At 48.3% G+C, this 144,179-nt stretch overlaps 1 protein-coding gene across 1 annotated transcript; it reads left to right on the forward strand.

Annotated features, from left to right (window-relative positions):
• The first annotated feature begins 125,645 nt into the window (after positions 1 to 125,645).
• On the forward strand, positions 125,646 to 126,215 carry LOC103646465 (lipid phosphate phosphatase delta). The gene is made up of 3 exons (XM_023301776.1): positions 125,646 to 125,832; positions 125,948 to 126,022; positions 126,102 to 126,215. The coding sequence occupies exons 1-3, from the start codon at positions 125,752 to 125,754 to the stop codon at positions 126,183 to 126,185; spliced, it is 240 nt and encodes a 79-aa protein (XP_023157544.1). The 5' UTR covers positions 125,646 to 125,751; the 3' UTR covers positions 126,186 to 126,215.
• Positions 126,216 to 144,179: the final 17,964 nt, after the last annotated feature.

Consider the following 144,179-nt stretch of genomic DNA (forward strand, 5'->3'; position numbering starts at 1 on the left):
CAGCTTGAACAACACCTTGTCCTTATACGCCTTCCTGCGTCATGTAACGAAGCTTGCTTTGTCGCACTTCCATTGATCTATGTTGAAGCTTTTCTGGTAACAAAGCTCTTCTAACACTTAGAAACATGCCGATAACAAGTTGGTTAGCCGTGTTTTTGAGGACCTTCGAAAGACGAAGGCCCCCAACAGTAGCCCCTCGCAGTATTAGTTTGTTTCTTTGTAACAAATTCAGAATGCGAAACGAACAAATGCCTTTAGCCGAAGGTCCAAAAAACACCTTCCCTTCGCTAGAATAGCAAAACTTTCTGTATCATGGGGCCCACCGTTTAGTGGTGGTTTGCATATATATATGAGGGTTGCGATGAAAATATTTTTCGTGCTATCAAGCTTGCGTTGGCTTTGTTGTTTAGCTTACTAACACTGTAGCCGCGACTGTGTTTGAGCTTCGTCTATTTGTTTCAACCAACGCTGAGATGGCCGAAGATAAGAGAAGTGAGGACCTTGCACTGGCTGGGTTTTATGAAGCTATGGAAATGACAAATGTTGAAAAAAAATACTGATGAGGTTTTAGCTGGGCTATCTGAAGATTCTAGTGGCAGTGGAGATTTTGATATTGAAAGTGACAACGATGATGCCGAAGATCGGCCGTGGAGGCCAAGTCATTTGGTATTTGGGAAATCAACCGTGAAGAAAGGTCATGTTGAGGCTATGAAAGGAAAATACTTTCATGATGTGTCTAGTGAGAATTGGCGGTGAAAATTCTGTTCCACTTCCTAAAAAAGATGAGGTCGTGGTTTTTCGAAGCTTCATGAAGGATGGGCTACGGTTCCCCTTACACAAGTTTCTAATCAAAGTTTTGAAGAAGTTTGAAGTTTTCCTTCATCAACTCACCCCTAACGCATTAATTAAGGTTGGTCATTTGTTTTTGATTGCTGTGAATCAAGAACAAGGCAACACATTTGTTAAACGTTAAAGACTTTCGTCCTTTGAAGCATTATTTCCCTTCGGGTATAATGAGTCTTGGACGAAGATCATGAAGAACAGGTCTTCAACATTCATAAATATGAAAACATAGTTACCAATGTAACATTATGTCCTTTATTCATTTCATATCGAATGTACAAGTAATATTAAGATACATTTTATATATTAACAAACTGATACACAATGTGCATTACATTGATACCTTCGGCTTGCTTTAAGCAAAGACGTGAATACAATTCCAATTCAGCATGAACAGTATGGGGGTACTGTTCATCTCTTTATAGGCAATCGTGCAGCTTCGTACGATGTTACATGCATGCCCTCAAAGATTACACATAAGGTTTACAATTATCCCAAGGGTAATATTGTCATTTGCACTTATCAGCTTGAACAACACCTTCTCCTTATACCGCCTTCCTGTGCCATGTAACGAATCTTGATTCCTCGCACTTCCATTGATATATGTCGAAGCTTTTCCGGTAACAAAGCTCCTGTAACACTTAGAAATATGCTGATAACAAGTTGGTTAGCCATGTTTTTGAGGACCTTCGGAAGACGAAGGCCCCCAATAGGCATGCCATGTTTGGGGGCCCAAGTGTCACAGCTTGCCAAGTTCAGGGAGTATATGACTCCAATGTGCCATGTTTGGGGAGCCAAGTGACTCCAATGTGACATGCCACATCGACATACGATTTAAGCAAATATGGTTTTAGACAGTTTTGTTTGGGCCGACTAAGTTAGACAACATGTTTTGCTGGGGTTTTTTGAATTCGGGGACCCAAGTGAAACAATGTGCCAAGTTTGAGGACCATTCATGCATTTTACTCTTTTCGGTGGAACCATTGTGACCTTAGTCGTGCCTAGGCCGCTGGCGCATGCCTGCTGCGCCACTACCACGTGCCACGCCACTGTGTCCCTGCTCGTTTGTTGCGCCTCTACATGCACTCAAAGTTTTCGCTGGTGTGGCACATGACGTGCCTGCTGACTCATAGGCCTTTGATGATGTTTTGTGGAGGATTTCAAACAACTTTTTGATTTTTAGGACTTTGCTAACGAATGTCGGTGATTTTGCAGCCTCTCTAGGGTGACTAACTTTTTAGCAATACTAGAAAAAAGATGGTGTGAGCACAGACGATTTTTGTAAGAAAATCTTTATATTTGAATGTCCTAAAAAGCTCTAAGAGCAAGTTCCTGAATGTAGTGAGCCCATGCTTCATAAGTGAAAGTTTCATAGAGGGGGTAAATAGGAAAAACCTACAATTTATCAATAAATACAAAGACTCAAACCCCAGCTAGGTGTTAGGACAAGAGGTAATTCAATCGGAGCGAGGGAGAAATATTGTTCTTGCAAGGGTTGCTCTTATGATTGTGGAATTTATTTGAGAGCAGCACAAGTGATTTAGAATCAAACACAAGCAATAGAACTAAGGAGAGGGAAGTGAGAAATAAATCGCAAACAAAACACAACACAAAAGACATGAGCGATTTATTTACCAGAGTTCGGTTCCCAAATAGAAACCTACGTCTCTGTTGAGGAGTTCACTTAGGACGGGTCTCTTTCAACCCTTTCTCTTTCTCAAGTGATCACCTAGATCGAGTTTGAGTATCCTTTATCAAATCAAGAGACGAAGTCTCCATGAGGATCTCCACACAATATGGAGTCTCTCTCTAGCTTTTACAAGAATGATTGTCAGAGAAAGAAGCTCAAGAACACAAGCACAAGAGCACCAAGATATAACAATCAACTCAACATGATCACACAAAAGGCACTATCTTTTTTAGCTCAATTCTCTTGAATCTGACAATTGTGTAGAATTTGATGTCTTGGAGTTGTTGCAATCAATGTATGAGGTCTGTCCTAGCCCTTGTATTGAATGGGAGTCAATGATTGCTTGGATGCCTTGAATGAGTTGTTTGGGGGGGTATTTATAGCCTTCAACCACCCATATAGTCGTTACCCCTTTTCTAGAACTTCTGTGCACTAGAGGACAATTCACGACCTAGACCTGGACAGTCTGGCTTCTCTCAACGGCTAGATCTGACATCTCAATGGATATAACTAACAATCTAGTGGCTAGAACTAGCAGATCAATGATTGTCTTGCCTTGGTGACATCAGACAAACGGTCCACCCTCTGGCCCCAAACGGTCCGTGACTTGCTCTAAAATTCATTTCTTCAACTTATCACCTTTGGGTTGCGCCAGAATTCAATAGGTGGACGGTCTGCGAATTATAACCAAATGGTTCGCACATGGGTTCGGATGGTACTCCACTTGGATCTAGTCAGTCCGTAGTACAAGAGCTTGGTATGCCACAGTTTCTATCCATTTTTTGATCTTGGTATTGCGAACAGTCCGCAGTTAGTGCTAGACGGTACACGACTTAGATATTTTTGGACTTTGCTTTTCTTTGACAATCTTTCATCCATTTTTTATCTTATAGACCTGTGAATATATACTTGGAAAGTAGTTAGCTCAATTGGTTGTGATTGTCATTAAGCACCAAAACAAGTATAGAAATGTATCAACACCCATTTCCCTTTGAATAAGGTATTTCTTGGTTTCGTTAGTGGTTACTATGACCATCAACTTGCACATGCTCATAGTGCCCAGGATTGCCTTTAGTCCTTCCAATTTATTTTTGTTTTGGTTCTGGTTTGGTATTAATATGGTTGTGTGATGTTGGGTAGGCCCCAAAACATCTGGAAACTGCTAAGGCTATAGAGGGAGTGATTGCTGGAGCTCAAGCAGGGATTGAAGCTACAAATGTTACAATGGTGAAGAGCTCAACCACATATATGAGTCATGAACCGAAGGGCCCTCCGAAGGCTCAACTGTGCAAATTCTAGCACAAAAATGTATATGGTTATGATCTCAATAGCAACTATTGAATGGAATGTGTTCGACGCACAATGTTTAAGTTGAGAGTTATTGAGGGATGTTGGTCCCTCTAGTCTCTGCTTCCAACTTTGGCATCACAAAATTTGTGATTAGTTTGCAATTTTGCTTGGCTTCATGTGGTAAACTCAGACCTTTAATAACGCAAGGGTCTTCGCCCCAAGGAAATTTCTTACTTTTGTGGCTTGCTTTGCTTTATTACTTGGGGTTTGAGTTAAGTTTCTAGTTCTCATTTGTCTTGACAGTATGCCATTTATGAAACTTTATTTGTATCCATGTTTGGTGCTGTTCGGGACATGGCTCCCTTGAGGTTTTTTTTGCTTATGTGGTTTGATATGAATTTTAGGCCATGGACAAAATTGAAAACATCATGTGTTATACATCAGTGAAAATTTGACTTTACATTCATTTTGGATAAATGTGAGATCATTATGTTTTGGCCTATGTGAAAGGGAATTAGGCTTACACCTTTTTCCTAATTGATTTTGGTGGTTGAATTGCCCAACACAAATAATTGGGCTAACTAGTTTGCTCTAGTCTATAAGCTCTACAGGTGCCAAAGGTTCACAATAAGCCAATAAAAAGACCAAGAAAGGGTTCAAACAAAGAGAGCAAAAGACAACCCAAAGGCACCCTGGTCTGGCGCACCGGACTGTCCGGTGCACCAGGGCACTCGAGGCTGAACTCTTCACCTTCGGGAAATTCAGAGGGCACTCCGCTATAATTCACCGAACTGTCCGGTGAGTCACCGGACAGTGTCTGGTGCACACCGGACTGTCCGGTGTGCCAGCAGAGGAACAGCTACTTCACGCGCAACGGTCGTCTGCAACCGCATTCAATGCGCTACAGTGCGCGCCAGAAGTCAGAGCACGCACAGTTGGCGCACCAGACAGTCTACAGGACCTGTCCTGTGCACCACCGGACAGCCTAGAGGCCCCACAAGTCAGAGCTCCAACAGTCGAACCCCAACGGTCTGTTGACGTGGCTGGCGCACCGGACAGTGTCCGGTGCGCCATGCGACAGCACACTTACAACGGCCATTTTTGGTGGTTGGGGCTATAAATACCCCAACCACCCCACATTCAATGGCATCCAAGTTTCTACACTTCTACACCTTACAAGAGCTATAGCATTCATTATAAGACACACCAAAGAGATCAAATCCTCTCCCAACTCCACATAAAGCTGTAGTGATTAGAGAGAGAGATTTGTTGTGTTCATTTGAGCTCTTGCGCTTGGATCGCTTCTTTTCTTTCTCATTCTTCTTGTGATCATCTCAATTGTAACCGAGGCAAGAGACACCAATTGTGTGGTGGTCCTTGCGGGGACTTGTTGTCCCGTTTGATTGACAAGAGAAGCTCACTCGGTCCGAGTGACCGTTTGAGAGAGGGAAAGGGTTGAAAGAGACCCGGTCTTTGTGACCACCTCAACGGGGAGTAGGTTTGCAAGGACCGAACCTCGGTAAAACAAATCATCGTGTCTCACTCTTTATTTGCTCACGATTTGTTTTCTGCCCTCTCTCTCAAACTTGTTTATATTTCTAACGCTAACCCGGCTTGTAGTTGTGCTTAAGTTTGTAAATTTCAGATTCGCCCTATTCACCCCCCCTCTAGGCAACTTTCATTTGGTATCGGAGCCTGGTGCTTCATTAGAGCCTAACCGCTCGAAGTGATGTCGGGAACATCCGCAAGAGGGATCTCGGGACCGGCGACAAGACCGCAAGCTCGGGAAAAACACACTCAAGGGAGTCTGCCCATAAGCACAAGGAGGAATCCTCTTCCTCCATCAAGTCCCATCGGATGGGTGACAAGAAGAAGATGAGGAAGGTGGTCTACTACGAGACCGACTCTTCGTCACCGTCCACCTCCGGCTCGGAATCGACCTCCACTACTTCAAAGCGCCATGAGCGCAAGAAGTATAGTAAGATGCCCCTTCGCTATCCTCGCATTTCTAGATGCACTCCATTACTTTCCGTTCCATTAGGCAAACCACCTATGTTTGAAGGTGAAGATTATTCTATGTGGAGTGATAAAATGAGGCATCACCTAACCTCACTCCACAAAAGCATATGGGATATTGTTGAGTATGGAGTGCAGGTACCAAAGAAGGGAGACAAGGATTACAACTCGGAGGAGGTCGAACAAATCCAACACTTCAACTCCCAAGCCACAACTATACTCCTCGCCTCTCTAAGTCGAGAGGAGTATAATAAGGTGCAAGGGTTGAAGAGCGCAAAGGAGATTTGGGACGTGCTAAAAACCGCGCACGAAGGAGACGAGGTGACCAAGATCACCAAGCGGGAGACGATCGAGGGGGAGCTCGGTCGCTTCCGGCTTCGCCAAGGGGAGGAGCCATAAGATATGTACAACCGGCTCAAGACCTTGGTGAACCAAGTGCGCAACCTCGGGAGCAAAAAATGGGATGACCATGAAATGATTAAGGTTATTCTTAGATCACTCGTTTTCCTTAACCCTACTCAAGTTCAATTAATTCGTGGTAATCCTAGATATACACTAATGACTCCCGAGGAAGTAATTGGGAATTTTGTGAGCTTTGAGTTGATGATCAAAGGCTCAAAGAAAATCATCGAGCTTGATGGCCCCTCCACGTCCGAAGCACAACCGGCCGCATTCAAGGCGACGGAGGAAAAGAAGGAGGAATCTACATCAAGTAGAACACCCATCGATGCCTCCAAGCTCGACAACGAGGAAATGGCGCTCATCATCAAGAGCTTCCGCCAAATCCTCAAACAAAGGAGGGGGAAGGATTACAAGCCCCGCTCCAAGAAAGTATGCTACTAGTGTGGTAAGCTCGGACATTTCATTGCTAAATGTTCATTATCTAGTGATAGTGATAGGGGCGACGACAAGAAGGGGAGAATAAAGGAGAAGAAGAGGTACTACAAGAAGAAGGACGGTGATGCCCATGTTTGCCGGGAATGGGACTCCGACGAGAGCTCCACTGACTCCTCCTCCGACGAGGATGCCGCAAACATTGCCGTCACCAAGGGTCTTCTCTTCCCCAACGTCGGCCACAAGTGCCTCATGGCAAAGGATGACAAAAGGAAGAAGGTAAAATCAAGATCCTCGACTAAATATGAAACCTCTAGTTATGAGGATAATTGTAGTGATGAGGAGGATAACTTGCGCACCCTTTTTGCCAACCTAAACATGCAACAAAAAGAAAAATTAAATGAATTAATTAGTGCTATTCATGAGAAGGATGATCTCTTGGACTCCCAAGAGGACTTCCTTATTAAAGAAAACAAGAAGCATGTTAAAGTTAAGAATGCTTATGCTCTAGAAGTAGAAAAATGTGAAAAATTATCTAGTGAGCTAAGCACGTGCCATGATACTATTGTCAACCTTAGAAATGAAAATGCTAAACTTATTGCTAAGGTTGATTCTAATGTTTGTGATGATTCGATTTCCAATCTTAGAAATGATAATGATAATTTGCTTGCTAAGATTGAAAAATTGAATGATTCTCTTGCTAGCCTTAGAAATGAAAATGAAAATTTGATTGCTAAGGCTCAAGACTTCGATGTTTGCAATGTTACTCTTTCTAACCTTAGAAATGAAAATGATATATTACATGCTAAGGTTGTTGAATTAAAATCTTGCAAACCCTCTACATCTACCGTTGAGCATACTTCCATTTGTACTAGATGTAGAGACATTAATGTTGATGCTATCCATGATCACCTAGCTTTAATTAAGAAACAAAATGATCACATAGCTCAACTTAATGCTAAGATTAGTGAGCATGACTTAGAAAATGAAAAATTTAAATTTGCTAGAAGCATGCTCTATAATGGGAGACGCCCAGGCATAAAGGATGGCATTGGCTTCCAAAAGGGAGACAATGTAAAACTTAATGCCCCTCCTAAAAGATTGGCTAACTTTGTTAAGGACAAGGCTCCCATGCCTCAAGATAACGAGGGTTACATTTTGTACCCTGCCGGTTATCCTGAGAGCAAAATTAGGAGAATTCATTCTAGGAAGTCTCACTCTGGCCCTAATCATGCTTTTATGTATAAGGGTGAGACATCTAGTTCTAGGCAATCAACCCGTGCTAAATTGCCTAAAAGGAAAACTCCTATTGCATCAAATGATTCTAACATTTCATTTAAAACTTTTGATGCATCATATGTTTTAACTAACAAATCCAACAAGGTAGTTGCCAAGTATGTTGGGGGCAAACACAAGGGATCCAAGACTTGTGTTTGGGTACCCAAAGTTCTTGTATCTAATGTCAAAGGACCCAAAACCATTTGGGTACCTAAAGTCAAGAACTAAATTTGTTTTGTAGGTTTATGCATTCGGGGGCTCAAGTTGGATCATCGATAGCGGATGCACAAACCACATGACAGGGGAGAAGAAAATGTTCTCCTCCTATGAGAAAAACCAAGATCCCCAAAGAGCGATCACATTCGGGGATGGAAACCAAGGTTTGGTCAAAGGATTGGGTAAAATTGCTATATCTCTTGACCATTCCATTTCAAATGTTTTTCTTGTAGACTCTTTAGATTACAATTTGCTTTCCGTTTCTCAATTATGCAAAATGGGCTACAACTGTCTTTTTACGGATATAGGTGTTACTGTCTTTAGAAGAAGTGATGATTCAGTAGCATTTAAGGGAGTGTTAGAGGGTCAGCTATACTTGGTAGATTTTGATAGAGCTGAACTCGACACTTGCTTAATTGCTAAGACTAACATGGGCTGGCTCTGGCATCGCCGACTAGCACATGTTGGAATGAAGAATCTTCACAAGCTTCTAAAGGGAGAACACATTTTGGGACTAACAAATGTTCATTTTGAGAAAGACAGGATTTGTAGCGCACGTCAGGCAGGGAAGCAAGTTGGTATTCATCATCCACACAAGAACATCATGACGACTGACAGGCCACTCGAGCTCCTACACATGGACCTATTCGGCCCGATTGCTTATATAAGCATCGGCGGGGGTAAGTACTGTCTAGTTATTGTGGATGATTATTCTCGCTTCACTTGGGTGTTCTTTTTGCAGGAAAAATCTCATACCCAAGAGACCTTAAAGGGATTCTTGAGACGGGCTCAAAACGAGTTCGGCTAAAGGATCAAGAAAATTAGAAGCGACAACGGGACGAAGTTCAAGAACTATCAAATTGAAGGCTTTCTTGAGGAGGAGGGCATCAAGCATGAGTTCTCTTCTCCCTACACCCCACAACAAAATGGTGTAGTGGAGAGGAAGAATAGAACTCTATTGGACATGGCAAGGACCATGCTTGATGAATACAAGACTTCGGATCGGTTTTGGGCCGAGGCGGTCAACACCGCCTGCTACGCCATCAACCGGTTGTATCTACACCGAATCCTCAAGAAGACATCATACGAACTCCTAACCGGTAAAAAGCCCAATATTTCATATTTTAGAGTCTTTGGTAGCAAATGCTTTATTCTTGTTAAAAGAGGTAGAAAATCTAAATTTGCTCCTAAGATTGTAGAAGGTTTTTTACTAGGTTATGATTCAAACACAAGGGCATATAGAGTCTTTAACAAGTCCTCCGGACTAGTTGAAGTTTCTTGTGACATTGTGTTTGATGAGACTAACGGCTCTCAAGGAGAGCAAGTTGATCTTGATGAGATAGGTGATGAAGAGGCTCCATGCGTCGCGCTAAGGAACATGTCCATTGGGGATGTGTGTCCTAAGGAATCCGAAGAGCCACCACATGCACAAGATCAACCATCTTCCTCAATGCAAGCATCTCCACCAACTCAAGATGAGGATGAGGCTCAAAATGATGAAGGAGAAGATCAAGGAGTTGAGCCACCTCAAGAGGAGAGCAATGATCAAGGGGGAGATGCCCATGATCAAGATGAGGAAGATGAACAAGTTCCAAAACCGCCACACCCAAGAGTCCACCAAGCAATTCAACGAGATCACCCCGTCGACACCATCCTCGGCGACATTCATAAGGGGGTAACCACTAGATCTCGTGTTGCACGTTTTTGTGAGCATTACTCTTTTGTTTCCTCTATTGAGCCACACAGGGTAGAGGAAGCACTACAAGATTCAGATTGGGTGGTGGCGATGCAAGAGGAGCCCAACAATTTCACAAGGAACGAGGTATGTCATTTAGTTCCACGTCCTAATCAAAATGTTGTAGGAACCAAGTGGGTCTTCCGCAACAAGCAAGATGAGCATGGTGTGGTGAAAAGGAACAAAGCCCGACTTGTGGCCAAGGGATATTCACAAGTCGAAGGTCTGGATTTCGGTGAAACCTATGCACCCGTAGCTAGGCTAGAATCAATTCGCATTTTACTTGCCTATGCTACTTACCATGGCTTTAAGCTTTACCAAATGGACGTGAAAAGTGCCTTCCTCAATGGACCAATCAAGGAAGAGGTCTATGTTGAGCAACCTCCAGGCTTTGAAGATAGTGAGTACCCTAACCATGTTTATAAACTCTCTAAGGCGCTTTATGGGCTCAAGCAAGCCCCAAGAGCATGGTATGAATGCCTTAGAGATTTTCTTATCACTAATGGCTTCAAAGTCGGAAAGGTCGAACCTACTTTATTCACCAAAACTCTTGACAATGATTTGTTTGTATGCCAAATTTATGTTGATGATATTATATTTGGGTCTACTAACGAATCTACATGTAAGGAATTTAGTAGGATCATGACACAGAAATTCGAGATGTCTATGATGGGGGAGTTGAAGTACTTCTTAGGATTTCAAGTGAAGCAACTTCAAGAGGGCACCTTCATTAGCCAAACGAAGTACATTGAAGACATTCTAAGCATGTTTGGGATGAAGGATGCCAAGCCCATCAAGACACCCATGGGAACCAATGGGCATCTCGACCTCGACACGAGAGGTAAATCCGTCGATCAAAAGGTATACCGGTCGATGATAGGCTCTTTACTCTATTTATGTGCATCTCGACTGGATATTATGCTTTCCGTATGCATGTGTGCAAGATTCCAAGCCGACCCTAAGGAAGCTCACCTTACGGCCGTAAAACGAATCTTGAGATATTTGGTTCATACTCCTAAGTTTGGGCTTTGGTATCCTAGGGGATCCATATTCGATTTAATTGGTTATTCGGATGCCGATTGGGCAGGGTGTAAGATTAATAGAAAGAGCACATCGGGGACTTGCCAGTTCTTGGGATGATCCTTGGTGTCTTGGGCTTCAAAGAAGCAAAATTCCGTCGCTCTTTCTACCGCCGAAGCCGAGTATATTGCTGCAGGTCATTGTTGCGCGCAACTACTTTGGATGAGGCAAACCCTTAGGGACTATGGTTACAAATTAACCAAAGTTCCTGTGACACCCCAGTGTCACCTAGGGTTCTTCCTTAAGTTAACCCCAACCCTTGATCACATGCAATCTCAATGAAAGGATAAACATTAAAAATGAGAACAAAGAATTATGTTGAAGTCTACTTAAACCCTCCTTAAAGTTTTCATGAATTCTAAGGAAGGAAAAACTCTTAAACCCTAGTTAATCCTAAGTGAACCATTTAAGCATAAAGGGTAAATGGGAGAAACCCTTGGGAGAAAAATACAAATTTTGGAGAAAACTAAATTACAAAGTTTTAGTTCACTGATTAACTAACAAAGCATAGTAAGGAAGTTTTGCCTTTTGAACTTTTTAAAATCCCCAAAACAGCCCCTAAACTAATGCACTTGGGGGAAATTCAGAAATTCAGAAATCTGAATTTCAGCCCCCTCCCAAAGATCAATCTTGTTCTCTATTTTTCAGAACTCAAATCAAACAAGTCCAAACATCAATGTTGTGCCAAATCCCCTTGAACACGCCCTGGAAAAGTTTGAACTCAAACCAATTGCATTTGACACGGTTTTGGCGCAGTTTTACCTCAGGACTCACCTTGTGACACTGCCACCTTTGTGACACGACAACTCTCTGTACACTGCCCCAAACCGCTCGACTTCCACACACAAATGACAAAGCTCTGTCGGGGGAGCAAATCTTCTGCAGCGATCATGCCCAAATTCACGAAGATCTTCAACCTATAGGCGCTTGAACTCGGGCAGAAGCAAAAAGCCACGTGTTCGATCGCTTGCCTGACCGGTCGAGCACGGACTGGTCGCGGCAGCGCGCGCCCCACGCGTGGTCGCCCCGCCCTGCGCACCTGTGCCGTGCCCTCGCCTATAAATGCGTCCAAGAGGCCTTAGTCGTTGGCACCGCACACCCCGAGCCTCGCCCGAGCCAGAGATCACCGGAGTTCGCCGTGAAAAGCGAGCACCGCCGCCCGCCATCCCTGCCCAGGCTCGGCCATCGTGGCCACCCCTTTCTGTTGAACTCCAGCCTCGCCCTAGCCCCTGGATCGCTTCCCAGTGAAGCCGTGAAGCTTCTCCAAGCTTGAGCCGAGGCATTGCCTCACCAGAGAAGCAGTTTCACCCTCGCCGGACTTTGGTCTTCCGCCGTCGCGCGTGGACCGAGCTAACCAGTGAGTCTTCGTCTAATTCCTTGCACCCACATCTTCCCTAGCATCCCGTGAAGCTCTCTGACCCGTTCAATCGAACTATCGCGCCGTGAGTAGGCCGGACTCCTCGCCGCCGACGAGCACCTCCGCCTGCGCACATGGACCGGCCGACTCCGACCATCCCTGACGGCAACCCGCACATCGCTGTGATCCCCAAGACCTCCCCTACGTCCTCGACCACCTCACCGGAGCAATCTCGCCGCCGGTAAGCCCCTCCGCCCTTTCTTCCGCCGCAGTTACTGTTTAAGTTGGGAGAAGGACCTCGGGTTAGGATTAGAAGAACCCGGGGGGTTTTCTGCAATGTCAGTGACTCATGTGAATAGTAGCCCAGGGACTGATCCGTGAGGAAAACTTAAAACACCCGCCAGGGACCCCAGTGCAAAGTAGTTTTCCATTTAAGCAATTCTGTTAATCTTTTTAAATAACCAGAGAACTTAGAAAATCCATAACTTGATAAATTCTTAATCAAAAGTTGTCAAACTAATTTTGCTAGATCCTAAATATTATGAACTATCATTTAAAAATAATAAACCCTATGCTTTCTGTTCTAATTTTTAGAGTTTAAAATTAAAAACAAAAACTGACCAAACCTTATTTAATTAAGGAAAATTAGTTTTGCTTCTGTGCTGAACCTAAGAAAATTTGTAGGTATTCAAACCTCATCTAGACACTGTTTTAAAAATAGTAGGAACCCGAGTATTGAAAAATATAGTGTAGATATCCATTTAAAGCTATTTTGCCCAAAACTTAGGAAAAATGAGAAAGGCATTAGAAATTAATGAACAGTGAGTGAAATTATTTTTCCTAGTTTGCTTAAGTAACAGAGAACCTAGGAAAAATAAAAGAACCTTTAGTCCAGATCAGTTTTAAAGTAAAATGTTTTATTTAGCATTATTCCAACTAGAAATCAATTACTAGAATTACAAAACCAGACCCAAGGTTGATAATAAAAATCCAGTGAACTTATAACCACCAGAACCCCACTGCAAAAATAATGAACACTTCAGCCATCATTTTAAGTAGGGTAAATAAATATAATATGATAATGAGGCATTTTCCAAATAAATCATGAATAACCCATAATAATGCAATAATGGGTAACCAAAATTTTGCTAAGTCAATGATGAGATAAGCCACCAGAGAAAAATGCAAACCCATTAAAAAGACGTAAAATAATACCTATTGCCCATAATTTATAAGAAAAGCCATTTAATCCAATTAATGCATACCACCTCTTCCCTTAAGCAAAAAGAAGCCAAACATCAGAATGATTGCTCTTGCGCAAAATAGAAGCTAAGAAAAATCAGAAATCTGTTGTTTGATATTTTTCAAATGTAGTGGTAAAAAGCACCCTTTGGCTAGAAACTTGAGAAAACCCTAGTAAAATAACTAATAGGTATTAATGTCTAGAAATTTGTGTCAAGTCATGTTATAGCACCTAAAAGTCAGCAAAATAAGTTTTAGAGAGTTACCTACTGTTAACTAATAGTTGTAGTTCAAAGCACCCCTTCTGCCCTAAAACTTGGTAATTTTGTCCAGAGAAAACTATTCACTTTCTGATCCCCAAATTTTGAGACAGAGAATTATACACTAGTAATAAGCCACTGTAATTTTTACAGGATTTTTGGAATTTTATTAAAGCAACTTGTAGTTCAAACCCACTCCAAAAACTTAAAGAGAATAAAGAAAAAGAAAGAAGAAATAAACCTCACTCCAATAAGTCCAACTTGAATTCTTGTCAGAACTCACTAAGGCTTAAAAAGAATTCAGTGGAACCCCAAAATAAAACCTACCACTTACCTTAGCTAAGTTTGACCCAATTTACCAAGTATACCACCCAAAAGTCTCACATAAGTAAGGTTTAACTCTATCTAACTCAAGTAGATCATGAAGTTGAGATTTCTAAAGCACATATCGTATCATGCATATATCTTACGCATTGCATTCATTAGATTGTAATCTCGCCGACGGAGAGTACGTGCTCATCCCCGAGCAAGGAACTGTCCAAGAGGAGGACCAGGAGCAAGCTTCCGAGGCTGCTATCGAGGATCTCCCCGCAGCCCCAGCAATTGAAGGCAAGCCCCGGTTTATATGCATAACCATATTATTATATGCTACTTTACTACACTTAATGCTTGTAGGATTGTAATGTGCACTTAAGTGTAGGAGTTGCTTGAAACCTCTAGTTGCATGAACTTAGGATTCCTTTTTGAGATGAATACTAGTATGCTAGGTCGAGTAGCTGCCTTGCTAATCAGGATCTCGGTAGAAGTCGAGTGATTTTTCTAGCACTCGCGCGAGGTCAGGAATTGATTGTATTCATCTTGATAATGGGATCTATGTTAGTCTATGGACTTGGATCCAGGGAGGATGCCTTGACCATGAGACGGGAAAAAGGAATTAAGGATTAATGTGTGGATACTTGAGTCAAGCTTTTGAACGTACTAAGCACATGCCGGGAAAAATGGTAACCGGTAAACCTAGTACCTGAGTGAAGCCGGGCGCGGACTTTATCCCTCATGCGACCTGAGACTGGGTCTCCCATGCTAGCTATGGTGGGTACAAGTGCGGTCACTGCACGGCGGCAGCCGGGGTTAGTGGAGCATTGTATGCCAAGACGGTGAGGCCTGGACGCGAACGGGGAATTGATGGGGACGGTTGTCATGTGTGGGGTCAGAGTACCCTGACATGCCGTGTGTTTAGGTTTACCTTGCAAGGTTAAAACTCGATTCGAATCGTCTGCTTCTCGCAGCTAATGAGACTGCTTGACCCCTTGTACTGCATCGAGTAAAAAGTGAAATGAGGTTACATGAGACAATTTGTTGATTGAACTAAAATGCTTGTCACCATGTATGCTTAGAAGGAGCAAACCTAGCTAAGTTAATGATGACAGAATTTGGAAAGCTAAAAATTGATTTTAGAAACAGCTAGTGTTTTTGGCAAACCAAACCCCTCAGCCAAACAGCTGCATAGTCTAGAGGTAGAGGAGTAGACTCCTCACACCGGTTAAGTCTAGCTGAGTATTAGTATACTCAGCCTTGCTTGTGGCATAATTTTTGCAGGTACCATTCAGGAAATGGTTGATGGTGTGACTTGGCCTACCACCCTACCACCGGGTTGGACGGTCGAGTGGGATGTTGCTCCGGCAGGAGAGGAGCACGAGGAGTAGTGGGCTAGGCCTTGCCCATTTCCTCGATACCGACGACATCGATTATCCGCTGCATTTTATTTTGTGAACTCTTATTTGCTACTCAAAAACTCTGATCTATGTAATAATTCAGCACTTAATTTGAGGTTTCCTGTTTTATTGTATTTCTTCTGTGACTCACCTTCGAGTGAGACTATGGAATTTGATCCTGGTTAAGTGGCTCTATCAGACTAGATCTGAGGGACTGACGGGTTATTCCGATTTAAGTGTGTTGCGACCCCTGAGGCGTGACTTAGGCACTTAAGCTGGAATAATTCGGGCGGTTCTGCCACAGCTGGTATCGGAGCAAATTCCACCACAGAGAAGGACAATAAACCATGAATACCAATTTTCAAATCTAAAACTTGCCTAGAAACTGCTACGGATCGTTAGGACTACACCGCTAGACCTAGGACGAAAGACCTTAGGCATAGAGGGAGAAATAGGTGGCTAATTAATTAGGCCCCGTGGGCCAGTACTTATGTTTTTAAGGATGCCCTAAGAGCACCCTATTGTTTGGAGAGGCAACGTTACTTCCATCATGCATGCATTATAAACACAAAGAGGAATTAAAAACTTGAGCTAACCCACTTTCTTTAAAACCATCCGGGCTCTCTTTTTCTTTTTCCTTCCACCATAATCTTTACCTTTGATTCCCTTCCGCAGATGAATTCACCCACCCCCACCAGTGGAGGAGACACTCATTTCAGTTCTGACTTCCTTTCTCGCGATGGCTTTCCTTCCATCTTGTGGGAAGTGCTTAACTCCGCCGGCTACCCTACGCCCCCTTTGTACACGGTGCAGTTGTATGAGGAGCATCGGGTACCTCGTTGTCCGGTCTGGCTGACTTTGGAGGCTCATCCCCTTCAGCCGGGTTGGTGTTCTCTTGATTCTGAGACAATTGGACTCAGGACGGACGACACCGTTGAAGCAGCAGCCATGAAGACTCTGACGACTTTCTGTGGCTACCATCCCCTGGAGATGGTGATGCACCCCTTGGGACTCTTCCCTGCTGAGAAGAAGGATGATCCCATGTGGTGTAACCGCGTGAGCCATGTGAAGGATGTGTGGGCAATGTATCCTGACTTGGTTGGGAGGGTCACCATTCAGTGCATGAGTGCGGTGTACCGCCTTTAGGCCCTTCAGAGCGACGCTATGACACATCTTGCTAACATCGCTCAAACCACCAAGCTCACTCTCGATAGTCGTGAAGATTTTGTGGTCGATTTATCCTCCGAGTTGGTAGAGAAGGATCTGCAGGTGGAAAGGCTGAGCCAGCGCATTGCCACCTTGGAGCAGCAGGTGGAGATCCGAGACAACACCATTGATGTCTTGGAGAACCAACTCCACGATGTGCAGAGGGAACTCGAAGAAGCAAATGACCACTTGGACATGCACCACCTGGAGATGGAGGCCAATGAAGCCGGAAGCGAGGGAGAAGAGGCTCTCGAGGAGCTAGGACCAGCCCCTGGTGCCCATGGGACTACCTCCGCGATGCCTCCTTCACCTGTATCCAGTGTCGCTTCCACCACTCAGGGTTGATCAGTCACTTTGACACTTTTAGGCGGATAGAAACCTATGCGAGCTTAGTTAATGTCAGATTTTGGACTAGGCTTACGGGTACTTTCCCCCGATTGATGTAACCCTGTGAACTTTTGAAATCTGTGGGATGTTTGTCACCATGTTATCTTCATTTCGAACCTAATATTATGATTATGGCATTTTTCTTCCATCTGAAATGATATCTTGTCATTCGAAACTGTGAGTTGGGATAACAATGGCGACAATCTCTGTTTTCAGATGGCAGCTAGGCAGCGTCGCGGGCATAACGAGCAGGTTCCCCCGCCACCTCCTCCAGCTCCCACAGTGCAGGAGCTGATGGCCCAGCAGAATGAGATTCTGCGACAGCTCTTGCAGCGCCAGCCCCACCCTCAGCAGCATGGTGGAGGCCAGCATCAGCGACCTCCGGCAATGGCAACCTACCAGGAGTTTCTGAGCACGCAGCCACCCTTGTTCACCAAGGCAGAGGATCCGTTGGACGCCGACGTGTGGCTTCGCGTCGTCGAGTCCAAGTTTCCCCTCCTCACGGGAGACTGCCCTGATGAAGCCAAGGCTCGCTTCGCCGCACAGCAGCTTCGCGGCCCTGCTCGGACTTGGTGGGACCACTTCCATGCCATGCTCCCCGCTGATCGTGAAGTATCTTGGGAGGAATTCAAGACTGCCTTCAGAGGACACCACATCCCAGCTGGCATTCTTGATCGCAAGCTGAATGAGATCCTGGCGCTCAATCAAGGAACTCGCACGGTACTGCAGTATGCGCAAGCCTTCAACGACCTGTGCCAGTATGCAGGGTACCATGCTGATTCTGATGAAAAGAAGAGAGACCGCTTCCGCAGGGGTCTTAATACCAAGCTGCGGGAACGACTCAACACTGTCCGGGCTGATAGCTTCAATGAGTTGGTCAACCTGGCCATCTCCCAGGAGGATTGCATTGTAGCTCACCAGGCAGAGAAGAAGAGAAAGGCACCAATGGCAGCACCATCCGCTCAGGCCCAGAGGTTCAGGATTGTTTCTCACAATCAGAGCAGGGGTTTCCAGCAGCAGGCAGGCAGATGGGTGATCAGGCCACCTCAGCAGAAGCAGCCGACACCCAACCGCTTTCCAGCTCCCGCTCCAAGGAACAATCAGCCTCCGCAGCAGCATCAGTTCCGCCAAGGCAATGGGAACAAGTGTTTCACTTTGTGGCAATGTGGGCCACTATGCCAAGAATTGTCCCAGGAACCAGCAGAAGCAGATGCCAGCACCAAATCAAGACAAGGGAAGAAAGCAGAAGGTACAAGTCAGGCAAGGGAAGCTCAACTTCACTACTCTGGAGGAAGTACCTGAGGGAGCTCCTATCATGACCGGTATCTTTTCAGTTTATAATCAACCTGCTTTAATTCTGTTTGATTCTGGTGCATCTCATAGTTTCATTAGCCAAAAGTTCAGTGCTAAATGTGAACAGCCATTCTCTCACTCAGAAGGGTCATTTATGATAGTCACACCTGGGGGTAAAATTTCAACTAATCAATTAAACCAAAGTGTGCCTATTCAACTGGGAAGCCACATTGTCAAAACCACTCTTCTTGTGTTGGGTTTGGAAAATGTGGACATTATTCTGGGAGCTAATTGGATGACCTTGCACCAAGTTGTGCTTGATGTAGCCAGCCGTACCGTGGAAATTAATTCTTCGTTCTGTGGGAACTTCGCCTTAATTCTGCCCAGTCAAGGTTCTACTCAGTCATGTGCTTTCTCTATGACGGAGTTACCTCTGAAGAAAATCCCAGTGGTCTGTGAGTATGCAGATGTCTTTCTTGATGAATTGCCAGGAATGCCACCAGACCGGGATATTGAATTTGCCATCGAGTTGCAACCAGAAACGACACCAATTTCCAAGAGGCCCTACCGAATGCCACCCGCTGAGTTGGCAGAATTGAAGAAGCAATTGCAGGAGTTGCTGGATAAGGGATTTATTCGCCCAAGTACTTCGCCTCGGGGATGTCTAGCACTGTTTGTGAAGAAGAAGGATGAAAGCTTGAGGCTGTGTATAGATTACCGCCCTCTTAACGCGGTAACTATCAAGAATAAGTATCCTTTGCCTCGTATTGATGTTCTTTTTGACCAGTTGGTCGGGGCCAAGGTGTTTTCCAAGATCGACCTTCGCTCTGGCTACCATCAGATCAAGATACGAGCAAGCGATATTTCGAAGACGACATTCTCAACCAGATATGGGCTATATGAATTTTTGGTGATGTCATTCGGGCAGACAAATGCACCAGCATATTTCATGTATCTGATGAATTCTGTTTTCATGCCTGAATTGGACAAATTCGTAGTGGTTTTCATCGATGATATTTTGGTGTACTCAAAGAACGAAGAAGAACATGCTAGGCATTTGCATGTAGTGCTTCAACGTCTGCGAGAGCACCACCTTTATGCCAAGTTATCCAAGTGTGATTTTTGGCTAAAGGAAATCAAATTCTTGGGTCACACTATCTCTCAGGCAGGAATAGCTGTTGATCCTGATAAAGTGCGAGAGGTGATGAACTGGAAGCCACCAACGACTGTCCGTCAGATTCGGAGTTTTCTGGGATTAGCTGGTTATTACCGAAGATTTATTCCGGATTTCTCTCGAATTGCGAAGCCTATAACTGAGTTGCTGAAGAAAGAAGCCAAGTTTGTTTGGAGTCAGAAGTGCGAAGATGCCTTCCATGCATTAAGGCAGCATCTGACCACAACACCAGTATTAGCGCAACTCGACAACAGCAAGCCTTTTGATGTGTATTGCGATGCCTCTGGCACTGGACTAGGTTGTGTCTTAATGCAAGACAACCGAGTGATCGCTTATGCCTCAAGAGCACTCAGGCCTCATGAGCAGAATTATCCCACTCATGACCTCGAGATGGCAGTAGTGGTTCATGCATTAAAAATGTGGAGGCACTATTTAATGGGAACCCACTGCAACATCTTCACTGATCATAAGAGCCTTAAGTACATCTTTACTCAGGCTGATCTCAACATGAGGCAGAGAAGATGGCTAGAGCTGATCAAGGATTATGACCTGGAGGTACATTATCACCCAGGAAAAGCCAATGTGGTAGCAGATGCCTTGAGTCGGAAGTTGCAATGCAATTGTATTCTGATGGATTCTCGCATTAACACCTTGTGTGATGAATTGAGCAAGATGCAAATTGAAGTGATTCCTTCTGGTTCTTTGTCTCACATTTCTGTCGAGCCAGCTTTGCAAGACCAGATCATCATGGCCCAGCTCAGTGACAAGGGAGTGCAGATTATCAAGAAGAATCTCCATCAGAAGGCAGATTAGTGATTCCTAAAAACGAGGACCTCAAGAGGAAAATCTTGGATGAGGCTCATCTCTCCAAATTCTCTATGCATCCGGGAAGCACCAAAATGTACCATGATCTGAAGCCTTTGTATTGGTGGACCAGAATGAAGAGGGAAATAACCCAGTATGTATCAGAATGTGACACCTGTCAGAGGATAAAGGCAAGCCACCTGAAATCAGCTGGAGCTTTGCAACCCCTATCTATACCTTCGTAGAAATGGGATGACATCAGCATGGATTTCATTGTGGGTCTGTCCAACACCTCTCGTCATCATGATTCGATTTGGGTTATTGTGGACCGACTGACGAAAGTGGCACATTTTCTTCCTGTGCACACCACTGACAAGGCTCAAAAGTATGCAGAATTGTATATTGACCGGATCGTGTGTTTGCACGGTTTACCTCGGACCATTGTTTCTGACCGAGGAGCCCAATTTGTTGCCAGATTTTGGGAACAACTGCAGAAGTCTTTGGGAACCAAGCTAATCAGAAGTTCAGCTTACCACCCACAGACTGATGGTCAGACGGAAAGGGTAAACCAAATCCTGGAGGATATGCTGAGAGCTTGTGCAATCGATTGTGGCAAGAACTGGGATAAGCACCTCTCCTTGGCAGAGTTTGCTTATAACAACAGTTATCAATGCAGCCTAAGGATGGCTCCTTTCGAAGCTCTCTATGGAAGAAGGTGCAGGACACCACTCAATTGGTCTCAACCTGGAGAAAGAGGAGTTTTTGGACCTGACTTAGTGACTGAAGCCGAAAGGAAGGTCAAACTAATTAGGAAGAATCTAGAAGCTGCTCAGGCCAGGCAGAAGAGTTACCATGATAGAAGAAGGAAACCTCTCTAGTTCGAGGTGGGAGATTTTGTATACCTCAAGGTATCACCCACCAAGGGAGTGCAGAGGTTTGGGATCAAAGGCAAGCTAGCCCCTCGTTACATTGGACCTTATGAGATCATAGAAGCATGTGGACCCGTGGCATATAAGCTGAAGCTACCTTCAAAAATGTCTGCCATTCACATTGTGTTCCATGTATCTCACTTGAAGAAGTGTGTTCGATTGCCGACCGAGATCATAGCAGAGACAGAATTGGAGATAGAGCCAAATCTATCGTACCAAGAGTACCCCTCCAAGATTCTGGATTGCAAAGAAAGATCAACTCGGGCTAAATCGATCAAGATGTACAAGGTCCAGTGGAGTAATCACTCAGAGGAAGAAGCTACTTGGGAAACCGAGGAATTATTGAGATCCAACTTCCCCGATTGCCTACCTAAGGAAGCTGGTACGTAATCACACCCCCAACCCCTCCTCCTACCCTTCGAATCTAATTTTCAAAAATATGATCTTAAATAAGAACGAAGTAATCATGAAACAAAACTTAAAAAGGGCTTCCTTCTGAAGTTGCAAAAAGAATGACATTCGAAGAGCAGTTTGCTCTAATAATAACAATAAGCACCCACTTCCTATAAGTCTCACCCTTCGCTTCACCCCGGGAGGACTCTAGCCCAAATCTCGGGACGAGATTCCTTTAAGGGGGGAAGGCTGTGACACCCCAGTGTCACCTAGGGTTCTTCCTTAAGCTAACCCCAACCCTTGATCACATGCAATCTCAATGAAAGGATAAACATTAAAAATGAGAACAAAGAATTATGTTGAAGTCTACTTAAACCCTCCTTAAAGTTTTCATGAATTCTAAGGAAGGAAAAACTCTTAAACCCTAGTTAATCCTAAGTGAACCATTTAAGCATAAAGGGTAAATGGGAGAAACCCTTGGGAGAAAAATACAAATTTTGGAGAAAACCAAATTACAAAGTTTTAGTTCACTGATTAACTAACAAAGCATAGTAAGGAAGTTTTGCCTTTTGAACTTTTTAAAATCCCCAAAACAGCCCCTAAACTAATGCACTTGGGGGAAATTCAGAAATTCAGAAATCTGAATTTCAGCCCCCTCCCAAAGATCAATCTTGTTCTCTATTTTTCAAAACTCAAATCAAACAAGTCCAAACATCAAAGTTGTGCCAAATTCCCTTGAACATGCCCTGGAAAAGTTTGAACTCAAACCAATTTCATTTGACACGGTTTTGGCGCAGTTTTACCTCGGGACTCACCTTGTGACACTGCCACCTTTGTGACATGACAACTCTCTGTACACTGCCCCAAACCGCTCGACTTCCACACACAAACGACAAAGCTCTGTTGGGGGAGCAAATCTTGTGCAGCGATCATGCCCAAATTCGTGAAGATCTTCAACCTATGGGCGCTTGAACTCGGGCAGAAGCAAAAAGCCACGTGTTCGATCGCTTGCCTGACCGGCCGAGCGCGGACTGGTCGCGGCAGCGCGCGCGCCGCGCGTGGTCGCCTCGCCCTGCGCGCCTGTGCCGTGCCCTCGCCTATAAATGCGTCCAAGAGGCCTTAGCCGTTGGCACCGCACACCCCGAGCCTCGCCCGAGCCAGAGATCACCGGAGTTCGCCGTGAAAAGCGAGCACCGCCGCCCGCCATCCCTGCCCAGGCTCGGCCATCGTGGCCACCCCTTTCTGTTGAACTCCAGCCTTGCCCTAGCCCCTGGATCGCTTCCCAGTGAAGCCGTGAAGCTTTTCCAAGCTTGAGCCGAGGCATTGCCTCACCGGAGAAGCAGTTTCACCCTCGCCGGACTTCGGTCTTCCGCCGCCGCGCGTGGACCGAGCTAACCAGTGAGTCTTCGTCTAATTCCTTGCACCCACATCTTCCCTAGCATCCCGTGAAGCTCTCTGACCCGTTCAATTGAACTATCGCGCCGTGAGTAGGCCGGACTCCTCGCCGCCGACGAGCACCAACACCTGCGCACGTGGACCGGCCGATTCCGACCATCCCCGACGGCAACCCGCACATCGCTGTGATCCCCGAGACCTCCCCTACGTCCTCGACCACCTCACCGGAGTAATCTCGCCGCCGGTAAGCCCCTCCGCCCTTTCTTCCGCCGCGGTTACTGTTTAAGTTGGGAGAAGGACCTCGGGTTAGGATTAGAAGAACCCGGAGGGTTTTCTGCAATGTCAGTGACTCATGTGAATAGTAGCCCAGGGACTGATCCGTGAGGAAAACTTAAAACACCCGCCAGGGACCCCAGTGCAAAGTAGTTTTCCATTTAAGCAATTCTGTTAATCTTTTTAAATAACCAGAGAACTTAGAAAATCCATAACTTGATGAATTCTTAATCAAAAGTTGTCAAACTAATTTTTCTAGAACCTAAATATTATGAACTATCATTTAAAAATAATAAACCCTATGCTTTCTGTTCTAACTTTTAGAGTTTAAAATTAAAAACAGAAACTGACCAAACCTTGTTTAATTAAGGAAAATTAGTTTTGCTTCTGTGCTGAACCTAAGAAAATTTGTAGGTATTCAAACCTCATCTAGACACTGTTTAAAAATAGTAGGAACCCCAGTATTGAAAAATATAGTGTAGATATCCATTTAAAGCTATTTTGCCCAAAACTTAGGAAAAATTAGAAAGGCATTAGAAATTAATGAACAGTGAGTGAAATTATTTTTCCTAGTTTGCTTAAGTAACAGAAAACCTAGGAAAAATAAAGGGACCTTTAGTCCAGATCAGTTTTAAAGTAAAATGTTTTATTTAGCATTATTCCAACTAGAAATCAATTATTAGAATTACAAAACCAGACCCAAGGTTGATAATAAAAATCCAGTGGACTTATAACCACCAGAACCCCACTGCAAAAATAATGAACACCTCAGCACATCATTTTAAGTAGGGTAAACAAATATAATATGATAATGAGGCATGTTCCAAATAAATCATGAATAACCCATAATGATGCAAAAAATGGGCAACCAAAATTTTGCTAAGTCAATGATGAGATAAGCCACCAGAGAAAAATGCAAACCCATTAAAAAGATGTAAAATAATACCTATTGCCCATAATTTATAAGAAAAGCCATTTAATCCAATTAATGCATACCACCCTTTCCCTTAAGCAAAAAGATGCCAAACTTCAGAATGATTGCTCTTGCGCAAAATAGAACCTAAGAAAAATCAGAAATCTGTTGTTTGATATTTTTCAAATATAGTGGTAGTAGAAAGCACCCCTTTGGCTAGAAACTTGAGAAAACCCTAGTAAAATAACTAATAGGTATTAATGACTAGAAATTTGTGTCAAGTCATGTTATAGCACCTAAAAGGCAGCAAAAATAAGTTTTAGAGAATTACCTACTGTTAACTAATAGTTGTAGTTCAAAGCACCCCTTCTGCCCTAAAACTTGGTAATTTTGTCCAGAGAAAACTATTCACTTTCTGATCCCTAAATTTTGAGACAGAGAATTATACACTAGTAATAAGCCACTGTAATTTTTACAGGATTTTTGGAATTTTATTAAAGCAACTTGTAGTTCAAACCCACTCCAAAAACTTAAAGAGAATAAAGAAAACGAAAGAAGAAATAAACCTCACTCCAATAAGTCCAACTTGAATTCTTGTCAGAACTCACTAAGGCTTAAAAAGAATTCAGTGGAACCCCAAAATAAAACCTACCACTTACCTTAGCTAAGTTTGACCCAATTTACCAAGTATACCACCCAAAAGTCTCACATAAGTAAGGTTTAACTCTATCTAACTCAAGTAGATCATGAAGTTGAGATTTCTAAAGCACATATCGTATCATGCATATATCTTACGCATTGCATTCATTAGATTGTAATCTCGCCGACGGAGAGTACGTGCTCATCCCCGAGCAAGGAACTGTCCAAGAGGAGGACCAGGAGCAAGCTTCCGAGGCTGCTATCGAGGATCTCCCCACAGCACAAGCAATTGAAGGCAAGCCCCGGTTTATATGCATAACCGTATTATTATATGCTACTTTACTACACTTAATGCTTGTAGGATTGTAATGTGCACTTAAGTGTAGGAGTTGCTTGAAACCTCTAGTTGCATGAACTTAGGATTCCTTTTTGAGATGAATACTAGTATGCTAGGTCGAGTAGCTGCCTTGCTAATCAGGATCTCGGTAGAAGTCGAGTGATTTTTCTAGCACTCGCGCAAGGTCAGGAATTGATTGTATTCATCTTGATAATGGGATCTATGTTAGTCTATGGACTTGGATCCAGGGAGGATGCCTTGACCATGAGACGGGAAAAAGGAATTAAGGATTAATGTGTGGATACCTGAGTCAAGCTTTTGAACGTACTAAGCACATGCCGGGAAAAATGGTAACTGGTAAACCTAGTACCTGAGTGAAGCCGGGCGCGGACTTTATCCCTCATGCGACCTGAGACTGGGTCTCCCATGCTAGCTATGGTGGGTACAAGTGCGGTCACTGCACGGCGGCAGCCGGGGTCAGTGGAGCATTGTATGCCAAGGCGGTGAGGCCTGGACTCGAACGGGGAATCGATGGGGACGGTTGTCATGTGTGGGGTCGGAGTACCCTGACATGTCGTGTGTTTAGGTTTATCTTGCAAGGTTAAAACTCGATTCGAATCATCTGCTTCTCGCAGCTAATGAGACTGCTTGACCCCTTGTACTGCATCGAGTAAAAAGTTAAATGAGGTTACATGAGACAATTTGTTGATTGAACTAAAATGCTTGTCACCATGTATGCTTAGAAGGAGCAAACCTAGCTAAGTTAATGATGACAGAATTTGGAAAGCTAAAAATTGATTTTAGAAACAGCTAGTGTTTTTGGCAAACCAAACCCCTCAGCCAAACAGCTGCATAGTCTAGAGGTAGAGGAATAGACTCCTCACACCGGTTAAGTCTAGCTGAGTATTAGTATACTCAACCTTGCTTGTGGCATAATTTTTGCAGGTACCATTCAGGAAATGGTGGATGGTGTGACTTGGCCTACCACCCTGCCACCGGGTTGGACGGTCGAGTGGGATGTTGCTCCGGCAGGAGAGGAGCACGAGGAGTAGTGGGCTAGGCCTTGCCCATTTCCTCGATACCGACGACATCGATTATCCGCTGCATTTTATTTTGTGAACTCTTATTTGCTACTCAAAAACTCCGATCTATGTAATAATTCAGCACTTAATTTGAGGTTTACTGTTTTATTGTATTTCTTCTGTGACTCACCTTCGAGTGAGACTGTGGAATTTGATCCTGGTTAAGTGGCTCTATCAGACTAGATCTGAGGGACTGACGGGTTATTCCGATTTAAGTGTGTTGCGACCCCTAAGGCGTGACTTAGGCACTTAAGCTGGAATAATTGGGGCAGTTCTGCCACAGTTCCTCTTCTATGTGATAATGAGAGTGCAATCCGCATGGTGGATAATCCCGTTGAGCATAGCCGCACTAAGCACATAGCCATTCGGTATCATTTGTTAAGGGATCACCAACAAAAGGGAGATATCGAGATTGCATACATTAACACTAAAGAACAATTAGCCGATATCTTTACCAAGCCACTAGATGAACAAACCTTTAACAAACTTAGGCATGAGCTAAATATTCTTGATTCTAGGAACTTCTTTTGATGTCTTGCATACATAGCTCATTAATATAACTTTGATCATATCTCTTTCATGTGCTATGACTAATGTGTTCTCAAGTATATTCCAAACCAAGTCATAAGGTATATTGAAAGGGAATTGGAGTCTTCGGCGGAGACAAAGGCTTCCACTCCACTCCATAACTCATCCTTCGCCGTCGCTCCGAGCAACTCTCCAACTTTGGTATAATCTTCACTCATATTTTGTTAACCAAAGGGGGAGAAAGTAGTAACAAGGGCTTATATTTCACTCAAGTATCCGTTTTTGGCGATTCATGCCAAAGGGGGAGAAAGTATTAGCCCAAAGCAAAAGGACCGCACCACCACCCATTTTCAAAAGTTTTTAAAATGATGAATTTTTCAATTGATTTCTTATTATATTCAAAAGAGGAAGAAAATAGCACCTTCAAAAATTGGTATCTTAAAACCCTCTTGAACACTAAGAGGAGGATTTTATTAAGGGGGAGTTTTGTTTAGTCAAAGGAAAAGTATTTGAAACAGGGGGAGAAAATTTCAAATCTTGAAAATGCTTCTCAAAATCTTATTCATTTACCTTTGACTATTTGCAAAAGGACTTTGAAAAGAATTTAACAAAAGAATTTGCAAAAACAAAACATGTGGTGCAAGCGTGGTCCAAAATGTTAAATATAAAGAAACAATCCATGCATATCTTATGAGAATTTATATTGGTTCCATTCTAAGTAACCTTTGCACTTACAATTATGCAAACTAGTTCAATTATGCACTTCTATACTTGCTTTGGTTTGTGTTGGCATCAATCACCAAAAAGGGGGAGATTGAAAGGGAATTAGGCTTACAACTTTTTCCTAATTGATTTTGGTGGTTGAATTGCCCAACACAAATAATTGGACTGACTAGTTTGCTCTAGTCTATAAGCTCTATAGGTGCCAAAGGTTCACAATAAGCCAATAAAAAGACCAAGCAAACAAAGAGAGCAAAAGACAACCCAAAGGCACCCTGGTCTGGCGCACCGGACAGTGTCCGATGCACCAGGGCACTCGAGGCTGAACTCTTCACCTTCGGGAAATTCAGAGGGCACTCCGCTATAATTCACCGGACTGTCCGATGTGCCAGCGGAGCAACGGCTACTTCGCGCGCAACGGTCGTCTGCAACCGCATTCAATGCGCTACAGTGCGCGCCAGAAGTCAGAGCACACGCAATTGGTGCACCGGACAGTCTACAGGACCTGTCCGGTGCACCACCGGACAGCCCATAGGCCCCACAAGTCAGAGCTCCAACGGTCGAACCCCAACGGTCTGCTGATGTGGCTGGCGCACCGGACAGTGTCCGGTGGCGCACCGGACTGTCCAGTGCGCCATACGACAGCACACTTCCAATGACCATTTTTGGTGGTTGAGGCTATAAATACCCCAACCACCCCACATTCAATGGCATCTAAGTTTCTACACTTCTACACCTTATAAGAGCTATAGCATTCTTTACAAGACACACCAAAGAGATCAAATCCTCTCCCAACTCCACATAAAGCTTTAGTGATTAGAGAGAGAGATTTGTTGTGTTCATTTGAGCTCTTGTGCTTGGATCGCTTCTTTTCTTTCTCATTCTTCTTGTGATCATCTCAATTGTAACCGAGGCAAGAGACACCAATTGTGTGGTGGTCCTTGCGGGGACTTGTTGTCCCGTTTGATTGAGAAGAGAAGCTCACTCGGTCCGAGTGATCGTTTGAGAGAGGGAAAGGGTTGAAAGAGACCCGGTCTTTGTGACCACCTCAACGGGGAGTAGGTTTGCAAGAACCGAACCTCGGTAAAACAAATCATTGTGTCTCACTCTTTATTTGCTCACGATTTGTTTTCCGCCCTCTCTCTTGGACTCGTTTATATTTCTAACGCTAACCCGGCTTGTAGTTGTGCTTAAGTTTGTAAATTTCAGATTCGCCCTATTCACCCCCCGTCTAGGCAACTTTCACTATGACTTTAGGTACACGTCCCTCAAAATAGAGAGCCTTTAGCCCTTCGGGATGGCAAAATATGTGCATTGTCTAACATCTTCATGTTCCTAGATGTTCGAAGGCATGTGCCAAAGGTAGTTGAACTCATTCTTGGGAGACATTTAATCTTTTGCCATTTTGCGAATGACATTAAATTACCAGTCACTCACATCTGAGTCACAAACATGGTTGGACCATCCTCCCTATAAAGATGGAAAAGGATTAGATTGCCCCATGCTTGGTGGGTGCATTGGCCTTTATCTCTTTTGAGAGCATGTTCACATAGAGCACATATGCAGATCAATGCTAGAAAGGTCGGTGCTCGAATGATCTCACTATTGGCTTTGGGTGTTTTGATAGGCCTTCTACTTTGCACCGAAGGATTCAATGGTAGCTATGAAATTTGCTTTTAGAAGAATTTTATGTGACTTCTCGTGGTACCAACAGGAGGTATTTGCCACTTGGTTCATGGTTGGTTGTTGTGCATCGTTGGATAGTGTAGATATCATGGCACTTTAGTGTTTTACCCATTTTCTTGAGCTTCTCACTTTACGAATCAACTCATGGTATCCCTGGTTTGTTGGAGTTCAAGATGCTTTGGTGTATATCAGACTCCATGTCTTAAAAATGAGACTAGTGAATTGAGGTTTGAGGGTATATGGCGTGGCACCTTTGCAATATTTGGGTACTTACATTTATATTGTAGAGGGGACCCTTGGTTCCTTTTATAGGTTTAAGGTGCATGTAGCTTTTATGACTTGGTGATAATTGGTAGTTGGTAGTTGGTTTTTGGCCGTATTAAATGCTAGACATGATGCAAATTTTGTACTTTATTAGGTAGATCTTTGTGGTTCTTGGTCCTATGACTACTTGTGAACATTTTTTTATTTGGTAGCGGGTGTCTTTGATTATTTCTTGGAGTGAGGACCTTGATGCCTAACTGTAGATATAGATTCATAGAGATTTATCAAATGTTTGTTTTTCGAAATAGCAAAGATACCAATGTATGATCTGGTCATGTCTTCATTGGGGGAGTTTTTTTGAACTTTCAAAGTTTTCGTTCCCATTGACCAATCACGTCATGTCTTGGTCAAGTGATTCTTTTGGACTTTTTTTAGCTAAAGGTCCTGATGCGTGATTGTAAGTCTTTGTTGGGTAAGTGCATGCTTGTTTCAGCTTATAATCTGTCTAGATTATTTAGTCTGTATTAAATTAATCTAAATGAGAAACAAACAGACAAATTATTTGGCTAGATTATATAACTTGAAGGTCAGGTTATCATAATGATATAAGCTGCTCAGCATATGCTTATTTCAGTTTATTTGGTAAAAACCCACTGTGCATGACAAGTTCAGGAGAAATAGCCCACTATTACCACTCCTTACATAGGATGTGTTTGACATGACTCCAGAGCAGAACTTTGAGGAGTAGCTGACAAAAGTATGCCAAACATCCTAACTCAATAGTTGCAAACTCAGGGGAGTTTTCAGAGCTGCATTACAATTTTTTGAAGTACCTCTTTTGCTGCTCCAACCTAGGCATAGAGTTTGGAGTTATTTACCCGCCAATGCCACAGATTTTGAAAAAAATTAAACTCTGGAGCAGAGATGCTCCACCTAGAGTTTTAGAGTGGAGCCGCTCTAGAATAGAGGAGAGCTATGTCAAACACGCCCTTAAAAATAGTGGTGTAGCTAGGATTTCAGTGAAGGATGGTGTCGGGGACCATAATTAGGGGTACCCTCAAGACGCCTAATTCTCAGCTGGTAACCCCCATCAACATAAAGCTGCAGAGGCCTGATGGGTGCGATTAAGTTAGGGATCAGTCCATATGAGCGACTCGATCACGCCTCACCCGAGCCTAGCCTCGGGCAAGGGCAGCCGACCCCGAGGGGTTTCCGTCTCGCCCGAGGCCCCCCTTTAACGGCGGACACATCTCCGGCTCGCCCGAGGCCTTGCCTTCGCTAAGAAGCAACCCTGACTAAATCGCCGCGCCGACCGACCGAGTCGCAGGAGCATTTAACGCAAAGGTAGCCTGACACCTTTATCCTGACGCGCGCCCCCCTGCAGAGCCGAAGTGACCGCCGTCACTTCGCCGCTCCACTGACCGGTCTGACAGAAGGACAGCGCCGCCTGCGCCACTCCGACTGCAGTGACACTTGACAGAGTGAGACTGACAGGCAGTCAGGCCTTGCCAAAGGCGCCATAGGGAACTCCGCTCCGCCCGACCCAGGGCTCGGACTCGGGCTAAGCCCCGGAAGACGGCGAACTCCGCTCCGCCCGACCCAGGGCTCGGACTCGGGCTAAGCCCCGGAAGACGGCGAACTCCGCTCCGCCCGACCCAGGGCTCGGACTCGGGCTAAGCCCCGGAAGACGGCGAACTCCGCTCCGCCCGACCCAGGGCTCGGACTCGGGCTAAGCCTCGGAAGACGGCGAACTCCGCTCCGCCCGACCCAGGGCTCGGACTCAGGCTAAGCCCCGGAAGACGGCGAACTCCGCTCCGCCCGACCCAGGGCTCGGACTCGGGCTAAGCCCCGGAAGACGGCAAACTCTGCTCCGCCCGACCCAGGGCTCGGACTCGGGCTAAGCCCCGGAAGACGGCGAACTCCGCTCCGCCCGACCCCAGGGCTCGGACTCCGCCCCGGCCTCTGCCGAACGACCTCCGCCTCGCCCGACCCAGGGGCTCGGGCTCAGCCTCGGCCACGGAAGACAGACTCAACCCCGGCTTCGGAGGAGCCCCCACGTCGCCCGACCTCGGGCGCGGGCCCACCACGTCAACAGGAAGCGCCATCATCACCCTACCCCGAGCCGACTCGGGCCGCAGAGAACAAGACCGGTGTCCCATCTGGCTAGCTCCGCCAGATAGGCAATGATGGCGCCCCACGTGCCCTGTGACGACGGCGGCTCTCAGCTCTCTTACGGAAGCAGGAGGACGTCAGCAAGGACTCGACCGCTCCGACAGCTGTCCCTCCGCCAGGCTCCGTTGCTCCTCCGACGGCCACGACATCACACCGACTGGGTGCCAAGATCTCTCCGGCTGCCACATCGGCATGTACTTAGGGCGCTAGCTCTCCCCCGCTAGACAAGTAGCACTCTGCTACACCCCCATTGTACACCTGGATCCTCTCCTTACGCCTATAAAAGGAAGGACCAGGGCCTTCTTAGAGAAGGTTGGCCGCGCGGGGACGAGGACAGGACAGGCGCTCTCTTGGGGCCGCTCGCTTCCCTCACCCGCGTGGACGCTTGTAACCCCCTACTGCAAGTGCACCCGACCTGGGCACGGGACGAACACAAAGGCCGCGGGATTTCCACCTCTCTCACGCCCGTCTCCAGCCACCTCGCTTCCCCCCTTCGCGCTCGCCCACACGCTCGACCCATCTGGGCTGGGGCACGCGGCACACTCACTCGTCGGCTTAGGGACCCCCCGGTCTCGAGACGCCGACAGTTGGCGCGCCAGGTAGGGGCCTGCTGCGTGCTGACGAACAGCTTCCCGTCAAGCTCCAGATGGGCAGTCTCCAGCAACCTCTCCGGCCCGAGACGGTGCTCCATTTCGGGAGTCTTGAGTTCATGTCCTTCGACGGCAGCTACGACATGATACTCCTTCCACCGCCGCGCGACAACGACAATGGCGACCGACAACCCGCCCGCCGACGGCGGAATCGACGACATCTTCCCCGCGTGGTGGAAGAACAACATTCGAGCTCGCCCCGTCCTCTCCCCCGCCAACGGGGGAGGAGGCGGGGCAACCAAGGCCAAGTGGGAGGCCGCGCTTCGTCGGCTGTCGAGCGAATCGACGTCCCCAGCGCCCCAACGGGGGGCGCGTCGGGCGTTGACCTCGCGTTTGAGACGAAGGCGAGCGCCGTCCCCCCGCGACACACCAATCCCGAGCAAGTGGACGACGCCAGCGCGCTCGCGGAGGGCTTGCAGGACGTCGCCCTCGTACCTAAGACGACGGTGCAATCAGTCCCCGACGTGACTATGTCGCTCCTCGTCGACCAAAAGGTACTGACTGATTCCCATCCTACGTCATTTCGACTCGGCCTCAACCCGCCTAGCGACCTCGCTTTGGCGGGCGCTCTCGTTGAGGCGAGTGCAACCCCTCTGGGGTTTCGTATGCGGTCGCCTTGGGACCGATTGACGGACGTCTCGACCTACGGGCCCTCTGGGTCTGAGGAAGATGACGATCCCAGCATCTGTTGGGATTTCTCTGGATTTGGCAACCCCAGTGCCATGCGGGACTTTATGACCGCATGTGACTACTGCCTCTCCGACTGTTCCGACGGTAGCCGCAGCCTTGACGACGAGGACTGCGGCCCAAGCCGCGAATGTTTCCACGTCGAGCTAGGGGATCCCTCCGAAGGCAACCATCTCGGCATGCCGGAGGATGGTGATCTCCCTAGGCCGGTGCCTCGCGCTGACATCCCGCGGGAGCTAGCTGTGGTCCCCGTTCCGGCGGGGGGTCACGACCCACAGCTCGAGCAAGTCCGCGGGGCGCAGGCCAGGCTCGACGAGGGAGCAGGAGCGCTTGAGTCGATCCGCCGGGACGTCGGGCAGGTATGGGCGGGCCAACCCCCGGCCGGAGAAATACGTCACCTGCCCCAGGGTTTCCAGCACCGCGTCGCCAACGACGTCAGGGTCAGGCTGCCACCCGCATCCAGCGGGGTCGGTCAGAACCTGGCAGCCGCAGCGATGCTCCTCCGCGCGATGCCGGAGCCATCAACCACCGAGGGTCGGCGAATCCAGGGAGAGCTCAAGAATCTCCTGGAAGGCGCTGCGGCCCGACGGGCCAAGAGCTCTGCCTCCCGAAGGCAGGGATACCCCTCGGAACCTCATGCCGCAACTTCCCGATTCATGCGGGAAGCCTCGGTCTACACCGGGCGCACGCGCAACACCGCGCCTGCGGCCCCGGGCCACCTCGGCAACGAGCACCATCGTCGCGACCGTCGGGCCCACCTCGACGAAAGGGTGCGCCGAGGCTACCACCCCAGGCGTGGGGGACGCTACGACAGCGGGGAGGATCGGAGTCCCTCGCCCGAACCACCTGGTCCGCAGGCCTTCAGTCGGGCCATCCGACGGGCGCCGTTCCCGGCCCGGTTCCGACCCCCGACTACTATCACAAAGTACTCGGGGGAAACGAGACCGGAACTGTGGCTCGCAGACTACCGCCTGGCCTGCCAACTGGGTGGAACGGACGACGACAACCTCATCATCCGCAACCTCCCCCTGTTCCTCTCCGACACTGCTCGCGCCTGGTTGGAGCACCTGCCTCCGGGGCAGATCTCCAACTGGGATGATTTGGTCCAAGCCTTCGCCGGCAATTTCCAGGGCACGTACGTGCGCCCCGGGAATTCCTGGGACCTCCGAAGCTGCCGGCAACAGCCGGGAGAGTCTCTTCGGGACTACATCCGGCGATTCTCGAAGCAGCGCACCGAGCTGCCCAACATCACCGACTCGGATGTCATCGGCGCGTTCCTTGCCGGCACCACCTGCCGCGACCTGGTGAGTAAGTTGGGTCGCAAGACCCCCACCAGAGCGAGCGAGCTGATGGACATCGCCACCAAGTTCGCCTCTGGCCAGGAGGCGGTCGAGGCTATCTTCTGAAAGGACAAGCAGCCCCAAGGCCGCCCATCGGAAGAGGCTCCCGAGGCGTCTACTCCGCACGGCGCCAAGAAGAAAGGCAAGAAGAAGTCGCAAGCGAAACGCGACGCTGCCGACGCGGACCTTGTCGCCACCGCCGAGTACAAGAACCCTCGGAAGCCCCCCGGAGGTGCTAACCTCTTCGACAAGATGCTCAAGGAGCCGTGCCCCTACCATCAGGGGCCCGTCAAGCACACCCTCGAGGAGTGCGTCATGCTTCGGCGCCACTTCCACAGGGCCGGGCCACCAGCAGAGGGTGGCAGGGCCCGCGACGACGACAAAAAGGAAGATCACCAAGCAGGAGAGTTCCCCGAGGTCCGCGACTGCTTCATGATCTACGGTGGGCATGCGGCGAATGCTTCGGCTCGGCATCGCAAGCAAGAGCGCCGGGAGGTCTGCTCGGTGAAGGTGGCGGCGCCAGTCTACCTAGACTGGTCCGACAAGCCCATCACCTTCGACCAAGCTGACCACCCCGACCACGTGCCGAGCCCGGGGAAATACCCGCTCGTCGTCGACCCCATCGTCGGCGACGTCAGGCTCACCAAGGTCCTGATGGACGGGGGCAGCTGCCTCAACATCATCTACGCTGAGACCCTTAGGCTCCTGCGCGTCGATCTGTCCTCCGTCCGAGCAGGCGCTGCGCCCTTCCACGGGATCATTCCTGGGAAGCGCGTCCAGCCCCTCGGACGACTCGACCTTCCCGTCTGCTTCGGAACGCCCTCCAACTTCCGAAGGGAGACTTTGACGTTCAAGGTGGTCGGGTTCCGAGGAACCTACCACGCGGTACTGGGGAGGCCATGCTACGCGAAGTTCATGGCCGTCCCCAACTACACCTACCTGAAGCTCAAGATGCCGGGCCCCAACGGGGTCATCACCGTTGGCCCCACGTACAAACACGCGTTCGAATGCGACGTGGAGTGCGTGGAGTACGCCGAGTCCGAGGCCCTCATCGCCAACCTGGAGAACCTCTCCAAAGAGGTGCCAGACGTGAAGCGTCATGCCGGCAACTTCGAGCCAGCGGAGACGGTTAAGGCCGTCCCTCTCGACCCCAGTGGCGACACCTCCAAGCAGATCCGGATCGGTTCCGGGCTCGACCCCAAATAGGAAGCAGTGCTCGTCGACTTTCTCCGCGCAAACGCCGACGTCTTTGCGTGGAGTCCCTCGGACATGCCCGGCATACCGAGGGATGTCGCCAAGCACTCGCTGGATATTCGGGCCGGAGCCCGACCCGTAAGGCAGCCTCTGCGCCGATTCGACGAGGAGAAGTGCAGAGTGATAGGCGAGGAGATCCACAAGCTAATGGCAGCGGGGTTCATCAAAGAGGTATTCCATCCCGAATGGCTTGCCAACCTTGTGCTTGTGAGAAAGAAAGGGGGGAAATGGCGGATGTGTGTAGACTACACTGGTCTCAACAAAGCATGTCCGAAGGTTCCCTACCCTCTACCTCGCATCGATCAAATCGTGGATTCCACTGCTGGGTGCGAAACCCTGTCCTTCCTCGATGCCTACTCAGGGTATCACCAAATCCGGATGAAAGAGTCCGACCAGCTCGTGACTTCTTTCATCACGCCCTTCGGCATGTACTGCTATGTCACCATGCCGTTTGGTTTGAGGAATGCGGGCGCGACGTACCAGCGGTGCATGAACCATGTGTTCGGCGAACACATCGGTCGCACAGTCGAGGCCTACGTCGATGACATCATAGTCAAGACAAGGAAGGCTTCCGACCTCCTCTCCGACCTTGAAGTGACATTCTGATGTCTCAAAGCAAAAGGCGTCAAGCTCAATCCCGAGAAGTGTGTCTTCGGGGTGCCCCGGGGCATGCTCTTGGGGTTCATCGTCTCCGAGCGAGGCATCGAAGCCAACCCGGAGAAGATCGCAGCTATCACCAGCATGGGGCCCATCAAGGACTTAAAAGGCGTACAGAGGGTCATGGGATGTCTCGCGGCCCTGAGCCGCTTCATCTCACGCCTCGGCGAAAGAGGTCTGCCTCTGTACCGCCTGTTAAGGAAGGCCGAGTGTTTCGCTTGGACCCCTGAGGCCGAGGAAGCTCTCGAGAACCTGAAGGCGCTCCTTACAAAGGCGCCTATCTTGGTACCCCCAGCTGATGGAGAAGCCCTCTTTGTCTACGTCGCTGCGACCACTCAGGTGGTTAGCGCCGCGATTGTGGTCGAGAGGCAAGAAGAGGGGCATGCATTGCCCGTTCAGAGGCCAGTTTACTTCGTCAGCGAGGTACTGTCCGAAACCAAGATCCGCTACCCACAAGTTCAGAAGCTGCTGTATGCAGTGATCCTGACGAGGCGAAAGTTGCGACATTACTTCGAGTCTCATCCGGTAACTGTGGTGTCATCCTTCCCCCTGGGGGAGATCATCCAGTGCCGAGAGGCCTCGAGCAGGATCGCAAAGTGGGCGGTGGAAATCATGGGCGAGACAATCTCGTTCGCCCCTCGGAAGGCCATCAAGTCCCAGGTATTGGCGGACTTCGTAGCCGAATGGGTCGACACCCAGCTACCGACGGCTCCGATCCAACCGGAGCTCTGGACCGTGTTTTTCGACGGGTCGCTGATGAAGACGGGAGCCGGCGCGGGCCTGCTCTTCATCTCGCCCCTCAGGAAACACCTACGCTACGTGCTACGCCTCCATTTCCCGGCGTCCAACAATGTGGCTGAGTACGAGGCTCTGGTCAACGGGTTGCGGATCGCCATCGAGCTAGGGGTCAGACGCCTCGACGCCCGCGGTGACTCGCAGCTCGTCATCGACCAAGTCATGAAGAACTCCCACTGCCGCGACCCGAAGATGGAGGCCTACTGCGATGAGGTTCGGCGCCTGGAAGACAAGTTCTACGGGCTCGAGCTTAACCACATCGCTCGGCGCTACAACGAGACTGCGGACGAGCTAGCAAAAATAGCCTCGGGGCGAACGACGGTTCCCCCGGACGTCTTCTCCCAGGATCTGCATCAACCCTCCATCAAGATCAACGACACGCCCGAAGCCCGAGGTACCCTCGGCCCAGCCTGAGGTACCCTCGGCCCAGCCCGAGGCGTCCTCGGTTCAGCCCGAGGTACCCTCGGCCCCCGAGGGCGAGGCACTGCACGTCGAGGAGGAGCGGAGCGGGGCCACGCCTGATCGAGATTGGCAGACCCCATACCTGCAATATCTCCGCCAAGGAGAGCTACCCCTCGACCAAGCCGAGGCTCGGCGGGTAGCGCGACGCGCCAAGTCGTTCGTCTTGCTGGGCGATGAGAAGGAGCTCTACCACCACAGCCCCTCGGGCATCCTCCAGCGATGCATCTCCATCGCTGAAGGTCAGGAACTCCTGCAAGAAATACACTCGGGGGCTTGCGGCCATCATGCAGCGCCTCGAGCCCTCGTCGGGAATGCTTTCCGGCAAGGCTTCTACTGGCCAACGGCGGTGGCTGACGCCACTAGAATTGTCCGCACCTGCGAAGGGTGCCAATTCTATGCGAAGCAGACCCACCTGCCCGCTCAGGCTCTGCAGACGATACCCATCACTTGGCCCTTTGCTGTGTGGGGTCTGGACCTCGTCGGTCCCTTGCAGAAGGCGCCCGGGGGCTACACGCACCTGCTGGTCGCCATCGACAAATTCTCCAAGTGGATCGAGGTCCGACCCCTGAACAACATCAGGTCCGAGCAGGCGGTGGCGTTCTTCACCAACATCATCCATCGCTTCAGGGTCCCGAACTCCATCATCACCGACAACAGCACCCAGTTCACCGGCAGAAAATTCTTGGATTTTTGCGAGGATCACCACATCCGGGTGGACTGGGCCGTCGTGGCTCATCCCATGTCGAATGGGCAAGTAGAGCGTGCCAACGGCATGATTCTACAAGGGCTCAAGCCTCGGATTTACAACGACCTCAACAAGTTCGGCAAGCGATGGATGAAGGAACTCCCCTCGGTGGTCTGGAGCCTGAGGACGACGCCAAGCCGGGCCACGGGTTTCACGCCGTTCTTCCTGGTCTACGGGGCCGAGGCCGTCTTGCCCACTGACCTGGAATACGGCTCCCCGAGGACGAGGGCCTACGACGATCAAAGCAACCAAGCTAGCCGAGAAGACTCGCTGGACCAGCTGGAGGAGGCTCGAGACAAGGCCTTACTACACTCGGCGCAGTATCAGCAGTCCCTGCGGCGCTACCACGCCCGAGGGGTCCGACCCCGAGACCTCCAGGTGGGCGACCTAGTGCTTCGGCTGCGGTGATAGTCGCCTAGAGGGGGGGTGAATAGGGCGAAACTGAAATTTACAAATATAAACACAACTACAAGCCGAGGTTAGCGTTAGTAATAATAAACGAGTCCAAGAGAGAGGGTGCAAAACAAATCCCAAGCGAATAAGCAAGTGAGACACGAAGATTTGTTTTACCGAGGTTCGGTTCTTGCAAACCTACTCCCCGTTGAGGAGGCCACAAAGGCCGGGTCTCTTTCAACCCTTCCCTCTCTCAAACGGTCCCTCAGACCGAGTGAGCTTCTCTTCTCTAATCAAAGCCGGGAACAAAACTTCCCCGCAAGGGCCACCACACAATTGGTGCCTCTTGCCTTGATTACAATGGAGTTGTGATCTCAAGAACAAGTGAGAAAGAAAAGAAGCAATCCAAGCGCAAGAGCTCAAATGAACACGACAAATCACTCTCACTAGTCACTAAGGCTTTGTGTGGAATTGGAGAGGATTTGATCTCTTTAGTGTGTCTAGAATTGAATGCTAGAGCTCTTGTAGTAGTTGAGAAGTGGAAAACTTGGATGCAATGAATGGTGGGGTGGTTGGGGTATTTATAGCCCCAACCACCAAACTTGACCGTTGGCTGGAGGCGTCTGCTCGATGGCGCACCGGACAGTCCGGTGCACACCGGACAGTCCGGTGCCCCTGCCACGTCATCACTGCCGTTGGATTCTGACCGTTGGAGCTTCTGACTTGTGGGCCCGCCTGGGTGTCCGGTGCACACCGGACATGTACTGTTTGATGTCCGGTGCACCGGTATGGGCATGTCTGACGTCTGCGCGCGCTGCGCGCGCATTAAATGCACCGCAGGGAGCCGTTGACGCCGCAGGGAGCCGTTGCTCCGCTGGCACACCGGACAGTCCGGTGCACACCGGACAGTCCGGTGAATTTTAGCGGAGCGGCTGCCATGCGAACCCGAGGCTGGCGAGTTCCGGAGACCGCGCTTCCTTGGAGCACCGGACATGTCCGGTGCACACCGGACAGTCCGGTGAATTATAGCGCGCCGGCTTCCGAGAAATCCCGAGAGTGAAGAGTTTGAGTCTGAGTCCCCTGGTGCACCGGACAGGTACTGTTTACTGTCCGGTGGCACACCGGACAGTCCGGTGCGCCAGACCAGGGGTGCCCTCGGTTGCCCCTTTGCTCCTTTATTGAATCCAAAACTTGGTCTTTTTATTGGCCGAGTGTGAACCTTTTACACCTGTATAATCTATACACTTGGGCAAACTAGTTAGTCCAAAGATTTGTGTTGGGCAATTCAACCACCAAAATTATTTAGGAACTAGGTGTAAGCCTAATTCCCTTTCAATCTCCCCCTTTTTGGTGATTGATGCCAACACAAACCAAAGCAAATAGAGAAGTGCATAATTGAACTAGTTTGCATAATGTAAGTGTAAAGGTTGCTTGGAATTAAGCCAATATAACTACTTACAAGATATGCAAGGAATGTTTCTTTCTTATATAACATTTTGGACCACGTTTGCACCACGAGTTTTGTTTTTGCAAATTCTTTTGTAAATCCTTTTCAAAGTTCTTTTGCAAATAGTCAAAGGTAAATGAATAAGAGTTTGTGGAGCATTTTCAAGATTTGAAATTTTCTCCCCCTGTTTCAAATGCTTTTCTTTTGACTTAACAAAACTCCCCCTAAAAGAGATCCACCTCTTAGTGTTCAAGAGGGTTTTGATATATCAATTTTTGAAATACTACTTTCTCCCCCTTTTGAACACAATAGGATACCAAATGATAAATACTTTTGGAAAGCACTAAGTTTTTGAATTTGGTGGTGGTGGTGCGGTCCTTTTGCTTTGGGCTCATTTCTCCCCCTTTTTGGCATGAATCGCCAAAAACGGAATCATTAGAGCCCTCGAAGTGCTATCTTCCTCTTTGGTCATAAATAAAAGGGTTAAGATTATACCAAAGATGAAGTCCGGTCCTTTTGCTTTTGAGCTTTTACTCTCTCCCCCAAGGATGAAGTCCTTTTCTTTGATGCTCATTTCTCCCCAAGGAATAGAGAGTTGCTCGGAGTGATGGCGAAGCATGAGTTACGGAGTGGAAGCCTTTGTCTTCGCCGAAGACTCCAATTCCCTTTCAATATACCTATGACTTGGTTTGAAATAGACTTGAAAACACATTAGTCATAGCATATAAAAGAGATATGATCAAAGGTATTCAAGTGAGCTATGTGTGCAAGCTAGCAAAAGAAGTTTCTAGAATCAAGAATATTGAGCTCATGCCTAAGTCTGGTAAAAGATTGTTCATCAAGTGGCTTGGTAAAGATATCGGCTAATTGGTCTTTAGTATTAATGTAAGAAATCTCGATATCCCCCTTTTGTTGGTGATCCCTAAGAAAATGATACCGAATGGCTATGTGCTTAGTGCGGCTATGCTCGACGGGATTGTCGGCCATTTTAATTGCACTCTCATTATCACATAGCAAAGGGACTTTGGTTAATTTGTAACCATAGTCCCGCAGGGTTTGCCTCATCCAAAGCAATTGCGCGCAACAATGACCTGCGGCAATGTACTCGGCTTCGGCGGTGGAAAGAGCGACCGAATTTTGCTTCTTTGAAGCCCAAGACACCAAGGATCTTCCCAAGAACTGGCAAGTCCCCGATGTGCTCTTCCTATAAATTTTGCACCCCGCCCAATCGGCATCCGAATAACCAATCAAATCAAATGTGGATCCCCGAGGGTACCAAAGCCCAAACTTAGGAGTATAAGCCAAATATCTCAAGATTCGTTTTACGGCCGTAAGGTGTGATTCCTTAGGGTCGGATTGGAATCTTGCACACATGCAAACGGAAAGCATAATGTCCGGTCGAGATGCACATAAATAAAGTAATGAACCAATCATCGACCGGTATACCTTTTGATCCACGGACTTACCTCCCGTGTCGAGGTCGAGATGCCCATTGGTTCCCATGGGTGTCTTGATGGGCTTGGCATCTTTCATTCCAAACTTGCTTAGAATATCTTGAGTATACTTTGTTTGGCTAATGAAGGTGCCCTCTTGGAGTTGCTTGACTTGGAAGCCTAGAAAATACTTCAACTCCCCCATCATCGACATCTCGAATTTCTGTGTCATGATCCTACTAAACTCCTCACATGTAGACTCGTTAGTAGACCCAAATATAATATCATCAACATAAATTTGGCATACAAACAAGTCATTTTCAAGAGTTTTAGTAAAGAGTGTAGGATCGGCCTTGCCGACTTTGAAGCCATTAGCAATAAGGAAATCTCTTAGGCATTCATACCATGCTCTTGGGGCTTGCTTGTGCCCATAAAGCGCCTTAGAGAGCCTATAAACATGGTGAGGATACTCACTGTCTTCAAAGCCGGGAGGTTGCTCAACATAGACCTCTTCCTTGATTGGTCCATTGAGGAAGGCACTTTTCACGTCCATTTGATAAAGCTTAAAGCCATGGTAAGTAGCATAGGCTAATAATATGCGAATTGACTCAAGCCTAGCTACGGGTGCATAGGTTTCACCGAAATCCAAACCTTCGACTTGTGAATACCCTTTGGCCACGAGTCGAGCTTTGTTCCTTGTCACCACACCATGCTCATCTTGCTTGTTGCGGAAGACCCATTTAGTTCCTACAACATTTTGGTTAGGACGTGGAACCAAGTGCCATACCTCGTTCCTTGTGAAATTGTTGAGCTCCTCTTGCATTGCCACCACCCAATCCGAATCTTGGAGAGCTTCCTCTACCCTGTGTGGCTCAATAGAGGAAACAAAAGAGTAATGTTCACAAAAATGAGCAACCCGAGATCGAGTAGTTACCCCCTTATGAATGTCGCCGAGGATGGTGTCGACGGGGTGATCTCGTTGGATTGCTTGGTGGACTCTTGGGTGTGGCGGTCTTGGTTCTTCCTCATCCTCCTTTTCTTGATCAATTGCATCTCCCCCTTGATCATTGCCATCATCTTGAGGTGGCTCATCTTCTTGATTTTGCCCTTCATCAACTTGAGCTTCATCCTCATTTGGAGTTGGTGGAGATGCTTGCATGGAGGAGGACGGTTGATCTTGTGCATTTGGAGGCTCTTCGGATTCCTTAGGACACACATCCCCAATGGACATGTTCCTTAGCGCGATGCATGGAGCCTCTTCATTACCTATCTCATCAAGATCAACTTGCTCTACTTGAGAGCCGTTAGTTTCATCAAACACAACGTCACATGAGACTTCAACTAGTCCAGTGGACTTGTTAAAGACCCTATATGCCCTTGTGTTTGAGTCATAACCAAGTAAAAAGCCTTCTACAGTTTTAGGAGCAAATTTAGATTTTCTACCTCTTTTAATAAGAATAAAGCATTTGCTACCAAAAACTCTAAAATATGAAATGTTGGGCTTTTTACCGGTTAGGAGTTCATATGATGTCTTCTTGAGGATTCGGTGAAGATATAACCGGTTGATGGCGTAGCAGGCGGTGTTGACCGCTTCGGCCCAAAACCGGTCCGGTGTCTTGTACTCATCAAGCATGGTTCTTGCCATGTCCAAAAGAGTTCGATTCTTCCTCTCCACTACACCATTTTGTTGAGGTGTGTAGGGAGAAGAGAACTCATGCTTGATGCCCTCCTCCTCAAGGAAGCCTTCAATTTGAGAGTTCTTGAACTCCGTCCCGTTGTCGCTTCTAATTTTCTTGATCCTCAAGCCGAACTCATTTTGAGCCCGTCTCAAGAATCCCTTTAAGGTCTCTTGGGTTTGAGATTTTTCCTGCAAAAAGAATACCCAAGTGAAGCGAGAATAATCATCCACTATTACAAGACAATACTTACTCCCGCCGATGCTTATGTAGGCAATCGGGCCGAATAGATCCATGTGGAGTAGCTCAAGCGGCCTGTCGGTCGTCATGATGTTCTTGTGTGGATGATGGATTCCAACTTGCTTCCCTGCCTGGCATGCGCTACAAATCCTGTCTTTCTCAAAATGAACATTTGTTAATCCTAAAATGTGTTCTCCCTTTAGAAGCTTGTGAAGATTCTTCATCCCAACATGGGCTAGTCGGCGGTGCCAGAGCCAACCCATGTTAGTCTTAGCAATTAAGCAAGTGTCGAGTTCAGCTCTATCAAAATCTACCAAGTATAGCTGACCCTCTAACACACCCTTAAATGCTATTGAATCATCACTTCTTCTAAAGACAGTGACACCTACATCAGTAAAAAGACAGTTGTAGCCCATTTGACATAATTGGGAAACAGAAAGCAAGTTGTAATCTAAGGAATCAACAAGAAAAACATTGGAAATAGAATGGTCAGGAGATATAGCAATTTTACCCAATCCTTTGACCAAACCTTGATTTCCATCCCCGAATGTGATAGCTCGTTGGGGATTTTGGTTTTTCTCATATGAGGAGAACATCCTTTTCTCCCCGGTCATGTGGTTTGTGCACCCGCTGTCGAGTATCCAACTTGAGCCCCCGGATGCATAAACCTACAAAACAATTTTAGTTCTTGACTTTAGGTACCCAAACGGTTTTGGGTCCTTTGGCATTAGACACAAGAACTTTGGGTACCCAAACACAAGTCTTGGAACCCTTGTGTTTGCCCCCAACAAATTTGGCAACTACCTTGCCGGATTTGTTAGTAAGCACATAAGAAGCATCAAAAGTTTTAAATGAAATGGCATGATTATTTGATGCATTAGGAGTTTTCTTTCTAGGCAACTTGGCACGGGTTGGTTGCCTAGAGCTAGATGTCTCACCCTTATACATAAAAGCATGATTAGGGCCAGAGTGAGACTTCCTAGAGTGAATTCTCCTAATTTTGCTCTCGGGATAACCGGCAGGGTACAAAATGTAACCCTCGTTATCCTGAGGCATGGGAGCCTTGCCCTTAACAAAGTTAGACAAATTTTTAGGAGGGGCATTAAGTTTGACATTGTCTCCCCTTTGGAAGCCAATGCCATCCTTAATGCCAGGGCGTCTCCCATTATAAAGCATGCTACGAGCAAATTTAAATTTCTCATTTTCTAAGTTGTGCTCGGCAATTTTAGCATCAAGTTTAGCTATATGATCATTTTGTTGTTTAATTAAAGCCATATGATCAAGAATAGCATTAACATCAATATCTCTACATCTAGTGCAAATAGAAACATGCTCAATATTAGATGTAGAGGGTTCGCAAGATTTAAGTTCTACAACCTTAGCATGCAACATTTCATTCTTAGTTCTAAGGTCGGAAATAGTAGTATTGCAAACATCAAAATTTTTAGCCTTAGCAATTAAATTTTCATTCTCTAATCTAAGGCTAGCAAGAGATACATTCAATTCATCAATCTTAGCAAGCAAGTCAACATTATCATCTCTAAGATTGGTAATTGAAACATTACAAACATGTGAATCAACCTTAGCATTTAAAATAGCATTTTCATTTCTAAGGTTGTCAATCATCTCACGACAAGTGCTTAGCTCACTAGATAGTTTTTGACATTTTTCTACTTCTAGAGCATAAGCATTTTTAACCTTAACATGCTTCTTGTTTTCTTTAATTAGACAATCCTCTTGGGCATCCAAAAGGTCATCCTTTTCATGAATAGCACTAACTAATTCATTTAATTTTTCTTTTTGAGCTATGTTAAGGTTGGCAAAAAGGGAACGCAAATTATCCTCCTCATCACTAGCATTATCATCACTAGAAGATTCATATTTAGTGGAGGAGTTGGATTTAACCTTCTTCTTTTTGCCGTCCTTTGCCATGAGGCACTTGTGGCCGACGTTGGGGAAGAGGAGTCCCTTGGTGACGGCGATGTTGGCGGCGTCCTCGTCGTCGGAGGAGTCGCTTGAACTTTCGTCGGAATCCCATTCCCGACAAACATGGGCATCGCCGCCCTTCTTCTTGTAGTACCTTTTCTTCTCCTTTCTTCTCCCCTTCTTGTCGTCGCCTCGGTCACTGTCACTAGATATAGGACATTTAGCAATGAAATGACCGGGCTTACCACACTTGTAGCAAACCTTCTTGGAGCGGGACTTGTAGTCCTTCCCCCTCCTTTGCTTGAGGATTTGGCGGAAGCTCTTGATGACGAGCGCCATTTCCTCATTGTCGAGCTTGGAGGCGTCTATTGGTTGTCTACTTGGTGTAGACTCCTCCTTCTTCTCCTCCGTTGCCTTGAATGCAACGGGTTGGGCTTCGGATGGGTCGCCAAGCTCGTTGATTTTCCTCGAGCCTTCTATCATGCACTCAAAACTTACAAAATGCCCGATAACTTCCTCGGGGTCATTTTAGTATATCTAGGATTACCACGAATCAATTGAACTTGAGTGGGATTAAGAAAAATGAGAGATCTTAAAATAACATTTACCACTTCGTGGTCATCCCACTTCTTGCTCCCGAGGTTGCGCACTTGGTTCACCAAAGTCTTGAGCCGATTGTACATATGTTGTGGCTCCTCCCCTTTGCGAAGCCGGAACCGACCGAGCTCCCCCTCGATCGTTTCCCGCTTGGTGATCTTGGTGAGCTCATCTCCTTCGTGCGCGGTTTTGAGCACATCCCAAATCTCCTTAGCGCTCTTCAACCCTTGTACTTTGTTATACTCCTCTCTACTTAGAGAGGCGAGGAGTATTGTCGTTGCTTGAGAGTTGAAGTGCTCGATTTGGGCCACCTCATCCTCATCATAGTTCTCATCCCCTACCGACGGTACCTGTGCAGCAAACTCAACAACATCCCATATACTTTTGTGGAGCGAGATTAGATGAAATCGCATTAAATCGCTCCACCTAGCGTAATCTTCACCATCAAAAGTTGGTGGTTTGCCTAATGGGACGGAAAGTAAAGGTGTATGTTTGGAAATGCGAGGGTAGTGTAGGGGGATCTTACTATACTTCTTGCGCTCTTGGCGCTTAGAAGTGACGGAGGGCGCATCGGAGTCGGAGGTCGATGTTGATGAAGTGTCGGTCTCGTAGTAGACCACCTTCCTCATCCTCTTGTGCTTGTCGCCTTTCCGATGCGGCTTGTGGGAAGAAGATTTTTCCTTCTTCTCTTTGTGATGAGAAGAAGATTTCTTCTCCTTCCCTTTGTTGGAGGAGCTCTTCTTCTTCTCCCTCCTTTTGGTGCGGGACTCTTCCGATGAAGTGCTCCCGTGGCTTGTAGTGGGCTTTTCGCCGGTCTCCATCTCCTTCTTGGCGTGATCTCCCGACATCACTTCGAGCGGTTAGGCTCTAATGAAGCACCGGGCTCTGATACCAATTGATAGTCGCCTAGAGGGGGGGTGAATAGGGCGAAACTGAAATTTACAAATATAAACACAACTACAAGCCGGGGTTAGCGTTAGTAATAATAAACGAGTCCAAGAGAGAGGGTGCAAAACAAATCCCAAGCGAATAAGCAAGTGAGACACGAAGATTTGTTTTACCGAGGTTCGGTTCTTGCAAACCTACTCCCCGTTGAGGAGGCCACAAAGGCCGGGTCTCTTTCAACCCTTCCCTCTCTCAAACGGTCCCTCAGACCGAGTGAGCTTCTCTTCTCTAATCAAAGCCGGGAACAAAACTTCCCCGCAAGGGCCACCACACAATTGGTGCCTCTTGCCTTGATTACAATGGAGTTGTGATCTCAAGAACAAGTGAGAAAGAAAAGAAGCAATCCAAGCGCAAGAGCTCAAATGAACACGACAAATCACTCTCACTAGTCACTAAGGCTTTGTGTGGAATTGGAGAGGATTTGATCTCTTTAGTGTGTCTAGAATTGAATGCTAGAGCTCTTGTAGTAGTTGAGAAGTGGAAAACTTGGATGCAATGAATGGTGGGGTGGTTGGGGTATTTATAGCCCCAACCACCAAACTTGACCGTTGGCTGGAGGCGTCTGCTCGATGGCGCACCGGACAGTCCGGTGCACACCGGACAGTCCAGTGCCCCTGCCACGTCATCACTGCCGTTGGATTCTGACCGTTGGAGCTTCTGACTTGTGGGCCCGCCTGGGTGTCCGGTGCACACCGGACATGTACTGTTTGATGTCCGGTGCACCGGTATGGGCATGTCTGACGTCTGCGCGCGCTGCGCGCGCATTAAATGCACCGCAGGGAGCCGTTGACGCCGCAGGGAGCCGTTGCTCCGCTGGCACACCGGACAGTCCGGTGCACACCGGACAGTCCGGTGAATTTTAGCGGAGCGGCTGCCATGCGAACCCGAGGCTGGCGAGTTCCGGAGACCGCGCTTCCTTGGAGCACCGGACATGTCCGGTGCACACCGGACAGTCCGGTGAATTATAGCGCGCCGGCTTCCGAGAAATCCCGAGAGTGAAGAGTTTGAGTCTGAGTCCCCTGGTGCACCGGACAGGTACTGTTTACTGTCCGGTGGCACACCGGACAGTCCGGTGCGCCAGACCAGGGGTGCCCTCGGTTGCCCCTTTGCTCCTTTATTGAATCCAAAACTTGGTCTTTTTATTGGCCGAGTGTGAACCTTTTACACCTGTATAATCTATACACTTGGGCAAACTAGTTAGTCCAAAGATTTGTGTTGGGCAATTCAACCACCAAAATTATTTAGGAACTAGGTGTAAGCCTAATTCCCTTTCATGCGGCAAGACGCCCGAGGGAGGCACAAGCTCACGCCCCCCCTGGGAGGGGCCATTCGTCATCACCAAAGTTCTGAAGCCCGGAACGTACAAGCTGGCCAACAGTCAAGGCGAGGTCTACGGCAACGCTTGGAACATCCAACAGCTACGTCGCTTCTACCCTTAAGATGTTTTCAAGTTGTTCATATACCTCGCACCCACGCAAAGTTTAGTCAACAAGGAAGGGTCGGCCTCGCCTCGGCAAAGCCCGACCCTCCCTCGGGGGCTAAAAGGGGGGAAACCCCCTCTGCGTTAAAATTTTCCTCGAAAAAAGATCTCTTTTACCAGAATATCTTCCGTGCTTTTTGACTACTTCGAAAACGGATCCTGGAAACGACGGAGTACACGTAAGCAGCCAAGGCTGACCGAGCCGAGGGACTCCTACGCCTCCGGGATACGGATACCTCACTCATCACCTTCTGCGATAAGTAACTCGCGTTCGGATAAAGTGATTCCGCGGACCGAACAAGTCTTTACGTTCGGAAGCCCTTCTGCCGAAGCGATCCTTCGAGCCTTCTCGACTGAGTCGGTGACAGGGCCCCATGGACGGGTGAAAGTACGCGTAAGCGGCAAGGCCGACCGAGCCGAGGGACTCCCACGCCTCCGGGATACGGATACCTCACTCATCACCTTCCGTGAGAAGCAACTCTCGCCCGCACAAACATCCCTGTTACCAACAAAAAGTCCAGATACTCGAAACAAGAGGAAAAGAGACGTAGCTTTACAACGCAGCGAGGGTGTGTTTTCTGGCCTCAGCGGCTGCATAAGGCACACGCTACAAGACAATCTGATCCTGCAGGCTCGGGTCTTCACGCTGGAAGGGAGCTGTAGCACCCTCGGCATCGACGATACCTTCAGCGAGGTCCGACCCAGCCTCGGACGGCGACACGGTCCAGGGACTTCTCCGGGAATCCGGCTCGAGCAGGCGGCTCGGCCGGTTACCCCAGGGGCCTCGGCCAACCATCTTCCAAGGGCGCCAGCCCGGTCCGAGGCCTCGGCTGATCAACTCCGGCATCGGTCCCGCTGACGGACAACCCGACTAGGCTCCGGCCAACCAGGTTTTCATTTTTCAAGCCAACTCCGCCTCTGTTCGTGCTGATATCGCTACCCCTGGCCTCGGCTCGTCGAAGAGCAGCCAAGGGGTCTCTTTAACTAAGCTAGAGGAGCCTCAGACAACAAGGCCGATCGAGCCGAGGGACTCCTACGCCTCCGGGATACGGATACCTCACTCGTCACCTTGACACGGGGCGACTCATGCTTGGTGAAGCGATTCAGATAATCGACAGGCGAGTCTTAGTGCTCGAAAATGAGGAAAAAACACGGCTCCGTGCCAAAATTACACACATGTTCAGGCCTCGACAGCCACGATGAACAAAAAACCCTGGCATTCAAAGTGCCATTACAAACGGAACTCCGGTTCCCCCTCCGTAGGTACGAACAACCCCACTCCATGGGGGAAGGCCTGCGGAGCAACAGAAGACTGACGAGCGGCTCGCCGCCGCCCGCCCAGCAGTTACAAGCGACCCCCCACTTTTGCCCAGACCAACGGGCGGAAGGGGCGGGCAGCCATGCAGGCGGCATGCAATCGCGCCAGGTGGACGCGCTTCTCTGACTCCCAACATGCCAGCATGGAGGCCCAGGCCCACGCGTCACGCAACCGGCGCGCCAGATGCTGCATGCAAGCAACTGCACCGCCACTTGCGCCACCACCGCGCCTCTTCGGTTGTGGAACCAATACCGCAACTCGAGGTGGCCCAGCGCACGACCCAGCAGCGCCAGCCTGGCGCGACGGTCAATACGGCCGAAAGTGGGCCGGCAGTAATGACGGTGGCAGGCGGGCGGGAGCAGCGGTCACGTCGTCGGCCAGACTCACGTCCCGTCCGGGGGCAGCAAGAGAACCCCCTCTCACGGCGTGAAGACAGGGCGCCCGTGATCCGTTCCTCGAACGGCTCGCGCACGCGCAACGGCCGCCCTGCCAACAACTCACCCCATCGCATTAACTCCGCGGCGGGACAGGCGGCGCTTCTGGCAGGAGAAGCGGGCGACGCTTCGCCTTCGCCGTAATGACCGCGCCAAAAAAGGTACGCCACGTCGTTCAATTTCGTATCGTTTTCCTTTTTTCCTCTTTCTCTATCTCTTGCAACAGGGACCGGGAAAGGGGGATACCCCGAAAAGGATCCTTCCCTGTGAAGGAACCGGGCTCTGAGCCCCCCTACTGATCAGAGGTTCGAAGGCTGGCCCTCCGAGGGGTTCAACAGTCGCCTCAGATCGCGTGGGCCCTACACCCACTACTGGTCAGAGGTTCGAAGGCCGGCCCCCCAAAGGGCTCCACGGCCGCCTCAGGCTACTCGAGCTCCGCGCCCATTACTGATCAGGGGTTCGAAGGCTGGCCCCCGAAGGGTTCACAGTCGCCTCAGACGCCGAGCGAGGGATGACCAGGGGTACGTTCGATACATAACCAAGGCTCGGGCTGCGCTCCCGCGAGGTACCCTAGGACATTTCCGAGACCAGCGGGAGCTATCTTGTAACGGAATCCCATCGGAGGGAGGCATCGAGCCCTCGGACCCCGTCGCCAGGGGACCGGGTCCGGCAGATCACCCGCAGGTACTTTTGGGCGTGCCTCTGGGCCCCTAGCCGACCCCCAACGAACGGGGCACGGACGTCCACTCGGATTACCCGCTTGCAGCTCACCGGAGACACCATGTTCGGTGCCCATCGAGGGTAACATGGCGCTCTCCCCCCTCCTCCTTGCGGAAAGGCGACGTAGGGGCGTGTGTAAAAAAGCCGAGTCTATCCCTGATCGCCCTCTCGCCCTGTGCGGAGGCTCGGGGGCTGCTCTCGCAAACCCGGCTCCGGCCGAACCGTTGACAGCGTCAACATACCAGCCCGAGAACTTGGGCCCCAACCGTGCACCCGGGCTACGACCAGTTCGCATGAGGGAACAACCAGACCAGCCGAAGCATTACGCAAAGCATTAAGACCTCGGGGGAGTGAAACCACTCCTCCGAGGCCTCGGGGGCTACACCCGGCGGGTGCGCTCGCGCGCACCCACCGGAACAAAATGCAACCGAGAAAGGCTGGTCCCCTTGCAAAAAAGTGCGACGAAAGCCTCCAAGCGAGTGCTAACACTCCCTTCGAGGCTCGGGGGCTACTGTCGGGGACCATAATTAGGGGTACCCTCAAGACGCCTAATTCTCAGCTGGTAACCCCCATCAGCATAAAGCTGCAGAGGCCTGATGGGTGCGATTAAGTCAGGGATCAGTCCATACGAGCGACTCGATCATGCCTCGCCCGAGCCTAGCCTCGGGCAAGGGCAGCCGACCCCGAGGGGTTTCCGTCTCGCCCGAGGCCCCCCTTTAACGGCGGACACATCTCCGGCTCGCCCGAGGCCTTGCCTTCGCTAAGAAGCAACCCTGACTAAATCGCCGCGCCGACCGACCGAGTCGCAGGAGCATTTAACGCAAAGGTAGCCTGACACCTTTATCCTGACGCGCGCCCCCCGGCAGAGCCGAAGTGACCGCGGTCACTTCGCCGCTCCACTGACCGGTCTGACAGAAGGACAGCGCCGCCTGCGCCACTCCGACTGCAGTGACACTTGACAGAGTGAGACTGACAGGCAGTCAGGCCTTGCCAGAGGCGCCATAGGGAACTCCGCTCCGCCCGACCCAGGGCTCGGACTCGGGCTAAGCCCCGGAAGACGGCGAACTCCGCTCCGCCCGACCTAGGGCTCAGACTCGGGCTAAGCCCCGGAAGACGGCGAACTCCGCTCCGCCCGACCCAGGGCTCGGACTCGGGCTAAGCCCCGGAAGACGGCGAACTCCGCTCCGCCCGACCCAGGGCTCGGACTCGGGCTAAGCCCCGGAAGACGGCGAACTCCGCTCCGCCCGACCCAGGGCTCGAACTCGGGCTAAGCCCCGGAAGACGGCGAACTCCGCTCCGCCCGACCCCAGGGCTCGGACTCCGCCCTGGCCTCTGCCGAACGACCTCCGCCTCACCCGACCCAGGGGCTCGGGCTCGGCCTCGACCACGGAAGACAGACTCAACCCCGGCTTCGGAGGAGCCCCCATGTCGCCCGACCTCGGGCGCGGGCCCGCCACGTCAACAGGAAGCGCCATCATCACCCTACCCCAAGCCGACTCGGGCCGCAGAGAACAAGACTGGTGTCCCATCTGGCTAGCTCCGCCAGATAGGCAATGATGGCGCCCCACGTGCCCTGTGACGACGGCGGCTCTAAGCTCTCTTACGGAAGCAGGAGGACGTCAGCAAGGACTCGACCGCTCCGACAGCTGTCCCTCCGCCAGGCTCCGTTGCTCCTCCGACGGCCACGACATCACACCGACTGGGTGCCAAGATCTCTCCGGCTGCCACATCGGCATGTACTTAGGGCGCTAGCTCTCCCCCGCTAGACACGTAGCACTCTGCTACACCCTCATTGTACACCTGGATCCTCTCCTTACGCCTATAAAAGGAAGGACCAGGGCCTTCTTAGAGAAGGTTGGCCGCGCGGGGACGAGGACGGGACAGGCGCTCTCTTGGGGCCGCTCGCTTCCCTCACCCGCGTGGACGCTTGTAACCCCCTACTGCAAGCGCACCCGACCTGGGCGTGGGACGAACACGAAGGCCGCGGGATTTCCACCTCTCTCACGCCCGTCTCCGGCCACCTCGCTTCCCCCCTTCGCGCTCGCCCACGCGCTCAACCCATCTGGGCTGGGGCACGCGGCACACTCACTCGTCGGCTTAGGGACCCCCGGTCTCGAGACGCCGACAGATGGTGTAGCTCAATTTTATTACCAATATAAGTGCAACACATCGACACATCAACTTGTAAATAAAAAATTTAACAAATATAATATAGTCAATTTCTAACATTTTAGAAATAAAAGTATAAAAGTCATATGACATCTTAAAAATAAAAGGTATAAAAAATCTAGCAAATACAATATGGCTGTATGTATGTACGTATAATTATTTGAGAATTGATCGATCAGGTGTTATCGATGAGATTTACAACACGTGCATGTCAGACATCGTACGTCATTCTCCTACCTAAGTAACTTGACACAAACGGGCCGTACTCGATGATCTGCTTAGAGCGCCACCACTCGTGCTTGTTCTAGAATTAGATAGCCACTTAGATAGTGTTTGGTTGAAGAGCCAAATAGAACGGAGCCGTTCTGTTCCAGTTTTGTTGTTGTTTGGTTACAAAGTTCCAGATTACCAAACACAGAACAGAGCGGCTCCGTTCCTAGAATCAGGGATGAAACGGCTTCGTTTTTCTTAGCTCCTCAACCAAACACTACCTTAGTCTGGCTGTAGGTCTAGACGTCCAACTTCACATATTACCGTGATACATTATGGCATCGCTATGGATACGTCAAATAATAAATAAGAAGAAGCTACTATTAATAATAATATTTTTTTATATCTAATGCCTATAGCTTAAAGGGTTTGTGATAGGTAGAGATGTCCAATAAGCACGAGACCCGCGAGCCCGGCACGAAGCCCGCTTTTTGGGCACGGTCCGAGCCCGGCACGGCCCGGTTATATGCGGGCCCGGGCCGGCCCGGCACAAATAAGCGGGCCGGGCTCGGACAGGAAATTAGGCACGGTGGGCTAGCCCGGCACGGCCCGTTTAGCTCTAAGCCCGTTAAGCCCGTTTTTTTTACACTAAAACGTGTTTTTCGGCCCGCATAGCCCACTTTTCGGCCCGCTTTTTTCGTGCTAAACGGGCCGGCAGGCCCGTTGCGGGTCGGGCTCGGACAAAAAATTGAGCCCGCGTGCTTAGTCGGCCCGGCCCGGTTTTTTAATCGTGCCTGACGTGCCGGCCCAAAACGGGCCGGGCTCCACCGGGCCCGGGTCAGACCGGACCGGGCGACCCGTTTGGACATCTGTAGTGATAGGGTAGTTCGTGGTCCCACGGAACACCCTGTAGCTCTCCCACTTTATAAAAATATTTTATCTATTTTTTTCTTCTTCCCGGCACCGCCACGTAACACGTGATTAAAACCAATAATAAAAGTTGTAATAAGCGTTATGTTGCCAAATAGCTACAACCAAATCGTTTAATCTAGATTCTTTAATTGCTAATATAATTTAAATTATATAATCTATAAGTTAAAACAAAGGCCATAAGTCTTTTGGTCATGGAGGTGTATCGGTTTCCGTTAAACTTTGGATTCATGGATTGCGAGGAACTTCTTTTAATTTGTTGCTTAAGTCAAATGCCTATGGATGAACTATCCGCAGGCCGCACGGTTCGGATCTCAGAATCGAACAATCCGACCGTGTCCGGTGCCACTGATGATGCTTAACACGTTAGGTTTTTAATTCTTCAAAAATTGGAGTGATATATTTCTAATTGACCCTTCTTTCTAAGCATGAAGTCTCCATCTGCTATCATCTTTCGTATTGAGTAATATGTTTCATGCCTTCGGGTGTGTTTCCTCCTATGCTTTCCTGGAATATTATTCTTCCTCTGATGCAGGGGATTGTTTTGTAACTTTGAAGGCTTTGATGTTTTTTTCTCTCCATTTGTTTACTTCATCACATACAATTCTCACGACGATAGAACAAAAGTGCATCCTATATTCTTAGGACATGTTTCCATGAGCTAGAGCGCATGTTATAGTTGGCCTAAAAATCAGTAAGATTTACTAGCTAGTAGGCGAACAACAGTTTAAAATTTTATCTAAAAATAACACATCTATTAGCTCTGCACTTCTAATTTAGATTAAGTTTTAGCTAGCTAGGTATTAACCCTTTTATTTATCAAGCATGTCCTTTTATTTATAAGCCCCCGCTGAAGTTAAAGGCATTTGTTGACTCCGCTAGCTGCTGCAGTTTTGCACTAAAACTTCACAAGCTTGCATAGATCAAGGTCGTGCCATGGCCCAGGTTAGCTGACGCATACCGACGAAAAAAAAAGGCAAAGCTAATAAACCCAAGCGAGCAGGCGGTACGAAAATTTTGTATTATTACTTTATATTTCCCCTTATCCTCTCCCAGCCTAACTTCTTTAAGTGAACATAACACAAATGTTACTTTGCTAGATAATTTTAAATGTTACTTCTAATCTGGAGCGAACTGATATTTGCCGAAGCTGAAGGCCAACGAACATCACCAGAAGTGCTATTGTGTGCTGTCACTGCAATGGACTCGTCCTCTCTTTAACTGTTTCACCGGACTTTCTCCTCTCACCGCTCTCTTTAACTGTTTCGCTGGACTTTCTCCTCTCACCGCAACTTCTGCTTTAAACTTTTTCACCGGAACTTTCTTGTCGGCACAATTGTAGAGCTCCGGCACTGTCTCTAGCTCGACCCAAAATGAACTGAACACAAGGAGCATGTGAGGCCAGTTTTTCACATGGGTTTATTAGCTTCATCAACTACATCAAACAAATTTCTAGAGGTGAATCCACAATATGAATACCTCACACACAATCTAGTGTAGCAAAGAGTCCCGATGTCTCCCAATCCCACGATACACATAATCTTCACCCGACCCAGTGCAAAAAGGTTGCAATATATGTTGCGTGGCTAGTGAACATGTGCACTTGCCCTTATTTTTGCAGAAAGTTTGGGTATACAGAGGAGAAGGGCAATGTGACAACAACGACATTGCATACTAAATAGAGACGACCACCCTAACCATACAAGAGGCAACAAGACAAGCATCACAATGATATATATACCCTACCAGCAATTGCGCGCGCTAAAGAAGTCGCAGATCTCGTCTCCTTTAATGAGATCATGACGATTATTTGTTGGTTCGTGCAGTAGTGTATCATTCACATGCTCGACACTGACACACAACTAGTTTTGCTATCATTATGTGTTGCTTCCCTTTATTTCAGTAATAACCATTTTAGCGACCATATGTGTTTTAAAGTGTGACCATCGCAATAGTGAGTATATATATAGTTTGCTGCTTTGGTTAGAAAAATTAGCCTTGTACGTGTCAAGGCATGTGTAAGAAATAGTAGTCAACAATCGTTAAACATTGAAATGAGCATAACAGTGGTCATGATAAATGTTTATAGCATACGTGAATCAATATGCACATAAATTGTTCTACTCAGAATTTGTCTATCACTGTATATAACATGAAAATATAAGTGCACATATATTGCGAAGTGCCTTTTTGCTAGCAACATCATGTGTTAGATAGTTACTGAAGTCACTGATAAATTTTTTCAAAGTGCTTAGTCTAGCTAGTCAGACCAGCACTTATCTGCTTGCTCTAGGGTTAGGCCTACTGTTTGTGAGGTTTGCAAACCTCATAATCTTAGGTAGTGTTTGGTTCCAGAGCCTGTTGGATTTTTAGATTTTTAGATTTTTTAGCTTCAGCCTTAAGAGCACATTTTCAGCATTTTCGAAGGGATGTCTCAAGATAAGAAAGCTGTTGCTGAAATGAAACTAAGCCTTTCCGAGGAGAAGAATTTGGGCTTTCTTAAATCAATAGCGAAAACAAATATAGAGAAGATTACTAGAGAAATTTTAGAAGGCTTGTCTGAAGATACCGGTGAAAGTGACAGTTATGATGTGGAAAGTGGCGGCGAAGACTCCGAAGATCGACCATGGCGACCAAGCCATACAGTTTTCGAAAAATCAAGTATTAAACAGAGTCATCTTGATAACATGAGAGGAAGATATTTTCGGGATATGTCTGTTGTGAGGGCAGATGATGGAGAGAGGACTGTGCCTACTCCCGAAGAGAATGAAGTTGTGATCTTTCGAAGCTTTTTTAAAGCTGGGCTTCGGTTCCCCTTAAACAGATTTGTGGTTGAAGTTCTGAAGATATATCAGGTCTACCTTCATCAACTTACTCCCGAAGCAATCATAAGAATGAGAATCTTCGTATGGGCCACTACAGGAAACGCCTAAATTTTCGTGGGCCAAAAACCCACGAAAATAGGCCTAAACCGACGAAAATACAGTATTTTCGTCGGCAGGCCGACGAAAATAGCCGCCGAAAATAATTTCGACGAAAATAGGCATCTATTTTCGTCGGTACCGACGAAAATCACCTATTTTCGTCGGCATTGAGCAAACCGACGAAAATAGTGAGGCGACCATTTATTTGCGTCGGCCTAGGTGGCCGACGAAAATAGCTCAGGGTATTTTCGTCGGCATAGGTGGTGGCCGACGAAAATACCCTGGAACATATTTTCGTCGGCCTGGATGGTGGCCGACGAAAATAGCCTGGGAACATATTTTCGTCGGCCACCATCTAGGCCGACGAAAATTGATGGTTCCCCCCCCAAAACAGATTTTTCTGCACCTATTAATAATTCACAGCAATATACACAATATCACAATTCACATATACAGATTCACAAGCCTAATACATAATTCACAAAACACATTCACATATACATAAGTCTAGAGTCCATAAGTCTAGACACATTCACAGAGTATCCATAAGTCCAAAAGTCCATTGTCCATTCAAATACACAATTCACAAAACTCTAGTCCATAAGTCTAGAGTCCATAAGTCCATAAGCTACTAACTACTCGCTACTCACTCCTCAATGATCACTCCGGCGGGCTGTGGGAGTTTTGGCCACTCCCTCCTCCGCCACCAGGAAGGTGGCCACTCCCTCCAGCACCATGGACGAGGAAGTCTTGGACGTTGACACCACCCTCTGATCCATGAGCATGTGACGCTGAACCCTGCAATTCATCAATCATTCAAATAAGGCTGTATACATATACATTGCTGTGTTTGGTCAATATTTGCATAAAACTAAACATGGAACGTCACCTGTGATCCATGGTGAGGAGGAGGTTGTCCATGCATCCACGGGTACTGTTGTGCTGGCCACCCCATAGGTGGTGGCACCCACCCCATCGGTGGCGGTGCCATCCACGCTTGAAATGGCTGAGAGCCCGCCGGTGGCTGCGAGACCGGTGGCACCCATCCCGGGACTGGCTGCGATCCTTGGGGTGGAGGCGTCCAAGTGCCTGGAGGTGGCTGCGTCCACCCAACACCGGTCCACTGTGGCTGCGACGCTGGAGCTTGTCCTGGCCACTGTCCCCATCCTTGTGTCTGCGAGCCATTTTTGATAATAAAAAAAGAGTTGCTATGGAATTGAAGTGTTCAGATAGTGTTACCTGGGGAGGGCGAAAAGCGGGCAAGTTCATATCAGGGCCGAGTCGAGTAGTCATTTCCTGCAAATGGATGCAACGTTAGAATCACAACATTATACTTTGAATTCAACGACGACACGTGATGAGATAGACGGATTACCTGAAAATAAGAAGCCATATATTGCGTCAGCTGTCCAACCTGCTCCTGCGCTGCTCGAGCCTGCTCCTGTGCTGCTCGAGCCTGCTCCTGTGCTGCCCGAGTCTCCTCCTCCAGCTGAGCCTCTCGAGCAGACCTGGAGGAGCGAGAACTCCCTCCCGAAGACGATGCCTTCCCTTGACCTATTGTCCTGTTATATTCCACAACGCCGGTGCCAAAGGCAAACCTGCATGATACACATAGTTGCGCCATTAAGTGGACACATTCTTGTTAATGAAATCGTCGAATCAAACACAAACACCTCACCTGCCATGCTTTCTACCCCCACCACTGTGGTACAACGCCGAGGCATCTAAGTCTGAATGCATCCAGTCGAAGTCAGGCCCATGGCGTTGAGTCATTTCCTCCCCATATGCATTCTGCAAAGAAAGTTAGAGTTGGAGTTAAACACAAAACATGCAATTTAATTCGTAAATACAAACTTGTTTACCATTTTCTCCCTTGCCGCCTCACTGCATAGCACATCAGGGTTCGCCGGATCAGGGCCACGGTGACCACGGACGTAAACCTCCATAAAACTTGGAGAAACTCCACTTTCAGCTTCCTGCATGAAAAACAAGAGTTAAACCATATAATTTTCATAGATGTAACATACAAGTTTGATTTATATACTTACCATGCGGCGTGCGGTACCAAGGTGTCCATCGGCGCCGTACCTGTGCCCCGGTCCTTCAGTGCCACGGTTGGCACGGTGCTTGTTGGACTCTGCAATCCACTCAGGCGACGCCCATCTCTTAGCCAACCACCTCCAGGCTTCCATGTCCTTCGACAGCCAATCCACAACGCTCTCCAGGTACTGCTCCTCTGTGAGGTAGATCTCATTGGCCCCTAATGCTTTGCTCATTTTCTGACCCTTTATCTTCTTGTAGTAGTAGTTGACGGCCGCGATGCGAGCATTGTACATGGCATCCTTGATTATCTTATCAGCGCACTTCCGAAAGTGCCTCTTCACACGTGTCCACTGAGCCTGATCCTCCTCGATGTCATCCGGCAATTGGAACCTCCCCTACATATCAATGGAGAAGTTAAGTTAAAGTAAGATTAGGAGAAGCAATAATTCAATGAATTGCTTATATACGAAAGTAAACTCACCCAGAACTCGTCCCACACAGCCACCTGACAAGTCCTTCGTTTTTTTTCCGAACTTCCCCCTCCGCTACTGCTTTCCCCTGACTCCCCTGGCTCGACATAGTCCTTTAGACCCCAGTCAGCCCACTGCATAGCCGCGAACCTCTCGCCATTGAGCTCCACCATGCCAGGGTAGTAGAAGCGACAGAGGCTACCCAACACTGCGTTCACCTTGGGACGTCTGCCTGTACCGTCCCAAGTCAAGTCTTCCCATGACCTACAAAAATTAATAAAACAAGTAAACTAGTGCAATCACGTTCACATTAAAAAATTAACACAACAGAAATAAGCCCCACCATTCTCCATGCGGCCGGATGAGCCTCCTCTCGGCAGGTCTCGGACCAAGCGCATTGCTCTTCTTATACCTAAGTATACAAGTAAATTCAATATGATGGAATGATTAGAAACTAATATCAATTAAACTAATATGCATAATAATACCTGAAGGACGTAGAACCATCTGACGCGTCGCCCGCGCTGCCTGCCCCCATTGGGTCAACCTCCTCATCCTGCTCACCCTCGTCATCCTGCTCACCCTCCTCACCCTGCACATGAGCATCCTGCTGAGGAGTCTCCTGCTCACCCTCCTCACCCTGCACTTCGTCTAGACAGTCGAGAAGTTGCTGCTGCCTCTGTCGGCTCTGTGAGGTGCCCTGAAAAAGCCCACTGCCCGAGCTGTCCTCGCTGGCCGCGCTGCCCCCACTCCTCCTCGATCTCCTATGCCTGAACATGTTCAACTGTAGATAAATTAATGTCAAACCACAGTATATGAAACAAATAATATGAAAATTATTAATGTGGAAATTGGAATACATAGCTTAATTGATTAACTAAAAGAAACATACTAATCAAAAGTCATCTGCATCCGATGATGCTTCTTCGGCTCGTTGTTTATTCATACGCTCTTGATTTCGTTGGATCCTTACTGATCTTCTAACGACGACAGGTCGTTTGCGCTTTGACCTAGGTTCTTCAATTAAGTCGCTTGAATTGCAACAGAGATTTTCAAGTCCTTCTCCATTGGTCACATGGAATCGGTGAGCTATGTCTTGATTCGACGCCGCTTCTGGTTGAAAAACAGCATCATCGTTGTCCCTGCTTGTACTCACGTAGTCAGCACTCTCTGGAGCGATGACTTGTGGGTTGACTTTGATTGCAACCCACCAAGCCCTAAGGCTTGGGTGAGGATATGGCAGGTAGTACACCTGTTTTGCCTGATTTGCAAGGACAACATCGCTCATACTGCTCGGAATCCTAGAGCTATGCTTCACCTCGACATTACCATACTTGTCGACACGAGTCCCACTATGAGCATCAAACCAGTCGCACTCGAAAAACACGACTTTAAGTTCTTTGGGACCATCGAAAATCAACTCTACAATGTTTTGAAGAACACCGTAATAGTCCACTACTTTGTCATCGTCAACATATGAACTTGCCAACACACCACTATTGGTGGTGGCTGCCAATGGTCGACTCTTCTCCAATTTCGCGGTTCGGAAGCGATATCCATTTACATCATAGCGAGTATAGTTTCGGACGGACACAGAGGTATGTGCCATTTGCTGCAAGTCCGGGTGCACAGAGTTTTTGGAAACCTATACAAGTAATTAGTATATGCATTATATCTTCCAAGTCCAAAATTCAAAGATTAAGTATGGACAATGAGAGAACGACAATTACTAACATAATTACGAAACCACTGCACGAAGTTTGGTCCACCTTTCAACCCATCACGTCGAAGATTTTCTAATTGGATGGCCGTAGGTTTACTAGTAGATTTCCAACATTCTTCATCAAACATGCTGGTCATATTACAAACATGGAGATTACACACTATAGAAATTATGAGATGAGAAAATGGACGTAACTATGAGGATAACTTACTCGAACGCCTCCTGTGTGCTGTCAATATTGCTATACATATATAGCATTAGTGTGTTCAAATCTGATGCTTCAATGTGACGTACACTCCCTTTTCCAACTGCTTTACCCGGATTCGCAAAAATTTGAAGGGTGCTTTGGGGTGATTCATTATCGACATGAAGTCGCACTGAAGGCGCAAACACATTGTTGGCTCGAGCGAAATACCTGTTTGAGAATTGAGATATCTCCTTAAGGGCAAAAGCCTCCGCAATACACCCTTCGACTCTAGCCTTGTTCCGAACAGACGCCCTGAGCTTTTTCAACGCCCTTTCTATAGGATACATCCACCTGAATTGCACTGGTCCGCCTACCAAAGCTTCCCAAGGCAAATGCACAATTAGATGTTGCATCACATTGAAGAATGCTGGCGGGAAAACCTTTTCAAATTTACAAATAAGAATTGGAATTTCTTTCTCAAATTTCTGCATCAACCTCTTCGATACCGTCTTTGCGCATACTTCCCTATAGAAGTAACTCAACTCTGCAAATATGCTCCAAAGCTCATCCTTAAAATAGCCTCGAAACATCACGGGCATCAGCCTCTCCATAATAATATGGTAGTCATGGCTTTTCAAACCGATCAATTTACCGGTCTTCAGATTGACTGCCCGTTTCAGATTTGCCGCATACCGATCTGGAAATTTCAGATTCTTCAACCACTTAAATATTTCTTTCCTTTCATCCGGCTTGAGGCAGTAATCAGCTCGCGGCCTACTTTCATGCCCTTTATCGCTTACTTTCAACTCGAGCATCGGCCTCTTACAAATTTCAGCCATGTCTTTTCTTGCCTTCATATTATCTTTCGTTTTATCAGTCACATCGAAACATGTGCTTATGATGCTTTCAGCAACGTTACGCTCTTGGTGCATCAAGTCTATGTTGTGCGGCATGATCAAGGCTTTTGCATACGGAAGCTCCCATATTGATGAAATATGGGTCCAGTTATGGTCCTCCCCGTAGCCTTGGAACCTATCATTTTCTCCTTGCTTCAGACATGCATGCCATGCCATTATCTGCGGTGCAGTTTGCCTCTTTGGTGGCCCATTTCTGATTTTGGCTCCACCTCTGAATGCAGTAAGTGAATTCCTGAAATCATGCTTGAATGGAGTCCAACGTCGATGAGCATCAAAGAATGACACTTTCCCACCATGCTTCAATCTGAATGCATCCGTATCATTCATACATATGGGACAGCACAACCGACCATGGACACACCATCCAGACCAATCTCCATACGCCAGCAGATCATGCACTGACCACAAATAAGCAGCGCGCATGGTAAACTCCTTTTCAGTATGGCTGTCATAAGCCTTCACACCTCTCCACAATTGTTTCAGCTCTTCGATTAAAGGGCGAACAAACATATTCAGCTTTGGCCCTGGATGCTCGGGGCCTGGGATGACTAGTGCAAGGAACATGAACTCTTCTTTATTGACCAACTCAGGAGGAAGATTATATGGCACAATGAAGACAGGCCAACACGAGTACGGGCTTGCACTGGTATTGAAAGGTGTGAATCCGTCCGTCGATAGACCAAGCCGTACACTCCTAGGGTCGTTTGCAAATTCGGGATCAAACTCGTCAAATGCCTTCCACGCATCACCGTCCGACGGATGGACCATTATGTCTGGATCAGTGACGAGTCGTACACCATTCTTTGGCCACGTCATATGCAGAGCTATTTCCTTGTTGAGGAACAACCTTGAAAGCCGAGGAATGATGGGCAACCGACGAAGTTGCTTAGCTGCGACCTTCGTAACTACCAATTCACCCTCATCATTTGTCACCTCGACATATCTAGAAGCTTCACAATGCTTACAACGGTCCAGCTTGTCATCCTCCTCAAAGAATAGCATGCAACTGTTGGGACACACGTCGATCTTCTCATATGTCATCCCAAGACCAGCCAACATCTTCTTTGCGAAGTACATATTTTTTGGCAACTTATGATTCTCCGGTAGAACCTCACCCATAAGTTGGACGATGTCGTTGTAAGCACTGTTTGAAATGTTGTGCTTCGACTTTATCGCCATTAGTCTTGTGAGAGTCCCAAGAACTGACATCTGAGTGTGCTCGTGCAGTCTCTCTTCTCCCGCGGCGAGTAGCCGGAAGAATTCTTGAGCATCGCGTGGAAGCTGCCCCGGCTCCTCAGCGTTCATTTCAACCTCCCTACCAAGATCATGCAACATATCGTCCATCTTATCATGATCGTCATCAAGCTCCACCTCCGCGTCAACGTGTCTAATAGACTCTCCATGCCGGTACCATACAAGGTAGTTCGGCATAAACCCACTTTTGCAAAGGTGTTTCTCCATTTCTTCCTTCTTCTGAGGCCACTTGTTCTCGCAGCGATTGCAAGGACACTTCACTAGACGACCAGTTGCATCTTTGAAAGCGTGCTCAAGAAAAGCCTTTGTTACACCCATCCATTCATTCGAATGTGCCCCATCCTTTCTCCACCCGTCATACATCACCCTCCGATCACCGTCCATTTCAAAGGCTAAACAAAAGTCAAAGAACATCAACGATCGTCCGTGGCTTAATTAGGTGAACTCCCTATTAGGTAAAGGCCCTAAACCCACCCAAGAGTGTAGGCTGATGCTTGTGATTTATGACGTGTAGCCTACGATTGTCGCTAAATTTCGGCAGCATAACCCCGCTGCTCTCCAAGCACACGCCTGAACATGGTGTGTTGGAGAACAACTGGGTTACACAACCAAAATTCCGCGTCAATCGTAAGGCACATGTCACAAATCACAAGCATCGGCTTACACTCTCAGGCTGTCCAAAATACGTGGACAATTCCGGAACGGCGAACCTCACAAGCCAATGTGACGTTTGCCGTTCCCGAACGGGTGACGCATACGGTTCGCTACGGTTAACGATTAAAACTGAACTCTAAACATTAAAAAATATCTCGGAGATTAAACAAAAGACATCACCCTCCGATCACCCTCCGAACGAGTGACTAATAACTATATAGTAAATAATAAATGACACATTAACCGAAATTACGAAAACAATGTATACCTGAGAATAATGTACGAGTCCAGCTAACACGATGGAGAAGGTCAAGTCGAAAGAACACCTATGTACAAAAATTACTATTGTTAATAAAAAAATCGGCAGCACCTCCACTATAAAGTGATGTTTCTAAAACCTGCAAAAAACAACAACACGATGGTTGCCAACACAGAATACATTACTCGTTATTCTAAACCCTGATTATGCATTATGTCACACGCTAGTGGTCTTATTATACTCCTAGAGTAGTTATTAGAGCTGCAATGCAAGCTAGAGATTAATCTGCAAAAATACATATCTGGGGAACACTAAAGAACTGTCCCCGAGAAGGGAAATAAACTAGTACAGTTGATAAGGGCATCAGGCTCCTTGTTTTGTCAAGGCCAACCTGTTAATGATGATTGCCATGGTGCTAGGTCTACTGTGTATCATATAGCATTATGTGTGTGTACATCTGTGCACATACGTGCTTGCAAATGCCTGATAATTTCCAACACAGAAAAGCACATACGTGCTTGCAAATGCACATACGTGCTTGCAAATGCCTGATAAGCGTGCATTTGCATCGAACATATGTCATTTTGTATACCTGTTCAAAGTCCCCTACATCCCACCAGGCAGTAATAACAACAGCACGGTGGAAGGGATTGGACATACCTTGCTATGGTGTGCGGGTGGGAGCGGGAGCTCCTTCTTCGTAGCCGACAGCGGCACAACTCCGAAGTGCGCAGCGCGACGGCGGTTGCGCGCGGTGGCGGGCGCCGCGTGGCGGGCGCGCGGTGGCGGGCGAGCGGCGGGCGGGCCGCGGCGCGGCGGCGTTTGCGCGCAGCTGCGGGCGGGCGCACGGCTGCGGGCGGGTGCGGGCGGGCGCGCGGCTGCGGGCGGGCGCGCGGCACGGCGGCGGTTGCGCGGCGCGGCTGAAGCGGCGGCGGCGGCGGAATGCGTGAGAGACAGAGAGGACGCGTGAGAGACGAGAGAGAGAAGGCCGGGATGGAAGATAACGGCCTGTATTTTCGTCGGCCTCCTTGAGGCCGACGAAAATAGTTGCCCGTTAAAAGTTTATTTTCGTCGGCTGGGCTGGAACCGACGAAAAAAATAACGTATGTTCGTCGGCCGATAGGAAACCGACGAAAATACAGAAAATATTCGTCGGTTTAGAGGCCGACGAAAATAAAGGTTCGTAAATTCGTCGGCAAACCGACGAACATACAGCCTGACCCACGAAATTAGGCCGAATTTTCGTCGGTCACGAAGGCCGACGAAAATAACCTTCTATTTTCGTGGGCCGGCCGACGAAAATATATCGGCCTACGAAAATTTAGGCGTTTCCTGTAGTGGGCCGTGAGGAGCCAGGGCTTGGAGTCAAATGCAAAAAGTTTCTGCAATATGCACGAGCTATTATATGAGACGAAACCCTGGGGCAAAGAGCAATATCATAACAATTTTGGCTGTTATAGCTTCGGTGCCTGCTCTGGGTCAAGCTGTCCCGTGCCGACATTTCGGAAGAGATAGGCCGAAGATTGGATGAAGGAATGGTTCTATGTAAAAAAACGATTTGAAGGCACGAGAAGATATTAAAGATATTATCATGCGCCCTATCTGGCAGCGCTTCGGCCTCCGGAAACTGAAGGTGGATATTGACGAGGCAGCCGAAAAATGCCAGAGGGCCTTCGGCGTAGTTTGCTCTTTCATCGGGACAAGGGATTTAATCCAGGAGCACATAGCCTTCAGAGTATGGCCACTTGTAGAAAAGTGAGAAATGCCAAAGGAGACTATCACCAAATCTGACGAAGGTGGGTTGATTAGGATGAATTTCACCTTCAGGTACGAAGGTAAGTTTGCTGAGCCAGATGATGATTGGCTGAAATGTATTGAAGCTACAAGCGATGAACTACTTGGGCCATACTCGAAGGCAGAAGATACTGCGTTATCTGTGGCCTTCGGAGGCCGGAAGAAGAAAAGGCTCAACCGAGTTTTTGATGCTATGGGGTTCATGTACCCTGACTACCGCTACCCGTTACGGGAGCGAAAAAGAAAAGATGCAACTTGTGGGAAAGATGATGCTTCAGTTGCTCCAAGCGAGCCTGCGCCGAAGAGCAAGAAGGTGAAGGTCCTTACTCACCGACCACGCTTTATTGAACCGGCCATAGTGCCCGAGTTTGTCGGTGAGACCTCTTCGGCTACTGAAGCCAAAGAACCTACACCTGCACAGAAAATTGAAGAGCTGACTGCAACACCGAAGGCTGAAAAAATTGAAGAGCCGAGAGCTGAAGGGACAAAAACATCAGAAATTTTAAGTCCTTCAGCAGAAGTTGAAGTGCCAAAAACCCAGAAAGGTCTAGCAGTGACCCCCAAAAGAAAAAGGATGGTTAATGTTCTGGATGTACTGGAGAAAATAAAGTCTTCAAGCTCTACTCTGAGGAAAATTGCCGAAGCTCAAAAAGCACAAATTGAAACAACAGCCTCTGAAGCCGAAGCTACAAAGCACCAGGCTGAGATCGAAGCTGGGCCTTCAGAGCCCGCCAAGGAGAAATCCTTGGAAACCGGAGGAGAAACGACAAAGGAGGCTATAAAGCAAATTCTGCCTGAAAAAACTCTCTCTTCAACTCCCGAAGCATCTTCCAGAGTACCTGATTATATTGTACGACATGCTTCGGGCAAAAGGCTATCTGGAGAGGAAAAACGAGAAGCTCATCATGATGCCCAGAAATTAAAATATCCAAAAGGGGCGTTGATATTCAACGGCAGCAGAGAAGAAGACTTCTTGTATTGTCTCCCAGACAACAAGGAGATCTCTGTTTGCCAGGAGATGGCAAGAAGCTTCGGATTCCCAACGCTTGAAAACGGGCTCTCAGTGTTATCAAAAGATGAATTGGCCGACAGCTTAGCATATAACAGCTTAAAGGTGAGAGAATAATATTTTTGTACTTAAAAACAAAAAAAATTTCGTTTGCTTATACTTAATACCACACTCCTTTTGCAGGGCCTTATTCTTAGCAACGCCCTCAGGGCGCAAAAAAGCGCTGAAGACGAGGGATGTACCATGGCCTTGAATAACCTTCGTTCCGAAGTAATTGAGCTAAGGAACGAAGGTCTTGAAAAAGACAAAATATTAAACTCATTGATAAACAAGATAAAAGAAGACGAGGCTACTTCAAAAGCTCAAGCCGAAGCCCAGAAATGTGAAATTGATGATCTTCGGAGATAGCTGGCAAAAGCAAAATTAAAATGTGCAATTGCCGAAGCTGACCGAGACGCCAGTGATTACTGGAAAAATCATTGGGAGAAAACAACTACAGAACTTCGGTCTTCAAAAGAAAGATGTTATGAAAAATCCATAGAATGTGTGGGAAAAATTAAGACTAGTTTCGCCAGCGTCGGCGCATATTCGAATGAAGACAACTTCGTACTGGGCGATCCCGAAGGTCCAATAGACTCGATCAACGACGAAGTTTTAAGTGGCCGCGGAGATGTCTGTGCCTTCTCAGGTGCCAGGGGAATTGCAACTATTTTGGAGAAGGCAGGATGCGAGCATGTGAAGATTCTAGCCCAAGCCGAAACTGCGTTCTCTATTGAAGATATAAAAGACCCCTCGGCCGAGGCAAGTTTTGTTGGCGGAAAGTTTTTTATCGACATCTGGGAAACTGGTGGCCGAGGGATGGCTCATGAAATTATAAAGAAAAGTGAAAAAGATACCCACGATGCTAGAGAAGCAGTAAAGGCAGTTGAAAAAACTGCAGAACTTGAAAGGCGGATAGGTATTGTCTAATTGCTTTTGACTTTATGTTTTATTCTTGTGACTTCGAATTTATTCATGTTTTATATCGCAGCCGAATTATCTCCTCCCCCGGAGCCCTTCAAGTCACAAGCCGACCCCGAAGCAAAAAAGGAAGATGAAATTACTAAGATGGCCAAAGCTATTATGGACAAAGTTGTGACTCAACTACTAAACGAAGCTGCGGAAGTAGTTTTAAAAGAAGAATAGCTATTGCTGTAAAAACATTCAGAATACTGATGTAATATTTGCTGAACAAAGTGTGTAATATTCTATAGTTTTGAAAGTAATATATATAAGTTATATGTAATTCAGTTCTTTACGATGCATGCAACTTTACATACATACCGTTTTTGGGCCTTTGGCGAAAAAACACCTTCCCTTTTTTTTCATGCTTCGTGAAGAATATCCATATTCGCGAAAATATTATGCTTCGTAAGCAATAGATCTTCTCTGATACTAAGGTTGACGAAACTGTACTTCTTCAAACTTTATTTTGTGTCTTGGCACAATTTCTTCGAAACAATTTCCGAAGATTAACATTGTATTCCCTTCTTGTGACATTGATGCAATATGATGTATGATGTCATGTTATGCGAATGATGTGATGATGCTATGATATGCAAAATGATATTTGTGCCGAAGATACGCACATGTTCCCACAGTAAAACACAGTCTCTTTGCCGCTTATTTTTTGGCTTCACCGCTTATTTTTCGGTGTATCAGCGTTGACTTTTCGCTGTAAGCCTCCCTTAGGAGCTTCTTCGCCTTTTATTTCGGCGGTATCAGCGTTTATTTTTCGCTGTAAGCCTCCCTTAGGAGCTTCTTCGCCTTTTATTTCGGCGGTATCAGCGTTTATTTTTCGCTGTAAGCTCTGCATTCCCTTTGGAACGACTTTTGAGCAGAAAACTTATGCTGCGTTCCCTTAAGAACGACTTTTGTTGCTCCGACAAAAACTTACACTGCGTTCCTTAAAACAACTTTTTGTTGCTTCGTCAAAACTTTTGGAACTTCGTCGGTTTATGAGGAAGGTATATTACATTATGATAATGACGAAGCTATTACAAGAAATTGAAAACAATAAAAGAACTAGGTTTCAATGATTGCTCTTTATTTAAAAAGGTAAATGATAATGAATGTAAAAACTGTTTCAGAGGTAGGATATCTCCTAGTAGATGTGCTTCGATTCTGGCACAGTACTGTTGACTGTGCGAGCTTCGGACTGCTCCCTGAAGTCTCGCCGCTGGTGAGTGTGCTGGCTACCTTCTGGCTGCTGGCCTTGGGGATAAGCGGGTTGCATTGGTGGTGGAGGTGGAGGCTGTTGCCAAGATGCCTGAGGTTGGCTTGCCGAAGCAACAGAAACTGCAGGATGGTTACCCACATACTCTGGAATGTACGGTGAGTGGTACGAAGCAGTATGCATAACCTGCTTCGGCTGGCTCTGTTGGACTGCAGCTTCTGCTATCTCTTTCTGTTTCTGGATGCTGACATGGCACATCCTGGTAGTAAGGCCGTTGTCCCACCGCAGAATAGGCAATAAATTTTCCTGGGTTGATCCCCAAACCTTCCTCCGAAGCCCATGGTGCCTCTGCCCCTTGGAGCTGGGGGCCGCGGATAGCTCTGTTGCTGCCCCGAAGCCTGGGAGGAATACTGCGGCCTCTGTTGCTGACTTCCCCTGTCGTCATTCTGAGTAGAGTGGATTGATCTGACGTGCCTAGGGTGGACTCTCCCTCCGAAGCCCCTGGTCATTTCGGAGAACCTGTAAGCTTCCTCCCTTCTTTGTCGAAAGTCATTATCTGCACGGATATATTCATCCATCTTCTGAAGCAGTTTCTCTAGGGTCTGAGGGGGTTTCCTGGCGATGTATTGGGTTGTAGGTCCTGGCTGAAGCCCCTTAATCATGGCCTCAATAACAATTTCATTGGGCACCGTTGGCGCCTGTGCCCTCAATCGTAAGAACCTTCGGACATACGCCTGAAGGTATTCTTTGTGATCTTGGGTGCACTGGAACAAAGCTTGAGCAGTGACCGGCTAGGGCTGGACAAAATGCTCGCGGCTCGTCGGCTCGCTCGGTTCGTGACCAGCTCGGCTCGGCTCGGATCGGCTCGTTTGAATTTTTTCACGAGCTGAGCTGGTATCCTAGCTCGGTTTCTTAACGAGCCAGCTTGGTTTGTTAACGAGCCAGCTCGCGAGCTAAACGAGCTATCACATTTCAGCAAAACGAAACTATATACATATCATGTACGTAACAATTGATGAATATGTTATATGTATGTGTGGTGTATATAACCTATAAGTTAAACTAATGATTGATGAATTATGTCTATGTATGAAATTGGTCTATGCGAATATAAGTGTGGGTTAAACTGCTGAACATGTGTGTGGATAGTGAATTGATGAGTGATGAGTGGTGTTAATTTGGTGTTATATTGATGCGGTCTGTGAAACTATAAGTATAATTACTATTTTATGTTGTTAAATTAGCTTAAAATTAACTAGAAATTGATTATTATACACATATTATTTTTTTCTGCTCTAACTCGCGAGCTAAACGAGCCAGCTCGAGCTCGTAAACGAGCCGAGCCGAGCTGACTCTGTGGCTCGCTACCTTAACGAGCCGAGTCAAGCCAGCTCGTTAGCTTAACGAGTCAGCTCGAGCTCGAACGAGCCGAGCCGAGCTGGCTCGATATCCAGCCCTATGACCGGCTTCGTCTGAAACCCTTGGAAACTGGTGATGAGCATGTCCTTCAGCTTTTGCCATGATGTGATTGTTCCTGGCCGAAGAGAAGAGTACCAGGTTTGTGCAACATTTTTGACTGCCATGACGAAGGATTTCGCCATGACTGCAGTATTGCCACCATATGAAGATATGGTTGCTTCGTAGCTCATCAGAAATTGCTTCGGATCTGAGTGTCCGTCATACATGGGGAGCTGAGGTGGTTTGTAAGACGGGGGCCAAGGTGTAGCCTGCAGTTCTGCTGACAGAGGAGAAGCATCATCAAAGGCAAAATTTCCATGATGGAAATCTTCATACCAATCATCCTCGTGGACGAAGCCCTCTTGATGAAGCTCTCTGTACTGGGGCCTTCGGTTCTGCTCATCTTGAGTAATATGACGAACTTCTTCAGAGGCTTCGTCTATCTGCCTTTGTAAGTCAGCTAGCCGAGCCATCTTTTTCTTCTTCCTTTGCACTTGTTGATGAAGCATCTCCATATTCCTGATTTCTTGGTCTAAGTCGTCCTCCTGAGGCGTTGGACTGGTGGCCTTCCTCTTCTGGCTTCGGGCCTCCCGAAGAGAAAGGGTCTCCTGGTTCGGGTTCAGCGGCTGCAGAGCGGCAGCCCCTGTTGCTGAAACTTTCTTTGGCGGCATAATGAAGGTCGATGCTTGCCGAATGTGGTCGAAAAGGGTTCACCGGAGGTGGGCGCCAATGTTGGAGACTTGTTCTCAAATGCTATGAGTTAAGAACAAGGCAACACAAGAAATGTTAAACGTTAAAGTCCTTCGTCCTTCGAAGCATTATTTCCCTTAGGATATAACGACTTTCGGACGAAGGTTACGAAGGACATACCTTCGTAAGCACGACATATAAAAATAGAGAGGAAATCATACGAAGTATAAGAGACAATCATGAACAATTAAATATATTGTTATTATTGAATCATTTCTATTTTATTGCTATGAAGAAATAAAAATGATATCAAATTACAAGTGTACCTTCGGCTTGAGGGAAGGTAAAGAGTACAAGCGTGACGCAAAAGCAAATGCCCAGTCAGCGTGAACAGTATTGGAGCACTGTTCATCTATTTATAGGCACGGAACGCAGCCCATGTAAAATTACACTCATGCCCTTTACATTTGCTAATAATTCTACAGTAATTCACCGGGGTCTAGATAGCCTTTTCTCCTTTAAGTCGGTTTCCTTTTCTGTTATCACGCCGAAGCTTCCTTGCGCACAGCTTCGGCTTCGTTCCATCCTTCGTATCCCTTGTGCTTCTTCACACTGCGATTTTGACTCAAGTCCGAAAGGTCCAAGTTCAAAGGTACCTGCTCATGTATTATACTCCAGAAACATTGTTAAATCATGTTTTTGAGGAACTTCGGAAGCCGAAGGCCCCCAACAGAGCCTATTTGGACGGAATGGTTCTATTCCAGATTCTGAGTATGGAATGACTCTATTCTGTGTTTGGCAATCAGAACAAAGCCACTCTGTTTCTCTGTTTGGTTCTAAAGTGAAGTAGAACAAATCGACTCCATTCTACGTTTGGCATATTCATACAACCATTATATGTATATATATCAAATATAATTATATTAAATACAACTTGTCGGCGTTTCGAGACCGGGGGTCCCTCAGGCCGACGAGTGAGTGCCGCGTGCCCCAGCCCAGATGGGTCGAGCGCGTGGGCGAGCGCGAAGGGGGGAAAAGAGCGAGGCGGCCGGAGACCGGCACGAGAGAGGTGGGAATCCCGCGGCCTTCATGTTCGTCCCGCGCCCAGGTCGGGTGCGCTTGCAGTAGGGGGTTACAAGCGTCCACGCGGGTGAGGGAAGCGAGCGGCCCCAAGAGAGCGCCTGTCCCGTCCTCGTCCCGCGCGGCCAACCCTCTCTAAGAGGGCCCTGGTCCTTCCTTTTATAGACGCAAGGAGAGGATCCAGGTGTACAATGGGGGTGTAGCAGAGTGCTACGTGTCTAGCGAGGGAGAGCTAGTGCCCTGAGTACATGCCAATGTGGCAGCCGGAGAGATCCTGGAACCCAACTAGTGTGATGTCGTGGCCGTCGGAGGAGTGGCGGAGCCTGGCAGAGGGACAGCTGTGGGAGCGGTTGTGTCCTTGCTGACGTCCTCCTGCTTCCGTAAGAGAGCTGAGAGCCGCCGTCGTCACAGGGCATGCGGGGCGCCATCATTGCCTATCTTGTGGAGACAGCCAGATGGGACACCGGTCTTGTTCTCTGCGGCCCGAGTCAGCTCGGGGTAGGGTGATGATGGCGCTTCCTGTTGACGTGGCTGGCCTGCGCCCTAGGTTGGGCGACGTGGAGGCTCCTCCGAAGCCGAGGTCGAGTCTGTCTTCCATGGCCGAGGCCGAGTCCGAGCCCCTGGGTCGGGTGAGGCGGAGGTCGTCGGCAGAGGCCAGGACGGTGCCCGAGCCCTGGGGTCGGGCGAAGCGGAGTTCGTCGTCTTCTGGGGCTGAGCCCGAGTCCGAGCCCTGGGTCGGGCGGAGCGGAGTTCGCCGTCTTCCGGGTCTTAGCCCGAGTCCGAGCCCTGGGTCGGGCGGAGCGGAGTTCGCCGTCTTCCGGGTCTGAGCCCGAGTCCGAGCCCTGGGTCGGGCGGAGCGGAGTTCGCCGTCTTCCGGGGCTGAGCCCGAGTCCGAGCCCTGGGTCGGGCGGAGCGGAGTTCGCCGTCTTCCGGGGCTGAGCCCGAGTCCGAGCCCTGGGTCGGGCGGAGCTTCCTATGGTGCCTTTGGCAGGGCCTTTGCGTTAAATGCTCCTGCGACTTGGTCGGTCAGTGCGGCGATTTAGTCAGGGTTGCTTCTTAGCGAAGGCAGGGCCTCGGGCGAGCCAAAGATGTGTCCGCCGTTGGAGGGGGGCCTCGGGCGAGACGGAAATTCTCCGGGGTCGGCTGCCCTTGTCCGAGGCTAGGCTCGGGCGAGGCGTGATCGAGTCGCTCGAATGGACTGATCCCTGACTTAATCGCACCCATCAGGCCTTTGCAGCTTTATGCTGATGGGGGTTACCAGCTGAGAATTAGGAGTCTTGAGGGTACCCCTAATTATGGTCCCCGACAGTAGCCCCCGAGCCTCGAAGGGAGTGTTAGCACTCGCTTGGAGGCTTTCGTCGCACTTTTTTGCAAGGGGACCAGCCTTTCTCGGTTGCTTTTTGTTCCGGTGGGTGCGCGCGAGCGCACCCGCCGGGTGTAGCCCCCGAGGCCTCGGAGGAGTGGTTTCACTCCTTCGAGGTCTTATTGCCTTGCGTAATGCTTCGGCTGGTCTGGTTGTTCCCTCATGCGAGCTGGCCGTAGCCCGGGTGTACGGTCGGGGCCCAAGTTCTCGGGCTGGTATGTTGACGCTGTCAACGGTTTGGCCAGAGCCGGGTTTGCGAGAGCAGCCCTCGAGCCTCTGCACAGGGCAAGAGGGCGATCAGGGACAGACTCGGCTTTTTTACATACGCCCATGCGTCGCCTTTCCGCAAGGAGGAGGGGGGGAGAGCGCCATGTTACCCTCGATGGGCGCCGAACATGGTGTCTCCGGTGAGCTGCAAGCGGGTAATCCGAGTGGACGTCCGTGCCCCGTTCGTTAGGGGTCGGCTAGGGGCCCAGAGGCACGCCCAAAAGTACCTGCGGGTGATCTGCCGGACCCGGTCCCCTAGCGACGGGGTCCGAGGGCTCGATGCCTCCCTCCGATGGGATTCCGTTACAAGATCGCTCCCGCTGGTTTCGGAAATGTCCTAGGGTACCTCGGGAGCGCAGCCCGAGCCTTGGTTATGTATCGAACGTACCCCTGGTCATCCCTCGCTCGGATTCTGAGGCGGCTGTGAACCCTTCGGGGGCCAGCCTTCGAACCCCTGATCAGTAATGGGCGCGGGGCCCGAGTAGCCTGAGGCGGCCGTGGAACCCTTCGGGGGGCCGGCCTTCGAACCTCTGACCAGTAGTGGGTGTAGGGCCCACGCGATCTGAGGCGGCTGTTGAACCCTTCGGGGGGCCAGCCTTCGAACCTCTGATCAGTAGGGAGGCTCGGAGCCTGGTTCCTTCACGGGGAAGGATCCCTTTCGGGGTATCCCCCTTTCCCGGTCCCTGTCGCAAGAGATAGAGAAAGAGGAAAAAAGGGAAAAGGATACGAAACCCAACGACGCGGCGTACCTTTTTTGGCGTGGTTGTTTCGGCGAAGGCGAAGCGTTGCCCGCTGCTCCTGCCAGAAACGCCGCCTGTCCAGCCGCGGAGTTAAAGCGACGGGGCGAGTAGTTGGCGGGGCGGCCGTTGCGCGTGCGCGAGCCGTTCGAGGAACGGATCACGGGCGCGTTGTCTTCACGCCGTGAGAGGGGGTTCTCTTGCTGCCCCCGGATGGGACGTGAGCTTGGCTGACGACGTGACCGCTGCTCCCGCGCGCCTGCCTCCGTCATTACTGCCGGCCCACTTTTGGCCACGTTGACCGCCGCGTCAGGCTGGCGCTGCTGGGTCGCGCGCTGGGTCGCCTCGAGTCGCGGTATTGGTTCCGCAATTGAGGAGACGCGGTGGTGGCGCAAGTGGCGGTGCAGTTGCTTGCATGCAGCATCCGGCGCGCCGGTTTGCGCGACGCGTGGGCCTGGGCCCCCATGCTGGCGTGTCGGGAGTCGGAGAAGCGCGTCCACTTGGCACGGTGGCATGCCGCCTGCATGGCTGCCCGCCTCTTTCGCCCGTTGGTCTGGGCAAAAGTGGAGGGTCACTTGTAACCGCTGGGCGGTTGCGTGCACCATATGCGGCGGTTTGGCTTCTTCTGCTCGGAGCCGGTCTGCATGACATGCGGGACCCAGCCCCCGCGCCGCAGGGGAGGGCTTTGGAGCGTGTTGGAGAAGACTCAGCCCGTGACGGTTGGGGGTGCAAGCAGGGAGAGTTGCCTTTAAAAGGAGGGTGACCCCTTTCGAAAGGCGACCGTGTCTTCTCGCTCCCTTATGCACCGCGTCTTTCCACCTTCCAAGCCCCCGGATGGGGGATACCCGCCGTCTTTTTGCCTCGTCATTGGAGGGACGCAACTCCGTGGGAGTTGGTACCTTTCAGCCATCGTTCGGCTTCAAGGATTTTCATCACTCAGCCCGGTTGCTCCTCTCCGCTGGTGGTCACCCAAGACGGTGACCTCCAGCTCCTGGATGGGGAGAGGCAAACCAGGCTGTGATCCCGATCTCGCCCCCAGTGTTGAGGGCGTTCGTCATCCTCGCTGGGGCGGGGAGCGAGGCGAGCCGGGGCTCCACCTCCTGCGCGGGTCGCGGACCACCTCTTCTTCCAGCTTCTGGTGGTGGCAATCGCCCTCTAGCCCTACGACGGAGACATCCTCCAGCCATGCCGGGGAAGGCGAACTGTTGCCGCCCAGCTAGGATGCAACATTCCGCCCTCTCCCTCGCATTCGCGGCGAGGACGACAGCGAGGGTCTGCCGGTGCGCTTGGGGGCGACCCGCGTTTTGCTGGTGATTCATCCAGAGCTTGTCGCTCCACGGGCTTCCCTGGCGTGGAGGTTGTCCATACCCGTGGAGACGGAACCGGAGTTCCGTTTGAAATGGCACTCCAAATGCCAGTGCTTTTGTTCATTACGGCTTTCGGGGCCTGAACATGTATGTAATTTTGGCACGGAGCCGTGTTTTTCCTCATTTTTGAGCGCTAAGACTCGTCTGTTGATTATCTGAACCGCTTCACCAAGCATGAGTCGCCCCGTGTCAAGGTGACGAGTGAGGTATCCGTATCCCGGAGGCGTAGGAGTCCCTCGGCTCGATCGGCCTTGCTGTCCGAGGCTCCTCTAGCTTAGTTAAAGGGACCCCTCGGCCGCTCTTCGATGAGCCGAGGCCAGGGGTAGCGATATCAGTATGAACAGAGGCGGAGTCGGCTCGAAAATGAAACCTGTTTGGCCGGAGCCTAGCCGGGTTGTCCGTTGGCGGGACCGACGCCGGATTTGATCAGCCGAGGCCTCAGGTCGGGCTGGCGCCCTTGGGAGATGGTCGGCCGAGGCCCCAGGGGCAACCGGCCGAGCCGCCTGCTCGGGCCGGATTCCCGGAGAAGTCCCTGGCAGCGATTGCCCGTGCGTGGTGATGACGTCGTCCTTCGGAGCGGAGATCCTCGGACCGCGTCGCTGTCCGAGGCTAGGTCGGGCCTCGCCGAAGGTGTCGTCGATGCCGAGGGTGTTGCTGCCCCCTTCCAGCGTCAAGACCCGAGCCTGCAGGGTCAGAGTGTCTTGTAGTGTGTGCCTTCTGCAGCCGCCGAGGCCAGAATACACGCCCTCGCTGTGTTGTAAAGTTGCGTCTCCTTTCCTCTTGTTTCGAGTATCTGGACTTTTTTCTCGGTAACAGGGATGTTTGTGTGAGTGGGAGTTGCTTCTTGCGGAAGGTGATGAGTGAGGTATCCGTATCCCGGAGGCGTGGGAGTCCCTCGGCTCGGTCGGCCTTGCCGCTTACGCGTACTTTCACCCGTCCATGAGGCCCTGCCACCGACTCAGTCGAGAAGGCTTGAAGGATCGCTTCGGCAGAAGAACTTCCGAACATGAAGACTTGTTCGGTCCGCGGAATCACTTTATCCGAACGCGAGTTACTTATCGCAGAAGGTGATGAGTGAGGTATCCGTATCTCAGAGGCGTAGGAGTCCCTCGGCTCGGTCAGCCTTGGCTGCTTACGTGTACTCCGTCGTTTTCAGGATCCACTTTTCGAAGTAGTCAAAAAGCACGAAAGATATTCTGGCAGAAGAGATCTTTTTTCGAGGAAAATTTCGACGCAGAGGGGGTTCCCCCCTTTTAGCCCCCGAGGGAGGGTCGGGCTTTGCCGAGGCGAGGCCGACCCTTCCTTGATGACTAAACTTTGCGTGGGTGCGAGGTATATGAACGACTTGAAAACATCTTAAGGGTAGAAGCGACGTAGCTGTTGGACGTTCCAAGCGTTGCCGTAGACCTCGCCTTGACTGTTGGCCAGCTTGTACGTTCCGGGCTTCAGAACTTTGGCGATGACGAATGGCCCCTCCCAGGGGGGCGTGAGCTTGTGCCTCCCTCGGGCGTCTTGCCGCAGCCGAAGCACCAGGTCGCCCACCTGGAGGTCTCGGGGTCGGACCCCTCGGGCGTGGTAGCGCCGCAGGGACTGCTGATACCGCGCCGAGTGTAGTAAGGCCTTGTCCCGAGCCTCTTCCAGCTGGTCCAGCGAGTCTTCTCGGCTAGCTTGGTTGCTTTGATCGTCGTAGGCCCTCGTTCTCGGGGAGCCATATTCCAGGTCAGTGGGCAAGACGGCCTCGGCCCCGTAGACCAGGAAGAACGGCGTGAAACCCGTGGCCCGGCTTGGCGTCGTCCTCAGGCTCCAGACCACCGAGGGGAGTTCCTTCATCCATCGCTTGCCGAACTTGTTGAGGTCGTTGTAAATCCGAGGCTTGAGCCCTTGTAGAATCATGCCGTTGGCACGCTCTACTTGCCCATTCGACATGGGATGAGCTACGGCGGCCCAGTCCACCCGGATGTGGTGATTCTCGCAGAAGTCCAAGAATTTTCTGCCGGTGAACTGGGTGCCGTTGTCGGTGATGATGGAGTTCGGGACCCCGAAGCGATGGATGATGTTGGTGAAGAACGTCACCGCCTGCTCGGACCTGATGCTGTTCAGAGGTCGGACCTCGACCCACTTGGAGAATTTGTCGATGGCGACCAGCAGGTGCGTGTAGCCCCCGGGCGCCTTCTGTAAGGGGCCGACGAGGTCCAGACCCCACACAGCGAAGGGCCAGGTGATGGGTATTGTCTGCAGAGCCTGAGCGGGCAGGTGGGTCTGCTTCGCATAGAATTGACACCCTTCGCAGGTGCGGACAATTCTAGTGGCGTCAGCCACCGCCGTTGGCCAGTAGAAGCCTTGCCGGAAAGCATTCCCGCCGAGGGCTCGAGGCGCTGCGTGATGGCCGCAAGCCCCCGAGTGTATCTCTTGCAGGAGTTCCTGACCTTCGGCCATGGAGATGCATCGCTGGAGGATGCCCGAGGGACTGCGGTGGTAGAGTTCCTTCTCATCGCCCAGCAAGACGAACGACTTGGCGCGTCGCGCTATCCGCCGAGCCTCGGCTCGGTCGAGGGGTAGCTCTCCTTGGCGGAGATATTGCAGGTACGGGGTCTGCCAATTTCGTTCAGGCGTGGCCCCGCTTCGCTCCTCCTCGATGCGCAATGCCTCACCCTCGTAGACCGAGGGTACCTCGGGTTGAGCTGAGGGTGCCTCGGGCCGTGCCGAGGGTACCTCGGGCTGGACCGAGGGCGCCTCGGGCTCGGGAGGGTCGTCGATCTTGACGGAGGGCTGATGCAGATCCCAGGAGAAGACGTCCGGGGGAACCGTTGTTGGCCCTGAGGCTATTTTTGCCAGCTCGTCCGCGGTCTCGTTGTAGCGCCGAGCGATGTGGTTAAGCTCGAGCCCGTAGAACTTGTCTTCCAGGCGCCGAAACTCATCGCAGTAGGCCTCCATCTTCGAGTCGCGGCAGTGGGAGTTCTTCATGACTTGGTCGATGACGAGCCGCGAGTCGCCGCGAGCGTCGAGGCGTCGGACCCCTAGCTCGATGGCGATTCGCAATCCGTTGATCAGAGCTTCGTACTCAGCTACATTGTTGGATGCCGGGAAATGGAGGCGTAGCACATAGCGTAGGTGTTTCCCAAGGGGTGAGACGAAGAGTAGGCCCGCGCCGGCTCCCGTCTTCATCAACGACCCGTCGAAAAACATGGTCCAGAGCTCCGGTTGAATCGGAGCCGTCGGTAGCTGGGTGTCGACCCATTCGGCTACGAAGTCCGCCAAGACCTGGGACTTGATGGCCTTCCGAGGCGCGAACGAGATGGTCTCGCCCATGATTTCCACCGCCCACTTCGCAATCCTGCCCGAGGCCTCTCGGCACTGGATGATCTCCCCCAGGGGGAAGGATGACACCACAGTTACCGGGTGAGACTCGAAGTAGTGTCGCAACTTCCGCCTCGTCAGGATCACTGCATACAGCAGCTTCTGAACTTGTGGGTAGCGGATCTTGGTTTCGGACAGTACCTCGCTGACGAAGTAAACTGGCCTCTGAACGGGCAATGCATGCCTCTCTTCTTGCCTCTCGACCACAATCGCGGCGCTAACCACCTGAGTGGTCGCGGCGACGTAGACCAAGAGGGCTTCTCCATCAGCTGGGGGCACCAAGATAGGCGCCTTGGTGAGGAGCGCCTTCAGGTCCCCGAGAGCTTCTTCGGCCTCAGGGGTCCAAGTGAAGCACTCGGCCTTCCTTAAGAGGCAGTACAGAGGCAGGCCTCTTTCGCCGAGGCGTGAGATGAAGCGGCTCAGGGCCGCGAGACATCCCATGACCCTCTGTACACCTTTTAAGTCCTTGATGGGCCCCATGCTGGTGATGGCTGCGATCTTCTCCGGGTTGGCTTCGATGCCCCGCTCGGAGACGATGAACCCCAAGAGCATGCCCCGGGGTACCCCGAAGACACACTTCTCGGGATTGAGCTTGACGCCTTTTGCCTTGAGACACCGAAATGTCACTTCAAGGTCGGAGAGGAGGTCGGAAGCTTTCCTTGTCTTGACTACGATGTCATCGACGTAGGCCTCGACTGTGCGACCGATGTGTTCGCCGAACACATGGTTCATGCACCGCTGGTACGTCGCACCCGCATTCCTCAAACCGAACGACATGGTGACATAGCAGTACATGCCGAAGGGCGTGATGAAAGAAGTCGCGAGCTGGTCGGACTCTTTCATCCTGATTTGATGATACCCTGAGTAGGCATCGAGGAAAGACAGGGTTTTGCACCCAGCGGTGGAATCCACAATTTGATCGATGCGAGGCAGAGGGTAGGGAACCTTCGGACATGCTTTGTTGAGACCAGTGTAGTCTACACACATCCGCCATTTCCCCCCTTTCTTTCTCACAAGCACAGGGTTGGCGAGCCATTCGGGATGGAATACCTCTTTGATGAACCCGGCTGCCATTAGCTTGTGGATCTCCTCGCCTATCGCTCTGCGCTTCTCCTCGTCGAATCGGCGCAGAGGCTGCTTGACCGGTCGGGCTCTGGCTCGAATATCCAGCGAGTGCTCGGCGACATCCCTCGGTATGCCGGGCATGTCCGAGGGACTCCACGCGAAGATGTCGGCGTTCGCGCGGAGAAAGTCGACGAGCACTGCTTCCTATTTAGGCTCGAGCCCGGAACCGATCCGGATCTGCTTGGAGGCGTCGCCACTGGGGTCGATGGGGACGGTCTTAGCCGTCTCCACTGGCTCGAAGTTGCCGGCATGACGCTTCACGTCTGGCACCTCTTTGGAGAGGCTCTCCAGGTCGGCGATGAGGACCTCGGACTCGGCGAGGGCCTCGGCGTACTCCACGCACTCCACGTCGCATTCGAACGCGTGTTTGTACGTGGGGCCAACGGTGATGACCCTGTCGGGGCCCGGCATCTTGAGCTTCAGGTAGGTGTAGTTGGGGACGGCCATGAACTTCGCGTAGCATGGCCTCCCCAGCACCGCGTGGTAGGTTCCTCGGAACCCGACCACCTCGAACGTCAGAGTCTCCCTTCGGAAGTTGGAGGGTGTTCCGAAACAGACAGGGAGGTCGAGTCGTCCGAGGGGCTGGACGCGCTTCCCAGGAATGATCCTGTGGAAGGGCGCAGCGCCTGCTCGGACGGAGGACAGATCGACGCGCAGGAGCCCGAGGGTCTCGGCGTAGATGATGTTGAGGCTGCTGCCCCCGTCCATAAGGACCTTGGTGAGCCTGACGTCACCGATGACAGGGTCGACGACGAGCGGGTATTTCCCCGGGCTCGGCACGTGGTCGGGGTGATCAGCTTGGTCGAAGGTGATGGGCTTGTCGGACCAGTCTAGGTAGGCTGGCGCCGCCACCTTCACCGAGCAGACCTCCCGGCGCTCTTGCTTGCGATGCCGAGTCGAGGCATTCGCCGCGTGCCCGCCGTAGATCATGAAGCAGTCGCGGACCTGGGGGAACTCTCCTGCTTGGTGATCTTCCTTCTTGTCGTCGTCGCGGGCCTTGCCGCCCTCCACGGGTGGCCCGGCCCTGTGGAAGTGGCGCCGAAGCATGACGCACTCCTCAAGGGTGTGCTTGACGGGCCCCTGATGATAGGGGCACGGCTCCTTGAGCATCTTGTCAAAGAGGTTGGCACCTCCGGGGGGCTTCCGAGGGTTTTTGTACTCGGCGGCGGCGACAAGGTCCGCGTCGGCGGTGTCGCGTTTCGCTTGCGACTTCTTCTTGCCTTTCTTCTTGGCGCCGCACGGAGTAGACGCCTCAGGAGCATCTTCCGACGGGCGGCCCTGGGGCTGCTTGTCCTTTCGGAAGATAGCCTCGACCGCCTCCTGGCCAGAGGCAAACTTGGTGGCGATGTCCATCAGCTCGCTCGCCCTGGTGGGGGTCTTGCGACCCAACTTGCTCACTAGGTCGCGGAAGGTGGTGCCGGCAAGGAACGCGCCGATGACATCTGAGTCGGTGATGTTGGGCAGCTCGGTGCGCTGCTTCGAGAATCGTCGGATGTAGTCTCGAAGAGACTCTCCCGGCTGCTGTCGGCAGCTTCGGAGGTCCCAGGAATTCCCAGGGCGCACATACGTGCCCTGGAAATTTCCGGCGAAGGCTTGGACCAGGTCATCCCAGTTGGAGATCTGCCCCGGAGGCAGGTGCTCCAACCAGGCGCGAGCGGTGTCGGAGAGGAACAGGGGGAGGTTGCGGATGATGAGGTTGTCGTCGTCTGTTCCACCCAGTTGGCAGGCCAGGCGGTAGTCCGTGAGCCACAATTCCGGCCTCGTTTCCCCCGAGTACTTTGTGATAGTAGTCGGGGGTCGGAACCGGGTCGGGAACGGTGCCCGCCGGATGGCCCGGCTGAAGACCTGCGGACCGGGTGGTTCGGGTGAGGGACTCCGATCCTCCCCGCTGTCGTAGGGTCCCCCACGCCTGGGGTGATAGCCTCGGCGCACCCTCTCGTCGAGGTGGGCTCGACGGTCACGGTGATGGCGCTCATTGCCGAGGTGGCCCGGGGCCGCAGGCGCGGTGTTGCGCGTGCGCCCGATGTAGACCGAGGCTTCCCGCATGAATCGGGATGTCGCGGCATGAGGTTCCGAGGGATATCCTTGCCTTCGGGAGGCAGTGCTCTCGGCCCGTCGGACCGCGGCGCCTTCCAGGAGATTTTTGAGTTCTCCTTGGATTCGCCGACCCTCGGTGGTGGATGGCTCCGGCATCGTGCAGAGGAGCATCGCTGCTGCGGCCAGGTTCTGACCGACCCCACTGGATGCAGGTGGTGGTCTGACCCTGACGACATCGGCGACGCGGTGCTGGAGACCCTGGGGCAGGTGACGTATTTCTCCGGCCGGGGGTTGGCCCACCCATGCCTGCCCGACGTCCCGGCGGATCGGCTCAAGCGCTCCTGCTCCCTCGTCGATCCTGGCCTGCGCCCCGCGGACTTGCTCAAGCTGTGGGTCATAACCCCCCACCGGAACGGGGACCACAGCTAGCTCCCGCGGGATGTCAGCGCGAGGCACCGGCCCAGGGGGAGCACCGTCCTCCGGCATGCCGAGATGATTGCCTTCGGAGGGACCCCCTAGATCGACGTGGAAACATTCGCGGCTTGGGCCGCAGTCCTCGTCGTCGAGGCTGCGGCTACCGTCGGAACAGTCGGAGAGGCAGTAGTCACATGCGGTCATGAAGTTCCGCATGGCCCGGGGGTTGCCAAATCCAGAGAAATCCCAACAGATGTTGGGGCCGTCATCTTCCTCGGACCCAGAGGGCCCGTAGGTCGAGACGTCCGTCAGCCGGTCCCAAGGCGACCGCAAGCGAAACCCCAGAGGGTTTGTACTCGCCTTTACAAGGGCGCCCGCCAAAGCGAGATTGCTAGGCGGGTTGAGGCGGAGTACAAATGACGTAGGATGGGAATCGGTTGGTACCTTTTGGTCGTCGAGCGGCGATGGAGTCACGTCGAGGACTGACTGCATCGTCGCCTCCGGTACGAGGGCGACGTCCTACAAGCTTTTCGCAAGCGCGCTGGCGTCGTCCACTTGCTCGGGATTGGCGTGTCGCGGGGAGACGGCGCTCGCCTTCGTCTCAAACGCGAGGTCGACGCCCAACGCGCCCCCCGTTGGGGTGCTAGGGACGTCGACTCGCTCGACAGCCGACGAGGCGCGACCCCCTGCTTGGCCTTGGTTGCCCCGCCTCCTCCTCCGTTGGCGGGGGAGAGGACGGGGCGAGCTCGAATGTTGTTCTTCCGCCATGCGGGGAAGACGTCGTCGATTCCGCCGCCAGCGGGCGGGCTGTCGGCCACCATTGTCGTTGTCGCGCGGCGGTGGAAGGAGTATCATGTCGTAGCTGCCGTCGAGGGACATGAACTCAAGACTCCCGAAACGGAGCACCGTCCCGGGTTGGAGAGGTTGTTGGAGACTGCCCATCTGGAGCTTGACGGGAAGCTGTTCGTCAACACGCAGCAGGCCCCTACCTGGCGCGCCAACTGTCGGTGTTTCGAGACCGGGGGGTCCCTCAGGCCGACGAGTGAGTGTCGCGTGCCCCAGCCCAGATGGGTCGAGCGCGTGGGCGAGCGCGAAGGGGGGAAAAGAGCGAGGCGGCCGGAGACCGGCGCGAGAGAGGTGGGAATCCCGCGGCCTTCGTGTTCGTCCCGCGCCCAGGTCGGGTGCGCTTGCAGTAGGGGGTTACAAGCATCCACGCGGGTGAGGGAAGCGAGCGGCCCCAAGAGAGCGCCTGTCCCGACCTCGTCCCGCGCGGCCAACCCTCTCTAAGAGGGCCCTGGTCCTTCCTTTTATAGACGCAAGGAGAGTATCCAGGTGTACAATGGGGGTGTAGCAGAGTGCTACGTGTCTAGCGAGGGAGAGCTAGTGCCCTGAGTACATGCCAATGTGGCAGCCGGAGAGATCCTGGAACCCAACTAGTGTGATGTCGTGGCCGTCGGAGGAGTGGCGGAGCCTGGCAGAGGGACAGCTGTCGGAGCGGTTGTGTCCTTGCTGACGTCCTCCTGCTTCCGTAAGAGAGCTGAGAGCCGCCGTCGTCACAGGGCATGCGGGGCGCCATCATTGCCTATCTGGTGGAGACAGCCAGATGGGACACCGGTCTTGTTCTCTGCGGCCCGAGTCAGCTCGGGGTAGGGTGATGATGGCGCTTCCTGTTGACGTGGCTGGCCTGCGCCCTAGGTTGGGCGACGTGGAGGCTCCTCCGAAGCCGAGGTCGAGTCTGTCTTCCATGGCCGAGGCCTAGTCCGAGCCCCTGGGTCGGGTGAGGCGGAGGTCGTCGGCAGAGGCCAGGACGGTGCCCGAGCCCTGGGGTCGGGCGAAACGGAGTTCGTCGTCTTCTGGGGCTGAGCCCGAGTCCGAGCCCTGGGTCGGGCGGAGCGGAGTTCGCCGTCTTCCGGGTCTTGCCCGAGTCCGAGCCCTGGGTTGGGCGGAGCGGAGTTCGCCGTCTTCCGGGGCTGAGCCCGAGTCCGAGCCCTGGGTCGGGCGGAGCGGAGTTCGCCGTCTTCCGGGGCTTAGCCCGAGTCCGAGCCCTGGGTCGGGCGGAGCGGAGTTCGCCGTCTTCCGGGGCTGAGCCCGAGTCCGAGCCCGGGGTCGGGCGGAGCGGAGTTCGCCGTCTTCCGGGGCTGAGCCCGAGTCCGAGCCCTCGGTCGGGCGGAGCGGAGTTCGCCGTCTTCTGGGTCTTAGCCCGAGTCCGAGCCCTGGGTCGGGCGGAGTGGAGTTCGCCGTCTTCCGGGGCTGAGCCCGAGTCCGAGCCCTGGGTCGGGCGGAGCGGAGTTCGCCGTCTTCCGGTGCTGAGCCCGAGTCCGAGCCCTGGGTCGGGCGGAGCGGAGTTCGCTGTCTTCCGGGGCTGAGCCCGAGTCTGAGCCCTGGGTCGGGCGGAGCTTCCTATGGTGCCTTTGGCAGGGCCTTTGCGTTAAATGCTCCTGCGACTTGGTCGGTCGGTGCGGCGATTTAGTCAGGGTTGCTTCTTAGCGAAGGCAGGGCCTCGGGCGAGCCGAAGATGTGTCCGCCGTTGGAGGGGGGCCTCGGGCGAGACGGAAATCCTCCGGGGTCGGCTGCCCTTGTCCGAGGCTAGGCTCGGGCGAGGCGTGATCGAGTCGCTCGAATGGACTGATCCCTGACTTAATCGCACCCATCAGGCCTTTGCAGCTTTATGTTGATGGGGGTTACCAGCTGAGAATTAGGAGTCTTGAGGGTACCCCTAATTATGGTCCCCGACACAACTATATATAATATGTTTGGCACCGTGCGTCCTTGTTAAATATTATTTATATATATATTGGCATCGTGCGTCGGGCCCTTGCCGAGCGCTCGGGTCCGGTTGTTTTTTGGAGCCCAGAGATCCAACATCTTGAGAGAATATTTCTATAATAGAGCGGCTTCGTTCCACTTTGATTCAAACCAAACAGTCTCGGTACTAGAACAGAGCGGTTCCATTTTATTATACTATAGAACCAAACACTACCTTAGATACTTGTGCGCACCATATATATTTGTAATTAAACAGTGTGATATTACAACATCCGTGTTTGTGGTGTGGCTACCACCGTGGACCAGAGAGAATGAGACTCTTGACGCTTGGGCAGAAAGATTCATAGAGAAGATAGCGGGAAGTAGTCCATGAGATGCTATTCTGGAAATAACCCACTTGCACGTGGGAAAGATCCATGACTATCGACAGAGTTACCCGGCATGAAGCTTAGCCTTTGTGAAGGCATCCTTGCAAGGGGCACCATCGGGGAATCAGAAAAAGTGTGAGATCTTGATACCTCAGTAAAAATAATGGAGTGACTGGCGAGAGTTTGCCTCTTTATCTCAATTAATTAAGAGTATGCACTTAATTTATTGCTTACTAGTTTGTGTGCTTAATTTCGTAGTTTAGTTTGCTAGTTAGTGATAGGATTTAAACCTAGATTGCATAACTTTTGTGCTAGAGATAGCAACACTCCTAGCACAATCGTAGTTGTATATTTAGATAGATTACTTTCTTTCATATGTTTTGGTATGGTGTAAATTAGTGACCTAGTTACAAGTCACTTTCAAATTGCCTAATTCACCACTGTGACCCCAGTCACATCCACCACATCGCTGCCACGTGCTAGTGCCACTGTGTCCCTGCCCGCCTGACACGTGCCACTACAGCCCTCGTGGTCTTTGATAGTGTGGCACGTGATGTGCCTACTGATTCATAGGTCTCTGATGATGTTTTGAGGTGGTTTTCAAACAATTTATCAATTTTTAGGACTACGTTAACGAAGTTCATTGATTTTACAGCCCACTTTATGGTGATCAACTTTTTATGACGGAACCGGATCTAAAAAGCTTAAGGACTGAATATGTTATGTTCATAATTTTTTTCCAATCTCATCCAATCCATATGTTATAGAAATAACCGAACAATATCTTAATATATTATATATATGTAGATGATGAAAAATACTAGAATATCCAAACAAGTCCTACTTATGAATTTGACCCTCGACCTAGTAAAATAAACTATGATATATATTGCTATTGTGGTAGAAAAGCTACAAGAACTATTACTGGTGCAAAACCAAAAATAAATAAAAACAAAGAAGAATAATAGCGTGCAATGTGCAATGCTGGGGTGAGGGGACAGTATAGAGTAGAACAAATGACACACACGGCTATCTGGAATGCAGCAGGTAGACCACAGTTTAGTTTAGTGGACGGGTGCAAGAGCAGGATACGGGACGTGATATTTTTTGTTTCTATGGACTAAATGTGTCATCCGAAGAAAAATGTGTCATCGCAAGAGAAAGCATGGACATACCAGCATGGAAAGCTTTTTTGTCAGGCAAAAGTGAAAGAGCTACCAACACAAATGTGTAGATTCCATGACTTCTATAATACCCTTGACATACACAGGACCTATTTTAGTGTGCTTATAAAATTCTGACTTCTATAATACCCTTGACATAGTGTGGCTGGATTTCAAAGATATATTTGAGATATATAAGAGGAATGCCCTCGACATCTCTCTCCTCAATTGGTGGGTTCTATACATGTTTCCTGTCTCTCTTGTACATGATTCAATAATATATATTAAATGCTTTTGGTATGCCATTACACCTACTTTGTATCGTGAAGGATAGAGCTAGAGATGCTATAAGGAGGGATTTACGATATGGACTTCATCAATCCAGTGGTTGTTAACCAAAAGCACATTATGAACCTTCGCAGTGACGTTATGAAAAAAGATTGCTCAAGTTTTTGCATAAGAAACATTATATGCAATGCACACTTCTACCTTACAATTTTAATGTGTCGACTACCTCATACCACATACCTTTTCATAACTGAATATGTTGTCTTTGACTCCGTGAGAAAGCCAGACACATAGTTAAAAGAAGTCATGGACCTTCTTAGTGAGTAATTATTACCATTCGAACCTAACTTCCTAAACCTCTAAATAATTCGATTATGCACAAAGGACTGATCATTTACGTAATGCAAGGCATGGATATGGCTACACAAAAAACAACAAGACCAAAATTCTTAAACTTAGTCCAAGCTTTCTTGTATTTATGAAGCTTGCACATCTCACAACTTATTTGCCAATAATAATTCATAACTTTTCCTAATTTTAGCGTTTGACACAAAAGGGGACCAACCTTTGCGATACTACATTAGTGAATTTATTCACACCTCCATTGGCAACAAGTTAGTGGCAAAAAAAAGCACTCGGCAAAATACAAAGCAGAAAAAAATCTAAAAATAGGAAAGTTTAGGCACTTGCACGCAACTTCCTCTATCATTCCACCACTATCTCAATTTAGACTATTAGCGCTCCGGTTTATGGTTGCACAAGATCTAATTTAGACTAATTTTTAGCTAGCTGGTTATTACCCTTGTATCATACATGTCCTTGCACATCATGGGATAAGCTAGCATAAGTTGAGGGAATTTGTTGACTTCCTAGCTGTTGTCGTTTTTCCTAAAACTTTACATGCTTGCACAAATCAAAGTCGTGTTGCGGCATAGGTTAGCTGACTCATACTTACTAAAAAGGCAATGTTAATATACAATATATTAGCATTGCAGTCTTATGTAGGTAAGAGTCGACTAACCTGGGCCACGACATGACGTTGAAAGGGGCAGGGTTAGGTGACATCTCCGGCTGAGAACCAGGGTTTGTTGGTTTGCCAAACTTGTCGACCGTCGTGGACAGGTCGTATCGTCACGATGAGCGAGATTGCCGAATTGGCCAGTGTTGTGACGATGACGAACTGGGCGGTGGCACCGGGAAGGGGTGGGGTCAGGTGGTGGTGCACATCAAGAACGGGGTGGCAACGAGTGACGACGAGTACGAAGCATCGGGACGGATTGACTCGAGTGGTGTTGGGAAGAATGGGGCCAAATAGATAGATACAAGGACTGGGCAAGTAGGAGGATGGGAGTCAAGAGGACTAAGCTAATCCGAGGAGGGGGCCTAGGACAATATTTTTTTAGCCCACCTAAAAGTTCAATTTTTTTATAATTAACAACAAATGAACAATAGGTATAAGAGGTTACAAATAATTGAGAGAGGCAGGGTCTACTTTGCCCCCAGGTCTACCCCTAAATGTACCCAAGCGACCAGGCGGTATAAAAACTTTGTGTTACTTTAGATTTTTCCTTATCCTCTTTGTGACGAACTCCATCAAGTTTGAAATAACCTTTCTACATACATAATATTAATGTCACTTTACTAGATAATTTTCTTCAACTCTTGCTTCTGATCTGAAGCAAACTGATCTTGATAAATCAAGCAAACTTTACTGCGAGTGGAAGGCAAAAGAACACGTCATCGGATGTCGTGTTGTGCTTTCACTACAATGGACTCGTCCTCTAAGGTATAAGCTCGGCTTCTTGCTTCAACTGCTTCATCGAACTTTCTCCTCTCACCTCGACTTCTTGCATTAACTATGTCACCAGTCTTTCTCACCAGCGAAGGTGTAGCGATCCAGCATTGTCTCTGGCTCAATCCAAAATGAACTAGAGAAGACAAGAAGCATTTGGATTCAATTCTTCATGGCTTTGATAGCTTCATCAACTACATTAAACAAATAGTGCTAGGGATGAAGCTACAATATAGAGGCCTTTCAACCAATCTAGTGTAACCAAGAGTCCTGGTGCCTCGCAATCACATGGTACACATACGTACTCTTCACCCCCATGCACAGAAGGTGCAATACATGTTGCTTGGCTAGCTAGTGGACACATGTTCACTTTGGCCCTTATTTTTGCAGAAAGTCAGGTATCTATTAACAGAGAAGAAGGGCAGTGTGACAATAACGACACTTCATACTGAATAGAGATGACCACCCTCACGATATATATAGAAGAGGAAACAAAGCAAACACCACCATTATATATATACCTTGTCAGCAAATGCGCTAAAGAACTCGTAGATCTCGGCTCCTTTTCAATATATAGACCGTGTGCAGTAGCGTAGCATTCACATGTGCATCACAAGCGACCATGTGTGTTTTAATGTATGATTTTCACATATATAGTTTCTTGCTTTGGTTATAAAATAGCCTAGTGACATGTGTGAAACAGTAAGCAACAATCGTTAAACATTACTACGAACATAACGTTGGCGATGATAAATATTTACAACATACATGAATCAATAAGAACATAAATAGTTTCACTAAGAATTTGACTAACATAGTATATAACACGATATTTTAAGTGCTCATTTTGTGATGTGTATTTTAGCTAGCCACGTCATCTATAATGTAACTATTGAAATCACTAATATTTTTGCAAAGTCATTAATCTAGTTGGACCACCATTTATGCATATGCTTGTTCAGTAAACAGGGACGAATATGGGTTCTATTCCATCGAAATTTACTTTTGATGGCTTAGGGTCTATGATCGATGACAAGTGTCGTTCGGTTCACGACAAGTGTCTGTCGCTTCTAAAAAGTCGGAAATAAGGTTATCTTTGATGGCTATCGTCGAAGATACGTTATGTCCAACGGCCACAAGGGGCCGGCGGCAGTTAAACCGGGTAACAGCTATGACAACGTCTAGTTAGACCCATAGAGTTATGTCCAACGATCCATTGGTAGCCGTTGGACCTTTTACACTTATGTCTGATGGCCACAACTTGATTGTTGAACATAATAAATTTTAGGGAGGCCAAAATTATCCCTATTTTTTTGTTAATACACATAATGCACAAAATAACATAATTCATAATTCATCTAGAATATCAAAACATACATCCACATAAACACATACATCAATTAACACATTCACATTCCCATGTATAACACATTTACAACCACAAACCACAAAAGCAACAACTTCACTTTTCCATTCACAAAAACGACATTCAGAGCAACTCCAGTTATCCCCGATAGAATAACTCCTTAAATAACTGTTTAGGAAGTTGACAAATATGGTTTGGAAGTAAAAAAACCTTTTATCTCCAACAGTATGTATATGTTGGCACTAAATCAATTTTCAAATCTGTTTGTGGGTCCAAGGCTTTCTGTTACTTCATTGTCTTCCCTCCTCTAGTGGTTCTTTCCATGCCCTATTCCTGATGCGTCGCTGCCCATCCATTGCTGTTGCGCCGCTAGGGACTAAAACGATCTCCTCTTCCAGTGTCCGCCACACGCCAGGGTCGGACTCCATAGTGCAGCATCGGAGCAAACACCAACCAGTGTCGGCGCCACTAGGGCCATATGATACCAGCACAGCGTGATCTTATAGGATGGTTCCAGGGCCATGTCAGGGCCGGATAAAAAAAGCTTGATATTTGAATTGCCATATGATTTGGTATGTGTAATTGTAATGTTAATTTAAGTCGGTGTATATTCAATAATTGTGTGAGTATATATTCATAGTATATGTGTTTGCAAAATCAAGTGATGGGTGAAAATATATTGTTGTCATCATGATCTTTGGATGAATCATCATCATCGAATGATGATCATGTGATACTTTGTGCCGCACAAATCATTCAAATTTTTTCTCAAGTGTGTAGAAAACCAGGAGGCTTTGTTCCCGGCCGTGCATACATATATCGGGACAGAGAAGTAGGGCACGTGAGAATGTACCAAGATTACCTTGGTGAAAATCCAACTTATGGCCTGAATTTATTTTGGTAGAGGTAAAAATCTAGTTGTCATTTGTCTCATTTAAATGTGTCTTGTTTAATATTTTGGATGCATCTTATTTTTTGTGCAGGTTCATGATGAATCGACCACTATTTCTTTGCATAATGAATGCTATGGAACAACATGATGATTACTTCGAGCAGATAAGAAATGCAGCTCATCAACAAGGGCTAAGTTGTTTTCAAAAGGTTACTGTAGTTTTCTATATACTAACTTATGGAGCGGCAACTGATGCTACAGATGAGTACGTACGTATTGGAGAAAGTACTATGCTGGAAAGTCTAAGAAGGTTTGTTAAAGCTGCAATAGAAGTTTTTGGAGATGAGTATTTGAGGTTACCCAATGAAAAAGTTATTGAACAATTACTTGCACTTGTTAATGAAAGAGGTTTTCCTGGTATGTTGGGTTCACTAGATTGCATGCATTGGAGGTGGAGGAATTTCCATCATCGTTGCAAGGTCAATTTTCCGAGCATCATCATACACCAACAATAATTTTAGAAGCAGTTGCTTCACAAGATTTATGGATTTGGCATGCTTTTTTTGGTTTCCTAGATCTCTCAACGATATCAATGTTCTTCATCAGTCTCCACTTTTCGCAAAGCTAACAAATGGAGAAGGGCCAAAAGTGAACTACAAAATAGATAATCATGAGTATACAATGGGATATTACCTTGTAGATGACATTTACCCTTCTTGGGCTACTTTGGTTAAGACCATACCTGAACCACAAGGCAATAAGAGGACTTACTTCGCCAAAGCACAAGAAGCGGCACAAAAAGATGTTGAACGAGCTCTTGCATTTTTGCAATCTCGTTTTGCTTTTGTTCGGCGCCCAGCTGGATTGTGGGATGAAGAGACTCTAAATAACATAATGATATCTTGTATAATCATGCGTAACATGATTATTGAAGACGAGGAAAGTGTCGATCCAAATGAATGGTTTGAGAATGGAGGAGAAAATGTGGAGACATCCAATGACATGACATCAGATTTTGATGAATTTCTTGATAATCACAAGAAAATTAGAAACCATGAGACACACTACCATTTTTGCGAAGACCTAGTGGCACATTTGTGGCAGCACCACCCGAATCTATATGGTTATACTTGCAATATTTAAATAGCATGAATGCTACATACTTGATTTGTTTTACTGCAAAAACTAGTTTAAGTTTTACTTTAACTCTATGTGGTCTTCCAATGCAAAAAGGCATTTTAGTTTTACTGTAACTCTCAGTTGTCTTCAACCAAGCCCTAGGTGAAGCATAGTACATACTTGTTCTATTTTTTCTGTTACACTTCTATGGGCTCACAGCTTGCACACCGCTGTTCCAAAAACATTTCTATGAACTGACAACACTGTTCGAAGCATAGTACAAACAGTGCTACCTCCGATGCACTGAAACAAGAACATTTATATGAACTGACAAAAGCACATTCAGATAAACTGAAACAACCATTCACGCATAACCCATTTGAAACCATACATATATCAACTACACAGGGACTTCCAGATAAACTGACACAAGCATTGAACTTTATTCACCATTCACACAGATCCCATTTGAAACCATACATTCAGTACAAAAAATTAAATGAAACAAGCTAAATATGAAAACCAAGTTCTAAAATGAAAGTAAATAGCACATTCTAATTGTTGCGACGAGCCATGATCTTGGCCTGAAGATTCATGTAGAATTGCTAATGCATCTCATTCAAGGAATTTAGAGAAATGGTCACAATTTCTTTCTTCTTTTGCAATTCCCATCAAATATGAAGTATTGGCCTCATTGCTAACTTTCTCCCTCTCCAGCGCAATCTTCTCTTTCTTAAGGTAAAGCCTCTCTATATCGAGAGCATAAGACTTAGCATATTGTTCATCCCTCTTCATCTCTTTCTCCACATCAGCCTCAATCTTCTTAGCCCAAAGAATGTCCAATGCTTCTTTGCAAGCATCAATACCACCTCGGTGTAATGCATCCTTGGACTTCTTCTTGCCCATAGATCTTTGTGGCGCATCAGCTTCTGAAAGGTCAACATCTAGAGGAGCAGCAACAATGTTTTCCAAAGTTGTAGACTCAACAGCACCAGGACTGGATTTTTTGGTAGTCTTCTATTTTTGTTACTAGTTTTGGTGGCAATTAGTTGTTGCAACTTATCTTGCCATTCAGGTTGATTCATCAACAACATCCAACAATGTCTGAATTGAAAGGCTTGTTGTGGGGATCATTGTCTTTGAACAACTTCTCAACGTGCTCCACCTACAAGGAAAGAAGACACTCAATCAAAAATTGTAACAAAACTTTCATAAATTAGAAACAACAGATGCAGTTAAATTTGACCCACCCTATGATGAATGGTAAGAACACTTTGGTTTCTATTCTCAATATTGTTCACACACCCACAAAATTTGCTTACAGCCTCTTGTATAGCACTCCAATGATGTAACAACGAACTCTCAGTACGTTTAGCATGATTTCCTCTATTGGTCTCATAGAACATAAGGATTCTTTTCCAAAATGTGCCTCTAGTATGATTTGTGCCTTGTGTAGGGTTTGTACTGACATTCAACCAGGCTACAACAAGTGCTCTTTCTTCTTCCTCACTGAAGCTTTTTCCTTTCTGCTTCTGGTTTGACTTCAATACTGTGTTGCTATCCTTTATAGGGATTATGTGCTGCAACTCAATTGGTGTTTCAGAGAAGTCTTCAAAAATTTTAAATCCTCCATTCTAAAGGTTGGTGTAATAAGACCCATCCCCTTCCATCTATGCAGAAAATTTAGAACATACTAGAATTAAGAAAGAATGTAAAAACACTGAAAAAATAATGAATAACTAAACGAGTGAATGAAAAATCACTAAAACAATTGTATTACATTAAGTTAACAGATACAACACATGTAAGATCAAATTATTTTTACACAACCATATGAATGTAAGATAAAATTCTTCTATGTGTAACATCAGAGGACTCATTCAACTCATCACCTATTTGTAACATCAGTGAGGACAATTTCTAAAAAATAATGAACTCATTGTTCACAACATATCTATTTGGTCCCAATTAAATGAACTCCTTCTACATCTAGAATAAATGCAATACATGTTGTGAATGGTAAGCCCCAAGGACAACACCATATGCACATGATGATAAAAATTCTAGAGGAGATGGGCAATACTTTGTACCTAGTGGCGACGACTGATGTACAGACTGCAATAGCGGTGGTGGGGACGAGAACTAGTGGCGACTGATACTATGGGGGGAACACAGAAGTAGAAGATGTGGGTGGCGAATGTCCTCACGATGACTGATACTATGGGGAGAACCGACGTCGGTGAGGGAGAACTAGTGGCGTCGGGGAGGCGGGGCCTAGTAGCACGGGGAGGGGAGGACGTCACGATGGCCATGGCGGCAGGGGGAATGAGAGCCCTAGTGACAGAGGAGGGGAAGATGGCCTTGCTGGCATCGAGGAGGGAGAGCCCTAGCAGCTAGGGGAGCAGTGTCCTTGGCGACGTCTAGGACTACTCTAGCGGCGACATGAGCGAGAAAACCAATTCACGCGTATTTTTATGTGTCTAGAATACGTGGCGAAGGCAAAATTTGGTGCCAGATTGATGTTCGGGAGCTATGTGGATTTGGAATAATCTAGCTAAATGTATTGATAAAATGAGGTAGGATAGAAACTTGATAAATTTATTAAGTTCATTTCAGGAGCTGTTGGAGAGACGTTTTACTACTATTCATCTAAATCATCAATTTATGAAGTTCTTTCGGGAACTACTAGAGTTGCTCTCACAACCACAAACCACATTCACATATAGTTCAACATAAGATATAGACAACATTGACATAGTATAAGGTCAATCCACATTCACATAGTTCAAAGTAATTCAAATGTCATCATGAAACTACTAAAGTTCTAAAGTTCAATCGAATCCTAACTAACTAAACCTACCAGCGTCACTTGGTTGGTTTCAGTTGTAGCCACTTCCTCCAATTGTACTATGGCTGGCAAAGTGGTTGTTTGCTTATGAGGTTGCGGCGTCGTCTTGGCTAGCTCCATCTTTAGGTGATGCAACAGGAGGTGTCTAGAAGCCCTACAACACATATTTGGATATTAAACACTAAGTTATTCATTTGTAACACGCACACATGTAAATATGAACGAATACCTGATTTGGACAAACCAAAGGGACATGTGGCAGAAGTGGAGGTGGCGGTGCAAGTGCTAGAGGTAGCATCCGGAAGGCTCGCATCTGGACTCCCGTTTGTTGTGCCAATTTCTACAAATTAGATGCAAGTAACTGTTGACGAAGTAACAAACAAAACAAGTTTATAGTTATGAATAACATCTATAGGAAAGGATAGATCCTAAAACCACCCAAGAGTGACTGATAGAGCCCGTAGTTATAATAAGGCATGAGCTCAAGTAAAGTTTCAGTAGCATAACCCTGTAATTCCCTATTTGCATGCCTGAAAATGGTACATTGGAGAACATCTGGGTTATGCTGCCAAAATTTCACTCAATCTTATGACCTGCCATAAATATGAGCTCTATCGATCGCTCCAAGGATGTACAATAGTGGGACAGTGCGGGACCAACACACCTCACATGAGTCGCATCTGAGGTATGCCAGTATGAATGAGTGACACATAGGTTCCCTTTGTTAACATTATGATACATACGTTTATGCGTTTATGCTAGGAGAGAGAGAGAGAGAAGGGAACGACATGGGCGCACCGTTCCATATACCCGGTAACTTCCGACGACCTAGCCCTGACAGCCGTCAGACATAACCTTATGTTCGACGGCTGCCCAGACCATCGGAGATTAACTTACATCCGATGTCATTAAGGACAAGCATCACACATAAGGGTGGCCATCGGACTTTCGTTCATTTCATATTGTGCTAGGTTTAGGCCTAGTTTTTAGTGAGGTTTGCATACCTCATGATATCAGGTACTTGTGCACACCATGTTTGTACTTGCACAGTGCAAGATCACACCAACTGTATTTGTGGTGTAACATGTACCGGAGGGAAAAAGGCACGTTGTGCTTCGATTGGAAGCTTGATATGAAGATAGAGGAAAGTAGTCCATGATAGGCTATTCTGGAGAGCCACTTGCATGTGACAAAGGTCCCAGACTATCCATGGAGTTGCCCAACATAAAGTTTGGCCCTTTTGAAGGCATCCTTGTGAGGGGCACCAACGAGGACTAGGAAAAATGTGAGGTTCTTGATACCTCAAAAAATACTAGAGTGATCTACATTAGTTTGCTTATTTAGCTAAATTAATATTATGCACTTAATTTATTGCTTACCTAGGTTGTATGCTTAATTTCTTAGTTTAGTTTGCTAGCTTAGTGATAGGATTAGAACCTAGACTGCATAACTTTTGCGGTACTGATAGCAACATACCTAGCAAAATTGTAGTTGCACATCTAGATATATTACATTCTTGCATAGGTGTTGGTTAGGTTTAAATTAGAGGCCACAGTTAGAAGTCACATTTAAATTGCCTAATTCACCCTCCTCTATACGTCGTGATACCTTCAAGTGGTATCAAAGTGTATTAGCTCAATTTGAATGTTTGGCTTGCACTTACTTTGAGCCAACACTATTTAGAATGGTTGGGATGAATACCTCTAGTCCTCAGTCATTTGATGACATTAATTTCACCTGTTGGAGTGCTATAATGGATTACTATCTTGAGATGATATATTTTGATGTTCGGACAGGCACTCGTGATGGTATGAAATCGTGAAGTGTTAAAAACCACAATGAGTGATGAAATAGAAATATACTTAAATAGAAGAGCTAAAATTGCTTGTTGGAATCTTTTAGCGTATAAATCTTTAACCAAGTGTTCACCCTAACAAAAGAAAATGAAATTTGGTTGAAGTTGCATGAGCTCTATGATGCTAAAAGTAATGTCCATGAGTAAAAAACATTGTCTACCCAAATAAAATTATGACTCTTTTAAAATGAAAGAAAAGGATCTTGTTATATACCACGTAAAAATTGTACGCATCATCGCCATCCTTCATAGTATGAAGGGTTTAAGCATAATGATATCAACACTTGTCATTAGCAAGTTGATGGCATTTGAGATGTCACATAAGATGGTCAAAAAGTCCACTTCATCAAGTCAAGGCATAGCTCTCAGATATGATGAGCATAGGGAAATGAAGGGCAATAAGCAAATTAAAAGGTCTAGCTCAAGCTCTTCAAGTGAAGATGAAGATGAGGATGATGATGAAGACGATGAAAGCGATGATCAAGTTTCCACATACTCCTCTAATGTTGATGAAGAAAGCATGAAATTAATAGGATTGATAAAGAACATTTGGAAGTTGAATCTGAAGGGTGTTCCCATCTAAGTTGAAGACATCTTATTAACAAATCAAAGAAGAGAACATAGAAAGAAAGAATGTTATGGCTTGGTAAGAAGGGGGACTTTGTGGAAGATTGTGCTAACAAGCCCATCCCAAAGCCAAATAAGAAGGCATGAAATGCCAAACCCCTCACAAATCATGAAGACATGGGATGATTCATCAACTAAAGATGAAGCTTGACACAAGAGGTGTGTCGGTGTTATAAAACCATTGGCTAGTAATATACATGCCCTATGCGTCTAGTGTGGATGGTGTGCAAGGAGGACATAAGAATTTTATACTGGTTCAGGCAGAATGTATGTATGTCTAGTTGGGTGACTTGTGTTACCCTGCACTAAATAAGTATGTAAAGGGGGGGTTACAAACTAGGCAAGAGAGGGACGAACTCCAAAGTCTTTGGTGATTCGATTGAGGAGTGAAGTCCTCTGTGTGTTACAAGTGTACACTGCTACTTGTGTTCATTTTTCTTTGGTCGTGGTACTGCCCTTCCTATCATAGATCAAGGAGAGGGGTGACCGTGTTACATAAATCTAGGGTTGGGTGAGATGGACGATGGTCGGGTCTTGTCATGTTGCTCCTTATCCTCCATGATTCTTACCAACCGAAGGACTCCTGTGAATGACTTCTCCTTCTTTCGTTAGAACACTATGGCGATGCCAGGGTCGCTGTTAGGTGTTGTCTTGTCTTCATATAGGTTGTCCCACTATGTTCAGTTGACCTACTAAGAGGGAGTTGTTGAGTTTGTACCACGAAATGCCCTATGATGAGTGAGGTCTATACATTGACATACCAACCCCTATGTCGTTTTTGAACCGCACGCCTCTGTTAGAACCTGACCTATGCGTACCCGTATCTAGAACTGTCATAGGTATGATCCCACAAATTTCATATTTAAGGGGTTATGTGTAGTCCCGACCCTAGGAACGGGTGAGGCAGACCGTGTGGGGTGGGGTTTTATATTCTAGCCCCATGGGTGGTCAGGGAATGTGTGGGATAGAGATCCAAGGATAGCTTGTCCTACTTCCGACCCTTTAGGGGTCAAGGGTCGATCGAGGTGGTGTTGTGAGTCTGGCTCAATTATGGGAGTCGAGTGTTAGATAAGATGTGTTATCCACGATGTGTTTAGATGTAGGTCCTCATTTGTTAATCTATTATCTCATGTTGATCACATTTTATGGAATACCCATGTTATTCATCCCCAACAATATGTGACCACAATCAGTTGTCATCAAGCTCCTCTCAAGTGTGCCTTATGGCACAATGTAGCATTGGAAACTCAAGATCTAATGATAGTAGTAGGGGTAGTGATGATGAAAAATGTTCTTATGAAGAACCCTGCTAAGTATGTCCAATTATTTAGTGAAATTTGCACTAATCAACAAGGACAAGTTAATGATCTTAAGAGCAAGTCACTAATTTAAAATCAAAGGCAAAGAACTATGATAACACTGATCATATGCAACTAATTAAAATTATCAACAATCTAAAAGAAAGGTTAGCTAGATCAAAATATGTAAGGCCCAAAAATTTGTATAAGAAAAAAAATAAAGAAATAAAATTGTAAATTCCGACATCTCAACTTATACTTGAGCAATGAATGTTGAGGACTGAATTTCGAAACCGAGAATTAATTTAGAAAAGATAAAATGGTTTTTTATTCAACTAAATGATTATCCACTTCTGTCGGCGTCTCGAGACCGGGGGGTCCCTAAGCCGACGAGTGAGTGTGCCGCGTGCCCCAGCCCAGATGGGTCGAGCGCGTGGGCGAGCGCGAAGGGGGGAAGCGAGGTGGCCGGAGACGGACGTGAGAGAGGTGGAAATCCCGCGGCTTTCGTGTTCGTCCCGCGCCCAGGTCGGGTGCGCTTGTAGTAGGGGGTTACAAGCGTCCACGCGGGTGAGGGACGCGAGCGGCCCCAAGAGAACGCCTGTCCCGTCCTCGTCCCCGCGCGGCCAACCTTCTCTAAGAAGGCCCTGGTCCTTCCTTTTATAGGCGTAAGGAGAGGATCCAGGTGTACAATGGGGATGTAGCAGAGTGCTACGTGTCTAGTGGAGGGAGAGCTAGCGCCCTAAGTACATGCCAATGTGGCAGCCGGAGAGATCTTGGCACCCTGCTAGTGTGATGTCGTGGCTGTCGGAGGAGCAATGGAGCCTGGCGGAGGGACAGCTGTCGGAGCGGTCGAGTCCTTGCTGACGTCCCCCTGCTTCCGTAAGGGAGCTGAGAGCTGCCGTCGTCACAGGGCTTGCGGGGCGCCATCATTGCCTATCTGGCGGAGCTAGCCAGATGGGACACCGGTCTTGTTCTCTGCGGCCCGAGTCAGCTCGGGGTAGGGTGATGATGGCGCTTCCTATTGACGTGGCGGGCCTGTGCCCTAGGTCGGGCGACGCGAAGGTTCCTCCGAAGCCGAGGTCGAGTCTGTCTTCCATGGCCGAGGCCGAGCCCGAGCCCCTGGGTCGGGCGAGGCGGAGGTCGTTCGGCAGAGGCCAGGGCGGAGTCCGAGCCCTGGGGTCGGGCGAAGCGGAGTTCGTCGTCTTCTGGGGCTGAGCCCGAGTCCGAGCCCTGGGTCGGGCGAAGCGGAGTTCGTCGTCTTCTGGGGCTGAACCCGAGTCCGAGCCCTGGGTCGGGCGGAGCGGAGTTCGCCGTCTTCCGGGGCTTAGCCCGAGTCCGAGCCCTGGGTCGGGCGGAGCGGAGTTCGCCGTCTTCCGGGGCTTAGCCCGAGTCCGAGCCCTGGGTCGGGCGGAGCGGAGTTCGCCGTCTTCCGGGGCTTAGCCCGAGTCCGAGCCCTGGGTTGGGCGGAGCGGAGTTCGCCGTCTTCCGGGGCTTAGCCCGAGTCCGAGCCCTGGGTCGGGCGGAGCGGAGTTTCCTATGGCGCCTTTGGCAGGGCCTGACTGCCTGTCAGTCTCACTCTGTCAAGTGGCACTGCAGTCGGAGTGGCGCAGGCGGCGCTGTCCTTCTGTCAGACCGGTCAGTGGAGCGGCGAAGTGACGGCGGTCACTTCGGCTCTGCCGGGGGGCGCGCGTCAGGATAAAGGTGTCAGGCTACCTTTGCGTTAAATGCTCCTGCGACTTGGTCGGTCGGCGCGGCTTTTTAGTCAGGGTTGCTTCTTAGCGAAGGCAAGGCCTCGGGCGAGCCGGAGATGTGTCTGCCGTTAAAGGGGGGCCTCGGGTGAGACGGAAATCCCTCGGGGTCGGCTGCCCTTGCCCGAGGCTAGGCTCGGGCGAGGCGTGATCGAGTTGCTCGTATGGACTGATCCCTGACTTAATCGCACCCATCAGGCCTCTGCAGCTTTATGCTGATGGGGGTTACCAGCTGAGAATTAGGCGTCTTGAGGGTACCCCTAATTATGGTCCCCGACAGTAGCCCCCGAGCCTCGAAGGGAGTGTTAGCACTCGCTTGGAGGCTTTCGTCGCACTTTTTTGCAAGGGGACCAGCCTTTCTCGGTTGCATTTTGTTCCGGTGGGTGCGCGCGAGCGCACCCGCCGGGTGTAGCCCCCGAGGCCTCGGAGGAGTGGTTTCACTCCCCCGAGGTCTTAATGCCTTGCGTAACGCTTCGGCTGGTCTGGTTGTTCCCTCATGCGAACTAGCCGTAGCCCGGGTGCACGGTCGGGGCCCAAGTTCTCGGGCTGGTATGTTGACGCTGTCAACGGTTCGGCCGGAGCCGGGTTTGCGAGAGCAGCCCCCGAGCCTCCGCACAGGGCGAGAGGGCGATCAGGGATAGACTCGGCTTTTTTACATACGCCCCTACGTCGCCTTTCCGCAAGGAGGAGGGGGGGAGAGCGCCATGTTACCCTCGATGGGCACCGAACATGGTGTCTCCGGTGAGCTGCAAGCGGGTAATCCGAGTGGACGTCCGTGCCCCGTTCGTTGGGGGTCGGCTAGGGGCCCAGAGGCACGCCCAAAAGTACCTGCGGGTGATCTGCCGGACCCGGTCCCCTGGCGACGGGGTCCGAGGGCTCGATGCCTCCCTCCGATGGGATTCCGTTACAAGATCGCTCCCGCTGGTCTCAGAAATGTCCTAGGGTACCTCGGGAGCGTAGCCCGAGCCTTGGTTATGTATCGAACGTACCCCTGGTCATCCCTCGCTCGGCGTCTGAGGCGACTGTGAACCCTTCGGGGGCCAGCCTTCGAACCCCTGATCAGTAATGGGCGCGGAGCCCGAGTAGCCTGAGGCGGCCGTGGAGCCCTTCGGGGGGCCGGCCTTCGAACCTCTGACCAGTAGTGGGTGTAGGGCCCACGCGATCTGAGGCGACTGTTGAACCCCTCGGAGGGCCAGCCTTCGAACCTCTGATCAGTAGGGGGGGCTCGGAGCCCGGTTCCTTCACAGGGAAGGATCCTTTTCGGGGTTTCCCCCTTTCCCGGTCCCTGTCGCAAGAGATAGAGAAAGAGGAAAAAAGGAAAAGGATACGAAATCGAACGACGTGGCGTACCTTTTTTAGCGCGGTTATTACGGCGAAGGCGAAGCGTCGCCTGCTTCTCCTGCCAGAAGCGCCGCCTGTCCCGCCGCGGAGTTAATGCGACGGGGCGAGTGGTTGGCGGGGCGGCCGTTGCGCGTGCGCGAGCCGTTCGAGGAACGGATCACGGGCGCCCTGTCTTCACGCCGTGAGAGGGGGTTCTCTTGCTGCCCCTGGATGGGACGTGAGTCTGGCCGAGGACGTGACCGCCGCTCCCGCCCGCCTGCCACCGTCATTACTGCCGGCCCACTTTTGGCTGCATTGACCGTCGCGCCAGGCTGGCGCTACTGGGTCGTGCGCTGGGCCGCCTCGAGTCGCGGTATTGGTTCCGCAACCGAAGAGGCGCGGTGGTGGCGCAAGTGGCGGTGCAGTTGTTTGCATGCAGCATCTGGCGCGCCGGTTGCGTGACGCGTGGGCCTGGGCCTCCATGCTGGCGTGTTGGGAGTCAGAGAAGTGCGTCCACCTGGCGCGGTTGCATGCCGCCTGCATGGCTGCCCGCCCCTTCCGCCCGTTGGTCTGGGCAAAAGTGGGGGGTCGCTTGTAACTGCTGGGCGGTTGTGTGCACCACGCGCGGCGGTTTGGCTTCTTCTGCTCTGAGCCGGTTTGCATGACATGCGGGACCCAGCCCCCGCGCCGCATGGGAGGGCCTTAGAGCGTGTTGGAGAAGACTCAGCCCGTGACGTTTGGGGGCGCACGTAGGGAGAGTTGCCTTTAAAAGGAGGGTGACCCCTTTCGGAAGGCGACCATGTCTTCTCGCTCCCTTACGCGTCGCGTCTTTCCACCTTCCAAGCCCCCGGATGGGGGGTACCCGCCGTCTTTTCACCTCATCGTTGGAGGAACGCAACTCCGTGGGAGTTGGTACCTTTCAGCCATCGTTCGGCTTCAAGGATTTTCATCATGCAGCCCGGCTGTATCCCCCCGCCGGTGGTCACCCAAGACGGTGACCACCAGTTCCTGGGTGGGGAGAAGCAAGCCGGGCTGCGATCTTGGTCCCACCCTCAGCTTCAAGGATGTTCATCATCCTCGCTGGGGTGGGGGCCGGGCTGAGCCGGCGCTCTACCTCCCGCGCGGGTTCGTGGGTCACCCTCTCCCGCGGCGTTCGGGGGAGAGGGCGCTCACTGGCCCTGCGGGCGGCCCGGACTTCGACAACGCGGGGCCGGTCGACGGCGGGCGTCGTCACCTCCAGCGTGTCGGGCTCGTCGGCTTGGCTCCCGGCGGCCCCTCCCGCCGGAGGGCGGCTGCCGCGCCGTGTGCACGGGAGGGCCACCCAAGATGTCGCGCGCCGCTAGGGCGGCGTTCGTGTTCTGGGGTGGTCCTGCCTTTGCACCGGGATGGCGCCCTCGCGCGAAGGCCGGTGCCCCACTCGCCCGGGAGGATTTGAGTGGGGATCTGCCGGGGGGCTGATGGCCCCTGCCATCGGTGTCGAGGCGGAGGCGGCTCGAGAAGTCCCCGTCACCGACGGGGTCACCGCCACCATTCGCGCTTCGGGCCTCCGGTTCTTCGTACTTGTCCTCGCCCCTCGAGCATCGGTGTGGGCGAGGGCAAGATTGCAGCAGCGCCCACCCTGAGGCCTGCGCTGCTGCAGCTCGACCATCCGGAGCGGGGGTCGTTGTCGTCGTAGTCAGAGCGGGCGGCGGCGAGCCGCTCGTCAGTCTTCTGTTGCTCCGCAGGCCCACCCCCATGGAGTGGGGTTGTTCGTACCTGCGGAGGGGGAACCGGAGTTCCGTTTGTAATGGCACTTCGAATGCCGGTGTCTTTGTTCATTGTGGCTGTCGAGGCCTGAACATGTATGTAATTTTGGCACGGAGCCGTGTTTTTTCCTCATTTTCGAGCACTAAGTCTCGCCGGTTGATTATCTGAACCGCTTCACCAAGCATGAGTCGCCCCGTGTCAAGGTGACGAGTGAGGTATCCATATCCCGGAGGCGTAGGAATCCCTCGGCTCGATCGGCCTTGTTGTCTGAGGCTCCTCTAGCTTAGTTAAAGAGACCCCTTGGCCGCTCTTCGACGAGCCAAGGCCAGGGGTAGTGATATCAGCACGAACAGAGGCGGAGTTGGCTCGAAAATGAAAACCTGGTTGGCCGGAGCCTAGCCGGGTTGTCCGTCAGCGGGACCGATGCCAGAGTTGATCAGCCGAGGCCTCGGACCGGGCTGGCGCCCTTGGAAGATGGTTGGCCGAGGCCCCTGGGGTAACCGGCCGAGCCGCCTGCTCGGGCCGGATTCCCGGAGAAGTCCCTGGACCGCGTCGCCGTCCGAGGCTGGGTCGGACCTCGGTGAAGGTGTCGTCGATGCCGAGGGTGCTACAGCCCCCTTCCAGCGTGAAGACCCGAGCCTGCAGGATCAGATTGTCTTGTAGTGTGTGCCTTCTGCGGCCGCTGAGGCCAGAACACACACCCTCGCTGCGTTGTAAAGCTGCGTCTCTTTTCCTCTTATTTCGAGTATCTGGACTTTTTTGTCGGTAACAGGGATGTTTGTGCGAGCGAGAGTTGCTTCTCGCGGAAGGCGATGAGTGAGGTATCCGTATCCCGGAGGCGTGGGAGTCCCTCGGCTCGGTCGGCCTTGCCGCTTACGCGTACTTTCACCCATCCATGAGGCCCTGTCACCGACTTAGTCGAGAAGGCTCGAAGGACCGCTTCGGCAGAAGAGCTTCCGAACGTAAAGACTTGTTCGGTCCGCGGAATCACTTTATCCGAACGCGAGTTACTTATCGCAGAAGGTGATGAGTGAGGTATCCGTATCCCGGAGGCGTAGGAGTCCCTCGGCTCGGTCAGTCTTGGCTACTTACGTGTACTCCGTTGTTTTCAGGATCCGCTTTTCGAAGTAGTCAAAAAGCACGAAAGATATTCTGCTAAAAGAGATCTTTTTTCGAGGAAAATTTCAACGCAGAGGGGGTCCCCCCTCCCCCTTTTAGCCCCCGAGGGAGGGTCGGGCTTTGCCGAGGCGAGGCCGACCCTTCCTTGATGACTAAACTTTGCGTGGGTGCGAGGTATATGAACAACTTGAAAACATCTTAAGGGTAGAAGCGACGTAGCTGTTGGATGTTCCAAGCGTTGCCGTAGATCTCGCCTTGATTGTTGGCCAGCTTGTATGTTCCGGGCTTCAGAACTTTGGCGATGACGAATGGCGCCTCCTAGGGGGGCGTGAGCTTGTGCCTCCCTCGGGCGTCTTGCCGCAGCCGAAGCACCAGGTCGCCCACCTGGAGGTCTCGGGGCCGGACCCCTCGGGCGTGGTAGCGTCGCAGGGATTGCTGGTACCGCGCCGAGTGTAGTAAGGCCTTGTCCCGAGCTTCTTCCAGCTGGTCCAGCGAGTCTTCTCGGCTAACTTGGTTGCTTTGATCGTTGTAGGCCTTCGTCCTCGGGGAGCCGTATTCCAGGTCAATGGGCAAGATGGCCTCAGCCCCGTAGACCAGGAAGAACGGCGTGAAACCCGCGGCTCGGCTCGGCGTTGTCCTCAGGCTCCAGATCACCGAGGGGAGTTCCTTCATCCATCGCTTGCCGAACTTGTTGAGGTCGTTGTAAATCCGGGGCTTGAGCCCTTGTAGAATCATGTCGTTGGCACGCTGTACTTGCCCATTCGACATGGGATGAGCCACGGCGGCCCAGTCCACCCGGATGTGGTGATCCTCGCAAAAATCCAAGAATTTTCTGCCGGTGAACTGGGTACCGTTGTCGGTGATGATGGAGTTTGGGACCCCGAAGCGATGGATGATGTTGGTGAAGAACGCCACCGCCTGCTCGGACCTGATGCTGTTCAGGGGTCGGACCTCGATCCACTTGGAGAATTTTTCGATGGCGACCAGCAGGTGCGTGTAGCCCCCGGGCGCCTTCTGCAAGGGACCGACGAGGTCCAGACCCCACACAGCAAAGGGCCAGGTGATGGGTATCGTCTGCAGAGCCTGAGCGGGCAGGTGGGTCTGCTTCGCATAGAATTGGCACCCTTCGCAGGTGCGGGCAATTCTAGTGGCGTCAGCCACCGCCGTTGGCCAGTAGAAGCCTTGCCGGAAAGCATTCCCGACAAGGGCTCGAGGCGCTGCATGATGGCCGCAAGCCCCCGAGTGTATTTCTTGCAGGAGTTCCTGACCTTCGGCGATGGAGATGCATCTCTGGAGGATGCCCGAGGGGCTGCGGTGGTAGAGCTCCTCCTCATCGCCCAGCAAGACGAACGACTTGGCGCGTCGCGCTACCCGCCGAGCCTCGGCTTGGTCGAGGGGTAGCTCTCCTTGGCGGAGATATTGCATGTACGGGGTCTGCCAATTTCGATCAGGCGTGGCCCCGTTCTGCTCCTCCTCGACGTGCAGTGCCTCGCCCTCGGGGGCCGAGGGTACCTCGGGCTGAACCGAGGACGCCTCGGGCTGGACCGAGGGTACCTCGGGCTGGACCGAGGGTGCCTCGGGCTCGGGCGTGTCGTTGATCTTGACGGAGGGTTGATGCAGATCCTGGGAGAAGACGTCCGGGGGAACCGTCGTTCGCCATGAGGCTATTTTTGCCAGCTCGTCCGCAGTCTCGTTGTAGCGCCGAGCGATGTGGTTGAGCTCGAGCCCGTAGAACTTGTCTTCCAGGCGCCGAACCTCATCGCAGTAGGCCTCCATCTTCGGGTCGCGGTAGTGGGAGTTCTTCATGACTTGGTCGATGACGAGCTGCGAGTCACTGCGGGCGTCGAGGCGTCTGACCCCTAGCTCGATGGCGATCCGCAACCCGTTGACCAGAGCCTCGTACTCAGCCACATTGTTGGACGCCGGGAAATGGAGGCGTAGCACGTAGCGTAGGTGTTTCCCGAGGGGCGAGATGAAGAGCAGGCCCGCGCCGGCTCCCGTCTTCATCAGCGACCCGTCGAAAAACATGGGCCAGAGCTCCGGTTGGATCGAAGCCGTCGGCAGCTGGGTGTCGACCCATTCGGCCGCGAAGTCCGCCAGTACCTGGGACTTGATGGCCTTCCGAGGGGCGAACGAGATTGTCTCGCCCATGATTTCCACCGCCCACTTTGCGATCCTGCCCGAGGCCTCTCGGCACTGGATGATCTCCCCCAGGGGGAAGGATGACACCACAGTTACCGGATGAGACTCGAAGTAATGTCGCAACTTTCGCCTCGTCAGGATCACTGCATACAGCAGCTTCTGAACTTGTGGGTAGCGGATCTTGGTTTCGGACAGTACCTCGTTGACGAAGTAAACTGGCCTCTGAACGGGCAATGCATGCCCCTCTTCTTGCCTCTCGACCACAATCGCGGCGCTAATCACCTGAGTGGTCGCGGCGACGTAGACTAAGAGGGCTTCTCCATCGGCTGGGGGCACCAAGATAGGCGCCTTTGTGAGGAGCGCCTTCAGGTTCTCGAGGGCTTCCTCGGCCTCAGGGGTCCAAGCGAAACACTCGGCCTTCCTCAAGAGGCGGTACAGAGGCAGACCTCTTTCGCCGAGGCGTGAGATGAAGCGGCTCAGGGCCGCGAGACATCCCATGACCCTCTGTACGCCTTTTAAGTCCTTGATGGGCCCCATGCTGGTGATGGCTGCGATCTTCTCCGGGTTGGCTTCGATGCCTCGTTCGGAGACGATGAACCCCAAGAGCATGCCTCGGGGCACCCCGAAGACACACTTCTCGGGATTGAGCTTGACGCCTTTTGCCTTGAGACATCGGAATGTCACTTCAAGGTCGGAGAGGAGGTCGGAAGCCTTCCTCGTCTTGACTACGATGTCATCGACGTAGGCCTCGACTGTGCGACCGATGTGTTCGCCGAACACATGGTTCATGCACCGCTGGTACGTCGCGCCCTCATTCCTCAAACCGAACGGCATGGTGACATAGCAGTACATGCCGAAGGGCGTGATGAAAGAAGTCGCGAGCTGGTTGGACTCTTTCATCCGGATTTGGTGATACCCTGAGTAGGCATCGAGGAAGGACAGGGTTTCGCACCCAGCAGTGGAATCCACGATTTGATCGATGCGAGGCAGAGGGTAGGGAACCTTCGGACATGCTTTGTTGAGACCAGTGTAGTCTACGCACATCCGCCATTTCCCCCCTTTCTTTCTCACAAGCACAGGGTTGGCAAGCCATTCAGGATGGAATACCTCTTTGATGAACCCTGCTGCCATTAGCTTGTGGATCTCCTCGCCTATCACTCTGCGCTTCTCCTCGTCGAATCGGCGCAGAGGCTGCCTGACGGGTCGGGCTCCGGCCCGAATATCCAGCGAGTGCTCGGCGACATCCCTCGGTATGTCGGGCATGTCCGAGGGACTCCACGCAAAGACGTCGGCGTTTGCGCGGAGAAAGTCGACGAGCACTGCTTCCTATTTGGGGTCGAGCCCGGAACCGATCCGGATCTGCTTGGAGGTGTCGCCACTGGGGTCGAGAGGGACGGCCTTAACCGTCTCCGCTGGCTCGAAGTTGCCGGCATGACGCTTCACGTCTGGTACCTCTTTGGAGAGGTTCTCCAGGTCGGCAATGAGGGCCTCAGACTCGACAAGGGCCTCGGCGTACTCCACGCACTCCACGTCGCATTCGAACGCGTGTTTGTACGTGGGGCCGACGGTGATGACCCCGTTGGGGCCCGGCATCTTGAGCTTCAGGTAGGTGTAGTTGGGGACGACCATGAACTTCGCGTAGCATGGCCTCCCCAGTACCGCGTGGTAGGTTCCTCGGAACCCGACCACCTCGAACGTCAAAGTCTCCCTTCGGAAGTTGGAGGGCATTCCGAAGCAGACGGGGAGGTCGAGTCGTCCGAGGGGCTGAACGCGCTTCCCAGGAATGATCCCGTGGAAGGGCGCAGCGCCTGCTCGGACGGAGGACAGATCGACGCGCAGGAGCCTGAGGGTCTCGGCGTAGATGATGTTGAGGCAGCTGCCCCCGTCCATCAGGACCTTGGTGAGCCTGACGTCGCCGACGATGGGGTCGACGACGAGCGGGTATTTCCCCGGGCTCGGCACGTGGTCGGGGTGGTCAGCTTGGTCGAAGGTGATGGGCTTGTCGGACCAGTCTAGGTAGACTAGCGCTGCCACCTTCACCGAGCAGACCTCCCGGCGCTCTTGCTTGCGATGCCGAGCCGAGGCATTCGCCGCATGCCCACCGTAGATCATGAAGCAGTCGCCGACCTCGGGGAACTCTCCTGCTTGGTGATCTTCCTTTTTGTCGTCGTCGTGGGCCCTGCCACCCTCCGCGGGTGGCCCGGTCCTGTGGAAGTGGCGCCGAAGCATGACACACTCCTCAAGGGTGTGCTTGACGGGCCCCTGATGGTAGGGGCACGGCTCCTTGAGCATCTTGTCGAATAGGTTAGCACCTCCGGGGGGGCTTCCGAGGGTTCTTGTACTCGGTGGCGGCGATAAGGTCCGCGTTGGTGGCGTCGCGTTTCGCTTGCGACTTCTTCTTGCCTTTCTTCTTGGCGCCGCGCGGAGTAGACGCCTCGGGATCCTCTTCCAATGGGCGGCCCTGGGGCTGCTTGTCCTTTCGGAAGATAGCCTCGACCGCCTCCTGGCCAGAGGCGAACTTGGTGGCGATGTCCATCAGCTCGCTCGCCCTGGTGGGGGTCTTGCGACCCAACTTACTCACCAGGTCGCGGCAGGTGGTGCCGGCAAGGAACGCGCCGATGACATCCGAGTCGGTGATGTTGGGCAGCTCGGTGCGCTGCTTCGAGAATCGCCGGATGTAGTCCCGAAGAGATTCTCCTGGCTGTTGCCGGCAGCTTCAGTGGTCCCAGGAATTTCCGGGGCGCACGTACGTGCCCTGGAAATTGCTGGCGAAGGCTTGGACCAAGTCATCCCAGTTGGAGATCTGCCCCGGAGGCAGGTGCTCCAACCAGGCGCGAGCAGTGTCGGAGAGGAACAGGGGGAGGTTGCGGATCATGAGGTTGTCGTCGTCCGTTCCACCCAGTTGGCAGGCCAGGCGGTAGTCTGCGAGACACAGTTCCTGTCTCGTTTCCCCCGAGTACTTTGTGATAGTAGTTGGGGGTCGGAACCGGGTCGGGAACGGCGCCCGTCGGATGGCCCGACTGAAGGCCTGTGGACCGGGTGGTTCGGGCGAGGGACTCCAATCCTCCCCACTGTCGTAGCGTCCCCACGCCTGGGGTGGTAGCCTCGGCGCACCCTTTCGTCGAGGTGGGCCCGACGGTCGCGACGATGGTGCTCGTTGCCGAGGTGGCCCGGGGCCGCAGGCGCGGTGTTGCGCGTGCGCCCGGTGTAGACCGAGGCTTCCCGCATGAATCGGGAAGTCGCGGCATGAGGTTCAGTGGGGTATCCCTGCCTTCGGGAGGCAGAGCTCTCGGCCCGTCGGGCCGCAGCGCCTTCCAGGAGATTCTTGAGCTCTCCCTGGATTCGCCGACCCTCGGTGGTTGATGGCTCCGACATCGCGCGGAGGAGCATCGCTGCGGCTGCCAGGTTCTGACCGACCCCGCTGGATGCGGGTGGCGGCCGGACCCTGACGTCGTTGGTGACGCGGTGCTGGAAACCTTGGGGCAGGTGACGTATTTCTCCGGCCGGGGGTTGGCCCGCCCATACCTGCCCGACGTCCCGGCGGATCGACTCAAGCGCTCCTGCTCCCTCGTCGAGCCTGGCCTGCGCCCCGCGGACTTGCTCGAGCTGTGGGTCGTGACCCCCCGCCGGAACGGGGACCACAGCTAGCTCCCGTGGGATGTCAGCGCGAGGCACCGGCCTAGGGAGATCACCGTCCTCCGGCATGCCGAGATGGTTGCCTTCAGAGGGATCCCCTAGCTCGACGTGGAAACATTCGCGGCTTGGGCCGCAGTCCTCGTCGTCAAGGCTGCGGCTACCGTCGGAACAGTCGGAGAGGCAGTAGTCACATGCGGTCAGAAAGTCCCGCATGGCACTGGGGTTGCCAAATCCAGAGAAATCCCAACAGATGCTGGGATCGTCATCTTCCTCGGACCCAGAGGGCCCGTAGGTCGAGACATCCGTCAATCGGTCCCGAGGCGACCGCATACGAAACCCTAGAGGGGTTGCACTCGCCTCAACGAGAGCGCCCGCCAAAGCGAGGTCGCTAGGCGGGTTGAGGTCGAGTCGAAATGACGTAGGATGGGAATCAGTCAGTACCTTTTGGTCGACGAGGAGCGACATAGTCACGTCGGGGACTGATTGCACCGTCGTCTTAGGTACGAGGGCGACGTCCTGCAAGCCCTCCACGAGCGCGCTGGCGTCGTCCACTTGCTCGGGATTGGTGTGTCGCGGGGGGACGGCGCTCGCCTTCGTCTCAAACGCGAGGTCGACGCCCGACGCGCCCCCCGTTGGGGCGCTGGGGACGTCGATTCGCTCGACAGCCGATGAAGCGCGACCTCCCGCTTGGCCTTGGTTGCCCCGCCTCCTCCTCCGTTGGCGGGGGAGAGGACGGGGCGAGCTCGAATGTTGTTCTTCCACCGCGCGGGGAAGATGTCGTCGATTCCGCCGCCGGCGGGCGGGTCGTCGGCCGCCATTGTCGTTGTCGCACGGCGGTGGAAGGAGTATCATGTCGTAGCTGCCGTCGAAGGACATGAACTCAAGACTCCCGAAACGGAGCACCGTCCTGGGCCGGAGAGGTTGCTGGAGACTGCCCATCTGGAGCTTGACGGGAAGCTGTTCGTCAGCACGCCGCAGGCCCCTACCTGGCGCGCCAACTGTCGACGTCTCGAGACCGGGGGGTCCCTAAGCCGACGAGTGAGTGTGCCGCGTGCCCCAGCCCAGATGGGTCGAGCGCATGGGCGAGCGCGAAGGGGGGAAGCGAGGTGGCCGGAGACGGACGTGAGAGAGGTGGAAATCCCGCGGCCTTCGTGTTCGTCCCGCGCCCAGGTCGGGTGCGCTTGCAGTAGGGGGTTACAAGCGTCCACGCGGGTGAGGGAAGCGAGCGGCCCCAAGAGAGCGCCTGTCCCGTCCTCGTCCCCGCGCGGCCAACCTTCTCTAAGAAGGCCCTGGTCCTTCCTTTTATAGGCGTAAGGAGAGGATCCAGGTGTACAATGGGGATGTAGCAGAGTGCTACGTGTCTAGCGGAGGGAGAGCTAGCGCTCTAAGTACATGCCAATGTGGCAGCCGGAGAGATCTTGGCACCCTGCTAGTGTGATGTCGTAGCTGTCGGAGGAGCAATGGAGCCTGGCGGAGGGACAGCTGTCGGAGCGGTCGAGTCCTTGCTGACGTCCCCCTGCTTCTGTAAGGGAGCTGAGAGCCGCCGTCGTCACAGGGCTTGCGGGGCGCCATCATTGCCTATCTGGCGGAGCTAGCCAGATGGGACACCGGTCTTGTTCTCTGCGGCCCGAGTCGGCTCGGGGTAGGGTGATGATGACGCTTCCTGTTGACGTGGCGGGCTTGTGCCCTAGGTCGGGCGACGCGAAGGTTCCTCCGAAGCCGAGGTCGAGTCTGTCTTCCATGGCCGAGGCCGAGCCCGAGCCCCTGGGTCGGGCGAGGCGGAGGTCGTTCGGCAGAGGCCAGGGCGGAGTCCGAGCCCTGGGGTCGGGCGAAGCGGAGTTCGTCGTCTTCTGGGGCTGAGCCCGAGTCCGAGCCCTGGGTCGGGCGAAGCGGAGTTCGTCGTCTTCTAGGGCTGAGCCCGAGTCCGAGCCCTGGATCGGGCGGAGCGGAGTTCGCCGTCTTCCGGGGCTTAGCCCGAGTCCGAGCCCTGGGTCGGGTGGAGCGGAGTTCGCCGTCTTCCGGGGCTTACCCGAGTCCGAGCCCTAGGTCGGGCGGAGCGGAGTTCGCCGTCTTCTGGGGCTTAGCCCGAGTCCGAGCCCTGGGTTGGGCGGAGCGGAGTTCGCCGTCTTCCGGGGCTTAGCCCGAGTCCGAGCCCTGGGTCGGGCGGAGCGGAGTTCACCGTCTTCCGGGGCTTAGCCCGAGTCCGAGCCCTGGGTCGGGCGGAGCGGAGTTTCCTATGGCGCCTTTGGCAGGGCCTGACTGCCTGTCAGTCTCACTCTGTCAAGTGGCACTGCAGTCGGAGTGGCGCAGGCGGCGCTGTCCTTCTGTCAGACCGGTCAGTGGAGCGGTGAAGTGACGGCGGTCACTTCGGCTCTGCCGGGGGGCGCGCGTCAGGATAAAGGTGTCAGGCTACCTTTGCGTTAAATGCTCCTGCGACTCGGTCGGTCGGCGCGGCGATTTAGTCAGGGTTGCTTCTTAGCGAAGGCAAGGCCTCGGGCGAGCCGGAGATTTGTCCGCCGTTAAAGGGGGGCCTCGGGCGAGACGGAAATCCCTCGGGGTCGGCTGCCCTTGCCCGAGGCTAGGCTCGGGCGAGGCGTGATCGAGTCGCTCGTATGGACTGATCCCTGACTTAATCGCACCCATCAGGCCTCTGCAGCTTTATGCTGATGGGGGTTACCAGCTGAGAATTAGGCGTCTTGAGGGTACCCCTAATTATGGTCCCCGACAACTTCATTAAATGATACACTACAAGCATTTACTTAAATGAGTATTAAATTTAGATGACTCAAATTTTGACTAGACTTTTTAAATCTAACTTATAAAATTGAAGCTTGGAAAAATAAATAGTGAGATACTCCATTGATTTGTTCTCCTCATAAATTATACATACTCTTGAAACAATCAAGAAACCCTTAAATGAAAGTATACAATACCGTCTTTCAAAATAAATAGATAATGAATATTTATTTTTGAAGAACTTTTGAAAATCTATTAGGACTCTCCCTCCTCATATCCAAACAATAATAGTAAATTAATTAAGTGACCAATAAATAGATAAGGAAAGGGTGATTTCTTGCCAATACTTTTGTGTGATGCCTTTTATTGAAATTATAATTTAAATTTGATCTCACAATCTGAAATAAAAACATAAGAAATAAAATGAGAAAGGAAATTTTAATAAAGTCATTCCTTTCTTCCATAAATAAACAATAGGGAGAAGAATAAATAATAATAATAAATAAATAATATTATTGCTAGCTGTAAGAGTATTATTCATATCACAATTTGTTTGATCTTTGAAATCTAAAATTTAAACATAGTTTGAATCCTAAAATTTGGAACTTGAAAAGAAATAAGAAAAAGAAAAGGAAAGACCTTACTTGCGTGGGTTGGTTTTGTTTGGGTCGGCCCACTTGCCTTATCCCTTCCCCGCGCGCCAGCCCATCTGCCTCCTCCGCTGTGACACTGGCCAGTAGGTCCATTTTGTCATCCGCTCGGACTGGTGGGGCCCGCTCGCCAAGAGCTCCTTCACCGGAACGTGCGCACGCGGGCATCGGATCTGCGTCTCCGCCGTGCTAAAATCGGCGACCGTTGCGCCTATGCCCCTTTTCTCGTGCCTATTTATTACCTCCGAGCGCCGCAACCTCTTGCCTCGTCCAGCTCAAGTCCCTGGCCGCTGCCCCCTGACTCTTTCATCAGAGCCGTCATTGATGAACCGAGAGGGTGAGGTGGGTGCGCAGAGAGAAGGGGATTGTCCGCCGCACCTTCAATTCGGCTACGATGTTGTTCAGACTTGGGTGATCGCGGTGGACGTGCTTGTGGCCTTACCGGGGGAAGTTTGGGACCCGTTGTGCCAGAATTCCACACCGAAGTTTAAGCATCGTCGTGGAATCGTGGTTCACCGTGGCCGGAGCCTCACCGCTACGTAATTCTTGGTGCGATTTTCCCCGTTTGTCTCGCAATCGTCTATTGCATGTTTTGCACCGCTTGGGGAGACGAACGGGGCTCGGGCTGGTCGTGATGCCATGCGACCGGTGATGCCGCCACCGCGCATGCGGGCGCCGCCGTGCGTGTGCTTGAGTGGGGAAGAAGACGAGTTTTGGGCCGTCACCATGTCGATCTGCGACCCAGATTGTGCGTGGGTCTTCTGGCCGCGCGTCTGGGTTTGGGGGAGAAACCATGATCGTGGATCGTGTCATCGACGGTGGAGATCTGGTACCAGCGTTTTTAAATCTTGCGCGTACAAACTGAATCGGACGGTGCAGATCGTCCCGTACCCCTTCGGTTTACCCATTTTGCAAAAGAAACCCCACGATTCCAGAAAATCAACCCGCAGTCCATAGATTCTATTCACTGAGTCTTAGAATTTTTGCATCCTAGATCCTGGGTTCTCCGGTAATGCTGCGCTCGGTCCGGATAATCATAAAATCAAATAAATTCATTTGGAAAATATTTTTAGAGTAAAAATAAATGCTAGAACTTGTTTAACTCATAGAAAATTCATACTTAGTCCAAATTAATCCATTCCAGTTCCTATAATTTTGTAATAGTGTTGTTTATCACATAGTGTCTCTGTTTTGGTATGAAAACATATTAAAATTTATCTCTAAATTAATCTCGTATCAAATACACAAAACCTTCGGAAATTCATAACTCCTCCATTTTAATTCCGAATTGACTCGTTCCAATTGCGTTAGCTTTGTATAAATATTTACTACGCAGTAACAACATAAATTATACCATATCATATACTTTTATAGTTAGATATTTATTTATCCTATGTCTACTAGATTAGCTCTTGTAAATCAAAATGAACCTGACCCTAATTATAATACTGTTGAAACATGATCTCTAGTCAAGTTATAATTAAGGTTAAAGTTGAGTTAACTAATTATAAGATATTCTCTCATATGATGTATACTAATAAATTTATAATATAGCTTAATAATTAAATCACATAGATTTTCTATAAATCATAACTCTTTAACCGTAGCTCCGAATTTAGTGATTCTAGTTCCCACGATCTCGTAGCGACGCGTAGATTATTATTACACAGTTTTATTCTTATGTTTGGAGTGATGTTAATTTTGTCTATACCATGTTTGCTTGTATTGCTACGACTAGCAGTGAGGTCACGAGAACCTGAGGATCATCCTAGTACCTGGAATCTCAAGTCCCAGGCAAGGTGTGCCCTTGATCACTTCCATTTACCCCATAATGTTATTTAATATCACTTATTCATGCATAGGTTTAATTTTGATGGGACCCAATAGGTCACCCTAGACTGGTTATCCTTTTTACCTTGTTCACCCCTAAATCATTTGGGTAGTTTTGCTATTGCTTTACATGGTTTTGGGTTAATATTTCATCCATGTTTCAATTGTTCCGTTATGTTATTTATGTTCATGTCAAGAACAGTATATTATTTTAATTGGAACATGGAGCTTAACTTGAGAAACACGTGCCACCACAAGGGTGGAATGGGACGCCCTTGGCTGACTAATTAGGAAAGCTAGTGGAGGACTACCTTACCCGAAAGGGGCAAGGGCAGTAGGGCCGTAGGGGAGTTGCATGTAGGGACATTCTCGGGTTGATTTTGCTGCGATGGCGGTCAGACGAGGGATTCCTGCAACTGCTCTTCCCATAAACGGTAGCGGGTTTTCGGAAGCTAGTGGAACATTGTAAAGGCCTCGTAGTGGATCCCTAGCCATTCACCTCGGTAGTGTCTAAGGGTCTAGCTAACCCTGGCGGCATGGGATACACGACTTTGTGGGTACATGGTACAACCTCTGCAGAGTGTAAAACTGGTATACTAGCCGAGCTCACGGTCAAGAGAAGCTCATGACTCTCGCATGATTAAATTATGAAACTAAATTCAATTTGTCAATTGTATTGCATGGGATTATTTATTAATTTTGTTATGGTTTGGTAAATACTTACATTTAGTAACTGCTAATAAAATTTGACCAACTTATTGAAAGCAATGCTCAGCTTTAACCCCTATTGTTGATCATCCTTACACATCACATGAACTCCCACCTTTGGTGAGTTCATGCACATTATTCCCCACAACTTGTTGAGCGATGAACATGTGTGAGCTCACCCTTGCTGTCTCACACCCCCCATAGGAGAAGAACATGTGGTTCAAGAGGAGCCACACAACGAGGAGTTTGACTTGATCTAGGTGGCGTCTCCCAGTCGACTTTATGGCGCCAAGGATGGACTTTAGTTCGTTTTATATTTATCTTTTATTTTGTAAGACTTCCGCTATGTAATAAGTACTCTGATGTTATTGTGACATTTATCTCTATACACTCTGTTATTATATGTGTTGTCTTCTTTGGCACATATATGAGATGCACCCGGCTTTGTCCCATAAATTTGGGTGTGACAAAATACGCTTATGAAAACTTTCGTGCTAAAATGAATCTCTTACAAAATATAATGATAAGCTAACTAACAAACTTTAATCTACCGATAGTACCCTGACACCTAAATTTAAAAATCTATTGAAATAACTAAAAAGGATGCTTCTACTTCTGTAATTAATTAATTAATTTAGACTAACCCTCTTGCAAATAAGTGTGCGTTAAGAATGTGGTTGTAGAAACATGCTCAAAGAAGTTTGCAAGGGAGAATGAGCAACTCAAGTAAGAAGTGGCTAGCATCACCAAGACTTTACTCAAGTGAAAAGTAAGAAAGAGCCACCAGTCACATTATTATAACACAATCAATGGAGTGAAGAGGTTTGAGAGGGAGCAACCAAGTTTTGATGCATGTGTTACAAGAAGGACCATATGTCCTATGAGTGCAATGTGAATAATGGGGGAGAAAAAAAGAAAGAGAAAAGCAAACAAGCAAGTTCTCCAATGTCTACTCCAACAAAGATTATGAAGGGCTCCGACGAGCATGGAATTCCTTGATACTTCGATAAAAATGCTGACATCATCGATGGAAGTTTGTATTTGTATCTCAACTAAGCTTTCACACTTTATTTATTGCTTATATAAGTTGTGTGCTTAACTTTCTAGTTTGGTTGTTTTTTGTTATAGGAGCAAAATTTTAGCCCATGTCACATCGAATGTTTAGATGTTGGTTAGAAGTATTAAATGCCGTCTAATTACAACACTAATTATACAGATTTGGACAAAATGACAAGATGGACATATTAAGCCTAAGAAGTCAATGATTCGTTAATGTGGTGCTACAGTGAACATTTGCTAATCATGGATTAATTACGTTTAAAAATTTTGGCTCGGCGTATAGTCTTTAGTTGTGTAATTAGTTTTATAATTAGACTATATTTAATACTCATAATAGGCATTCAAACATCTGATGTGTGACATGTGCTAAACTTTAGTCCCTATAACCAAACACCCCTTTAGTCTGCTAGGCTAGTGATAGGTTTGGAACCTAGGTTGTACAATTTTTTGGTAGAGATTACAATAAACCTAGAAAAATGGTAGTTATACATCTAGATATATTACTTTCTTGCAAAGGTTTTTCACTAGATAGAAATTAGAGGCATAGTTAGAAAATATTTTTAAGTTGATTAATGCACTCCCTCCTAACTTATGAAGTTGGCATGGAACCTTATGAAGTTCAATGAAGTGAGATATACCATGGCAATAAGTTAATATTATGCCATGTCCTTCGACACATCTATTGGTATATTGTAGTTGTAATCAAGAAAAAACAACGTTAATTATCTCATAGAGCACCCCACTCCCCATTCAGAGTTAGCCAACATATTTTTTCAAAGACATCACTATATTCAAACTTGCCCTATATATAAGGTCAACACATGACAAAGACAACACACCATAACCATGAATTTAACTATGAGCACGATAAATGTTCATAACACGGTGTATCTAAGACCAAGCTTAATAATAGAGCACATGGTGGGCTTGAAAGGGAAATTGGTTAGGTAGCCATTCTACCTATTTTGGTGATTAAGTGTCCAACAGACCAACATGGACTAACTAGTTTGATATGAGTATGAGTACAAATCCACTTGAAGGCAATTTGAAGGTATTAAGTCCTAAAGAGCTAAAATGCAGGCTAGAAAGTGAAACTTTTGGAAAAAGGGTAAAACCATGATGTTTGAGTACTTAGATAAGTTCCATATGCCTAATACTATGTTTCTAGCACTTTTGGTTGATCTCTAACTCAATTCTATATGAAAAGTGCTTCGAGGACTTAGTTTGAGTCAGAATGCAAATCCTGGTGAAACTATGGTCAAATGGTGAGTTCTCTACACTTAGTTAATTGGATTATGTACTAACTATGCTTGTTTAAGTGTTGGAAAGCCTCACAAGAAAGTCCAAATCGAACTGACTTAGTTTGCGAAGACAAGGACTTAACTTCTCTGGTTTGGGCAACACAGAACCGGTCCGGTGACGCACCTAACCGAGTATGTGATGCGCCCAGACTCATGCGTTTTGGCATCCTGGCGCACTGGACCGATTTTATGTGCACTGGACCACTCGTATGGCTGAAGAGTTAGGTCTTCGGAATTTTAATTATAAAATTTCGGAACAGAACTGTGCACACTCCGTTGGCGCATCGGACTGACCAGTAATGGCTAGCTTTGGGCGCCAATGGCTACTTCAAGAAGAAGTGACATGTGGCGATCTAGTGGTGCACGGACTCCGTTCGGTGCGCTCCCGAGAAGGAAGGAGGCTGTAACGATCCCGGAGATGGTGCACACGAACCCGGTCCGGTGGCGCATCATACCGGGCCAGTGCCCTTGCAGATAGCCAGATTTAAGTATCTTGTTGGTAGGAAAGATCAATGGCTATGAGGCCTTTTAGGGCTATAAAAGGACCCCCGTGGTTCACTCCTTCAACACCAAAGAATACCAAGAGCTATACTACACTCCGACACTCTACCACAACATGTTCCAACTGTTCTAGTGAGATTCGAACGCAGTTTTCGAGCCGTTCTTGTAACTCTTTGTGTTTACTCTCTTGCGATCTTGTTCTTGTGTTGTGTGTCTGGTTTTGGTTCTTGTGTGTACTCTCTCCCCTCTCTTGTGTTGTGATTCACATTGTAACTCTGACTCTTGTGTATGGCTGCAAGAGACTCCAATTTGTGAGGATTCCTTGCGAGAGGGGTATAAGGATATAAGAAAGATTATGACACTCAAGTTTGATCTTTGGATCACTTCAAAGGGGTTAAACGCAACCCTTGTCCATTGGGACACCACAACCTGGAGTAAGCAAGCATTTTAGAGTAAACCGAACCATGAGAAAAATCACCGTGTCTTGGGTGCTTATTTCTTTGTGATTTTTGTCCATCTTTCTAAGTTCTTCAAATTCACTTGGAATATTGATCTTAGTCTATTTTCTCTACTACTACTTAATTGTGTAGTGTAGGCGTGCACATGTGCTTGTTCTGCCGGTTCCCTCTGCCCACCCACCGCCCCTCTGCTCCCTGCCATCCATGCGACGCAGAGCCGCCATCCACGCCAATCCTGCGAACCGGAGCCCTAGCAGCGCGGCCGACGCACCCTCGATCCGAGATCCTCGATCCGCAATCTACGCTCCCCGCCATCAACGCGGCCGCCCCGTTCACCTTCCATCGACGGGATCGGTGTTGATGGCGGATCGGCGAGGGCGGTGGGTGGGGCGGCCCCGGATCCCAGGCTCCGTGCCTCGCCCGCGACCTCCCGCGATGCCCCCGCCCCTTGAGCCCCGAGAAGGGACGCGGTCGTTGAGGCCGTAGACAGAGGAGGAGGAGGCCGCAGCCGAGCACAGCCGTCGCGCCCGTCCTAGCCCGCCCCTTCCATCCTTGCCCGCGCTCCTCCAATCCACACACGCTACCATGCCACCGCCTCCCGCCCTCCTTGGCCCTGATCTCCGCCCCAACCGATACCCGCCCTGGCCATAACCTCCACGCGATGCCCGCCCGCACATCCCCGTGATGCCCATGGAAGAGAGGAGGGAGATGGATCCGGTGACGCACGCCCACCGTGTCGCGTGGCTCCAACACGGCCTCCTTGTGCTCCTCCAAATCCACCCTGTCCGCCTCCACCTCGACGGGGACGCCGCCGTCCATCGTCCTACCACGGAGGACATCTGCTACTACCTTGATTGCCACCTCACCAGCATCAAGGCCACTCGGAACCTGGTACGCGCGCCCGAGGCGTCCTCCGCATGCATGCTCTTCTTCCGTGACCGTGCCGCAGGGGCTGGGGAGGGGTCCAACGCCACCGACCTGCCGTGGACACCGTTGATGTGGTCCAGGGCCAAGTCCAGGTAGTAAGAGGCAGAGGTAGTCATCATCTTTTCTTTTATTTTCCCCCTCGGGATTCTGAGACCTCGCGCGGGCAAAGAGGGGCATGCGGCGGCCCGGGCACTGGGCGAGGTCTGGTGCCGGGGCTCCGGCCAACAGCGTGAAGCCAGGAGAAATCTCGGGCGGGTGAGCAGCCCAACAACAGCTCTCCACCTTCCTCACCCTTTCCTCCTGATATTTCCTCCTTTCTCCATCCCTTCCCCTGGCTTCACAGCTCTCCATGGTGAAGAGGGCGTCCACCGCGATGGCTACGACGACGGCGGTGGAGCGGCTTGGCGCTCCCAACAGGTACGAGCCATTCTCTTCCTGCATTATTTTTCTTATTTTTTTTGTTTCTGTTTATGCTGCAAGAATACATGGTCCAATCAGAATCGTCAAACTTTATATTTCGTAAAAACGCAATTAGAACAACACCGTTCCCTACTTTATTATTATAGAGAATCATGTGACAACAGTTGACAATCTTATGTTTTTTTTCTTAATTTTCTATTAGTTAGCAGCAGACCCATTTGATGACACTACACTAAGCAACTTGATTCTGGTAGTGAGATCTAGCATTGCACAGTGCCCATTGTTTATGTGTTTTTTATATTGAAGCTCAATGTCATTACAATAATACGATATAACTAGGTATATACTCGTGCGTTGCTACGAAAACAATATAATAAAATACAATGGGCGCCAGGGCAGGAGGCAGCCGGGACCCCGCGGCAAGGGACGACGTTTGGTCGCACGACTAGACATTGTACGCTAGATCTCCCCATTGCCAAGAGGCAATTCCTTGAAAATGTCGTGCCATGTTAGCATGATAGAGGAACATGAGTTGTGCAGCACAGTTGAGTTCACATTTTCTAGCTAATGTTACTTGACTGTCTTTTTTATAGTTGCTTTTCCCCCTATTAATTCATGCTCTTTGTAGTTTGTAGACGCATTCACTCTGAAGAAAGAGGTAGCTACAGGTGTTGATGTCATGGTTGTCAGAGAGCTTAATGGAGGTAAATCTAATTGAATTTCGATAAAACACGAACTGCCATGGTTTTAGTTTCAACACCAATATAATGTTTGGTTGTTTATTCTAATGAAACTCGAGGTAATAAAAGATAGCATTATCGACTAAGTAATACACTGCACATAGATTTTTATCATACGTCAACCGAGCAAGTTTGGGAGATAACTGCCCCATTTCTCAGAGTTTTATTTACATTTTACTGACGAATGGGCATGTGTTGACGATGAACGGGCTCGCCAAGGACGTGCCGACGGTGAACGGGATGCACGAGGAGCCCACGACCGCACATCCCAGATTGCTCATGCCGCCCACTGTGCATCTGAAAAGTGAGTATTGAAAACCTGGATATTCCATCGGGCTTATGTTTCAAACAAAAACTAATTGGTGCTTTCCTTTTTTTGTGGAAGCATGATCTAATAGAGAATGCTCATCCACATGTTCAACTGTTATTCATGCTTGATTCTGATGGTGCAAAATAAAACTTGGCTTACTATTACAAGTGGAACTAACGAGTCCATCATGGTTCAATGGTACAAGGCGTCTTCCTCTGAATTTACAAATGATATGAGCTTGAAGCCCTTACTTCATCAAAAGTTTCTAAGGTTATCAGTGAAGCCCTTACTTCACTGATGTCTGAATATCTGCTTGTGCTTCTAAATTGCATTTCCTTTATGCTCAGTCTCAATCATTGCAAAATAAAAATTGGCTTACCCGATCCAACTGACAGTAAATGTAAATCAGTCAGCATTGAAAACAAAAATTAGTTTGTAAGTAACAATTCATTTAGCAACAACATATATTTATCCTGCTACAGTTAGATCTGTAATCATATTTGGGTGACTGCTACAGTTAATACTCCCTTCATATTTCCTATTTATTCATCTGCCTTAACCCTTCATATTTCCTATTTATTCATCTGGGATGTGCGGTCGTGGAATATTATTTTTTTGATTTCATACTTGAGATCACATTTATCCTGATATAGTATTTTTTGAATTGATACTAAAGAGCCTCACTTGTATACATTCTCATTCAAGAACGGCCAGTTGCTGTAGATTTTGTACATACTTTCATGCAGTTGTATATCTGTATGGATTTTTTGTTTCCTTTCATTCATTTTTGGGATATCTTTATTATACAACTTTCTGATCTAATTGTCATTTTATTGTTTGGTTTTGTTTATGCTATGATTATTATCATTAACTAGGGAGACTCGAGGTCGGTCCTCTTACACTTGCTCTTCTTATATCTATATTTTGTTTTGCAAAATTGACATCTGATTTTATGGGATTATTCAGGTTACTGAGATCTTCAACTTTTCCCAAGATGATTTGTTAACTGAAGACATGATGATACTTGACACACATGGTGAAGTTTTCATTTGGATTGGTCAGTATGTGGAATCAAAAGAGAAACAAAAGGCATTTGACATTGGCCAGGTATCAACTGAAGCCCTGACTTTATTCAAGTAGTCAGTTCCTGTTACCGGTGCTGGAGGCCTGTGAACTGCGCGGTCTGTGAACTGTGTGGTGCTGTGAACTGAAACGGTCTGTGAACTGCGCGGTGCTGGAGGCCTGTCACCGGTGGATGCAAGTGCTGGGAGGGAGGACGTGGAGACGCTGGCGCAATGCCAGCGGATGATTGCGTGCGGGGAGTGGCTACCGCTGGCCGTGGCCTATGACCACGTGGAAGGGTCCACCATGGAGGCCGGTGGGATGCAGGTGCTTGTTGATCAGGTTGGTTCTACAATTCTATTTAGCAAATCTATGGTTTTGCAATTCTATTATTTATGATCCTACGATTTGCAATCCTACCATTTCAGTTTGGATGCCATTAATGAAGTTGTCTGTTTTGCAATAACTATGTGGAGCGGTTTGATCATCACTGTCCATGGGTCGGCCGGTGCATAGGACTGGTAAGGTTCTCAAGATTACTAGCTGTTTTACTGGAAATTTGTACACCAAAACTTCTGTAAGCTTGGAAATTTGTCTTGCTCGATTCTTCGCTTTGAGTTTCTCTAGAACCTTGGAATCTGTCTTTTGATAATGCAAGTTGTACAACATTAGCTGCAGATTAGGAGCCAGTCTAATCTTGTGGGTACTTGTTCCTCAGATGATGGCAGTTACCGAGTCATCAAGATTTCACGTGTCATTAAAGAAGGATGATGTGTACATAAGAAGGCTCATCATAAATCAGGTGTTGCCACCGTCTGCGTCCTTCTGCAAATTCTGTGCTGCAAAATGGAGGGTAAGCAAACTTCTGTTGTTCTAGCTACCCAATATTGCCCATGAATTGCACAAGTCTACTGTCGACTTTTGTTTGGTCTGAGAAATCATCGACTTTTGTTTGTTCTAGCTATCCATGCTGTTGGAAATGCATCTTCCAAAGTCAATTTAGGTGACCTGAAACGATTATATGCAGCACACAGAATTATATAAGATGGTTGCAATCTTTCTTGTTCTCTCCTTGTTTCTGAATTGAATTAACCTATCTGGTCTTTTGTAGTGGAGAATTCATGTTTGGACTTGTTCTTCAAATCAACTGCTACCATGAATTAACTTCGGTGCTGGTAGGATTAACTTGCTTAGTAAATTTAAGATGAACCTGACTAAGGTTCATTCTCTTACTGTCTTACATCAAACTTGAATGGAATGGTTGTCTTGTAAAAAACTACGATGTTTTAGTTTCGTAGGTTTAATTGTCTTCGGTGTTTCTCATGTGTTGAATCATTGCAGAAGTTGGAGCACAAGATGCTGGACAATTTCTTCTCTGTGCTGTCATGTGTTATCTCCGTGCCCTTCTACACGGGATTCCTCCCTCTCCTGTTCTGGGTATGCCTTCTCTCTCATGTCCCACTGGTTTTATTGCCTTGCTTTCTGTATTCTCGGTACTAATTCCCTTTGATCCTGAATTCTTTTTTTTGAAAAAAAAATCTATATCTTGCAGAGTGGACACGGCAGGCTGGCTAGGCAGATGACCCTCCTCATGGCTTTCTGTGACTACCTCGGCAACTCTGTCAAGGTTTTGCCATCTGCTTGTATACAATTGAAGGTACACGCTTTAGTTTAATCACTGACACTCTCAATCTTTCTGAACGCAGGATATGGTGTCAGCCCCTCGGCCATGCTCTCTGCCCATTAGAAGAGTGACAGCTACAGAAGATGAGAAGGAAAATGCCATGTAATATGGGCTACCGTCATCGCATGCTCTCAACACTGTTTGTTTGACGGGGTATGTATGTTCCTGCTCTTATTTCGGTAGGGGAAGCTTAAAAGGAATTGTTGGCTGATGCTGTTTTTTGATCAATGCAGATATTTGTTACACTATGTCCTGACATATGGAGAACATGGCAGTCTTACAGTTGCTGCGGGTTTATCTCTAGCTCTCTTACCCCAAATTTGCTGCGGGTTTTCCAGCAGTGATCCCTGTTGGTGTTCAGCCAAGGAATTGGAGATTGGTGATTTTGGTTATGCATGGTCGTTTGAATTTTTTTTATGTTGTAACCCATACCGTGAATTGTTGTGAGTTGATTGAGCTTTAAAGGAATTGCAGAATCTTGAGTTAGCCAGTTCATTTTTCTTTTTGAGTAACGGGTGAAACTGGGGCATGAATATGGTAGTTGGCTCCCACGCAGTGTTCTATGGTGTTTTCCCTACTCACATCTTTCATATAACAGCTGTAGGAAACTAGACATGTCTTGTGAAGCACAATTTTGTTTGTGAGCTCCTCGTTTGTTGATCTAATGATGTAACTATTGATACTTGATAACCTATTGCTGGTCATATAATTTTGATTCTAATCCAGTGATGAAAAGCTAAAATCATCCAGCTGTCGTTCTTTGATTACCCTGAGATGGTAAATATGCACAAATATACTTAAGTTTATCTGCAGAGAGCATCGTTATCAAACAAAAACATGGGGTGGATCTACCAATGTGGCCAGGCATGGAAGCTTCCCATAGCACTGCCGCCATATAGTTGACAACGATGACCGACACTGTAGATTCCATTCTCTGTGTGTACACCAAGGTATCGGTGTCTCGTCTCGGACCACAAGAGCATTTTTTCAATGTATCTGGCTTCAAAGTTAGTCTTTGATTATTATCTTTCTCGCAACATAAGGGCAAACAACGTTTATATGTAGCAAACAAATACAGTTTGCAAACGTTTTAGGAACATGTTTTTACAATAAAGATATACTTATAGTTTCACCAATGGATGGCCAAAAAATACAACCTTTTAGTTCAGGAAATATAGAACAACAGCAAGTAGATTTTGATAAATCCATTAGAATCTCAATATAAATATAGAATATCAACGTCTATTCTTTTAATGTTTAATCCTCTATTCGCAATAGTTAAAAAAAGCTATTGCTATGATTGTAACAAATTTATTAACGTAGGAATTTAATATTACAATAGTGCCAAAATGGATTGTTCGAAGGAGAAAAATCAAGTACAAATTGACAACCAATTGGACAAGCATGCAGTGGTTGATAATGAATCAACTCTTAATGCAAACATCCTTAACATGCTAATAGACTATAGAATAACAATTAGTGCTTTTGCATATCAGTGTATTCTATCATGTCGATTCCGTAGCAACGCACAGGCATATACCTAGTATATCTTGAAAGAGCAATCAACTGAGAGAACTTTATCTCTTTTTCTCATTCAAACTTGGTTTAGTTTTGTGCTAATTCCTAATTGTAAATCAAATTTCTGTTTGGAGTTATGTTTTTGCAGGATCGCCTATTTACCCCTTCTAGGTGCTCTCCGGGCTCTAATTTTTTGTCTTGTCATCTAGAGTGAGCAATAAAAACACCCATATAATAAAGTAGGCTTTGACTCAGATTGTTTTTTTGTATTCATCCCTTTGTCTTGGAACCCGTGTAGGACCTGTCTCTTGCATATGAGTCCATTTTCTCCCTATTTTTTGATGGCTCTCTCATTCATATAGAAAAAAAAACTGATGTGTACACCCATTAGTATACCTGAGCACCTACAAGTAGAAGCGTCGTCCGTACCTTTCTAGTAAATTAATTACAGTCATTAAGAAGCAAAGATATAAAGTAAGCATGTAAGAGCTAGGCCTGACAAGTAATGTAAATGTAAGTAGCGTGGAAATCCACTTGTGAATTTTGATAAGTATTTTGGATTTTCCGTTCCATCAGACATATAATTCGAGCACCTCAGTCTGGACGGTTGATGAAGTACCTACTGTGCGGAACTACCTATATGAATTTAGCATTGAACTTTGTTGCTTTTGGTCAATCCGAGATCAACCATTTGTTGCAGGAACTACCTATGGGGCGCTTGCACAACTATTACTCTTATAAAAGAATAAAACACGAACTCTGAATCTTTGATTTATCTCACAACACGATATGAAGCTTGGGACGACAGAAAGGACAGCAGTGCACAGTATTATGATAATCATGCGATTGTTGGCTTTCATTAATGAAGCACCACGTACTACGGACACAACCAAGAACCACACTTAGGGTGTGTTTGACATGGCTCCAGAGCAGAACTCTGAAGAGGAACTAGCAAGAGTCTGTCAAACACCTTAACTCCAGAGTTGTAAACTTCATGGAGTTTTCAGAGCTACAGTACAGATTTTTGAAGTACCTCTTTTGTTGTTCCAAAAACTCTAAAAAAGCAAGCTAGACGTGGAGTTTAGAGTTATATACCCGTCACTGCCACTGGTTATGAGAAAACCATTTAAATCTGGAGTAGAGCTGCTGCACCTAGAGTTTTGGAGTGGAGCTACTCTCAGAGTCATACCAAACACACTCTTAGAACACAAATACAGCTCGCACAGCTCTTGGTGAGGAGTACCTTCAGCGCTATGTGTCTATGGATGTCCAAGTTCTGGACATCGGACAAGATGGTTTTGATCAGAAGAAAAGGGATACTTGTCTAACAGAGAACAACTCATTCTGCAGCAGCTGGACTCTAGACTAGAATGGGAAGTGCTAGATAATGCAGCAGTACATTCAGGAATTCCGGTGCCTCCCAATCCTATGATACACAATACGTCTTGCCCGAACGGTGCATCCGCACTCCCATTTCAAATCAGTCACTTCACTTCACACGGACACTCTCATGTGCAGCTCTTTATAGTTGCCTGGAAGACGGACACTCTCACTCTCTCCTAAGATCATATAACAATTTATGAATTTACCAACCGTGAATCAACATGTGCAAATATAATTCTATAGAAGGTCATTACTGCAGCCAACGAAAACATGTCATAGAATAAACTCGTGAATCAAGAGTTGGATGGAGCCCCATCTGCCTGTATTTTTTTAGCATTTTCCCAACTTTGGTCTTGCTCGTTCACAGGGTTATATATAGTCATAGACAATTTCGTAGACCAAATGCACTACTATAGTCACAAACAAATTCATAGAAGCAGTGGTAGTATGCCATCCCTTGTGCATGTCGCGTGTGTAAGCAAACTAGTTAGATGTCTGACAATCCTTCGGTTTCTAAGCAGTGATAGAGTTTGTTTTAATAAAACAAAAAAGATATGTGTTTTGTTGGTTAGGTGGTTGTGAATGTGGAGCCAACTACCAAGTTTTGAATCCTTATTTGTGCATAAAGTAGGAAGTCAAGGTTGGCTCTCGCACTATGTGGGAAAGACGACCGCCTAGGGCCCAAGCAGCAAGGGGCCCATTTTTTCAAATGCTATTTTTAATATAGAATTTTATTACATCGTTTCGAAAAATACAATATCATTCTTTGCCTATAACATCGTATCTGGGTGGGACAGAATCATATTATTACAGCCTTGCACAGAATATAAGAACCGCATATGGGTGGGATAGAATCCAGATATGCAACATTGTATTATTACAGCCTTGCACAACTCTCCTCTGGGTGGTCACTCTGGTGCTACAGCCACATATAGCAGACTTAAATCCATCTTTGCTTGGAAACACATGGAGTCACTCGTCCAAAACTTCGTCCAAAACTGTCTAATATGTGCCCAACCCAAGCCGGATCACTCAGCATACCCAGGAAAATTACAACCTCTTCCTATTCCTCAGTCCGCGTGGGATACTGTTTCCATGGATTTTGTTGAGGGCCTTCCCATCTCTAGAAATGCTAACTGCATCCTCGTTGTGGTGGATATGTTTAATAAATATGCTCATTTTCTTCCCATATCACATCCTTACACAGCACTGACTGTGGCGCAACTATTTATGTCCAATGTTTACAAGTTGCACGGCCTTCCGTCAGTGATTATTTCCGATAGGGACCTAGTTTTCACCAGTCAGTTTTGGCAGCACTTGTTTCGGCTCGCGGGTACTACATTGCAGCTCAGTTCGGCTTACCACCCTCAGACGGACGGACAAACAGAGCGCGTCAACCAGTGTATGGAAACGTTTCTTCGTTGCTTCACCAGTGCATGCCCCAAGAAATGGAAGGAGTGGCTACCAGCTGCTGAATTCTGGTACAACACCAGCCTACACTCATCACTCGGGCGCTCTCCATTTGAGGTATTGTATGGCCACAAGCCCAGGTCCCTTGGGTTATCTATCACTAACGTCGTCCCAACCCTTGTCGCGGACTGGCTTCAAGAGCGTTCAGTTATGCAAGAGCTTGTTCGTCAACATCTGGTTCGTGCTCAAACTCAAATGAAGAACCAGGCCGATAAGCACAGGTCTGACCGTTAGTTTGAGGTCAACGACTGGGTTTACCTGAAACTTCAGCTGTATTTTCAAGCCTCTGTTATGCCTCGTGTGCATCAAAAGCTCAGTTTCAAATACTTCGGGCCTTACCAAGTCACTGACTGTGTTGGCCAAGTGGCTTATCACCTCAAGCTACCACCATCCAGTCGTATCCATCCGGTTATTCATGTCTCTCAGCTCAAGTTGGGTAAAGGATACAAAGGACCTGATGCTCTTCCCCTACCGACTGATATTCCTGAGTTTAGTATTCCTATGCCGGTGCTTCAGTCTCGTGGTATTTCCAAAGGACAACGCCTGGTCCAACAAGTCTTGGTGACCTGGTCCGGCTTTCCAGATGAGTTGGCTACGTGGGAGGATCAGGAAGCCTTGCGTCAGCGCTTTCCATTGGCTCCTGCTTGAGGTCAAGCAGGCTTTCCAGGGGGAGGGAATGTCATGAGCTCATCCACACCACACAAGCCACATGAAACTGAAGAAGCAGCAAGGAGAGGAGGGCGTGTCCGTCGGGCAAATGTGAGAATTACTGGGCCTGAATGGGTGTAGTGCGTTGAATGGGCCACTGTTGGGTCGGGTCTATGTAGGGTTCCTGTGTGACCCTTGTAATGAAAGATACTTAAACTCTGTAGTAGCGAAGAGAAATCATCAAGAAAGAAATAAACGCTGCTTCTATCTACCTCCTCCTTCCTTCTGCCGCCCTCCTTCTTCCTCTACTTTTGTAAGCAGATCCATGTGCGTACAGGGAAGTGACAGATAATGCAGCAGCACATTCAGGTATTCCGGTGCCTCCCAATCATATGATACACTGTACGCCTTGCCCGAATGGTGCATCCGCACAACCATTTCAAACCACAGTCACTTCACTTCACACAGACACTCTCATGTGCAACTCTTTATAGTTGCTTGGAAGGTGGACACTCTCACTCTCTCCTAAGGTCATATGACAATTTATGAATTTACCAATCGTGAATCGACATGCAAATATAATGCTATAGATGGTCATTAGTGCAGCCAATGAAAACATGTCATAGAATAAACTCGTGAATCAAGAGTTGGATGGAGCCCCATCTGCCTGTATTTTTTTAGCATTTTCCCAACTTTGGTCTTGCTCGTTCACAGGGTTATATATAATCACAGACAAATTCGTAGACCAAATGCACTACTATAGTCACAAACAAATTCATAGAAGCAGTGGTAGTATGCCATCCCTTGTGTATGTCGCGTGTGTAAGCAAACTAGTTAGATGTCTGACAATCCTTCGGTTTCTAAGCAGTGATAGAGTTTGTTTTAATAAAACAAAAAAGATATGTGTTTTGTTGGTTAGGTGGGTGTGAATGTGGAGCCAACTACCAAGTTTCGAATCCTTATTTTTGCATAAAGTAGGAAGTCAGGGTTGGCCCTTGCACTATGTGGGAGAGACGACCGCCTAGGGCCAAAGCAGCAAGGGGCCCATTTTTTCAAATGTTATTTTTAATATAGAATTTTATTACATCGTTTCGAAAAATACAATATTAGTCTTTGCCTATAAAATTGTGTATCTTGAGCTTCATCTAGATGAAATTCTCTCTATGTATGTTCTTATCAAATTATTGTCATTTCATCAAATTTGCTCATATGGTGAGCTACTTTATTTAAGATGAAACTCAAACAAAACTTCCACAAGGAAAAGCCTAAGACCAAACCGGACTGCTCGATCTTCTTCTGAAGGTATATTGGTATGTATATGCATCTTTGATTATATATCATGCATCATCTATACATTAGTATGGCAGTATTTGCTAGTATTTACTTTTCCTTTTGAACTTAGTTCTTGATCGTAGCCTCACCTGAAAAAACTTTCTCAAAGTTGAAGTTATTGAAAACTTTTTTAGGTCAACTATTCCACAAGAAAGATTAAATAGCTTAGCTACATATTCTATCAAGAATGATATATTGGAAACATTGATTTGAAAATTATATTAACATATTTTGCTTCAAAAAATAATCGACGACGTTATTTACTTTGAGAGATTAGAACTTTATGTAATTTGAAATAGTTTAATACTCTAAATATTATTCTTACTATTCTTACTTAAGGTAATAGTATAAATGTAACATTGTTTTACTATTCTTGTTTTCTTCTATTTTACTATAAATGTTGACGATATAAAAGAAAAAATAAAGGTCTAAATTTTGAGATTGGCTTAGGGCCCTCCAAAACCCAAAGTTGGCCTTGGTGGGAAGGGGAATGATGGTTGTGGAACCATGAAACTATAGATGTCAATGGGGACCTGATATCCTCTAACTCGTGGGGAATTACTCTATTAGGGTTAGGGTATGGAACAAAATTGTTCCCATGAGTATAAATATGGGACAAAATCCTCACCCATTAGGTAAGCAGTTATAGGTTTGAGAAGCAATCATCAGAACCTAATTACCCATGGGTAATATTCAACCAATAAAAGTAGTTGTGCAACATACTAGGCAATAAGCTCAATAACTAACCCAGCCTATTCCACCCTTTTAAGCACCCATCCACCCCAATTAGGTGGCCAACCGGGTCCACCAGTCCATGTGTCACTTTGTGTTTTGTTGTTTTGTATGGTTAAACAATGTTTTCTTGTTACTTGTTAGATTTATTGGTGATGTATTGTTGTTAGGTGTTGTGTGACAGTCAATGTCATATAAAATATAATGTGATAATACTTTTCTTGTCAGGGAAGGAGACTCATTGAGGATGCGATATCCAAATGGGGATGAGTATGAGATAAATCTTATACCCATCATGGGTATGGATATATAAATGGGGATGAGTATAGCTTCATGGTGATGGTATAGGGTGTCGAAACCCGATGGGGAATTCCCCATCGACACCTCTACGTGGAACCACTATGGCATAGACACATAGTAGATCTAGTCACATGGGTAAATTAGACATACATCATAACATTTTAGTTACATTTTGGCCCATTGCCATGCTAGGATTATAAAAGAATGGCAGATCTCTTGTAATGAAATTTGTAGTCGCACTCTGACTTTGTGAGGCTAGCACTGGTCGGTAATCTATGTCTAAATTGGGTGTTGTTCCATCCAGTTCTTGTGCACCTGGCACGATGTTTTGTGACACATGTATTTAAAAACAAATCCAGATGCATGTTATATGTGTTAGGATCAAATTTCACATATATGCTGACTCAACGTATAAAAACTATTGTCACAAACTTTATTATATAAGGATGATGTCTTTAAAAATTAACTAAATAATAGAAACTAAACGACGACCCCGACGACGACGATGTTGTTGTTCCCTATCACAAGCCACAGGCAGGTGGACCAAAGAGACGACAACATGGAACCATTTTTATGGTAAGATCGAACAAAAAGCATGGTGAAAATAAACCTGAAAACAAAAGGCATGGGTTGTTATAGCCATGAACCAAGCAAAGAACTTAATAAACCTGAATACAATTACATAGTTTAGCTTCATTTCAGGAATAACCGCAGGAGACAATGAGAACTTGATAGGGTTCAATCAAAACAAAATAGGTGTAAAACTCAATTACCATCTCGAACCATATTTATGGTAAGATCGAACAAAAACTATGGTGAAAATCATGTGAGATGAAAATATCAAATCACCACAACCTAAAAGTACTCCACGGGGAACTGCAAAAGGTGATTCAATGTGTTGGGTTATTAGATAGAATTCTAAACAGAATCTGGCGACCAACAAAATAGACTTACGGTTATTAGGTGGTGGAAGAGTTGCCAGTTTTGAGTCCTACAGAGACCATGCTATATGCCTATATGACAGAGTGACATGTGTTCACAAGCTGCAATCCAGAATAGAGCATAATATCAAACCATACATCTTTGTTTTAAAGAATTCCAGGGTCAGCGCCCCTGGCCGCATACACCATCCAAGCTTCCATGGCCATGCTCACACAAATCTACGCACCATGTTATGTTATGGTTTAACTACTAACCAGCTGCTCCTCTCTAGCTTTGGCTACGTGCGCTAGCTCATGCGCATCATCGGACCGAGCACAAGTGCGTGCTGGACTCCTGCAGGTATCTGCAACACAGGAGGGATTCGAGGTCACCTATCTCCCCGTGCGCAAGGACAGGCTCATCAACCTCGCGCAGCTCGAGGACGCCATCTGCCTGGACACCAGACTAGTGTCTGTCATGGCCATCAAGGCATCAACAACGAGATCGGCGACGTCCAGCCGCTCGAGGAAACTGGGCGCATCTGCAAGGAGAAAGGCGTGCCGTTTCACACAAATGGTGCGAAGGCATAGATCCAGTGCTCCCACGCGATGTCGGAGGTGGAAGCGACGGGGTCTTTGTTGAGGCGATCAGTGGCGGACGAAGGACCAAAGTTCACGTGGGGCCAATCCATAATGGAGAAATCACAAAAAAATGCTAAACTATAAGTGGTTTCTTAGTAATAGCATAAAAGTTAAGTTATAATATCACTATTACAAAATAATGTGGATATCGAAAATCCTTTTAGCGACGCCAAATCATCGATAGAAACTCCAATCGATAGCATGAAAGTAAGCATCAATGTAAGTAAAAGAACAAAACTATATAGAAAAAACATCGAAAACACCATTAAACCATCAATCTTATGGTGTTGTGGCAGCTTGCACTCTAGTGCGGGACAGTGGCCGAGTGGAGGTGGGCTGGCCATGATGGGCTATCGGCTAGACGATGGGCTGACAGCGATGGCAGGCGAGCCGCAGGCTAGCGACGATGTCCTATGGTTGGCAGTGACATTTGGGTGGATGGCTGAGCGGTAGGCCAACGATGATGAGCTGACTGTTGGATGGTGGTTGAACATTGGGCACAATGGTAGGACGCGCTAAACAGGGGGTTGGATGCTACGGACGTGCGGTTGATGCCTTTCTCATTCCGTGTTTTAGTCGACATAGGTCGTGGCCTAGGATGATGGGCTAGACCTTATGAGTTAGTCGATGGTATGATGTGGTAGACCTGATGTTTATCTAATTTGGTCTCATATACCTAATATTTTTTATTTTATTGTATATACAAAAAGTAGGTATAAGAAGTCTAAAAATTGAGGTGGGGCCATGGCCCACTTTGCCCACATGGTGGCTCCGCCCCTGGAGGCGACGGATGGAGGACAAGGAGGGGCGGCGGCGATGGAGGCGGATGTGGCGCACAGCAGGAGGGGCGAGGCGGAGGATGAGGAGGTTGAGAGGGATCATGGCACGGTCAGGGGTGGTGTCCCCGTGATGGTCATCGGGAGGCACGATGGGGGTGAGTTGTCCTGCGCGTCATCGACGCCGAGGCACCTCATGTGGCCAAGTTCCCATGTCACGCCGATTCGCGCATCACTAGGGGCTGGAAATTTGGCTCGGGCTCGGTGTGGCTCGGCTCGGCTCGAGCCGGCTCGCCAGCCAAAACGAGCCCGAGCCGAGCCAAGTTTTGCAGCTCACCAGAACCGCGAGCCGGCTCATGAGCCGAGCTAACAACGTCAAGTATACTATTATACCATATTATTATTATGTTTTGAACTATTTTATTGAATTTCTTGAACTTGATACGTGATACACTTATATTGTAGTCTAAAAATATATTATACATAATTTTTTATCTTATATATAATAAACAATATATAATTTATACTCTAAACGTGATTTAGTATGAGGCTCGTGAGTCGTTACCGAGCCAAGCCGAGCCTCTCAGTCAGGCTCGCAACATGACCGAGCCGAGCCCGGCTCGGCTCACAGCTGCACCGAGCCGCATCGAGCCGAGCTGGGCTCGGCTCGTTTCCAGCCCTACGCATCACGTACCTGTGCCGTGCCGATCCACGCATCATGTCATAGCCACGGGGGTAGGCAGGCATCTTGGGCACGGACCCCGGGGATGCGCGGAGGGGGCAGAGCAGGTCGATGAGGGGGTGGCGTCTCGTCTCGGGCGTGGGATGCAACAAAGAACGTGAAGCAGTCGCTCGGCGGGGCGAGGACCGTGTGGAGCAGGTCGGGGAGGGTGCGAGGACGCAGTGGAGCAAGCGCTCGGGGATGTGAAGATGATGGCAATCTCGGACGGGAGAACGGGGGGCAGGCACGCGGGCGGACGTGTGACCTCGCCTATGGACGTACCCTTGTCCCTTCTTAACGAGGGTAGTCGAGTAGAGATTAATAAGATGTCGTTGCGGACATAACTCCACAACACATCACACTCAATCATAGAAGCAAATCCAACATTGGTCATAATGACAATTAGGCAATCACTCTAACCTTTTTTAAATATATATAGTTTTTTCTAGTTCCTAAGTCAAAATTCCTATTCCTTAGGCAAAACCTTAGGTGCAAATTCTATGTGTGAAATCCCTTTGTCCTTAGGAAAGAAGAAGTAAGAGAAATCAGGAGAAAAGCATTGCGAAAAGACCAAGGAAAGTATAGAAAGAATTAGAGTGTCAAAGGTAAGTAGGAAACTGTTTAGCTAGGTTTAACTAGGTTAACGTTCTACAGTCAACATAGATCTGATACTACTTCTATCACACATGGATTGAAGTACAAATCCTGATGCATCTTATACGCGTGCTAGAATCAAATTTAACACATATGACACTACGTGTATAGAAACCAGTGTCACCTACTTTATTATACAAGTATAATATCTTTACAAAATACCTAAATAATATAAATTAAACGACGACGATGATGACAGTGACGTTCCCAGTCGCAAGCCACAAGCTGGTTGACCGAAGCAACGACATCTTCGAACTCCTCGTAGTAGTCCTCCTGTTGACATAATTCTGAGCAACAAATCCCACAAGGGTGAGCTCAGTTATGGTGGGGCTCAGCAAGTTTGTAGGAAAAAATATAGTGTAAGGCTTACCAAGGATATGGCTGAGGATATGCATTTAGCTTTTAAGTTTTTGTTGGTCAAAATTTTATTAACAGTTATATAATATCCAAATTAAATAAATGATCATAAATGAAATACCAACAATAAAATGTATGTTCAGTTTAATTTAATTCCATCATTTAATCATGTGAGGGTCTGAGCCCCTCTTGATCGTGGGGACGACTGATATATTAGTCTTACTCTCTATAGATGTTATACATCTTTACCCACAAGTCGTGTAAAAGTTCAACGAACTTTGCATCCAACCACGTTGTGCTGATCTGGCACAATACCACACTTCTGATGTGTGATTGCATAGAAATGCAACGAGGTCTTTATAAAGTTCCACTAGCATAAGAAAACCTGCTACGGTTTTAGGCAAAGTGGTATAGGTTTCCCTGGGTTTGAAAAGCCATCACAGCAAGATTGGCGAGACACTATACTTGAACAACTCCTATCTCCTTGCCCCTTTCGGATAAGACTCTCACACACTAGCTTCTCTAATTAATTAGCCAAGACAAGAGTCATAATAGTCTATATGGTTGCACTATTTCCTCAGGTGGTGGTCACTACATGTTGCAATTAAACAACATGATCTTATCATGCACAATAAATAAATCGACAATAATAAAACATGGTCTTGATTTAAATGTATCATTATCCCACAACCAAATGGAGCTCTAGCGTCTACACAATAATAAGTAACCTAGGCATAAACAAGGTATAGGAAAAACAAATGTAGGGCAACCTATTACGACATGTTAGGTTAACCTAACTTTACAATGCATAGGTGAGAACAATCTAGTAAATATTATTAAGTCAAAGCAACATGGTCAAGGACACACTTTCCTTCCTTAGGAAACTCCTACTTCTCAGATGCTTCTGTAGTTTAGGCTTCAAATTGCACTGTCGAAGTGGGGTAGGTTGAATCAGGCAGGTTTGGGCTCTCATCATGAGATAATACCCTATGAAAGTATTTTGTTGGCTATTGATATTTTATATTATGGTATGCTCTCTTGGACTCCCCACCTTTCCTTATATAGTTAAAGGAGTGGACGATTACAGGGGTGAATATGAGTAGGTCACATTATAGATTTAATCTGGTAACCTAGTCCAGTGAATCCAACTCCCCACCTCTCTGTTAGAATCCTATCCTACATGCTTAGAACTCTATCTTGTATGTTGGAATATTATCCTATCTATTTAGGACTCTAACTTGTCTCTCCTATTCCAATAATTTCTTTGCCATATTTGTATTCTGGAGTCCTACTCATTTTAGACCTCTCAATAATCGTGATGACGGAGTCTAGTGACTCTAGTTACGAGACAACTCCAACGAGTGGGTCCTACTCGTCAGTCGTTGCCATTCTCATAAGGCTTTGTGCTTGCAAAGACAAGGAACAAAGTATTGATTGAATGATTGAACTCGGGGAATATGGTTCTAACAACCACGGTCAGGAAATCAGTCCATGAACAAGAGAAAAATAGAGGGAAACCTTTTTAAATTTTTAGAAAAGAGTTTAAATCTAAATTCAAATATTTAGATACAAATTTGACTTCACAAAGGAAAAAATAACACTCCAGCATACAGTGCACAAACAAAAATATTTGTTTTAAGAAAATATTCTTTTAAATGTATACACCATATAAAAGTCCTCCTATTCAAATTAATCTAAGGAAATATTTTTATTGAAATTTCAAAATATATTTTTGGGTGTTACACATGAGTTGGAAGGAGATGTTTCATAAATACCTTATTGTGATATCCTAATTTGTATCGACACGGCTTACGAAACTTCGCGTACAAACAATCAAACATATATCAATACATTACACTAACTCACACTTTATTTCTAATTAATTAGTGCACTCTAGGCGACGAGATAGCCATTCTTGCTTCCGGTGACAGTGGTTATCTACAAAGAAACTTGCTTCTGAGTGGTAGTGTTAGTCTATAGATGAAGCCGTGTGATCCCGGGAGGTCGAGAGACATCGTTCAAATAGATTACAACTTATGCACTAAGTAAATAATAATTTTATAGTATAGTCAAGAGATTTACAACAAGAACATGTTTAATATTACACAAGAGCTTCTACTTTCTACCACTACTTTCTTTTTCAATTATTTTCAGTTTTTTTCTTTTTTGTATTTCAAACGAAATTTAAACAGAATTTAGATTTTGAACTCCATTTAAATGCAACAATTAAAATTCCAGCACACCATGCAAAATATTTATATTTACCATCTATTTGTTTTAATTTGAAATGTATGTCAAAAGGATAATTCACTCTACAAAAATAAAAAAGAAAATTTTTATTTAACTCCTAAATTAAAATTTGAGATGTTACATGTTTTCAGTTACTCAACATGATCCATATTTTCTAGCATTTCCCTAAGCCTTGGTCTTGCTTGTTCACATATTTATTACTATGTCGATCGATATACCAAATGCATGCCTATGGTCACAAACAAATTTGTAAACCAAATACACTACCTATAGTCACAAACAAATTTGTGTGTGAAGTGGAATAAGTCTATATAAGCCTCCAATCTTTAGAGTGTGGTCTACTTTACCTCCTCACCTTCAAAACTGGTTGTTTAACACACTCAACTATACAAAACTAGTCAAATAAACTATTAAACAGTTTTAGTTGATGATTTTTGATGACGTGACACTCATTTAAGTGGCACCAGTTTTGTTTTTTCAATTCTATCTTCTACTAGTGTCTAAATTTTATATAAATTTATACAAAAAACAATATAGATATTATATTCCCTCTAATTTTCCTGTAATTTTAGGAATAGCAACTTAATTACAAAAATAAAAAACTAAATAAAAGAGCTTAACATTTTTGTCCCTAATTTATTTCTTATGTTCTAAAGCTAAAAATTTTACTAGAGCTAAAAAATTCGTTGATTTTATTAACAAGTTAAGCCGTCTTTCTTTTAATTACTAACTAAATAAAATTTATATTTTAAAAAAATACATAGAAAATAGTAATAAAATCATCTCCAATTTTTACACAGATTTTCTCTTAGCTCAACTAACATATACAAATATTTTTAGAATTTTAAATCTAGACCTATATAAAGTATTTAGAAATATTTATGTGAATTATGGGTCTACATTTATAGTTCTCAGAAAATTCTGGAAATATTTATGTATGTTAGTTTAGGTAAAAAAATGTTTGCGTAAAAATTAGAGATCATTCTTATAAAAACAACTACACAATTGATTTGGTTAGTACTTACGATAAAGATCATTTAGCTTACTTAATAAATCAACAAAAAAATACTTGTTTAGTAATCCAATTATTTAGATCTTGTAAAGGTTTTCGCCTCAGAAAATTAAAAATGAATCAAGGATAAAAATATTAAACTCTTTTTATATATTTTTTATTTTTATTAATTAATGTGTTACTCTTAAAATTTCAGAAAAATAGGAAGAATATAATATTTAATTACCAAATTTTGTTTAAAATTATATAAATTTTAGATACTATAAATGATAGAACTGAAAAAGCCAAAACTAGTGTAACTTAAATTAGTGTCACGTCATCAAAATTGTCAATTAAAATTGCTCAGTGGGTTATTTGTCTAGTTGACGGGGTTAAACAACTGGTTTTGAAGGTGAGTGTGTGAAGTAGACTACCTTCTAAACGTCAAAAGTTATATAGACTTATTCGTGTGTAGTGGTAATGCTCCCTCCTGTGGACCAACATGTCTTGTGTTCGATCAATTACCTACTATGACATAGCAAATCATGTCACAAGGTTAAATTGGACATACATTATAATATTTTTGCGACATTCATTTCTTTTCATTAAATAAAATGACTACAAAAAATGTCACAAACTCGATGATTTCGTTACATTTTTCAACCATTGTCATGTTAGAAAAACAAAAAATGATAGACCTATTCTAGTGAAATTTGTAGTCACATGTAGGCTTTGTGTGCCTCGCACACTGGTTCGACAACGTGTCTAATGTCTAGTTTGGGTGATATTGATCCGGTTCTTGAGCATGAGGATGTGATGTTTGCACTTACAAATGGTGGTGAATAAGAGATGGAGAAAAAATGTAAAAAGTAAAGAGAGAATTCAGATAGGAGACTGGCGTCTCCAACCTTCATGAAGAAGGCACCCTACTGCCCCTTAGACTGTATGCAGCAGATCATTTAAAATAGGAGATTTGTATTGTAGATTACACTATTTGTAGAGTGAAGTTTAAAATAGGGGATTATAGTTGCTGGAGACATCCTTATAATGCTATAGGAGTGGTTTATGGACACATCTTAATAATTACAGAAAATTTTCTATGACCCACTAACAAATAGTGGTTCAGTCGTGGGACACTAGAAATATCACTATTTATCAGGAACACACTGATGAATGTTGGCTATTATCAGCGTCACACTCCAACGATTAAAATTTCCATTTCCAGCATTACTTTGTCTACAAGATTTTTCCTGAAATTGAAATTGTAATCGATGTGGTGTGCTATTGATAACAAACCAACATTTCTCAGTGTGTTCCTGATAAGTAGTGATATTTCTAGTGTCCTACAGTTGAAACCACTCTTTGTTAGTTTGTCACAAATAATTTTCCCTAATAAGTATCACCATGTAAAGAAAGGACAACAACAACTCACGCCTGGTAAGGATAATGAGACAAGGATTTACTATTTTAAACCTTAAAAGTATAATCAAGAAGTTAGCTTGAAAAAGTTTTATGAAGCTATGATTGTTCTTGAGTATCCTTTTAATATGGTTGAGCATGAAGTGTTTATAGAAAGGGTCAAATCAATGCTCCCAAATGTTCTTCTAAAGTATTGTGTCACTGTTAGAAACAATATAATGGACTACTATTTAGCTAAGAAAGATTAGTTGCATGCATACTTCAAAACCATCTAAAGTCGCTTTAGTGCAATTATGGATATATGGACATCCAACCAAAACAAGAGTTACATGTGTGTCACCTTTCATTGGGTTATGATGAATGGAAAATTCAGAAAAGGGTTATCAATTTCTTTGATGTTGAAGGGTGACATACATGTGAGAGGTTGTCTTATACAGTGAGTTCTTATCTTTTGAAATTCTATGTTGGGAAAAATATTTCCTTTGACTTTGGATAATTCATCTACAAATGAAGTGGATGTTAAGGATGTAATTGTAGAACTCAAGAAGTATAGTATGTGATGGACTATTTTTCATGTGAGATGTGTCTATCATATTCTAAATTTGTTTTTAAAGATGGTATGCGTGTGATTACTGTTGTGACTTAAAAGATTAGAGCTTTCGTCCTTGTTGTTAAGAGATCACCACTGTAGTGGGAGGAGTTTATGAAATACGCTACTGAATGTGGGTTGGACACCAAAGCCTTATCTCTTAGTTGATGTGTCTACACAATGAAATTCAACTTTTTTTAAATGTTGAGGGATGCTCTCTACTACAAGGCCGCTTTTGAGAGGTTCACTTCAATTGATCGTTGTAGGTAGTATTGCTCCTTCACCAAATGCATGGGACAAGACTGCTATGTTAGTTCCTTTCTTGAAAAAATCTTTAACCGACTATGATATTTTCTGGTATTACATATCCAAGTGCCAACATGTTTTTAGAGGCTTTTGTGAGATTAATATTTTCTTATCAGATAGGTGCCATAGTAGTGATAATATTATTTGTGAAATGACAAATGATATGAGTGTCATGTTTGATAAGTACTAGAAGAAGTCTAGTATTGCTCTTGGTGTAGCAAATGTTCTTGATCCTAGGTTCAAGAGAAGACTTATGGAAGATTACATGAAAAAGTTCTATATGGTTACCTACTAGTATGGACTTGACAAGTATAATGGTGTCCTAAAGAACATGTTTTAATGCTATGTTTTGGTTGCACCTAATTCCTAGAGCAATACCAATCACAGATTTGCACCATCAGTTTTAGATCAGTTTATGGGCAACATGGATGAGGAGCTTGATATATAACTACCTATTTGAAAGTGGGTAATGTGGTATTGGTGGGGAATTAACTGAATTATATATGTATTTAGAAAAACCACCATTGAATTCTTCTAAAGCGAACCAGATTACATTTGATATCCTAGCATGGTGGAAAAATCAGATTGACGAGTATTGTATCCTCTATCTACTTGCTCATGATGTGTTGGCAATGCAAGTGTTGGGGGCATTCTTCTTCCGAATGCCCTCAAAAACACGACTAACATGTTTTCTAGTATAGTATACTGTCACAGGAAGCTTCGGCCTTAAGATGAAGGTGTGTATGGTATGAAAAGCGTGATCTGGAAAAAGGATGAATCATCGCCGAAGCTGTGGCTGGAGAAGCTTCGTCTTAGCACAAGGATGGTGGTGGAGAATGAAACCGACCTAAAAGAGAAAAGACTACCTAGTCCTCAACAACTTACCTTTTGCCTAACAGTAAATGTCAGGGACATGAATGGAATTTTGCTGAGGCTGCGTCCTGTGCCTATAAATAGGTGAACAGTAACACCGTGCTGTTCACGCTGACTTGTAATCACTCACGTGTCACTCCTGCCTTTTCACCTTCCGCCAAGTCAAAGGTACAAATGTAATTCAAATATCGTTGATGTTTGTTTATGTTAGATAATAAG

Source organism: Zea mays, chromosome 2 (genome assembly GCF_902167145.1).
Source record: "Zea mays cultivar B73 chromosome 2, Zm-B73-REFERENCE-NAM-5.0, whole genome shotgun sequence".
Lineage (NCBI taxonomy): Eukaryota > Viridiplantae > Streptophyta > Magnoliopsida > Poales > Poaceae > Zea > Zea mays.

Coding starts and splice junctions, on each gene's coding strand:
- LOC103646465 (XM_023301776.1), top strand. CDS start 125,752: ATGCTGGACAATTTCTTCTCTGTGCTGTCATGTGTTATCTCCGTGCCC. Junction 125,833..125,947: donor TCCTCCCTCTCCTGTTCTGG/GTATGCCTTCTC, acceptor TATATCTTGCAG/AGTGGACACGGCAGGCTGGC. Junction 126,023..126,101: donor ACCTCGGCAACTCTGTCAAG/GTTTTGCCATCT, acceptor TTCTGAACGCAG/GATATGGTGTCAGCCCCTCG.